Source organism: Phyllostomus hastatus, unplaced genomic scaffold, assembly GCF_019186645.2.
Source record: "Phyllostomus hastatus isolate PE091 unplaced genomic scaffold, TTU_PhHast_1.1 phas_contig_148, whole genome shotgun sequence".
Lineage (NCBI taxonomy): Eukaryota > Metazoa > Chordata > Mammalia > Chiroptera > Phyllostomidae > Phyllostomus > Phyllostomus hastatus.
The window spans coordinates 22739616-22858228 of record NW_025333607.1 but is presented as its reverse complement, the minus strand read 5'-3'; the positions used below and the strand labels follow the sequence as shown (position 1 = coordinate 22858228).

Sequence of the window (118613 nt, the reverse complement as noted above, 5' to 3'; positions counted from 1 at the left end):
CAGGGATGGGGCACTCACCGCACGCCGCACCGCCCAGCCGTGTCTGCGAAACCCCGAGAGAGGCCCGAAGACCGGGCGGGGGCGGGAAATGCGGTTCAGGGGGCATGCTGCTGCGTCGTCGTGTGCCTTCCTTCTCGCCGCCGCCACACACCACAGCTCGGCTGGGCCCGCTCACCGGTTCCCCGACCAGCCCCACTCCGGACCTCCCCAGACGGCTGCCGCCTCCACACAGGACGAACGGAAAGGACGACGTGCGGTTCCCGGGTTTAATGTCCGTACATTATATACACCGTATGTATACACCGAAGGAACAGGGGTTACACAGCCTGGCCTCACATGCAAACAGCAGGTCACAGAGAGTTTGGAGCTACACACGTGTCTTGCACAGATATTGGAAAAAAGTCTGTGGCTGTTTTTACAGTTTTAACAAATATACATAAATATAGGAACATAAATTACAGTAAAATATCGACAGCGTCTGAGGCAGAGTCGGAACTCGGGGCAGGGGCGCCCACGGGCCCCGCGACAGCAGGAAAGTGCAGCCCGGGCTCTCCCGGCCCCGCCCGGCGTCGGGAGGTGCGCCCCGCAGGTGCCGGCGGCTCCCCCCACCGGACTGGAGGGAGGCCCCCCAGCCTCTGCTCCCCTCGGGAGAAAGCCAGCCGGGCACCTTGCGTGTGACACCACGCTGCCACCCGATGTCACACGGGGTCGCAACACTGACACGGGACAGCCACGTGGTCGCCAGAGCCTCTTCCTGAGAACGGAGACCCGCCCGCCGGCCCCCCGCGCACACCGCCGAGGGACCGCCAGCGCGCGCCGTCCTTGCACGGGGCGAGGAGGAGAATCAACATAAGGGGAGGAACGGGAAGCTGTTTTAAAATTAAAGTGTAGCCCTTCGTACATGTTTAGAAATTCTAAATATAATTCTGTATCGGTTATAAATACAAGGGAGAGACGGCGAGGACCGCAGGACGCCTTCCGCCTTCGGGACGGTGCCCCCCGCCCTCCCCGCCCTCCCCGGCTCCGAGGCCGCCCGCCGCAGAGCGAGCCCACTGCGCGTGGTCCCAGCGCACTCGGACCCCCTCCGGCCGGCCGGGGCGTGCAGAACAACACTGATTGAGTCAGCAGCTCCTCGCGACGACTCCTGGTCAAGCTCCTGCGGTTTAAAGCAAATCTACTAGCAGCTCTTCACGACACCTCCCCTCGGTCCACCGAAAAGTGTTAATACTTGCGTGAGTAATACATGGATCCCGGCGCTGAACGCCGCGCAGGGCGCTGACACCCTGGACGCGTGGGGCTCCTCCAAGCACCCTGGGGGGGCCCACTCCCCACTCGCACCACCTCCACGAGAAACAGAACCCAAAGGTACGTGAGAATGAACCCCACGGACAGGAAGGACGAGACAAACCCTCTGCAGACAGCACATACATGAAAAGTTTTAAAAAAGCAACAAATAAACCCATAATCTGTAACCTCCGCCATATCCCCACCGTTAGTCCAACTAGTGTGTGACAGGGAGGGCCTCGGGCCCGGCGCCCGGCAGGTGCCCCGGCGACCCTGCGCCCCGGCGAGCTGCGCGCTTCCGTCTCCGAGTGCGCCCACCGCCCTGGGGACCCGGCCCCAGGGCGCTCGGGCCGCCCGGGCGGCCACAGGTCTCGTCGTGGGCAACCAGAAGGGGGCCCTCTGGGCGGGGCGTGGAGGGGCCGTGCACCCGGGAGCGGGAGCGGGAGCGGCCGCGGCCAGGCCTACGCCTTCGAGGGCAGCAGCTTCTTGGGCGTCACGGGCCGCTTCGTCTGCCACAGGTGGCTGTGGAGGGTGATGGCGTCGACGCTGGCGGACAGGGTCTTGGCGGGGATGTGGCTGAACTGCTTCCGGTCCGAGTTGTACTTGTACAGCCCCTCGATCATCTTCTTGGTGATGGCCTTGGGGCCGATGCCGGTCAGCTTGGCGATGTCCTCCGTCTCCGGACAGTACGTGTACAGGGACCGGAACTGGCAGCCCGAGTCCCGGAACAGGATCAGGAAGTTGTTGGCGTCCGACTTCTCCATCTCCTTCGGCCCGACAGCCGGCGAACGAGAGACAAAACCAGAGACACCGGTGAACACTCTGCCCAGCGAGCCACCGTGTGGCGTGTCTGGGCCGAGCCCGGTGACACTTGAAACACGGATTCCCGGCAGCCAGAAGTGTGCGCCCGCGGCCAGGCCGGGACACACCTCCACCGCCAGGGCACGCAGGCGCCTCGGCTGCGGCTCGGCCAGCTCTGCGGGGCCCTGGCCCGTGGGAGGCCCCGGCCCCAGGGGCTCTGTGCCTGCCCTCCACTCCCAGGGGCCCCGTGCGCCGCCTTCCCCTAGCGCTCTGCTTGGGAAAAGGACCCCCACGCCACCCGCATCCCGGAGACGTGCAGGAGTGCACGGGGCCAGAGAGTGGTTCGTGGCTCCCCACGGGCAGCGAGCCCGGCCTTCACGGCCTCTCACGCACAGGCAGAGGGGGGTGGGGCGGGAGCCCTGGCTCCAGGGCTGACGCAGGCGGCGCCCTCACCTCCAGGATCTTCCTCTTCTGGCCCTCGTTCACCTTGCCGGCCAGGCAGCAGTGCGCCAGCGCGTTCTGTATGATGTGCTTGTTGGACTTGGCGCTGGGCTCCTTGTACAGCTTCGGGCCTGCGGCGGCAAGCGCAGGGTGGTGACCGCCCGCCCAGGCGGCGGCCCCGCCCCCACTCCCACCCCCATCCCCGAGGAGGCGCCGTGCTGGGACACGGGTCCTGGGCCAGAAGCCCGGGCTGACAGCGCCCCGGGCAGAACCCACCTTGTCCACATGGGCAGGAGCCTCTGCGGGACGCCCCCACCCCTGACGGCCCTCGGTGTGGGGGGGCCCCGAGGGCCACTGTGCCCGCCCCCCCGCCCCGTCTCCCCGGGGCTGAGGGGCTGCGGGGGGCTGGCGGCAGAGTGGGGCTGTGGGCCCATGGGCCGCGGCAGCGTTTAGACAGCCCAGGGGAGGCTGCGTCTCCCCCCACCCCCGCCCCACGCCGCTGGGCCCGCTGCGTTCCCCCCTCGGCCCACGGCCCCCGGAAGCACCTTCGCCTTCTCCCGCCGCGCTCCCCTCGAGACGGGGCGCACAGAGCCTGGTCTCCCACCCGCACCCCCCTGCACCCCGTCCTGCACGTGGGGGCTGTGCTGAGGGCCACGGGCAGTGCTCGTGGGTGCCAGCAGCTCCGACCTCACCCTCCCTGGCACCCCCACAGCAGGCCCCACGGGGACAGAGTGCTGCGGCCCACCCGGCGCCTTCCGGCATCCCCCCCCCAACCCCCCCCCGTGCCTGCCTGCCTTCTCCCGCCCTCTCCCGCATCAGATGGCTGGCACGGGAGGGCGGACGCCCGCCCGCCGGCACCCAGAGCGTCTCAGCTCTTCACCGAGCAGCAGCACCACTTGCAAAGCTTCCGAGCACTGAGAACGTCTTCAGACCCAGACCTCGACCCAGCGTGGCCAGGGCTGGAGGAGCGTGAGGAGTGGCCTCGCTCCAGAGGTAGCCCAGCCGGCCCCGGACACGCCCCGGCCCCCCTGACGCCCAAAGGGCCCGCCGGAGAGCAGCCCCGGGTGCCCGCGGACTCCGGCCGAAGGGAGGCGGGGCAGCCCTCTCCGGGGAACCCAGTCCCGCCCCCGCCCCGTGGTCAGCTGTGACGGCTCCCCCAGAAGGCGCAGGCGCAGACCTGTGTATTCCGTCCCCGAAGCCACGGACGACGTGGTCGACGCGTTCTCCCAGTCCTTCTCCCCGTTCCGGCTGCCGCAGCGGCTGGGCGACAGGAAGCCCTCCACGGACTCCGACCTGCGGGCGGCGGGGGGACACATTTCATGGCGGCTCCCACGGAGGGAGGGCGCTCGGGGAGCGGAGGGAGGGCGGCACAGCTCGGGCCGGAGTCAGCCGCGAGCCTCCAATGCGCACCGTGGTGGCGCGCAGTGGGCTCCGCGGGCGCCTTGCGCAGCCGCGCTGGCAGGACACGGTGGCCACACAGCAGACAGGGTCCCTGGGGCATCAGAGCGTAGGGCAGCAGCGAGACGCTGACCCTTCTCCTGGCCTGTACTCCGCAGGGGCGGGCGCAAGAGAGGTCTCCGGCCGTTGCTCTGGGGTCGTTCTCCCGGGGCGACACTGTGCCTGGTGGGAGACGCACTCGGGGGCAGCACCCCCCCCCCCCCGCATCTGCGGACCGGGATCCACCGCCACTGTGTCCACAGTCACCGCTGACGCTGCAGTTCACAAAGGGCCTCACCCACGTCAGTGACGCCGGAACTCTAAACCAGTGCCAGGCGAGTGCCCCGCTGTGTGTGGGGGCGTCTTTCAACCACTGCCGTCAACACGACTTACCAGAGGCCCTGACTGGGGTCACTCCCTCGTTCTAGGAGGGAGAACAACAGTGGGGTGGGGGGGCAGACACCCCTCATTCTAGGAGGGAGGACAGCAGTGGGGGTGGGGGCGCAGACACCCCTCGTTCTAGGAGGGAGGACAGCAGTGGGGGTGGGGGGCAGACACCCCTCGTTCTAGGAGGGAGGACAGCAGTGGGGGTGGGGGGAAGACACCCCTCGTTCTAGGAGGGAGGACAGCAGTGGGGGTGGGGGGACTAGACACGCCCCTCACTCTAGGAGGGAGGGTAAGGGGGGTGGACTCCCACCAGCCCCAGGGTGGCGGGTCGGTTACCTGGGGGTCCTCTTGCCGGAGTGCACGCTCTCGCTGTCGCCCGTGGTCAGCGACGCCAGGGAGAGGCTGGACACTGAAAGCACATGGCACAGTCGGTCCCGAGGGAGAGCCAAGCCGGGGAGCTCCCAGGGGCGACACAGAGACTCTGCTCCCGGGTGGGGGTGGGGGTGCGGGGGACGGCACCGCCTCCGGGAGCCCGGCCTCTGGGGCGCTGCTGGTCTGACTCTCAGCGTCAGCCCCCGCGCGCGGCCCGCCTGTAGCCACAATTCACTACAACGGGCGGCAGCGAGCCTCTCTTCAGAGAGGGACAAAGCTCCTTGCCGACACGAGCCATCCCGGAAGGAACACGTGAGCCGTGACACCAGGGCTTTACGAGAAGAAGTGGGCACAAAAGACGTTACAAAAATAAACTGCATCTACATGAAAAACCCATCGACTGATTTTGGCCGATGCTGAGTATCAACAAGTTCTGGCGGCCAGCAAAGGCAGAGCCGTTTTTCTCCTCAGCTTTAGAGTAGCTACGGGAACTCCCCGCAATGCTCCGTGGCTTTTGGTGTCCGCACGGTGCACACGGCCCTGAAAAGTGGTTGTGTGCGCTGAATTTCAGAAAAAGACGCCCCTCTCAACCCCAGAGACTACAAACTGGGGTCCCCAGCACCTCTCCGCCGGCGGAGGGGTGCGTGAAGGCGGGGTCTCGGGTCCCGCCCGCACTGCGTGCCCGCACGGACGCGAGTGGGGGACGGCCACCCGCACCGGGGAGCGCCCGACAGCACCGTGTGGACACGCCCTCTAGCGCGCACACGTGCACGCGGCAGCCCACGGCCCCGAGTCGCCCTCGCTCCCTCCGGTCTCCACACGGGCAGCGTGCGTGCCCCCCGGCCAGCCCTCCCTGGGCTGGCGGACCAGGTGCGGCCACACCGGTGTGGCAACCAGGCTGGCGTTTCCGTGCCGGAGCTGCGTTACCTGGAGGACCCTGAGTGGGCGTCCTCGGGGGCTCCACGTGGTCTCTGTGGATGGACTTGGGGCGTGGCTTCTTCTGCCTGGCGGCCGGGGCCCGGGGCTTGAGCACCGTGTCCATGTCCTCCATGAGCTTCAGCTGCTTGCGCCGCAGGTACTCCTGCCGGATGAACTCCCTGCGCGCCCGCTCGTCCTCCTTCCTCTGGCGCTCCTCCTCCGTCTTCCGCCTGAGAGAGGCTGGGTCAGGGCCGGGGCTGTGCCCGCGGGGCGCTGTGCCCGCGGGGCGCAGTCCCCGGAGGGCGCGCGTGCCGGGAGAAGAGCGCGCGCCGTCACGTTTCAGCACCCGCGGGGAAACGGGTCACTGAAAACCAGCTGCAGATAGTTTAGGTCATTACAATCTACGTGCGCGCACCGTGGGCACCGAGTGAGAGTGTGCGTGCGTGAAACCGGTGAAGTTAAACTCTTGTGGTTTCTGGAGAACTTGACTTTGAAATGGCCTCAAACGTAGGTAAAAATATACAGCCAAGTAATACTTAGGGAAAACAAATTAACGTCTAAAAATTAACCAAAAGTCAGCCTGAATCTAGCGGCCTAGGCAGCGCAAACGTCTGGAGACCCGCCAGCGACCGGCGGAGACGCGCGCGCGCACATGCACGCACACGCATGCACACGCACGCACGCACGCCCCACCCCGCCCTCACCGCGTCTCCTCCTTGCGGTGCTCCAGCTCCGCCTCCTGCTGCTGCTTGCGCAGCTGCGTCTCCTTCTCCCTCCGCAGCCGCTTCTCCAGCAAGGCCGCCCGCTTCAGCGCCATGTCGTTCTCCGCCTTCTGGTCGTCCTGGGGACAGATTCCCGGGGGAGGGGGGCACGCTTTAGGCACCGATGCTCTCGTTCCCATCCTCGGAACTAAGAGCCTGAAACACCTGTCCAACCTCCTCCCAGCCGCACCGCGTACAGGGACATGCTCCGGGGACCGCGGGGGAGGACGGGCACCGAAGTGGTGTCATCAAGTCACGGGGTCTTGCCCCCCACGGGGACACCGACTTGTCACCGCGTTTCCAGACCCGGGACGTTAGCAAAGAACAGCCAGCCATAAGAAGGGAAAAAGGGTAGAGGTGTTTTTTCGGACCCTAATAAACAGTTTCAGTGGGGAGTTCCCCCCTAGTTCTTAAAACCGCATTTAAATGGTGTGTAAGATACATGCTCAATAAAGAAAAGTGGGGTCGAAGCACCAACAACCGGTTCCCCGAAGTGACGTCGCGTAAGTGAAACTGTCGCTGCGGTTTTCTCAGCTGAGGTTCTGGACCACACGGAAGGCTTTCTTCCCGTGGGAAGAGAGGGAGGCGGCCTACCCCGCCTCTCCCGAAGGCCCCCTGGCCCGCCGCGTCCCTGCCTGCACCCGCGGGACCGCCGGCTCTGGGCAGCCTCCAACTCGCCGCCGCGTTCAGGGCGCCGCAGACGGCAGGAGGGCCCACCGGCTTCAGGACTCTGGATGCTGGGCCCAACACGCCGCCCGGGCGCCTCACACAGACCCTTAGAGGGGCCCACGGGGCACACGCCCGAGGCCAGTTCTAACAGGTTCTGCGTTCACGCCCCGCGTTGCAGCGCCCGCAGCGAAACCCTGCATGGCCAGCGCTCCGGCGCTCGCGAGTCGGGCCGCCCTGCGCCCCCGCTGGGATCTAAACGCGCTCCGGCCTCCGCCTCCCGCCTGCACTGCACACCCAGCCAGAGGTGAGCGGCTTCGGTCCCTCCGCGAAAAAACGAAACCAAGCAATAAACACCTGTTCCTGATGATTGACGAAAGCCATGCTCTTCCCTATAGGACCCATGCTACAGGTAATTTGGAGAACACAGAGAAACATTAAAATGAAGAAAGTGAATGATAACTAGGATAAAAGTTTAAAAATATCAGGCTTTTCCTGTCTTGTGAATATCTATGAAAAACGTCAACACTCCACCGTCAAGAGGTGACAGCGCTCAGGGTTCCTTCAGGTGGCCACAGTGCTGTTTGAAGGTGACACCCTGCAGCCGCACGGAGCCCGGGTGGGTGCCGGACCCCCCCCCCCCACCCCAGGCTCTTCCAGCAGCGACTGCAGTGACAGTTGCGCGAAGTAGGCGCAGGAGCTTGGCAGCGGGCCATCCTGCAGGGGCCCACGTGGCCAGTTTTGAAAGGGTGTAAAAAAACGTAAGGCAAGGTAAGACGCTCCAGACTTTAGAAAAGCCCAAACGTGCTCGTGCACAGCGCCAGGGCGCGCGCCGTTCACAGACCGGCACGCGAACGAGTCTGGAGAGGCCTGCGCAGCTCCCCCTACAGGCGCTTGTGAGAGAGAGGGGCAGAGGGGCAGAGCAGCCCCCCAGTCCGGACGTGCGCGCGCCTGCCTGGCGGGGCCGCTCCGCACGCCAGGGGCTCGGCGCACCAGCCCGCTAGGACTCGCGGCAGGCGGGCGGCCGAGGCCGCCGGGAGCGGAGGCCACAGACCCCGCCCAGTGGACGCCCGAGCCGCGCACGCGCCGGCGTACCTTGAAGAAGAAGCCGCAGCACACCTTCTGGTCCTCGTCCGCCTGCTCGCGGTCGCTCTCGCCGTCCTCCTTCTCGGCGGGCGCGTCGGCCTTCACGGGGGGCTTGAGGTCCGAGAGGGACACTTCGATGAGACTCGCGTTCTTGGGCGCAGCGGGCGGGAAGGCGGGCCGGGGCGGGGGCCCTGCGGGCTGGCTCGGCGGGCCGGCGTTCGGGGTCAGACACACGGTCTCGGTGACGGGCTGGGACAGGACCTCCGCGACGGTGGACTCCAGGGGTCTCATCTCCTTCTCTTCCGGCGCGGGCGCGGGCTGCTCCGAGGCCTCCTTCCGGGCCTCCTCCTTGGGCGGGGGCTGGGGCTCGGGCTCCTTCGGCTGCGGCTCCCCGTCGTCCCCGAAGCACACGAAGGAGCGGGTCTGGATGGGCACCTGGCTCGGGGAGAACCGCCTCAGCCGAGGCAGGCTGTCCACCGAGCGCGGCGGCGCCAGCGTGCGGGTCAGGGGCGGGATCTTCAGCTCGTTGGGCCGGGGAGTCCTCGGGTTCTTGGCGGAGGGCGAGGGGCCCTTCCTGTGGGAAGACTGCGGAGACGGGTGGGCGGGGCGCGGGGGCTCCGAGAAGGCGGCGCCGGCCGGGGCCGGGCCGGCCTGCCGGGCGGGCCTGGGCTCGCGGCCCTGCCGGGGCGGGGAGGGCTGCGGCGGGGAGATGACCCAGGACTGCCGCTCGCGCATCTGCATGAGCACCTCCTGCTGCAGCGCCAGGCGCTGCATCTCCTGCTGCAGGAAGTGCAGCGAGGCGTTCAGCTTCTCGATGGACCGCGTGTACTCCAGCACCTCCCCCTCGCTCGCGGCCTCCTCCGCGGGGCTCGCCAGGCCCCACTGCTTCTCGGGCTCCACGGGCGTCGTGGGCGACTTGGGCCACCGGGTGGGGGGGCTCTCCGCGCTCTCCTTGATGTCCGCCAGCGACCGGCTCCGCTGCCCGCCGGCTCGCTGCGGCTCCTTCTCGCGCGCGAGGTCGCTGTACACCTTCTCGTCCTCCGCCCCGGCCGCCTCCTCCCGCAGCGGGGCCGCCCCGTCCCCCCGCTTCTTCACCACGGTGAGGAAGGCCGTCCTCCCCATCTTCTGCCTCTGTCTGGTGAACGCGGCCTCCACCTTCTTCTTCTGGGCCTCGATGGCGCGCCGCTTCTCCTCCAGCCGCATGCGCAGCTGCAGCATCTCGGAGGCCAGCAGCTGCGTGCTGTCCCGCGGCTGCGGGGGCGCGGCCTCCTCCGGCGTCTGGGCCCAGGCGACCACGTGGGGGATGTTGAGCTCCGAGCCCTCCGGGGTCGTCTTCTGCGAGCTGCTCCCGCTGCTCTTCCCGTCCGTGTGATTCAGCTTCCGGAACTTCTGCTCCGCGAAGCTGGTCATCTTGACCCCGGAGCTGGAGGACGCGCTGCTCCCGGGCTGAGACCTGGTGCTCACGGTGCTGGGGCAGGGGCTGGAGGCCTCGCGGGGGCCGCCGGCGCGCAGGTCGTAGTCCTGAAGGAGCTTCGACGTGTCGTCCATGTCGGAGTCCAGGCTGACCGTGTAGTCCCGCAGGGACGACTCTTCGTCCACGGTCTCGGGAATGTCCTCGGAAGGGACGTGGATCCCGGTGTCCACCTCCGTGTCGTCCGTGACGGGGCTCAGGGCGCCCCCGACGTCCGTGACGGGGTCGGGGCCCGTCTGGCGCAGCTGCAGGTTCGCATTGAGGGCGCTCAGCTCCTGGCCGTGGAGGAAGAAGCCGTCGGCCCGCTGGCCCGGCGGCGGCGTGCGCGGGGCCTGCTCCGTGTCGTGGATGATCTGCAGCGCCTCCTCGATGCTCGGGGCCTCGGCCGGGTTGCCCAGCTCGTCCAGGAGGGCTCTGCTCTGCAGGGCTCCGTTCGGGAGCCGGTAGTGAACCTTCGCGTTGGCGTTCAGCTCGTTCAAGTTCAGGGGCACGCGGGCCTGGGGGCCCGGGTGCGGGCCCACGCCCAGCTCCTCCTCGATGCTCTCGGCTTCCTCGTCGCCATTCACCGGCCTGAAGGACGGGCTTTTCCGGGTGTTTCTCGGCACACGGTTGTTGTTGAGAGAAAGCCCTTCGTTGCTGAGAGAGCGAGTGATCCCCTGGCTTGCAGTGGGCCTCTGTGCAGCGTTTTCTTTATCGAAAGAAATATCAAAGGAAACTCCGTGCACCGACGATCTAGAAGCATTCAGAAGAAAACACCGTAAATACTCCCAAACGAGAAATGGCCGTGTGTCACTGGACAGCAGCTGCTTAAAATAAAGTCCGAGCCGCCCCCGGCGTCCGTGGAGGGCCCCGCGGCCCCAGGACGCCCCCAGCCCCTGTGCGGAGCGCACCGCGCTGCGGGCAGCGCGCGCACGCACGCACGCACGCACGCACGTCTGGCCGGGCCCCGCCCCTCCCCGGACACGACCTGACGCCCCGTGTCAGCACGGCGCCGCACCACTAGGGGGCGATGACGAGAACGAGTCTGTCCGTGCTCCGCGCAGACGCAGCCACAGGCACAGGCACAGGCGCGACCCCAGGGGACACGCCAGCGACGGGGCGGCGCTTGTTCCCGGAGCACTTTCAACCCGCGGTGGGCTGAGTCCGCGGACGAGGACCCCGCGGGCGTGGACGGCCGACCCCCCCTTCGTATGGCCCGCAGGGTCCGGCCAGGGCGCCCAGGCCGCCTTCCGCCGGGAGCCCCCGGGGCCTCTCCCCTGCCCGCGTCGCCCTTCTCACAGCCGGGCACCAGGCCCGGGTCTGCCCCGCCGGCTGGCGGCCGGGGAGGCCGGGTCAGCACCTCTCCACAGTGCGAATAGCCTGGAGCAACGCCCGTTACCTCTTCTCTTTGGGCCACGTCCCTATGAAGCCATCGACGTAAGACATGGACGAAGACCTTCTGATTCCTCCTGCAAATACCGGGAAAGAAGGTCACTGGACTTGCGGGGAAAGCTTCGACTTACAGCAGCTGAACGGGTCCCAGAGATCCGGGGGCTCGTCGCTAGCAGCGCAGAGAAGGCGGCAGGTGCACGCGGGGGAAGAGACTGTTCCACTGAGAGGAGCGGGCGCAGAGGACCAGGCGGCCGCTGGTGCGGTCACCGTGTTTTCCGGAAGACCGGCCTGGGTCTTGCCTTCGCTTCCACCCACCTCCCGCCGCCCCCCAGCCGCCGCTCCGCGCGCGCGTTACCTGCGGCTGCCGCACGGGCGTGGGGGCGAGACTGTCCAGGCGGCAGGTGCCGGGAGTGTGGGGACACGGCCCCTTCCCCGCTGCAACGCAAAAGCAACGGGCGCGTCTCAGTCAGCGTGCGGCAACTTCCCGGCCCCACAGAGGGCGGCTGCCGCCTGCCGCCGCACACGACGCCGTCACCCCGCGCCATCCTGAGTTCAAGGCCAGAAACGCCCAGGAGACACGACGCGTCGTGTGAGCCCAGGAGTGGCTGTGCCGGTGCCTCTCTGCCCGGTGTGTCTCTGCTCGTCTTGTCTCCCAGTTAGAGAGCCCGGACGCTCCCACCCACCGCCCGGCGCCCTTGAGCGCAGGCGGGACACTGTTTTCTGTCCGCAGACACAGACACACGCGTCCGTGAAACGGTTAAATGCAAGTCGTCGGTCTGCACCCTCTGGGCACCCTGAGCCTGGTGCTACGCAGCCCCCGAGGGGGGGTTCTCACTGGCGGTCAGGGCGGGACAGTCCAGGGAGCCGGAGCCCCGGTGTCCCTAGACCTGGGGCGTCCCTGCTGCTTGTCCTCATGTAATCCGCTCATGCGGGGAGGAGACCGTCTGTGCCGCAAGTGGCAACAGCATCCGGCCAGAGGCCACTGCTACTCTCCCTAGGTCTCAGGTCTGCTCCGGCCTGCGGTGCAGTCGGGGGAGGAAGCCAAGCGCCCCGACGCCGGCCTGTTGAGAACAGATTGGGCCGGGTGGTGGTGACGCTGCCGCCGGCTCACAGCGCGGCATCTGGCGGCTGGGTGACGACACTGACACTGAGTGAAGTCACGCAGGCAGGGAAGACGAATGCTGCGTGGACTCGCTGTCGCAAGCCATCGAGAAACAAAACGAAAACGAAACCAAACGGGCGCTCACGGAAGGGCGGGGTCAGGAGTGGGAGCACGGGGGGGATTCGGTCAGTCAGTGACGCTGTGATGTGTCCACTCGGTGGCGGACAACTGCTGGACGTAGGGGGGATGGTCACGTTGTGAGGTACGGAAACGTCACGTCACTGCGTCGTGCACAGATGCCAGTGCCACCGACACAGGACTGCGTACCGACTGCACTTAAACAAGACAATAAAGAAAGTTCTCCCCAGGCCCTGAGGGTCACTCTCGTTCCAACGACCCTCAGGGACAGCAGGTTCTGCTGCGAGGGGCGGGGCTCAGGCTGGGGGTCCGGACCGCGGAACCACCCCCCCCACCCTCGGTGCGGTGCCCAGCAGCCTGTCCCTGACACGCTCGTCCCGTCCCAGTGGTCGCGTTGTGATCCCGCGGGCCCGCAGGTGGACGGCCTACCTGGCGCTGCGGGCAGAGTGGGGGTAGCTGTCTGAGGGGCTCCCTGGGGCGGCTGCGGGCAGGTCGTGCGCAGACTCGGCTACGAGATTAAAAACCCCAGTTACGGACCCAGCACATTTCCACCATCGTCGATGACCTCGAGACCGCGTGGAGACCTGATCCTGGCTTCCCTTCTACCTCACAGAGGGATCAGAGGGACTCGAGAGCTATCTTCTTAAATAACCTTCACAAGGTAGAATTTTCTTGACATTCTTCTTCAAGTGTTCTTCTGGCTTAAAAACCTCACTTAATCAAGGCTAGTGGGGGGGCGGGGCAGGCCTAACATTAAGTGCAGATATTGAAAGCAGAAGGAGGTCTGCGTGTCTACCCTGCGGAAGCTCCCGCAGGAGTTCGCTTACGGGAGTCCACGTTTGCTTCCGTGTGAGGCTGTTTGGTCGCCAGTTAAGGAGAGAATTTCGGGGGTCAGCACGCAGCCCCCGGGTGCAGTCCACACTTTGGCAAACTGCTCCGGGGGGAGCTGCCGTGCCAGCCGCCGCACACCTCGGGCGGCGGGCCGCCCACACGAAACCGCAGGCGGTGGCGCGGGGGAGCCCTGTGCTGAGGCGGACAGCGGCTGCCCAGGGCGCCGGGCCCTGCCCCCTGGCCCCGGGAGGGCCGCGGCCGTGGTGCCGGCACACGGGCCCCACACTCAGTCTGCCTCCCTCCGCGGTCTCTCGCTCGCCTCTCCGGAACTGCCGGGGGAGGGCAGGGCCAGGGTGGGGGGTGGGCAGAGCCACGTCCCAGCAGTCCCGCTGCCGCAGCAGAGAGGACCGGCCGCTGATCGGCGGGAAGAAGCATCTCTGGGGGCCGACCTCACGACCCAGGGCCGTCTCTCCCCCACGGAAATCGGCCTCTGGTCGTGCAGTGGGGTCGATGGGGGCCCATTCTGCTTCAGAGCCAACCCGGGAAGGTGTCTGTTCTTCGTCTCTAGGGATCTTCATAACAACCCTCTATTTCTTACTAGTTGTCACGATGGCAATCAAGAAGCCCTAATACGAATCACAAGACCTATCAGGGCATCCATCTATCTATCTGTCTGTCTGTGTCCTTTTCACGGTGTGGTGGCAAGTTCAAGTGACAGAAGACTAAAGCCGAGCCACAGTGCCACAGTCTGGGTGGGCTCTGGGTCCCAATGCCGGAAGCCCAGGCTCTGACAGGGGACGAGAGCTCGGGGTGGGGTACAAGACGTAGACAGGAGGAAGGGAACGGCAGGGACAGCTACAAGCCCCCCCACCCCACGAGGCCGCCACCTGCAGCCGGCCCCTCTGCTTCCCTGCTCTCCCATCCCCCCCCATCTCCTGCAGCGAACCCGGGGGCTCCAAGCCACCGAACGCCCAGGACCCCGATCAGGACGTGTCGAGGGTGAGGGCTGGGACCGAAGGGCGCTACCTCCGTGCGGGCGGGCGGTGCGCGGCTGCACGAAGGACGGCTTCACGACCTCGAACCACCAGAAGAGCTCCGCCGTGAACGCCAGGTAGTTGCTCTGCACGGGGATGGGGGGGTGGGGCGGGGAGAAGGGAAGTCAGCAGGGCTGGCCCGGGACGGGACGGAGACCGCCCGCCCGCCCGCCATGAGGACCGCGTCCCGCTCCTCCCTCGACGCCGTGCGGATGCAGAATGGAGACAGCGTGGGGTCCCCAACCACTCCGGGCAGAGCCACCCGTGACCCAGCGCGCCCTCTGCCGGGTCTTCCCCGCAGAAGCAGGAGCAGGACCTGGAGGAGGAGACGCCCGCGGCAGCGCTGCCCCCGGGGGCCAGGGCGGGCCCCTTGCGCCCGTCAGCAGACTCGGGCCAGCGGGTGGCAACAAGGTGTGTGCGCCCCTGGAACGCCAGCCCCGAGAAAGAGGGAGACCCCGCCGCTGCAACCACGGGGACAGGCCTCGGGGACCTTGTGCGACTCGGTCTGGGCCGGGGAAGCGCCGGTTCTCTGCGTGGCCGCCCTCCTCACAGGCGGGGTCCGAGCCACACTCGGAGAAGCACTCGGAGAAGCGGGGACGAGGGGTGGGTTCCACGGCGGGGACGAGGGGCGATGGGGGGGGGGTGGTGCAGGCGAGGGTGAGCCCCCCCGGTCGTGAGAAGAGAGAGTTCAGGGCGCTGATGACTGCAGTCGGTGGCAACGTGTCACACATATCTTAATGGCCTCAGCCCAGGACAGACTCGGTCCCCGCGTCGCCGACAGAGCGTCGGTTCCTGCCGCGGTGGTGGTCGCTCTGCACGCCCCAGACCCACGCGGCGTTTCATGGTGGCTGCACTGTCCCAGCCACGCCGAGCACCGGGGCAGGCGACCATCCTCGTGTGACGGTGCTGCGCTTGGCCACTAGGTGTCAGCACAGCAGGGAGCCGCACCCCCGGAACGCAGCCTGGCCCAGGAAGACGGCTCCCCGGAGCTGAGGGCGGCGAACAGGCACAAACCCGTCCCCTTATCCCAGCGGGGACCCCGGCCCAGCCTCACCGACAGCTCCTCTCCTAGTGACGCCCTGCGACAGAGCCCCACCCGGCCACCGTCCCCAACCCCTGACACGCGCTCAGAGGGAACCACCGTCAAGGCCTGTGGCTGTGCTCCTGCGGGCCTTCTCCCGGCACCCGCGTGTGCGTCTGTGGGTGCGTCTCCGTGTGCGCACAGCACGGAAAGCGTTCTGAGGAACGAAGGACTCGCATCCCGCGACCCTCATGAGGTGTGCTGCCTGCCTCCTGCACTGAAGGGTGTCTGGGGGGGCTCCCTGTGCCAGCAGAACCCCGCCCTCCCTTGGGGCAGCCCAGCAGCACGGCAGAGTGTCTCCGCTGTGTCCCCAGCGAGATGCCCTGTTCCCGACCCCTCACCGCCCCGCCGCACCGGTGCAGGGCGGGCAGGGGGACGAGCTCGGGCTCCGGCACGTCCGTGGCGCCGGGGGTGAGAGGGAAAGTGGCAGCGAGGTGCCCGCATCAGGGGCCGCGCAGCCCCCTGTGGCTGGACGCCGTGCAGCGTCCGGGCCTGGGCCGCGGGCCTCCAGCTTGGCACAGAGCGCGGCGAGTGAGCGCAGCCCCCTGGCACAGGCGCACCTGCCTCCCACGCGCGCGCGAGGACAGCCCCCGTCTGGGTCACGCGGGACCGAGGCGGCCTCGGCGTCAGCGTGGCTGTGGTTCACTGGGCGAGCGGGCTCTACCGCCGCACAGACACCCCCGTGTTTACCGAGAGCACCTGTCCCTGGGCGGTCCGAGAGGCGGGCCGAGACTTGTCACGGACACGTGCCAGGAAGGGCATTAAGAAGACGTACGTGGAAGTAACATCTCCCGACTCCCGTGTGCGGGGAAGGGGCGGGGCGGGGCGGGGCGGACGGCGCATGCGCGGCACGCACCTTGATGGAGGCGGCGGCGTAGAGCATGTCCTCCAGCGTGAAGTGGCAGCACTGCGTCAGGTGCTCGCGGCAGAAGCCCTGCACCAGCTGCAGGTTGTACAGGCTGTCCGCCAAAGACATGGTCTCCTTCAGGCAGACGTCTTCGGGCAGGAAGAGAGCGGGCCGTGACTCGGGGACCCCCCACTCCGTTAGGACCCCACGCAGTGGCTCGGCGCGGGCACACCCTGCCGGGCTCTGCGGCACGGCCGGAGGGCTGGGGGCCCGGGGCCCGGGGCCCGGGGCCAGCTCGCGGCCGCCCTCCCCGCCCCCGGCTCACGCACAGACGCCCTGGGGGTGCGGGGGCCCCCTACTCCCTGAGAGCCCCGCCCCCCCCGCGGCCCAGGGCGCCCCGCGCGCTCACCCTCCAGCCGGACGACGCCGGGGCAGTAGAAGTGGATGAGGGCGGCCAGCGCGCAGCCGTCCGCGCCGTCCTTCAGCAGGTTCTCCACCAGCGGGATGCAGGGCAGCTGCTTCAGCAGCGCCTGCTCCTTCCTGTAACGGGCCTGCGGCGGCGGGAGAGAGGCGAGGGTGAGCAGGCGCCCATGACACCGGGAAGAGCCAGCGCTGCGGCCGGACGGGCCCCCGGCGCAGCCCGGCAGGAGAAGCCAGGACTGCGCCCACCGTCCCCTCTCCTGCGGGACCCAGGTCCCTCACCCAGGTCACACACACACACCCCGCAGCACCGGGTCCGCGGCCCGTGCTCTCCACCGCTGCTGCCGGGCGGGACGGCACCCCCAGCCCGACTGCCCCCCCATGGAGCAGCGCCAGCCGGGTTCTGAGGGCTCCCCGCCCGCCATCAGCACACTCCCCTGCAGGGCACGCGGTCCCGGCCTTGACGGGGGCTCCCGCTCCGGGGCCCTGCGTGGGCGGTCCTTCCCCAGCAAGGCCCCAGCACCCCCGAGGGGGGGGGACAGAGAGACCAGCTAGGGCAGGCCACACTGGGGCAGGGAGGGGCGCGTGGCCCTGAGGGGCGGGGCCTGATGGGCAGGAGCAGCGCCCCGAGGGCCTCAGGTAGTGTCCCGAGATACCCTGGCTGCTGTCTGAACGGTGCGGTGGCACGGATGAGGCGTGGCAGCTCTGACTCGGGAAGAGCCGCCCCCACTGGGGCCGCACTGGCCGGGCGCAGGGCAGCACGAGGGCCTCCGCGTCCCTCGGAAACCAGAGGAGCCCCGGTCCGGGGAAGACCAAGGGGTGCGGCTGGGCGCGGGTTTGCAGGGCAGCTCTGAGCACGAGGCCCCGCCTTGGGGCGTGGAGGTCGGGGACCAGCTCTTGAACCGGCTGACCCAGGTTCAAGTCCTGGTTCCACCGCTCACCAGCTTCAGGCCTCTGCCGCCCCATCTGTGAAATGGGGAAATACAGACGCCCACCTTCCCGAGGCCACAGATCCGGATCCTGGAGGATCGGACAAGACGCCACAAAGTGCTGCACAGCCCCCGAAGCTGGGAACCTGACGGGGGGGGGGGGGTGGCGTCAGGAAGGTGTTCGTGCAGGTACTTCACCAGCAGAGCCCGTGGTCACGCTGGTCACTGCTGCTTAAAGAGCTCTTACAAATAAAGCTAATTTCCCTCCCAGTCCGTCTAACTGCTCGTCTGTATATTTCACAGTTAAAACACGGTTGTGAAGTGAAACACTTCTGTCAGAATAAAACCAGAAAAGCAGCGTCCTGAAAGAGAGCGGTAACCGCTGGGCGAGGCTGACCCCTCTGGAGGGCGGGTGGCCCTCAGCCGGGCAGACGTGTCCTCCAGGGGGCGCTGTCCCCCGGCCCCTCCCGCTGGCGCCCCAGAGCAAGAGCTGCGGGGCGCTCCCCCACCCCGAAGCCCTTCCCAGGCGCCCACCCTCGCCCCCCGGGGCTGGCAGACCCGCACACCTAGGGCCCGACACCCAGAAAGACACCGCGTGCGTGCACTGCACTGCACTGCACACGGCCCTCCGGGGACTGCTGACGGCCCGCAGCCCTCGGCACACGGCCGACAGTCCGCGGATCAGCCCTGGGAAGGCGGGAGCGGGTGCGGGAAGGAGGCAGGGAGAAGCCGACCCGGAGCCCAGCCGCGGGCGCCCGTGCTCACGCCCGGTCAGCTCCGGCCAGGGCCAGGAACAGCAGCCTGTTCTCGGAGGCCCCCCGACTGCCCACGCGCCCCACTCCCCAGGGCAGCCAACCGCCCAGGGTCAAGGACAAAGGCCTGCAGCGTGCCCTGGTCCCACTGTGCTCTGCCGGGCAGCGTCTCTGCACCAGGGACATGCGTGCACGGACTGGCACTCGAGGGCGCACGAACACACGCATGCACAGGCATGCACACGCACACACGAGCACGATGCACACGGCGGTCTGTACGGAGCTCCGGCAGCGAGTGCCGACGCTCAGGCCAGACGGGCAGAGACGCAGGAGCGGCATGCCAAAGCCTTGCGGTGACCTATCCAACCCCCCCCCGCACTGGGTCCCGGAAGATCCGCCCTTCAGGTCGAACGGGGACCGGACACAGCGGAGTCCCGTACTGGCAGCAAGGGGGCACGGAATGTCACTTGTTTATACACAAGGTGTCCCCTACCAGTCCGGCTGGAACTCATCAATCAGTCCACATTCATGCTTTTTCACCCCAGTCACTGGTGGTCTGTGACTCCCAGCAAAAGAGGCTTCTGCGTCAAATGATTTTTACGGCATCTGCCCCAGACCCCGACTGGGCTTTTAACTCTTTCTAGCCCACGCAGGAGCGAACACCCGAGAACCCAGCCTGGGCAGAGACCGACAGGTCCACACGAAACAACGACACCAGCGAGACACGGGGGCCACGCCGAGGTCTCAGGGTCTCGGGTCTGGGGGGCATGCGGGAGGCGCGGGCACACTTACGGGAACCAGTTTCCAGAACCACTTCGAAGGAGACTTCGGGGGAAGCAGCGGAAACAAAGGGAGAGGGAAAGGTCATCAGAATCACTCCCGCTGGGTCCGTCAGGTTCTGACAGCGGGGTGCCACGTGTATAGTCCACACGGCCGTTTTAGATGCCGATTACTGTCCGCTCGAAACAGACGTGGATTTAAGACGTAGACGCGTGTGGACAGAAGCCGACTACAACCCACTGAGCGAGAACCCACCGGCTCCCACAGGTGCCAGGGGGGTGGCAGCTGAGGGCAGACCTGCTCATAGCGAATCGGAGCCCACAGCACACGCAGGGGGGCGGGCGGCGTGAGAAGGGCGCCCGGTGCCCCGGTGTCAGCGCCACAGTCACACTGCTCGGGGGGGGGGGGGGTGCCAGCAAGCAGCCCCGGCGCAGGGGGCGGGCTCTGGGAGTGCCAACGCACCTCTCCTCAGGCCCAGCCCTCTGCACAGAGTATTGGGCGGAGAAAAAAAAACCACGTAACCATCTCCGAATTTTTAAAATGCTCAGTGCACCGGGCTCCTCGCTGAGCGGCACCGAGCAGATAGTGAGACCAGGGTGCAGGCCAGACCGGGTGCTGGGCGGCCTGTAGAGGGCGAGCCGGCAGCAGGCGGCAGGGAAGAAAGGAGTCAGCACTGGCCACAAACGTCCACGCGGGATAAACTGCGACTATGAAGCGGAATCTTAGGGGCAGAATTCTAAACAAAAGCTACCTAACTTGGGCGGCTCAAGTCCTCACAATTACTGCACCGAAATGATAGCCAGAAAAAGGAACCCAAGGCAAACCTAGGAGTCAGACCGAGTGATGCACCTGAGAATGAGTCGCCGTATCAGAGCTCGGGGGTTTGCTCTCCACCTTTACCAACAGGTGAAACAGGCAGCCGAGTCAGTTACAACGTTGCAGGTTAGACACCAGCACTTCCCAAAGACAGCGCCAAAGGGCGCTACGTCCTGGGGATGTCAGCCCACGCCCTTCATGACAGAGGTCAGAGGTCCCGTGCACTGGGGGCAGAGACGGACAGGCGTCCTAGCAGGGTCCTGTCTGCCCTGCAAGGGGCCGGGGCGTTCGGAAAGGGCCCGGGCAGGGCAGCGCGTCCCCAGCGGCCTGACTCCAGAGCCCTCCTCCCGAAGGCGTCCCAGGCGCCGTCCGCAGAGGCGGAGGCGAACAAGGGAGCGGGCGACCGGGGTCAGCTGCTCCGGCACTCCGGCCCGGGCGGAAACCCGCGTGGGCCGCGCCAGCTCAGCACCGCGCTCAAGGCCCTCGCACCGGGGACAGCGTGCTCGCCCCTGAGACGGACCCTTCAAACCAACAGCAGCTACAGCCGGGGGCGCGCTTCTTCCTCCAAGGGGAGCCCGGTGCGCCAGCCGCCAGCCGCCAGCCGCCAGCCGCCAGCCGCCAGCCGCCAGCCCCCGGGGACGCCTGCCCCACACTGCTCCGTGAAGAGCGGCAGAGGTGACGCCGAGGGGACGCGTGTCTCTGCTCCTCCGGGAAGCAGACTCTCGACAGAGCTCGCGCTGTGGCTGGAGAGCGCACCCCCGTGAGCGTGGGGCTCTCTCCAAAGCCGTCCGCGCTCGGCCTGCGGGCTAGTCTAGTCCCGACCACGCCCCCACCCCGCCGCCCCTGCCCCCACCCCGCCTCACTCCCGCGTCCCCCTGACCTAGTGCCCTACTTTGCGAACAGCAGGCACCGGGAGACCTGCCGGGCGGCGCGGCGGCGGTGGGGCCGGCCTGCCCGGCCGCCCAGCGCTCAGCTCGCTCTGCGCAGCGGCTTTCGGGGAGTGGAAGGGGGACCTCCCGCCGCCGGCCGCGACCCGGAGAGCGTTAACGCAGGGTTTTGCCGGACTCGGCTAACAGGGAGGGACCACGAGGTGCGCCGGAAACTATGCCAAAAAGGCGCTTGCTGTTGGTCTGACACTCGGGTGTAACCGGGCCTCCACTTCAGGACCCGAAGGAGCACCGGCGGCAGAGAGAGCGACTTGAGAACAGAGGAGACCCCATCAGTGAACCGTCCGGACTCCCCTCGGGGCCACGCTTCTCCCCGCCCCCACCTCCGAGGACGCCGCGGAGGCCGCCCTCAGACACCGGCCGCCCGGGGGTCCCACCGGCCTGGGACACCGATGACACCCCGTTCCCCACGGGAGCGACGCTCGCCGGGCCCTCGGCTCACGACCTGTGCGCCGCACCGCGGAGTCTAACCGTTCTGCGGTGTGGGCGCGACAGCGTCCTCGGGGAAGGCACTAGTGACCACTGGGGGGGGGGGTCCCGCCTTCCCGGCCTCACTCCTGATTAGAGCCCCAGAACACCGAGGGCGGGGCTGCACCCATCCGCAAGGCGCAGGCCCCAGGGCCGCCAGAAGCGGGAGGGAGGGGCTCACGGCGAGGGCCCTGGGCAGTGAGGTCCGGTGGTGGGGAGGCCACGTCCACTCTGATCCCACTTCCCGGGAGAGGAGGTCGAGCCCGCACAGGATTCCCGGAGCGAGTCCGGGACCTGAGCCAGGGCCGTCGCTGCGACGCCCAACGCCAGCGCAGACCCAGCGTCCAGTGTCCGGGGGCTTTGCACAGAGCGTCTTCGCCTGGGCTGGCCGTGCTGGCAGCCTCCCCTCCCCTCCACGCCCCTCCCCGCCCCTCCCCCTCCGCAGCGCTCTGCTCCAGGACTCGGGGCGGGTGTCCCCAGAGGAGCTCAAGGCCTGCATGGGGATGCAGAGGCTACAGTGTCCGGACGGGCACGGAGTCTCTGAGCGTCCGTTTCTCGCACCTCAGCGCCATGGCTACAGCACACGCTGAATTAAAGGGCTCTCTCCACAGCGCACCTCCGGAGATGGAACGTTCCGCCGCATCGCAGACGATGCTCTTGGCCGATGCTCTCGGCTCCGTCTCAGTGCGCGGCACACACGCACGTCCAGAGCCGAGGGCTCCAAACGCCGCCGTGCGAGCTTCTCAAAGCCCGGGCCCACGCCAGCGTCTCCCCCTGCCCCGCGGAGCGGTCACGTGGGCAGCTGACACGCCCGACGGGACTTCCAGAGCTGCTCTGGCCACACGGCAGTGTGCGCCGTGTTCCCGTGTCACACGTTTTCCCAGGAGAACCTCGGGAAACGGCCCCAGCCGCTGACGCCTGCCCCCAAGGCCGCCGTCCAGCCCACCTCCTCTCTGCCCCTCCTCTCCCCGGTCTGCCCGGCCGGGCTGTGCGTCCAGGGCAACGCCAAGGCCACCGCAGGCAGCCGAGCGAGTGCGGCGCTGACCGTCCGGAAGCACCGCCGCGCCTGGGGGGGGCCCGCCGCGCCGGGCGCCCCCCTCCCCTCCGAGACACATACCTTCTGCCCTCCCGGCGACTCGGCGGGGTGGTGCGCCCTCAGCTTCTGCTCCTGTTCGATGATGTCTTTCAAGTGCTCGTTCACCTTGAAACACAGACACAGCCGCTGGATTCTCACTCAAACACACGGCCTCGGTGATGCACGGCATTGGTGGCCGTGGCCGGGTCTCCGAGGCCAGCGCTCACGTGAGGGGCGCGTCGTTACCCCGACCAGGGAGGGCGTGTGTCACGGGGGCTGCGTTTGGTGACCTGGAATCAGCTCTTTAACTCGTCGAATCCCACCGACCGCCCCCGTGTGTCGGGGGAGGCTGCAGTGCCGGGGGGACACAGCTGCTCAGCACCTTGCTCTAACGCTCAGGAAGCCGAGCGGCGTCTCTCTGTTCGGTAAAGACCCTGCCGCCTCTTCCAGGACCGACGGTCAGTCCTTCAGCTGCGACTCAGGCGCGCCCTGACCTCGGGGGGGGGGGGGTCCAGTGTGTGGACGGAGGGGGAGCCAGTGCTGCCGTGCGTGCAGTGGGTCCGCACGGGGCTTCCCGAGGTCGGCTGGTTCCCCACAGGCTGTTCAAGTGGCCCCGGCCCAGAACGGCGAACGGACGCCTGTCCAGTGCACACGGCACTTACTGAGAGTATCTAGAAACTTCTGGGTTTTGAGTCAATGATTTCAAGGTCATTCTAGTAATAGTAAAAGTTCAAGTTAATCAATAATGGCACTTCAGAAAACATTAACGCCGTTATCATCCACTGAGCTTAAATCAGTAATTTTCTGAACTCGCCTAACACCCAGCTCAGTGGCTAGAAACATGGAGAGTTTTAAGTGATGCTGAACTGAGTGAGCGACGGGGTCTCCTCCACGCACACACTGTGTCTACGGCGTTCTCGGGCGTGTCATCGACACCGCAGGGTCCGTCTGGGGGGCTGCCGCGACCCAAGGTCTCTGGGCTCGGCCCCCCGCCCGCAGGCAGACGGCACCCCGAGACGGTTCCGTCAGCATCCCGGCGCTTTACATAGCCGCTACCTTTAAGTCAGGTGCTCAGGCTTCCCTGACTTTCCCTCATTTTAAGATGCAGAACAGGAGCGGGCCCCTCGGCCCGGTGCAAGTCTGACGCCGGTCGGCAGTTCCCTCCTCCCGCTCGCCGCCGCGCGCCGGGTCCTCTTCGTGTCCCCTGCTCCCCCCTCGCCCCCCCACCCCCCGGGCCCAGGGCCCCCCTGCTCCAGCATGGGGCCCCCCCACCTTGTTTATCCAGTACGTGACGGCGTCCTCGATGTCGTAGGGCAGGTCGGTGGCCTGGAAGAAGGCGGAGTACCGCTGGGCGCATGCGATGACCTTCTCGACGCTGACCATCTCCACGGTGTAGGCCATCATCAGCGTGTCCACCATCGCCAAGTGGGCGCTCTGGAACGAGGGGCAAGGGCCAGGCGTCACGTGCGGGGCTCTGGCGTGTGAGCGCGTGTGTGCCGGACGCCAGTCACGCCCCCTGACCGCCGCGGCAGGACGCACGGACCCCGGAGACGAAACTGCAGGAGCACGCGCAAAGGGCACACGCTCAGGACGAGGGAGCCGCACCCACGAAACTCGTCGCCCGGCCGCTTCCTGGGGGCCCGTTTGGGCCGCTCATCTGCTCCTCACGGGACGCCCCCGTCCCGCCTCTTCCTGCGTGGGGCAGTGCAGCTGCCGTGGCCGTGGCCGTGGCCAAGTGACGTGATCCACGCCCTGCAGCATCACCTTGCTCTGCTCGCGGCCCATGCGTCTTGGCCATGCAGACCTCGGCATCGGTCTGCCCCCGCCCCGCTCCTCCAGCCCCACTCCAGCCCCCGCCCCGCTCCTGCGGCCCGGCGTCCAGCCTCAGAGACCACCGGGGGCGGGAGAGGAGCTGAGAAAGCGTGGCAAGAATCTTGAACAGCACAGGGAAGGGTGTGACTACGTTCCCCAGCCCAGCCAGCAGCGGGGAGCCGCCTGCGTCCTCCCGGACAGAGCCTGCGGCCAGCACAGCCCAGCTGGCCTGTCCACTGGGACTTCCCACGCAGACTTTCTCTTGCAGTTAGAACCAAAGACAACGTGGGCTTGAGGCCGGGCGCACGGGCCACAGAACACGGGCACAGGACACACCTCTCAGCAAGCAGGAGCCCCCCCCCCCGCCCCCCGAGGGTGAGCACAGTCCCTCGTCGTCCCGGGTGCCGGCCCAGCCCCCGCCCCCCCAGTGCCCGGCAGGGCGCCGGCGGGCAGCACGCCAACGCACGGGCTTGCATTTCCGGGACAGCCACGCACATCGCCGAGGCCGCGCCGGGCGCGTCTGACGCCCCCTGGCCCCGCGGCCCCCCCCACCCACCGAGGGAGCGGAGCGCTCCGTCTCCTCGGTGCTCAGAGAGAGGAGGCAGCTCGGAGTGCGTTTCTGGTTTGCAGAGCGACAACTATTTCAGAAAAGGTCTGATCAAACTACAGACATCAGCTTGTGGGTCCCATGTGGAAGCCTCCCTCTCATGTCGCATCCCATGCACGGCATACCCACACGTGTGCTTAAACAGCCGAGTTCCACGGGTGTCCACTCTCACTCCCTGCGCTGGCAAAGGTTGTCCGCGGTTTTCAGCTCAGGAGACACAGTCCCCCCGCGAGCTCTGAGAGGTCTGTTCACGCGGGCCGCGGAGACACAGTGGTTCCACCCATCAGTGTCACGGCAGCGACCGGGAGCTTTGAGCCAAACTGGGACGAAAACCGAGACACTACACCTAAAATGAGCTCCGCAACTGCGAGGCTGCAGAGGACTAAGGCCCCGTGGCCACCTGCGGCAGAAGCCAGAGCCGGGGTAACCGGGCTCCGATGCATGGGTAGGGCGCCGCCGGCACGCTGGCCCCAGCCACCGGCTGAGCGCACCCCAGCTGGCAGCTGCCCAGGGGCGTGTGGGGAACTGGAGTGACGCCGTGAGCCGTCTGCAGTGGCCTCCGGCACACCGACCACACGGGCAGCCGGCGCGGAAAGCGTGTCTCGGGGGAGCTGCTCCCATCACATGGTCACCAGGCTACCGGACGCGCGTCCCCCGGTGTGCGAACGCGCAGCTCCTCTGCGGGTGCCAAGCCGCCAGCGGTGACCGGTGCAGGGTTCCCGGGAGGGGGCCAGGGCCGAGAGCTGCTGCCGCCCCTGGGGCCGGCCAGCTGCCTGCATGCGTGATGGCCCCTACACCGAGTCCCCGGCAATCAGAGGGCGGGCTCGGGCGAAGCCAGAGCCATGGCCGTGAGCTGCCAGCTCCCAGACATTCTGGGTTAGTCCTGGTAGTTCCATCATAAACCTGTGACCAAGTCATCAACCAAATTTTTCTTGAGACCTTTGTCTCCATTCCTTGCAAGTGGTAAAATGGGTTGTTCACAAGAAGAAAAACAGGCCCCGGTGGCGTGGCTCAGTGGCTTGGGTGCTGGCCTGCGAACCAAAGGGTTGCTGGTTCGATTCCCAGTCAGGGCACACGCCTGGATTGCGGGCCAGGTCCCCAGTAGGGGGTGTGTGAGAGGCAACCACACACTGATGTTTCTCTCCCTTTCTCCCTTTTCCTTTCTGAAAATAAATGGATGACATCTTCTTTAAAAAAAAAAAGAAAGAAAAATAGGCAGCAAGCGAAGTAGGTCATCGCCTCATTAAGGGCTGGGTTGGGGGGGACTGGTGCTGCCCACCCTTCTGTGGGTCCCCAGTCTCCCACGGCTCCTGGTGTGTCCTTCCACACACAGCTGCCTCCATGTGAGGCGGTCTTGCAGGGGAGTGGGGCTGCATCAAAGGTGCAGACCCTTGTCCTTCCTAACACCGCTTCGAGGGCACCCGGCACTCTGGAGACCGGAGCTGCAGTGGGACGGGGGCCTGGGGCGGCCAGCAGCGCGCCCTCGCACGGCTCCAGCCCCAGAGACGGTCCTGCGAGGTCCCCACCTGCTTGTCCCCGGGCAGCTCTCCGCCCTCTGCGGGGCGTGTCCTGCAGGGGGAGCTCCTGCTCATCCAAGGCACTAACGCACCCGCCCTGCAGAAGCTCACTGCAGGCCACTCGAGCACAGCGCGGGCGCCACGCAGCACCGCCCACGCCCGGGGGCGTGCCCTGCAGACCCGGCGACCCAGGGGGCGGGACTCACCATCTGGATGGGCTTCTTCTGGAGGTCTCGCTCAGTCACCAGCCGCTCCTGGTCAGTGACGTACAGGCCCTTCTGTGCCAGCGCCTGGATCACCGCGTCGTGGCCCAGGAGCGGCTTGGCGGCATCGCTCTTGAGGATGAGGCTGCCCGCCCGGCAGTACAGCTCGGCCGACAGCAGCAGGTGGACCACCGGGGGCTTCACGTGCTCCTGGTCGTACTGGTCCGTGTAGAAGGGCTCGCGCAGGTCCTCTGGCACGTTCTCTGTGGGGAGCGGGAGGGAGAGGCTCGCACAGGCTCTTCGTAAGGGAGACACAACGTGTTCAGTGGTCACTACCCACGCCGCAACAATGTATTCAGTGGTCACTACCCACGCCGCAACAACGTATTCAGTGGTCACTACCCACGCCGCAACAACGTATTCAGTGGTCACTACCCACGCTGCAACAATGTGTTCAGTGGTCACCACCCATGCCGCAACAACGTATTCAGTGGTCACTACCCACGCTGCAACAATGTATTCAGTGGTCACTACCCATGCCGCAACAATGTATACCCACGCTGCAACAACGTATTCAGTGGTCACTACCCACGCTGCAACAATGTATTCAGCGGTCACTGCCCACGCTGCAACAATGTATTCAGTGGCCAGGGAAGTTAAGGCTCTTCCTCAAAGCAACAGCGGTCCTTTAACTGAGAAGACGACTCACAAGGGCGTGGCAGCTGCTCTGAAACGAGGGCAGACCCGCCCGGATGGAAGACACCGCGCCGAGCGAGTTCTGGGGGGACCACGGGGCAGATGCGGAGACGGGGGCTCCGGCCCGCTGGCTCTGGAGCGCTCAGAGTGGGCGAGAGGCTCTGACAGCGAGTGTCGGGACGTCCCTCCCATCCAGGCAGTCAACCGGGCGATGCAGTGGGACAGGTACTCCAAGGGACGGCTGGCCTGGCCACCTCTGCGTGCAGAGTCCCTTGCCCGAGAGCTCCTCCTGAATTCCCTTGCCCCGCACCCCGTGGCACCCGCACCTTCCAGGGGCCACGCCCCGCCCCGCCCCACCCCACCCAGCCTGACCCGCTCAACGGAGACGCAGAAATCACACCTGGGACCTGACAGGGAGCCCAGATGCCCCCCCACCCCATGCCAAGAGCCCTCAAAGAAGACGCCGCCCCACGCCCCCAAGGCCACCCCCAAATCCGCGGCAGGGGGCACCTTTCACCTGCCGGCAGCAAGGCCACCACACCAGCCAGACTCGGCCAGCGCGGGCCACCCTGTTCTCAGCTTTCCCACCCTCCCCCCACTCCCGACCGGGCACCACCCTTCCCATGATGGCCAGGACGAGACTCAGGTCTGCCCCCATGAGGACGGGTCCCCACGGCGACGGGGAGCTGACTCAGCCCGCCTCCTCCTGGAGCGCGGGGTCCAGGTGGCCACCCCGTGTCCCTGGCAGTGGAATCTCCTGCGCGGGCAGCTCTGGCGTCAGGGCAGTGATGCTCAGTGCCAATCAAGGCCCGCATTTCAAAACAGGCACGCACGAAGAATTAAGGAAGTCTTTAGCAACCTTCACCTTAAAGTTCTGTGAGATCTCTCTCCCAGAACAACTGGTTACCAAAAGGTACTACGGTGCGTATTGCAGGTGCGTTCTCCGTGTCACCGGCGTGGTTCTGGGGACTCAGGGGCCGAGAGACAACCCCCGCCCTCAAGGAGTCAACGGCTGGCAGGAGTCCAGAAAGACAGGTCCAGTCCAGCCACTCGGAAGCTGGGGGCCACACGAAGCACCACGTGGCTACGCAGCCAAAGAAGAAAGCGAACAATTAGGTCCCCCGAGTTCAGGGAGAGAAGCAGCAGCAGGCTGGCGTGACTCATCTCGAAGCAGCAGAGTCGGAAGAACAGGCCGACTGGGTTCACCAGGAGAAGAGAGGCTTTCTCGCCAGCAGGGGGAGGGGAGGGCGACGGGCGGCTGTCCCGCGTGGGAGGGGAAGGGCCCACGGGGGGGGCCGTGGGGGGCGAAGCGGAGAGGGGAGGCCTTGGCACAGCAGCTGGCGGGGAACCGCTGGCCGTCCCAGAGGACAGAGTGACACACGAAGGGTGACGTCCGGGGGCATCAGTCTGGCGCGCAGCAGTGGCACTGGTGACAGTCAGTGGTGACAACCCGCAGGAGGAGGGGACACAGGGACAAGGCGCGGAGGAGTGGAGTGGCAGCGGGAGCATCCGAGAGGAAGAGAAGGCGCTGCGGGGGGGGGGTTGGGGGGTGGCCCACGCAGGACTCCGGAAGGAGGTCAGGAGGAGCCGGGCGATCTGGGAATCTGGGACCCGGGTGACGTCTAAAAATACCGCCACCCTCGTTTACTAACTGAGCACGCTCTCCTTCCACCACGGCCGCCGTCAGCCGGAGGAGAGCCGGCACAGAGCCGGCCTGGCCCCACAGCGCCGCGGCGAGACACGCAGGCTCAGCGCGGGGCTGACCTCGATGCCGGCCGGCCTCCCGGGAACCGCGCTGAAAGGGGACTTGCTGGACGTTACCATAACTGTGACAGAGTGTCTGCCCAGGGGCTTTACTTCCCGGCGTCCGGCGTGAGCCGAGCACAGCAAAGGCTGGCCCGCGGTCAGCGGTCAGCGTCAGAGCTCCCCGGCCCCGCCTGCGCACCCACCAGAGACCGAGTTACTGCCCCGGCGCCCGCCCCCGGCCCGTGGGGTCCCGCGCAGACAGCGGTGAGGAAGGCACCGACTCTCTCCAAGGCCCCTCTCGGTGCCACGCACTTCCCCAAACTTGCGCCCAGCCTCCCCGTCCCCGCTCTGCAGATGAGGAGCCCAGAAGGGCCACTGCCCACGGGCACACGGCTGACCGCGCAGGGCCCCGGCCCCAGCCCCAGACCTCCCCGCGGAACACGTCCAGAAGAGACGATGGCTTAGCAAGGTCTCGCAGCTAGAAGGTAGAAGGTGGGAGATGGACACTCAGCACCCGCCCGCCCCCCGCCCCCATCATGCAAGGCTCATACACCAGGTCACGAAAGCAGAGAGACCCCAGTGCGGGGAAGGGGAAGGATGCGCAGCAAGTCGAGGACGGCATCGGGGACACGACCGACAGGTCTTCCACCCCCCGGAGAATCGAAACGGCACGGAGAGCTTCACAAAACAGGCCACTCTTAAAGACAAGTGTTTGCTTGAGGGGAGACTTCGACAACGTCCACCGTGTCCACCGACAGTGCGCGGCTGTCACCTCGTGAGAAGCAGCTTGGCCTTGCGTCACACTGGGAGACAAGCGAACCGAAACGGCGCATCGGGAGATAAACAGGCAGAATCACAGATAAGAGGTTTCGCCCACTCCCTCCCCTCCCAAAGATAAGAAATCAGCTCGTGGGGAGCAGGGCGTGGACGCCACTCGCAGGGGTTCCTGGGCACCGGGCCTCCCGCGGGAGCCGCCCAGCCGTGTCCCTGGGAACCCCGACCGACCGGGCCGCAGGTCCGACGCCGGCCGCGCCCGCCTGCCTGCCCACCGGGAACGCTGCAGGGGCCGCAGGGGCCCCCCCCTTCGAGGCCGAACCTGTGGTCCATTACCCGCATTCGCACCAGAGGGGCGGCGTGATACAGTGGGACACCCGGGCCCCGGATTTAAAGGGGCGTCTCCACCCGCCCCTTCCCTGATGTGGGGTTGTGAGGGCAAGGATTCACTTCTCTCGGTTGCCGTTCCCCCGATTCCAAGGCGGGCCTCCCTGCCTGCCACCATCCCCTGTCCCGGGGTCCTGACACCAGCCTCTCTCTGGGCCACAACACGCTGCGTCCTCGCTGTGGGCTCTGCACGCACTGGCCGTTCCCTCTGCCCGTCACGTCACCCGCCCCCCAAGGACCCTCACAAGGCTGGCCTGTCCAGTTGGACCTCAGACACTTGTCACCTCCTCAGACGCGCCTCCCCCAACCACCCAGTGGGCCGCCCTGCTGCAGTCCTCCTGCTGCAGTCCTCCGTGACGGTGGGCGTGTGCCCTTCTGACTCCTCCCACGAGCACGGAGCCACGAGGACAGCAGGACACGTCTCCATCCTGTGCCACTGCACCCGGAACAGTGCCACCCTGGTGCTCGACACCCACCCGGGGAAGGTGATGCTCTGAAACGCCCCACCTGGCCTTCCTCCCCTACGTGCCAGAGGCCCGGCACTGCTGAGCTCAACCCCCTCCACCCTCTCGCGGCCCCGTGAGCCCCCAGGGCCTCCCAGGAGCTCCCGCTCCCCGGGGGCTGCCGGCCCCTCCCCTCTTCTCCAGGAGGGTCCCAAGAAACCCCAGCTCGGAAGCGGGAGCCGGGTCTCGGTGACCGAGGGAGACACGGACAAGGGAGGGGCCCGGACCCGGACGGCCTCTGTGGGGGACGGAGACAGGGAGTGTCCGCACGGGGTCCCTGGCGTGGCGCACCCTCCTGCAGCCAGAGGGAGGGAGAGGTGCAGCTGCATGTCAGCTGTGGAGGGACCGGGTCTCCTGGCCCCCCGCCCCGAGAGCACGGCGCCTCCCTCTGGGTCTCTGGTGCCCTTCCCACGAACAGGAACCACGGCTCCTCAGGACATGGCTGGTGCCAGGGCTGGGGCAGGGCTGGGGCAGGAGAAGTACGGGAGGAGCTGAGCATACTCGCATAACTCCCTCCCCAACTCCTCCCCCTTCCCTCGGGGCCCCCCCCAAAGTGGTCCAAGTGCCCCCCCCACCCCCGAGCCTGCCCCGACTGCCTTCTCTCCCTCCTCCCTGGTCTCATCTGTTCCCCACGCCCCTGACACCACCGCACCCAGGAAAGACCCCAAACGGTTGTTTCCAGCCCCCACTTCTCCACTTCCCCGTCACAACGCACACCCACACTTACGGCCGACAGCTTCGCTGGGTTCCTCAGACATCTGGCCCACGCGTCACGTCCGAGGTTTCCACACACGAAGGCGACCTGCCATTCCAACTCGCCACGCGCCCTCTCCGCCAATGGCATCACGACTCATTCTCCCGGTCACTAGGTCTCGAGAGCTCAGGTGACCTCCTCCTCCCTAGAACCTCAGGTGACCTCACCCTTGTACACAGCCTTCAACTCAGGTCACCCCCCAAGCGCCCCCGTGCAGCCATTTAAACATACTAGGATCATCCCTAGTCCCTAGTACCTAACGCCTCTTTTCCATGAACTTGACTTCTACCCACACAGGGCGCGACCAGGAGCCCAGAGCGAAGGCCGTGCCCTGGCCCCTCGGTTGGGTGGCTTTGGAGGGTTCCCAAGCCTCTGGGCTGCCGGCTCCTCGTCGGTGCAACAGCGCGGTGAACAGCTTCCAGCTCTGAAGCTGCCACTCGGATTCGGCGGCGAGAGCAGACACGGAGCAGCCTGGCCCGGGGGAGCGTCTGCGCCCCCTCCTCCCGGCCTGCTGCCAGCTCTCGGGGACGGCTCACTGACCCCTGCCTGGCTGACCCCGGCAGCACCTTCCCCACCTGCCTCCGCTGTGCGCCCCGTCCCTCCCAAGGGCAGCCTCCCCAGCACCGAGGCCGCGGCCGTCACGTGTGCACGAGACCCAGCTCCCAGGGGGGTCGGGTCGGGGCTGCAGCACGTGCTGGGGTGTGCCCAGGGACGCATCGAGGGGTGTTCCTGAGAACAGGTGATTTCGTGTAACCTTACACGAATGGGCATGAAAGGGAGAGCGCCACCGGACAGAGCTGGGATGGCCGACGGACACGAGGCAGTGGGCTTCAGAGCCCCGCGGAGACCTCCGCTTTCGAGAACGGGCGACCCCTGCCCGGTGTGGCTCAGCGGGCTGGGCACCGTCCCGCAGAGCAAAAGGCTGCCAGTCCGATCCCCAGTCAGGGCACAGGTCTGGGTTGGGGGTTCAGCCCCTGCTTGGGGCGCAGCATGTGCGAGAAGCCAACCACTGATGTTTCTTTCCCACATCAGTGTTTCTCTCTCTCTCTCTCTCTCTCTCTCTCTCTCTTTCTCCCCCTCCCCCCCTCTAATAAAGAAAAAACACTCTGGAAGGAATAGTGTCTGTAGAGGCTCTGTCCCCACCATTTCCGCCCACGGATTTAAGGGGGCAGCACATTTAGAGCACACGCCTGGGAAGACAAGACCACCGCGAGAACGGTTCCGCTGGCCAGTGGAGAAAGCGGTTTACCTTCTTCCTCCTCCTCGGCACCTTCCTTAAGTTACAGTCTCTCTCTGTTAGTTAAATGCATCTAAACAAACGGTTCTTGGTTCGATCGAAACTGAACCTGTGTTCTTCCACAAAATAAACCATTAAGATCTGGGCTGTTTGGAATGTTTTTAGTGGAAAGACAAGAGCATGAGTCAAAGCTTCTGACACGAAGACTTCAAATTAAGTACCCGCCTCACCTGCTTTCTAGGTACTGCAAACTTACGCTTTATTTACTTTTTATGGCTCAGTAACTTCATTCTACATCCACAGCGTATTTCTAGCTCTCATTTTAAATGACTTCTTCAACACATGGTTCTAAAACTGACTCCTTCAAAACGTGCCAACAGTTAGAAGGTTCGTCATAGACAGACACGAGATCCATGCCTGAAGACGGCTGCATTGTTACAGAGGTGGTTTGGGCCAATCAGAACAAAGTGGGGCTAATTTTTAAAGGGTTCCCACTACCTGTCACTGTCCCCACCACCACCTACTGTTGCTTCATCACTGTCACCACCGGGAAACCGCCTCTGAGACTCGTCTCCATTCACTTCTGCTGCAGAACAGTATTTCCAGCAAATGAAGAAGACTGACACCCAGAGAAATAAGATGTTACTTACTTCATTTTTACTTACACCGTATAAACTTGCACTTTGGAAGACTGTTGACTAAAGAATAAACAAAACGCATAAATAAAACTTCGTTACTAATGTGTCCGTTTCTTGCTGCTCTGTCACTCCAAGGTCTTTCAGCTCATTTTTCACGATTCTTTAAATCTGTTCCAACTGCTGCCAAGGCAGATGTTACTAACTACCAACAATATCCCCTTAAACCATCTGACAGTTGAGACCAGCCCACTCTTTAAAGGAAAAAGAAGACTTGAACACATACTATGTGCACAGTTCTACACTCACAGTTGAATTACTTTGCAGAGTGAGGTAAAGAGCGAAACTTCCAGGAGCCAGAGAGACCTGGGCTGGCACGCAGCACCCACCACTGGCCAGATGTTCGGCTTGAGCAAAGTAACCTCCCACCTCCGAGCCGCTCCCTCGTCTGCTGCCAGAGGACAGTCTGGGGAGGGCGGCTGCAGGAGGACACGAAGCAGTTTGCGCAAAGGACCGGGGACCCACAGGCGGGCCCTGCCTGCCGCCACGCCGAACTCTGGAGTCAGTCAAACCCAAACTGGCCGCTGCCCTCACGAAAGGGCAGGGGTCGGGGCGGGGCTGTGCACACTCTCCGCACTGGGGCTGCTGTTTTACAACGGGGGGGGGGAGCACAGCACCCACGTCGCAGAGGTGCCGGGGGTCCCGGACGGACCAGGTGGTCACGGCCTGGAGCGTGGGGCCCGGCCGGCCCGAGAGGCCCCGGCAGGAGACTGCTCTCCCTTCCTGCCTCCCTGCCGGGCGTCCCCTGCGTGTCCCTGCGGTCCCCTGCGTGTCCCTGCCGCGCTGCAGAGCCTGGGGAAGGGCCTGGGTGTCCGACAGGAGGCGTTTCCGGCCCCGGGCCTCGGGGAGCCCGGGGCCAGCGCCGGCCTCTGCGCTCTCGGTGTGCCCAGCTTCAGGAGGAGGGAGATGCGGCGGCGGCCGGCCCCTCTGCCCCCCACCCCGCACGCGCTGCTTTCCCACGCGGGTCGCCGCACCCGCGGCCCCGTCTCCCCCTTTCCTAAATTCTTCAGCAGCTTCCATTCCTCCTCCAGGGGGACTTGGGCCTGAGTGTGCCGCTTCAGCTCACACCGGGACACCCCCACCGCCCTCCCCGCTGGCGCCGGGGGTGCCAGAAAACACACACACACACCAGCGCCCGGTGCCTCCTCCCGTGTCCGTCTGCACCTTTAGTCCCGAAGAAACCTTTACAACGTACGTTATTTCCAAGCGACTTTTTTTTTATTGCATCTGCTCCGGGTGCCAGTTTTAAAACACTCAACGTCTCTGTCTACTTCAGCATCAGAGCATGAGAATCGAAACAAAACGAAAGCCGTCATAAACACAAAACCAGGCCAACGTGAAGCTTCCCTCAGAACGAATTCAGAGAGCCCCCCAAACCCTGGGTGATGCTCGTCTGCTAGTCGACCAAGGCGAGCGGCCTGGGAAACACCCCACTGTGCACACTTAAGCCGTGAGGGCGAATTAAATCTTTGCCCACAACCTCCCCCAAACTCCACTTAACCTCTGGAGAAAGGTCTGTAAACGCTGGGAAATTTCTCAGCAAATACTTCGCACGCCCCAAACTGAGGAGCGGGGCACGGAAATCGAACACAACGGCTGGAAGTTTTCGGGCGGGACGACTGGTTTCCTCGGCGACCCGCGGCTCGGGCTCCCGAGGCGGCGGCGGCCGGGCGCTGACAGCGGGGCCTTGTCCTGAGATCCCGCGAGGGCCGGGCCGGACGCGGCGGGAGGGCCCGGCCGCCCGTCTGGGTCGGCGGCGCAGGCCCCGCAAACACTCTCCCATTTAACACAAACCCGACGAATCCCGCGGCAGGGAACTGCTGTCCCCCCGCGCCCCCTCCGTCCGTCCGTCCGTCCGTCCGTGCGTAAAGCCGAAGCCCGTCTGGACGAAGGGGCAGGTCTCACCGGCGACAGGAAACGAAACCGGCAGCGGCGCTCCCGGCGCCGGGAGCGCCAGGGCAGCGTCGGCGGCAATTCGGCGCATTTCGACCGCGGCCGCCCGCCGCTCCGGGGCCGGGGCGGCAGCCAGCACCCCGAGCGCCGACACCGCGGTGGTCCCGCGGGCCACCCGCGTCTCCGACGAGACAGACACCCGGCGGCACGGGCGGGCGGGGGCCGGAGGCCGCGGAAAGCCGCCGGGGTCGGGACGGGACCCCGCGGGCCGCCGGGGACCCGTCGCCCCGCGACCCAGCCCCGGGGGCCCGACCAGACCCCACCTGCGCCCCCGGCGCCGGGTGCCGCCCAGCCCGGCGCGCGCCGGCTCCGCGTCCGCCCCGCCCGGTGTCCCGCCAGCTCCCGGCGCGCGCGCGGGCGACCCCCGGGGCCCGGGCGCGGACGCCCCCGCCTACCCGTGCCGAAGGCCTTGGCCACCAGCCAGGCCAGGTTGCAGGCGACCTTGGCCCGCGCGAAGTCGTAGTGGTCGAAGGGCTTGATGGCGGGGACAATGAAGGTCCTGCGCGGCTCCCGCGGCTCCGCGGCGTCCCCCATGGTCGCGGGGGTCCTCGGCGCCGCGCGCGGGCGCTCACATGGCGCGCGGCCCGGGGCGCGGGCGCGGGCGGCGGGGCGTCCGGGCGGCCGGGCGTCCGCGCGCGGGGGGCCCCCCGCCTCCGGCCGCCGCCCGCGCCGCCCGCGAGCGCGCGTGAGCGAGGCCGGTCCCCTTTGTCTCGCGCTCGGCCGCGCGGCGGGGGGCGGCGGCCTCGGGCGTCGGGGTGCGGGGCTCAGCCCCGGTGGCGTCGGGGCGCCGGGCCGGCCGTGGCCAAGCGGCGGCGGCGGCGCTCCTCCGGCAGGCCGCGGGCGCGCGGGGGCGCGGGCGGGGGCGGCCGCGGGCGCGACGCTCCGCAAACGTCAAAATCACCGCGGCCGGCCCTCCCCCCGCGCCCCCCGCCCGCGCCCGCCTTCCCCGCGAGCCGCCGCGAACTCGGGCCGCCGGCCGCCGCCCGGTCCGTGCCGCCCGCAGCGCTCTTCCCCTTCTCGCCCGAGTCCGCCGCTCCCCCTGGACCGCCGCCACCGCCGCCGCCGCTGCGGTTTTCCGGCTGCGGCACTGGACCGAGGGAGCAGCTGCGGGCACTGAGCATGCGCCCTGCGCGGCCCCGCCCCGGACAGGCCCCGCCCCCGGGCCCGCCCCCGGGCCCGCCCCCTCCTGGTTTTCCTCCACCCGCAGGGATCCCTGCCCTCCTGTCTCGGAGCACTGAGCATGCCCAGCCTCGCTTTCGCTTTGGCCACGCCCTTAGCCACACCTCCGAGCCCGCCCCCGACCGGCTTCCCTCAGCCGCAGGCCTCTCTGCTCGGGTGCACGGAGCATGCCCAACCTCGCTCCCGCCCAGGCCACGCCCCGGCCACGCCCGGCCACGCCCTCAGCCACACCCCTGACCGGCTTTCCTCCGGCTGCAGGCTGCAGGCGGCACGGCCCCGAGGCTCCGCTCAGGAGCATGCGCCGTCCTCGCCAGCTCGGGTCGCGCGTTCTGTACGGCTGCTTTGTAAGCATCTCTTGGATGCCAGCCGGGGTGGACATCCTCCGCGTCCCTGGCACTTAGCTGCCGCCGCTTACACTGCTGGGAGAGGAAGGGGAAGGAGGGACGGAGGCCTGGCAGTGGCTCTCGTATGGTAGCTACACGCTGGGTAAGCAAGGAGAGCTGGTGTTTGTGAAAACGCTGGTTAGAGACACGCACTTGGCTGCGAACCAGACGTGCGCAATTCTAGTTAGTACTCGAAGGAACCCAAAGAGGGCGGGTGTCCTCGCCGGCGGCGGAGGGGCGCGTGCTCTCACCAGGTTTGAGGATCGGTGAGGCTCCAAGCCTGCATTTGTGACGTCAGGATGCTCTGCTCCACGCGGTGCTCCCCGCTCCGACGTGCCCTCTGGGGGAGGGGCTCATCGGCCAGTGCTCCCCCTTCCCGTCAAACAAGCATGAACTCTGTCACAGAGCAAACCGACCCCCCCCCCCCAGGATCTGGAACCTACTTCACCTTGAGAGCTTTGTTTTGTCAGAGCCGTTCTCCATCTCCCCAAGGGGACGTTGGGGTGCTTTCTCAGAGCTGCGCCCGTGCTCAGTGTGCCCCCTCTGCCCACCCTGCTTATTCCTGCTCCAGCGGCAAGCTGCTTCATGGTAATCACCTCCTCCAGGAAGCCCTCCCTGATAGCTCCTGACACCCGGCCAGGGCTGTCGCATAGGCGCCTACCCCACTGTGTCCAGAGCACCCCATTCTTATTTCTGTCCTAGCGTTGGCCACACTACGTGCAGTCGGCAATTACTCCTGTCTTTCCCACTGATGGGAGGGTCTCTCTCCAGCCCCTCTGTACTGTTTAGACATAGTAGTTGCTCCATTAGTATTTAGGGGCTAAGGATGGATATTATGGTAGTTAATGCTACTTCAGTTTATTTAACTCACTGATCCTTTACAATATCTCATTTTAATGTACTATCAAATTTATTTGTTATCAAGTCCTGTGCTCTCTTCAGTCCACAGATGAGAAAACTGAAGCTCAAAAAAACTCTTAGATCAGCCAGTACCACACAATTAGTACGCTGGCAGACCCAAGATTTGAACACAGGACTGTAGTGCGCCGAAGCCTGTGTTGTAACTGCCCCAGCCTCCCAGGAATTTCCTGCCCTTAAGGTAGAAGCAAGATGCAGAAACCTGTCCCTTTATACTCTGTAAAGGGGCAGGTAGCTCCACCGGTACGTACATCCTTTGATCCTTGTTAATCCCCACAAATACTCCACCCTGGACCTAGGAGACACCACGGGTAAGCCTTGCTAACAATGTGGGCCAGGAAAAGCATGTGACAAGAATCATACACTGCAGGGTGGCTGATGTCATTTCCAATAATTTAATGAATGTTAATAGAGCATGTCTCATGGGCAAGGCCCTTTGCTGGCGCACATAGGACATGATAAAGTTAACAGACGGACAACAGTTCGCAAAGAGGATTCATATGATAACCACGTAAATTCTCACATCCATTCAGGGAAACCAGCACCGTTATCATCTTTCCGTTCTAGACGCAGGACCGAGGGTTGTAGAGATCAAGTTGCGAGGCCAGAATTTCACGGCCGATTCATCTCCGTGTCTGACTGCAAAAACAGGCTCACGCCTGCCGGCTCCACCGCTCTGGGGGCACCAGGGCCGGCGTCCACCCCCTTCCCAGACTCTAGAGGCTGACGTGCACACTCAGTAACGCAGCGGAAAAGAGGTAAGCCCCGTGAGAGATGACAGACAGGCAGAACATGCAGGCGACGAGATCAGGAAGGCTTCTCCGAGACTTCTGTTGGATCTAGTGCACCCAAGTTCACCTGCAGCTGACTTCTAGAGCAGCAAGCCAAATCCGGGGGACCTGTAGCCTGGAAAGGTTGAAGAGAGATACCGAAACATTTTGCCACTTATTATAACACTCTGCAAGCGGATACAAGATTCGCAGGCCAGCCACCCTGTCCGATCCAGTTCGTGCTGTGTGTGCCCTGGCACAGTGGTGTGCTCACAAAGGGTGCTGGGTAAACACTTGCTGAGTTTTACTGAAAACCACTTCAACCTAAATAAACACAATGAGGAAGAGGAGGAAACAAAGACAGTTGCTGTGGCTTGTCCTTTGATTCAGTGGCGATGCATTTAGTACTGATGGCTTGACTGGGACCCGGGCTGGGGAGGAGTGTGTTTAGGAATAAGAAACGGAACGCCTGCACAAAGAGCACCTTTCACTTTCCGGGAGGCTGTGAGGCCCGGGGTCAGAGCGGGAGGCTCTTATTAACAGAGAAACACCCTGGGTACAAAGGAGGATTCATTTCCAGGGAGACAGACACTCTAATAGGCTGTTCTTTGTGACACCTTCAGAATGATCCCTTTCAGCAACTAGAAATCTCTGCAGAATACCAGGCGAAAAGAAATGCCCTCCACTGCCTTCTTAAGATATCTGACTTTGTTAAGCGCAGAACCCGAACCCCGCAGTTCTTTGGGCCAGCTTGTCCTGCGGCACAGCCATCCCTCTGTTTGTCTCCGGGCTTGGGATCTCGATCCGCCGGACAACAGCTACGCTTATCCCGGCGTACACGATCCCCCTTCTCACTGCCGTAACTGTTTCTCTCTTTATCCTGAAAATCCACAATCTCAGCCAGACTTCCTTCCTTGTGGCCGGCCTCCATCTCTCCGTCTTCGGACGGGGTCACAAGCGCGCTCATTCAGTCTCTAGTGAATATTGATCGAGTGCCTGCCTGCTAAGGATGCACTGTCGAACGAGACAGCTGGGGAAGCGAATCTTTAAGGAGAAGACTTGGAGACCCAGGGCCGGAGTGGCCCAGCTCTCCCTCGTTGTCATGTCTGTACCTCCGTAGGCTGGAAGCTGGGTCACATCCACGCAAATCTCAGAAACAAAGAAACACTTAACCACCATTCGCCCTCCCCTGAGACCTGGTGTTATTTTTTTAAAATTGAAAGCTTGTATCCACATACTATCATCCACTCTCAATTAGTTACACTAATAGCCACTAACACGTACTATGTATCAACTATGTATCAACACTTTCTACGTTCCAGCCCCTGCTCTCTACATATTAACTTATTTAACCCTCACCATGGCACTATTATTGTTCTCACTTGGCAAATGGAGAGACCAAGGTGCAGAGAACTTAAGTGATGAAAACCTTAGTTACTTTGACACTCAAGGGACTGGAGTAATGGAACTTTGAATCCACCAGGGTAAGAACGATCGATGGGGGGAGTGGGGGGCGGGGCGGGGGGGGTGCCTAACTAACTGAAGACGAAACAGAGCATCTGGCGAACCAGCGCGGGCTGGGAGGGTCTGTGCCGTGTAGCCGACACTCTGTCACTTCCAGACACAGCCGTGGCTTTCATTTGAAGAGCCAGCAGAATTTTACGAGGATTACTTCACCAGCCTCATCATCCCAGCAAGGCCTGCGTGGCGTGCTGCCAAGTGGGGCTGGAGCAACTAAACGCAGGGAGGCCACGCAACCCCGGAGTCCCACTGAGTCAGGGCCTCAGCCGGGAGGTGAGGCCTGGCCCTCAGGTGCCCAGCTCCAGCCCCTGCGCAGACCAGGGCCCCCGAGTCTCTGGAAATGGGCGGAGGCTCCTTCCCTTTCAACACCAAGGAAGGCGGCTGGCAAAAGACACTGGCTGGAAGCGAGGACCCGGGTTCCGGCATTCTCCTGCCACGTGATTTTGGGAGCCCGTGTCACTGCTCTGCTCCTTGGTTCCCACTGCTGGGGAGCGAGGGGGCGGGGTTAGGCAATGGGTAAGTCCTTCCCAGGGCCACCAGCCTGCCTGCGAGAGGAAGGCAGCATCCGTGTGCTTTACCGGACCGTGACGGAAGGTGAGGTCAGCCAGCTGCCCTCGTTCCGGGTTTAAGTCTTTAGAGCAGAAGTTGCTTTTTTATTTCCCTGAAACTTTACGACGGGATCCTGTGGACAGGCTAGGGAAGGTGACAGAGGAGACAGACCCTCCTGTGAAGGCAGGGACCAGATCAATGACGGGGGGTCAACCATGGGGGGACTCTGCTCATTGGCAAACGCCCCTGTCCTGCCACCAGAGCGTCAAGCCCTGGAGGTCTAGAGCGTCGCCTGGCCACCGGGAAAGTTCTGTTCTTTGAACAACTCCTCGATGGAAGTCACCCACCGCCCACTGGTACAGGGGAGGACCGATCCGGGGAACGTGGGGATGGGTCCCTCCTGTGGAGACGTCACGGGGTCAAGTGAAAGGAGAAAGGCGCAGAGCGGTGTGTTTTGGGAGGGCGTGTAAAACACACGCACGTTCCCGGAACATTCCCGGATCTTCCTGGGAGCACGCACACGAAACCAGAAGCACACGAAACCAGAGGCGTGGGCGAAAGGCCTAGCCTTCTCTAGTTCACGTGCCTTTGATCCGTACGCACCTTTGCTTATGGGAAATGTAAATTAGTGTCTTTTTTTAACGGACCTCCTCACTCGTCCCCCGACAGCTGGCTTGTGCTCCCGTACACCACGGGCTCTCTTCGCACTGAAGAAGTCCCTGGTCTGCTCCTTGGGACGCCCGGGCTGTCCTTCCCCTGGCCTCTGTGGCAGGTGGCACTCACGAGGGCCCCTTTGTTCCTTAAACGATCTTCCCTCGCAGGTTCCTGGCCCTCCCGATGCACCTGGTTCTCTCTGGCCTTTCCAATCCCTCCTCCGCTGCTGTCCAGCCCCCGTGCTCTGCCGCCCGAGCAGGAGCAGGAGCAGGAGCAGGAGCAGGAGCAGGAGCGGGGCCGCTCACACCCAGTCCCTCCTTCCCTCCTGCTGCACTCACATTCTGGGCGTCGCAGAGACGGCTTTTTGGCTTCGAGTCTTGTCCCCAGACCACAGGCCCCAGGCCCCAGGCCCCAGGCCGGCGGCTCCGAGACCTGCAGCTGGGCCCTGAGTCCCGTCCTGAGGATCTCCCTGACACCCATGGGGCCTGCCCTCCCGGGTGCAGCCCTAGGGCCTCACAGGCGACCACGGAAGCAAAAACCAAACTCAGCACGCTTTCTTCTCGCTGGGCTTCCGGCCCCAGGCCTCGCAGATGCCGCTGAGGACGCTGCCGCAGCTCCTAGTGTGGCGCCATCCCTCTGCCCTCCTCTCTCCCCACCCTGCCTCCCCTAGACAGGGGTCCCAGTGTCAGACCCCTCTCTCCTCGGCCCACTGCTCCATTCCTGCGTCTTTCTCAGCCCCCCTCACCCCCGCGCAGCTCCTCTCTGCGGACTGCGCAGGTCCCCTCGGAGACCTCCCCGAACCTGGGTTCTGACTCTTGCACGAGGGTGCACAGCCAGCAGTCCCGCGTGACCTCAGAGCACAGGCCGGGTGCCGTGCTGGGCTTTTCACCCGCTGCATCTGAGGCCGTTGAGTCCCTAAAGGCGTGGGGCGGGCGGGGGCGCACACAGGTGGAGCACGGGGGCTCTGAGAGGTTACGGGAACCCCTCAGAGGGTTCACGGGAAGAACGAGGCTCCTGGTCCCAAAGCCCGGCATCTTCCGGCCCCCACTCACCCGCCTGGGGGTTGTGCCTCATGGCTGGAGCTAGACTAAACACTCGCCCTGACTCTGGAGAGCCTCTCAGAACGGCCTGTCTTTACCTTCGTATTTCCCCGGCACGCTCCTGGACTTACCGAGCCAAATCACTCTCGAGACTGTGAACATATTTATTTCGACTTTTCCAAGGCTTCTCGGCTTGGGCGATGTCAGTCGCCTCCCTCTGGGATGCTCTCCAGCAGACCGACACGAGCTGTGGAAGCCTTTCCATCTTGTCAGTGTCTACATCAAATGCCTCCTCTTCCATGCAGCCTCCCCTGCCTCACCCTAGCTTCCCTGATCTGTGTGTGCTTGAATTAGGGCTCCTTCCGTGCACCGTGCACCGTAAGGGAAGAGACCACCCTACTCTGCTTTGTAATCTCCATCAGCACCTGAGCCACAAGAGCCCACAGAAAGTGTTTGTTGAACAAATAGGAGAATCAGTGGATTAGTAGGTAACAAAAAATACAAATAAGACAGATCAGTGTACCCTAACTACCTCGCCCCTGGGGCTGAACAGAGAGAGCTGGTCTCCGTAAAGCTGCATACTAAGTGGTTCTCAGTGGCCCCTGGTATGTTGTGTTTTATTAGAATTTATACTGAGAGAATGTACTGACTTTTTTATAAACCTGTGTTTTCCTCTGAAGGACTGTTGTTTCTATCATGAGATTATTCCCTTCCTGCCTTTCTTCCTGTTACAATGTTCTTTCTCTAATTCACAAATGGCGGTTATTGGTGATGGTGGAGCTTTTCCATCCCCTCGTTTGCTGAAAGGAAACGTTGATAGCTCCCTGCCCCCCGCCCCGTTCCCCCCTCGCCGATGCATTTATGTTTTCGTTCGTTTGGGAGACTCGGTGGCTCTGCGGGACCCCCAGGTCTGGAGGCCGCTGCTCCAGCCGACCCAACTGAGTGCGCTCGCCCTGAAGAGCTTCTGAGGCAGAACCGGCCCCAGGAAGCATTCAGAGAAACGACGCACATGTGTGTTGTTTTTGGGTGTCGTGTTTGCTGTAGAAACAGTTACTGTTGCCGTTTCAAATATGCTGGGGTTTTCAAACACGCTGGGATTCTCAGAGTAAGTCCTGGCATGTGGGCTAATTTCCTCCTCTGTTAGTCGCTAAGAATAGAAATCAGATCTTCCTTCGCAGCTCTGGTTGCAAAAGCTCTGCTGAGCTTTGAGGACCTCTTTCTAACTAGGTTGTGGGCCACCCGTGGACGTGGGACAGTGGTGTCCCTCTCCCCACGACCTAGGCAAAGAGCTGGCAAAGAGACGGCATGTCTTCCTGCCGGGGGCGGGGTGCTGTTTGGGGTTTAGGAGGAATTCGAATGTATGATTTTGATTAGCAAACAAAATATGGTGGCTTCCGTCTCCCGAGCGTTTCCCTCATCGGTTCCCTGTCTTCCTCCTCACTTTCTAGATCAGAGAAATGTAACTTCCTGTTTAGTTTCTCATGTTGTGGAGTTGAAGTCCGTGGACCAAAGTGGAAGAGGGGAATCACAGCTCGAAGCTCAGAGTCTGGAAAGGCGGAGCGAGCCTGTGGCCCCCACAAGGGCAGTGTGTGTGGAACTTCGGTAATTCAATGTTTTCGTTTGTTTGTTTGTTTGTTTGACGTGTGAAGACCACTTTATTTCTAGGTTATTTGGAACGAAAGCTGCAGGTGGGAAGGAAAGAAAAGCAGTACGTACTTCTCCAGCGGACACTTCCAGCGGGACGTCTGAAGGGACAGTGCGGGACTCTACGGAATCACCGTGTGTGTGTGTGCGTGTGTGATAGAACACGGAGTGTTCTAGAAGGGCCCCCTCGCAACATGACTCCGCCCAGAGCCCGCCGTCCGCACACGGAGCAGTTGCAGCGAGGGTCTGAACCGACGCCCAGTCCACGGGCTGGGGCCCTGGCTGAGACCCTTCCCCAGAGAGAATCCTGACATCACGGTGCCCCTGCCTTTCCATCTGCCAACAGGGGGGCAGACGCAGCCTTCCACCTGGAAAACCCTTGCCCCTGGGCACCGCTCCAGTCGCCAGGAAGCTGGGATCGCAGCGGGCACTCAGAGGCCGGTATCTCGTGCTGCTGCAGACAGCCCAGCGGCCGGGGACAGCTCAGAACGAAACGGTGGAGAGGACCATGCCTCCTGCAGGAGAGACGGGCCCGGTGACTTCAGAAGCCTGTTCAGACCTCGGCTTCTGTGACTTCTCCGTGGCCACTCAGTGTCATGGAGCTTTTTAAAAAGTGTCTTACTAGCCCCGGCTGGCGTAGCTCAGTGGATGGAGCGCGGGCTGCAAACCAAAGTGTCGCAGGTTCGATTCCCAGTCAGGGCACATGCCTGGGTTGCAGGCCATGACCCCCAGCAACCGCACATGGATGTTTCTCTCTCTCTCTCTATCTCCCTCCCTTCCCTCTCTAAAAATAAATAAATAAAATCTTAAAAAAAAAACTGTCTTACTGCATTTTTTAAAAAACTGTGATTATTAGCCCTGGCTGGCATAGCTTAGTGGATTGAGCGTAGGCTGCAAACCAAGTGTCACAGGTTCAATTCCCAGCCAGGGTACATGCCTCGGTTGCAGGCCATGACCCCTAGCAACTGCACATTGATGTTTCCCTCTCTCTCTCTCTCTCTCTCTCTCCCTCCCTTCCTTCTCTAAAAATAAATAAATAAAATCTTTAAAAAAACAACAAAAAAAACTGTGATTATTGTAGTTTAGAACAGGCATTCCGTGGGTTTTACTCCAGAGTGTCTTTCAGCCGACGCAGTACAGTCCGAGGTGCTTTTTCTTCGTGGACATTCTCCAGGAGAAAACCAACGGCCAAACCTCCCCGCCCCCGCCCATGTCTCAGTTTTTCCTCGGTTCCAAGTGGCACCAAGGCTGCGTGACGTCACTAACCCTTGCCAAGTATAGGATCGGTTTTTGATCAAAGGTCTCATTGAAATACCCTTTCTCCGAATCACCTCCTTTCCCAAAATGCGTTAGAATAAAAAGCAAGACTGCGACTTAGAAAAGCAGAAAAATCAGGCTGCCCCTGAAATGCTGGTTTTGTTGAACATGGTGTGTGTGTTTTCAGAATGTATAAAAAATAAAACATGCCTTGACCCCAAGTAGTCTGGCGAATACAGTGTCCCAGCCAAGTTACAACCCTGGGCAGAGAGAGGGCCTGGGAGGGCCGGGGTTGGGCAGGCCGGAGCCCTGGCTGGCCGCACACAGAACAAAGAAGCATTCACTGGCCCCGCCGGCCACTCCACGGTCCCGTCTGTCACCAGCTGCCATCAGGTCTCCGGAGCAGTCGGTGAGGCGCCCCCAGAAAACCGAGGGTCACGGAAAGAAGTGTATTAAAATGTCCCTGGCACCTCCCCGCTCCCCAGCTCCTGCAGGCCCAGGGTGACTCTGGCTTGCGTCTCTCCTTGGAAAAAGCACGGCATGCTTTTCCGTGTCAACAAAACCGAGAGACTTCCAGCGCCGCGTGTTACACAACCCGTTTGGTTCGTGTTTGTTTGCTTTAATTTCATACTCCGAGTTAACGCAAATAACCACCTTCCTGCTGGGCGACTCAAACACCGGCTGAAAACCAGGGTTCGCGGCTTGGGTTTGATTAAATCCACTGAAAAGAAAATCGCGGCCACTGTGGCGGGGCTGCCTGCCTGCAGGCTGGCTGCTCCTCCCCGGGCTTTATCTGATTTGGGGCCCGATGGGATGCCTCCCTGACGCTTCCTCTCCCGGATTTCCAGGAATGTGTCACAGAGAATGTTCTGCTGGAGAAGCAGAAGCAGAGTGAGGATGGGCTGGCTGGTGGGACAGTTCTCAACATTTTTCGTTGTCGACTCCCCATGTTTGACTCTCCTCTCATCTGTCTATTAAAATGCCTAGAACAGGCCTGGCTGGTGTAGCTCGGTGGATTGAGTGCCAGCCTATGAACCGAAGGGTCACTGGTTTGATTCCCAGTCAGGGCACATGCCTGGGTTGCAGGCCCGGCGCCCAGCGGGGGGGGCACATAAGAGGCAACCACACATGGATGTTTCTCTCCCTCTCTTTCTCCTTCCCTTCCCCTCTCTCTAAAAATAAATAAAATCTTTAAAACATAAAATGCCTAAGAGAGAATGAGCAGGCCCCATGAGCCTCTTCAAAAGAGTTTTAAAAACACAAGAGGGAGACCACGGAGGTGCAGAGGGTGAGCTCCCTCTGGGTCCCCGTTTTCTGGTCTTCACGTCAGCACCGCCCCACGCCGCCCCAGCTCCTGTCCGGCCCACGGGGAAGACACCACCAGGTCGTGTCTGTGAGCAACACCCTCCAGCCGACCTGCCTCCTGGGGAGCCCCTTCCCCCGAGTGCACGTGGACCTCAAAGTAGCGGCACCTCGGCCCACGCGAAGCACACAGGTGCATTTCACTGCCCCTTACGTGCGTCCCGACCGACCCCCGCTGAACGCAGGCTGTGCCGCTAACACCTCTGTGAGTCACCGACATGTAAACACACACTGGGAACCGACATTTCTAGGCGTGCGTTCTGTGTCCCACGCGGGACTCCAACCCACCCAGTGATGCTCGTGCCAACTCCCCCCGGGCGACTGTCCGGACGGGGCCACCGGGCGCGAGGAAGGGCAGATTGGCACAGAACTCCACGGACGGCGGAATCTCTGGTTTTAGAGCGGAGTGGTTATGGGATCTCCGTGCAAACCTCAGCTGATTCCTTCTTTTTCTTTCTTTCTTTTTTTTTGTTTTGAACCCTCTGGAAAGCTATAATTTGAATTTAAGAGCAGTGGTTAGGAGAAAATGCTAATCAAAGTCAGAACCCCGTGCATTAACCCCCTCGTGGCTGAGCACCACGCACCACAGGACTCGGCCACCCTTGTCCGAGCCGAAAGGCTGTTTCCAAACCGGGCGCGAGTCGTCCGCGTGTCCCGAATCTCTACCCGCGCATCTCCGGGACTTTCCCCGATCGCTCCTCTTCCTCGCTGTGGCTACTCTGGTTTTTCTTCTGGAAAACTACCCCCCGCCCCCGCGTGGTTAGCCTCCAAGAGGTCTCCTCCCTGCTGTTTTTGAAGCAAGCACAAAACCTTTTCCATTTTTAGGGTTTTCCCTACTTTCCGTCCTTGAGAAACGGGGTCAGAACAACGCTGGAGAAGCTGCAGAAGTCTGAGAAGTCACCGAAAGTGGCCTCGAGTGAGTGCCCTCAGGTGCAGCGCAAGGCGGGGAGGGTGGGGGGCCCTTTCTCTGCAGAGAGCAAGCCTCGGGGCCTTCTCTGTCTCTGCCCGTTTTCTGTGTCTTTGGCTCTCCGGCCACGCACGCACGGCGCAGGGAAGCCCTCGGGCCCTGCCCCGCCCCCGCCCCCTCGCCCTGTCCCCCAGCCCCAGGCAGCGGCGGCCCATTTGGGGAGAACGGCAGCGGGTGCAGCCCAGGCCTCCGTTCAGCAGTGGTCGCCCCCGCCCCCCGGGGAGGCTCTGCGTCTGTAGTAACCTCCACACAGGATGCGCCGGGTGGGCTACCCCTTGACCGGCGTCCCCGACTGAAGGAGTTACGAAGACATTTGTCCTTTGTGCTCAGGAATGGCCAGGCCCATGGGCTGCTCGCAGCCCCAAGCTGCGTGGGACAGCGTGAGTTGAAGGCGAGGTTCAAAGAAGACTCGAACGGTGGTGAAGGGTCTGGGAGACACACGGCTGAGCGGCTGGGCCGGGACAAGTAGCAGAGGGTGTCCACCCGCCTGGTGGGGGGACGGGGGGGGGCGCGAGTCTTCGGTGTGTGCACATGCGCTGTGGGGGGTGCCCGGCCTCTGCCCCCGGAACTCCCCGCTCCAGCCGCGACGGCAGAAGTCCCCTGCGGGTGAACCCTCCCCCAGTGGACAGTGTCTGGGTCAGAGGAGTCGGGATGCTCAGCACGAAGCAGAGCTTTTGGTCCCAGAGTCTGCGCACACGCGGGGCTCTCCCGCCGACGCCGGGGGTCAGCCGCTCTCGTCTCCTCGGGGGCCCGAAGGATTTCCGCCCAGGGGAGGGGACGTGGGCAGGGCCTCGCTGATTAGAGTCTCGGGAGGCTTGCGAGGGGACCAAAGCAGGTTACCGGGCAGGAATGCGCTCCTGCCGGCGCCGGCCTCTGAAAAGAGAGGAGCAGCGCCTGGTTTCCAGGGCGGTTCTGGGCCCTCCCGCCCGCGGGGGCTCGTGCGGGGACACCCGCAGCCTGTCCTGTCCTCTTCCCTGGCAGGTCGTGGGGCTTCCCGGGCAACGCTCCGCACCGGCACCGCCCGCTCATCCACGCGGACAACACACGTGTGCGTGTTTCCTGCTATCCACGAGCAGGAACCACACAGGAACCCGCAAAGGTGTCCTTCAGTGACTTCTCGTGCAGACGCTTCTAAGGGACTCGGAAGTGGTTTGGTTGGTTCTGTGTCCCACCAGATACTCTCTCTCTTACTCCGAATCACTGATTCGCTCCACACGGTGAGGAGGAGGAGGGTTGGAGCTTTGTGACAACCCCAGGGCGAGGGTGGGGTCTGTCGGGGTGAGGGGGGGCTTGGCTTCCTGGGGAAGGAGCTGGGAGATGAGGAAAGACGTCGGGTGATGCCTTTTGAACTTATTTACGCCCCCCCCCCACTCCGGGAAGATGGAAGGCCGAACCCTCCATCAGGACCCGGCTCCGGGCTCTTACATCCCCAGGAGTGTCAGTCACTGAGTCGTGCCCGCGGGAAAGAGTCCCCGGAGCCGGGCCCAGGCGAGGCGGCCGTTCCGGAAGCGGAGTGCGCGACGGTGGTGCCGGGTCTCTGTCGTGTCCTAGTGGCGCATTCACTGACGTCTGTGGCCTGGTCAGATGGCCTACTTGGTTCTGAAGAATTATTATTTTTAAGGATTTTATTTATTTATTTTTTTAGAGAGGGAAGGGAGGGAGAAAGAGAGAGAGAGAGACATCAATGTGCGGTTGCTGGGGGTCATGGCCTGCAACCCAGGCATGTGCCCTGACTGGGAATCGAACCTGCGACACTTTGGTTCACAGCCCATGCTCAATCCACTGAGCTACGCCAGCCAGGGCTTGAAGAATTATTTTAATTCTTCCATCAAACCTTCCTGATGGGAGTTGATCCAGCGCCCCACCCCCCACAATAAAGTAATTAATCAACATGTTAACAGATGCTACAATTCAGACAAAAATCCCAATTCTTTACAATGGTTTTATATCATCTTTTAGACTCTTTACAATCTATTTTAACATAATAATTTAAATTCCCAAAGTATGTTGTTACACCATCAAGTTGAAATGTAAGATTTTTTTTTTTTTTGCAACACACATCCATTGTTGCTTCGGTCTGTCACCATGACGAGACTCTAACGGGGCGACGACCAGTCGGGGGGGCAGTGGGACGGAGCGGGGGGGCACCGTCTGCTGGAGGGGATGGAAGAAGGGCTGGGCCCCGCCGGGGAAGCCACACACCACGTGCCCCCCCCCCCAAACTGGGACGTGCAAGTACAGAAGGTTCTGGGGAGGCAGCGAACAATGCAGCGTCAAAAATGGAAAGGCGTTCAGCCTGAAATGAATCACCACACGCAATGAAAAAAATAGAAACGCCCACGGATTTGGCTGTGGGGAGGAAAAAATAAAACTTCCTGTATTTTACAGTAGAGAGCCGTGGGAGACGCCGGAAACCGCAGGAAGTTCCCTCAGTGGTCCTCAGTGGTCTCCGCCCCGCGGACCTGGACACGGTTCTGAGAAGTGACCTCATGCAGATAGACCATCGACACCGATAACTTTGTTTCTTCTTCTTACAAGTAGAAGCACTTGTTCTCTGTGGGAGATATCGGCGAACAAAAGGCCCACCATCCAAAACCAGTTCCTTTAAAAGTGTTATTTAAAAGCCTTACTGAGACCCACACACCATGCGATTCACCCATTCCAAGTGTACAGGTCAGTGTTCTTCAGTCTTCAGCGTTCACTGGGCTGTCCACACCATCACCACAGCACCACTTAGGACGTTTTGTCACCCCCCAAAAAAACCCACTGGCTGTCACTCCTCGTTTTTCCTGCCACATGTGCTCCCCCTCCGGCCCTGAACAACTGCTCACATTGTCTAAACATTTGCCTGTTCTGGATGTTTCCTATCAATGAAACCTCAGTGGGTGCCCGACCTCCTCCGCTCAGCTGGCTCTTTTCAATCGATAACCCAGCTGTGGCGCGTGCCAGGGCCTCATTCCCAGTGCTACATTGTTACTCAGCATGCTTTCCTCACCCACCAGCAATGGGCCTTGCATTGTTTCCACTTGCTGTCACAAGTGACCCAGCCGTGGATACTGATGTGCACGTGTTTGTTTGATGCTGGTTTTGATTCTCTTAGGAATTTAGGAGTGGCGTTTCTGGGTCACACGGTAATTCTGGGTTTAATATTTTGAGGAGCTGCCAGATGCTTTCCAAATGGCTTCAGCATCTTGTGTTCCCATCAGCAGTCCACAAAGGTCCCAATTTGTCCACCTCCTTGCCTGCACTTGTTATTGTCGGTCTGGTTTTTAAAAGCTACCTTAACTAGTGCGGAGTGCTATCTCATTGTGGTTTTCATTTGCATTTCCCTGATAGCCAATGATGCTGAGTAACTTTGCACGTATGTGTTGGCTATTTGTATATCTTCGGAGGACAAATGTCCATTTGAATCCTTTGCCCTTTTAAAAACTTTTTTTAAAAGTTATTTTCTTTTTTTAAGACTTTATTTATTTTTAGAGAGGGAAGGGAGGGAGATAGATAGAGATAGAGAGAGAGAGAGAGAGAGAGAGAGAAACATCAATGTGAGGTTGCTGGGGGTCATGGCCTGCAACCCAGGCATGTGCCCTGACTGGGAATCGAACCTGGGACACTTTGGTTTGCAGCCCATGCTCAATCCACTGAGCTACGCCAGCCAGGGCTAAAAGCTGTTGTTTTTTTTTTTTAATTGTTGAGTTGTAGGACTTCTTTATATATTCTGGATACTAGACCCTTATCAGGTAGATACATGAATTTCAACTTCTCTCATTCTGTGGGTTGTCCTCTCACTTCTTGATGGTGTTGTATCTAGCACAAAAGTTTTAAATGTATCCATTTTTCCTTTTGCCCTTAGGTTTTATAACTAAGAAGGCTTTGCCTACCCCAAGGCCATGAAGATCGCTCCCAGGTTTTCTTCTGAGAGTTTTTTACGTGTCAGCTCTGACATTCAAGTCTACCGTTTTGAGTTAATTTCTGTGTGTGGAGCGAGGCGGGCACCCGACCTCGTTTTCCGCTGGGGACCTGTGTGTGCCCGACTCTGCTACGGTGCACAGAAGCAGGGCCGGGCTCTGTAGCTCAGTACCAGCCTGTCCTTCCCACCCCCAGAGGACATCCCCGCAAGCCCCCGTTTCAGGGCGCGTGCAGAGCTGCAGAACAGTCTTAGCGAGGCACCTCCTCGTGCGGCATCTCAGAGGCCCCCCTGCTGAGAACCGTGCGCCTCGGTGAACATTGTCTGTGCTTGGGGTTTGGGCAGAAGGAATAGCGTTGACCACAGAGGCCATCGTGTCTGTAATGTGCTGGAGACGCACAGGAAGACATTTCTACAGTCACTCACAGTAAAATGTTCATTGTGCCGCTGCGTTAAATCCGTGGCTGTAAGAGCCTTCGGCTTCACGGTGCTCTGTGGCGAGTGGAGGGCCTCAGGGCGTAGGCCGCGCTGGTGTCCATCCTTGACCCCTCTTCCAGGCCCATGTCCGTCGGGTCAGCTGCCACCTGCCCGTGGCTCTGTCTCCCTGTCCCCACCCCCGCTGCCTTAGCTCCGGCCGCCACCGCCTTCTCCAGCCGGGAGGACTGCCTCTGCTCCTCCCTGCACTTTCACCCCCGAGGACCACTTCTCCACGCGGCCACCTGGGTGAGAGAAACCTTCGTGGTCAGACGCTGCTGAGGTCTGGGGGCCGTGTGTCAACACCCGCATAACCCGCCCTGAGCAGGCTCACTCCCCATCTCGGGCAGTTCCTCGGACGCGCCCCACTTTCCCGGAGCCCTTCTCCCCTCTCTGTCCTGTGTCACTCATCTCAACTCCTGTTCGGCCTTTGGACCTCCGTGTCCTTGTCGTGTCCTCCAAACACACCCCCCACCACCGTGTCTGGTGCATGTGCCGCCCCGTGTGTCCTGTGACACCCTGGGGCATCTGCCCTCCCCTGCGGGAAGCTCGGGCGAGAGCGGAGCCTGTTTTTCTGGTTCATCGTCCTGTTCCCAGCCGGCCGTGCGGTAGAGCCCATGGAGCTGTCGGAGGAGCACGTAATTCAGAGTTTGGAACGTGAAGGCCTCGTCACACTATTTGTCAGGAACAGGGACCAAAGGCGAGGGTGGTAAGGTCCTGGCAGGGGTCTGGGACCTTCCGATGATGGCGTGGGGGAAAAAGATCAGTGGCCCTCGAATGCTATCGCTCTGTGTGTGGGTCTCCCCGGCACGAACATCCACACGGCTTTCCCAAGCCTCCCACACCACGAGAGGGAGGCGCGGCTGTAAACCAGCACTAGGTGTGAGCCCGGAGGTGCCCGGGTGAAAGAATGATAGGCATTTTTATTTGTGTTCGTGTCTCAACCTGAGAGTGACGGACGGGCAGGTCGGCCTGCATAGTTACGGCATTTCCTGCCTGACGCACGGCCTCAGGCGGGCCCTCGGGAGGGTCGTGCAGGATTACGGAGGCCCCGGCTCTCATCTCGCTGAGTCACCCGCACGTCTTCCTGTCCCTCCCTGCCGCAGAGCACCACGCAGGCTAGGAAGGAACTCGGGACGCCTCTGTGGTTTCCACGTGAGCCACTTCAGGTAAGGCGTCCCGCGGCCCCGCCACGCAGAGGGGACCATCATGCCCGTCAGTCGGCGAAGACTTCAGGGGAGGAACACGGCCGCTGAGGTTTTGACCACGCCGCGCTCTTGTGACGGACACCTAATCGGGAATTCGAACCTGAGCTCTTGATGAAAGAGTACATGGGGGGGGGGGGGAAGAGGCACAGGCCCTGAGCTCTGACTTGCTGACCCGGGAGGTGGAGGCCTGGTGTCCCATCCCAGGCCCCGATGTCCCATCCCAGCCTGGATGTCCCATCCCGGGCCCCCCCAGCACTCCCCGAGCGCGTGCCGAGGTGAGCCGCGACTCGGTAGGCTGCGCGTTAAGAGCGAAGCATCCCACATGTAAGCACTGACGAGTTTTCCGCAGGTGAATGTGAGTGTCTACGGCCAAGCCCCAGGTCTCCCGGGAGAAGGCCGCTGAGAGCCGGAACGCACGGTCGTGGGACTGACTTCTGAGGTTTCCTGGGGGCCGGGAAGTGCCAGGCATGCTACAAATGGTGGCTGAAACCACGACCCTTGCTTGGACTACGTTAAACTTAAGAACTTTTTTACTCCTTAAAAGTTACAGCAGCCCTGGTCGGGTGGACTAGTGGGCTGGAGCATCGTCCCCCACACACACCAGAAGGCTGGGGGTTCAATTCCCGGTAAGAGCGTACACCTAGGTTGTGCGTGTGATCCCTGGTCAGGGCACGTACGGGAAGCAACCAGTGTTTCTCTCTCACATCAACGTTTCTCCCTCTCCCCCTAAAGTCAGTAAACATATCTAAAAGAAAAATTTAAAGGGAAATTAGTGCAGAAATAAAGAAAGCGAAAGGATCTTGGACTGGATCCTGGATGGGGAGGAAAAAATTGCTCTGAATGACATTATTGGAACAACTGATGAAATTTCTCCTAGCACAGTTCGTTGAACATCTTTTTGTTATGAACATTCATGAAAAACATGTGTCTTCGCATCCAGACTCACTGAAGTTTTGTAACAGGTTTGTGACCTACCAACTCATGGAGTCTGATATATTTTTTGTGTGTGAAAAAGGGCAGTGCGTGTGTAATCACGCGGCCGTGAGTACATTCCCAAGAAGCCTTCCACCTGGCTGGTCATTGCTCAGAGCTGCGTGCCCTGCCTACGACCTCACATACCCAGCGAACTTTTACAGACCGGCCTCTAGCCCCCACATCTCAAACGGCTTCTCCCCCAGCATGCACGCTGTCCAGGGCTGCGTGCCGTGGGACACTGTCACATGCTGATAAGACGTCTGTCCCCGCACCTTCCTGCCGTGGGGTGCAGGACAACGGCCTAACATGCACAGACTGTGAACCCCGCTAATGCATTCCACTGGAGTCAGAGTAGTAAGTGCATCCCCAACCCACCCCCCTCGGCGGGGCCCCCAGACGCCTGCAGCCTCCGTCTGCACCCCCCGGGGGGAGAGGCGCTGACGGAGTGAGGGCAGAAAGCAGCCCTCATCCGCTGTGGCTCAGATACGTTCCCTCCGCAGAGCTCACAAAAATACACAACCACGTGAACCACTGCCAAGGGGTCCATGGGAGGGAGCGGCCCTGATGCTCACATTTCATTAGCTTCACGGTGAGTTTGCCTCTCGTAATAAGAATACACTGGCGACAACCCCAGTGTCCGCAGGGAGGTGGACAGATGACGCCACACAAGGCAACTGCAGCAGAACAAATGGTCGCGCTCGCACTTCGCGCCTGTGAGTCAGACACTCGCTGAATGGCAAGGGTATACACGTGTCATTTTTACAAAGGTCAAAAAGGAGGAAAACGAAACAAGGTAGCATTTGGGAATGTATCCAACCACCCCCGAAACTCCTAAAAACGAGGCGGAGAGACAGACCAAGCCCAGCACAGCGGCTGAGGGAAGCAGCAGAACCCCAGTGCGCGTGAACGCGGGTGACATTAATAACGTGGCGCGGTCACAAACCGTCACTTTGTATTAGTGTGCTTTAAAACGTTTATAGTCAATGTATTATTTCGTATGCATCAAGTGTTGGGCTGAGACTATCTAAAAATACTGAAGGCACAGGAAGGTATCTCCTAAGCCATCAGCCTCGTCCCCCTGCCCGTTACACGCACGCGTGGCCCGCGCGTGGCCCGGGGGGCTGCGCAGCAGAGCGGCGCAGGAGCTGTGGCTGCGTTCTTCTTCCTTTGCGTGTCGCGATGGGTGTGGCAATGGCGGAAACACCGCCCGGTACAGCACACATGCCACATGAAACGTCCTGTTTAATTTTAGAGCCATTCTGCCGGCCAGAGGCAGCAGGACGGCGTCCAGGCCTCCGGGGCCGCGCCCCTCCCTTCGCCCGCAGACTTCCCACTCCAGGAGACTGCCAGGCCCCGCGCCGCCCCTTCCGCCCTTTGGGGCCGTCTGACTCTTTTTCACCAGCCCGGCCCACGCCATCGCGTCAATTGTTCCAGCAGGATCCCCACACCCGCCCCTCCCCGCGAGCCTTCCAGCCAGAATCCGGATCCGAGCTTTGCCTCCGGCGGGGAGCCGGGAAGGGGGCGTGGACAGCGCGCCGGGCTGAGGCCCCGCCTCTCCCTGGCCCCGCCCCCTCCTGGCTCCGCCTTCCCTCCCAAAAGCTGGAGAAGGGGCTTCTCTTCCGCTCGCCCCTCCCAGCCGCGGCGAGGCCGAGCCTGACGGCCGGAAGCCCCGTCCGGCGCTTAGCGGGGAGTAGGCTCCGCGCTGCAGGAGACGCGGCGGGCCCGGCGGCTCGGGACTCCGCCTCTTCTGGGCCCCGGGCCCTAGACCGCGGCCCTGGGATGGGCGTTCCCGCTCACCCTGCCCAGTGCCCCTCCCGGCCCGTCTCCTAGCAGCCCCGTGATGCGCAGGCGTCCTGGGTGCCCAGCCGCCGTAACGCGCAGGCGCTCTGGGCGCGGGCCTCCGTGACGCGCAGGCGCTCTGGGCGCGGGGCCGCGGCCCGGGTGAGGGCTGGGCGCTGGGGAGGGTCTGGGAGGCCGGGGTGGAGGCGTGGAGGGGCGGCGGCGGGAAGGCGGTGTGGCGACCGTGGGGGCCGGCTTCTGTGGGCCTTGGGGGACCGCGTCGCCGGCCCTTAGTGCACCCAACAGAGCGCCTCCCTCCCCGGAGCCTTAGGGTAGCAGTTGCAGACCCGCAGCTGCGTTTCGCTGGAATCGGGCAGTTGTCCTGAGACCGACTTTGGAGAAAACTGTGTATTTGTGGGTCCCCGAGTGGGGTGGAAGGTCTTCTTTCCCAGCCACTGCCCTGGGCCGCACAGACGTGTCTGGTGACGGCGGGCACCGCGGAATCCGGCCGGCCCCAGCGCGGAGGGAGCCCGCGAGCCCCCGGTGTCCGCGTGGCCGGTGTCCTCCACGGACGCGCGTGTCTGGGCTAAGGCTCGACACAGCATAATGTCTACTACACCCGCGAAGGGCGGGTAGCACGTGAAGCACTAAGCACCGGGCTTGGACACCCCAGCGCCGTCGCTGTTACTCACTGGGTCGAAGTAGCATTTTCCTCTGTGCGTGGGGGTTTTGGTTGTAAAGATTCCCGTTGGGAGGTATGGCTTGTGAAACAGGGAGGCCCTGTTTTGTGAAAAGGCAACAGGATTTACTACCATTTCCCTAGTACGCTCTTTCAGAGTGCAAGCAGCCAGCAAGCAGCAGTAGGCTGTGTGCCCGTGTGGGTGTGTGCTCGTGCACACGCATGTGCACAGGAAAGGATTCTGTCTTCTGGGCAGAGAGTGGTGAATGGAAGAGTAGCTTGATAACGGTGTTGTCACGACGCTCTCCCTGGGCCCCTGAGGCTGACTCCAGGAGAGCCACCTGGCACTTGATACTTGAGCTTGATGGCAGGTAAGAGGAGTCTCACTATGTGATTGCCTCCACAGCGTATTGCAGGATGTTTGTTCCGCGGTCTCTCGCCGTCAAGAGGAACGCTCAGGAGGACGGCAGAGGCGGCAGTGCGGCCAAGAAAGCGAAGCCAGGGCCAGAAGGCCTCCGGCGCGACGAAGGCAGTGGTCCCGGTCACCCAGCTGATGCCCGAGTTGCAGAAGAAGCCGCAGCCGGCGACAGGCGCGGTGCGGAACCGTGTCCCCGCCCCAGTCCACAGGCGGGACCCGGGCGGGGTGCCTCGGACAGCCGTTTGTCTGAGGAGCCTGTTAAGTCGTTTTCCAAGACGCAGCGCTGGGCGGAGCCCGGGGAACCTGTGTGTGTGGTCTGTGGCCGTTACGGGGAGTACATCTGTGACGACACAGATGAGGACGTGTGCAGCCTGGAGTGCAAAGCGAAACACCTGCTGCAGGTTCGGGGGGAGGAGGGGGCGGCCGCAGGTGGCTGCCCGCAGGGTGCTGGCTCGCAGCCCGAGCCCCCGCTCCCCCTGCCATACGTGTATAAAGAGCACCCCTTTATCGCGAGCCTTCAGGAGGACCAGGTGGAGAACCTTAGACAGCAGCTGGGAATTTCAGTTCAAGGGCAGGATGTTGCCAGGCCCATCATTGACTTTGAGCACTGTGGTTTCCCCGAGGCCTTGAACCTCAACCTGAAGGCCTCGGGCTATGAAGTGCCAACCCCCATCCAAATGCAGATGACCCCCGTGGGGCTCCTGGGGAGGGACATCCTGGCCAGTGCCGACACGGGCTCTGGGAAGACAGCTGCCTTTCTCCTTCCCGTGATCACCCGAGCTTTGGTGGAGGTAAGTTCAAGTGGACCCTTCTCGGAAACAAGGGAGGTACTTAGCAGCTTTTACGCTCAACCACACTCAGGTTGCCGACGGAAACTGAATATTTAGAAGTTAGTAATGTGTCTGAAAAGCATAATTCTAAGGAATATTTTCTTACGTGATGCAGAACAAAAGGTCTTTACTGAAGGTCTCAAAAATGGCTCTCCTCACAAAATGTGTCCTTTCTAACACATTTGAAAAACCAAACAGTAGGGGAAGACAATGTGAGAAAAAAATAAAGCACCCGACGGCCAGGATTCGGGTGATGTTTCCCGCGGGGCCGAGACAGGGCGATGGGCAGCAAGTCAGGTGGGTGTGCACGCAAGTAAGTTCTTTGGACAAAGAAGCGAATCCACAAGGAATCCAAGAGGGGAGGAGGTCAAGGGCAGGCAGTCAGCCTTGACCTAGCTCTTCACGGCCCCTTGAGGAGTATCGCAGAGTTTGCATGAGGGTTTCTGCGGTCCTCCCTTGGTCATTGTAGACGTCTCACCTGGGCCTGGGCCTTCGGCTCGCGGAGTCTGCCTGTGTCGTGGGAGACGTGGTTCTCTCCAGCGCGGTTTTCTTGGATGGACTCTGCAGTGGGCGGGAGGCGGGAGGGCTCACCGCCAGGCGGGCAGACGGGCTGACGGGCACCGGCGGGCGGGAGGGCCGGCTCGTGGAAGCTCTGAAGAGCTGGCCCGTAGCCGCAGGGACGGGCGGCCGCCGTTCTGAACCTCATTCCCACCCTGGCAGAGCACGGGCCCCTCGGCGCTCATCCTCACCCCGACGCGGGAGCTGGCCATGCAGATCGAGAGGCAGGCCCAGGAGCTGATGCGCGGCCTGCCCCGCATGAAGACCGCGCTCCTGGTCGGGGGCTTGCCGCTGCCGCCCCAGCTGCACCGTCTGCGGCAGCGCGTCAAGGTGAGCGCCGGCTCTCGGGGCGGCACGGCCTCGGGGCTCCTGCCTGGAGAGGGGTTCCTGAGTGACTTTAGACGGCCCCTGAGTTCCTGCCACGCGTCGTTTTTGTAGAGTTCGTTCTGTGTAGGGAAGGGAAGAACTTGTCTATCGGGGCGTGTTGGTGCCAGGAGCTGCTGGGTGTTCACACAGGTGCCACGTGATCATCACGTCTGCTCCTGCAGCCACAGGGTGGCTTGTGTCACCCTGACGACGGTTCAGGAGGCGACTCTCAGAAACACGGGATTTGTGGAAGGGTCCGGAGCTCGTACACTCGAGCGTGGGAGGCCTACGAACAGGGACGTTATCCTGTGCGACCCCCACGCAGCTGCAGAACCTGGCGGACCCCACGAGAGGATCTGCCAAGTTCTCTCGAGCTTATTTTTCCCTGTGTGTGTGCACAGTGTCCTGGGGGGGGAACTTGCACACTGAATTGTCCCTCACCAGACTTCCAGCCCGCTTGGTAATGTTTTCATTCGCCTCCCCCCTCCCTTCAGGTTGTCATAGCGACCCCCGGCCGCCTCCTGGACGTCGTGAAGCAGAGCTCCGTCCAGCTCTGCGGCGTGAAGATTGTGGTGGTGGACGAAGTGAGTACGGCGCGTAGAGACGGGGTCACGCAGCGCCGTGGGGCTCAGGAAAGGCGCGTTCCGTCACACGGCTGCGTTGTGTGTCCGGGCGTCTCCCCCCGAAGGGGAGGATGGAGGGTCTTTTCTGAGGGCCGGGCTCGGGCTCTCGAGGTGCAGACCGCAGCCAGGCCCCGGTGGGTGCGGGCGTGACGGGGAGCCGCAGCGGTCGCGGTTCCTCGGGGCCAGCAGACTCCGACTCGGCCGCGCCGCGTCCACGGGGGTGTCCGTGCCCGCGCAGGCGGACGGTGAGACGGCTCCCTTGCAGGCGGACACCATGCTGAAGATGGGCTTCCAGCAGCAGGTGCTGGACGTCCTGGAGCGCGTCCCGCGCGGCCGCCAGACCATCCTGGTCTCGGCCACCATCCCCGCCAGCATAGAGCAGCTCGCCGGCCGGCTGCTGCGCGAGCCCGTGAGGGTCGCCGCTGGCGCCCCAAACCTGCCCGGCGCCCACGTGCGGCAGATCGTGCTGTGGGTGGAGGAGCCCGCCAAGAAGAAGAAGCTGTTCGAGGTCCTGAACGTGAGTGGGAGGGCGGCCGGCCCCGTCTGCAGGGCCCGTCTGTCTGTGCGTCTCCCCGGCCCTGGGGGGGGGGCGTGCGGGGCGGCTTCGGGGGTCCGGCTCCACTGTCGGGGGTTCGGCTGCTGTGCCCGACTCGGGGTTCTGTGTGGACCACCGACGTTTTCACTGGAGGACACACGCCGTGGGGGTGCAGCGCGGGCCTCTCCTCGCTGCAGAGAGGCGTCGGAGTGTCGGGGTGGTTCCTGAAGAATAGTTCTTTTTTGTTTCGAACGTTTTTAGCGGTTTTATGTGTAAGGGGAGGACAAACTGTTTCTCGGCTAGTTCGTCTTGAGAAACAGAACTTTTGCCAGTGGCTGAGCTAGACAGCAGTCTGGGGTGAGTGGGTCGGCAAGCACGGGTGATTTAAAGTGCGGTTTGCGTTGCCTTGTGAACAGTATTTGTCATTCCTTTTTTTGTTTTTATTGTGAACAGTATTTAAAATTTTTTTAAAGATTTACTTTTTTTAAAAATATTTATTTATTTATTTTTAGAGAGGGAAGGGAGCGGGGAGAGAGAGAGAGAGAAACATCAATGTGTGGTTGCTGGGGGCCGTGGCCTGCAACCCAGGCATGTGCTCTGACTGGGAATCGAACCTGCGATGCTTTGGTTCGCAGCCCGCGCTCAATCCACTGAGCTACGCCAGCCAGGGCGTATTTAAAATTTTTAATTGCACTTAAATGTTTACAAATCCTTTTTGCCGTAGAAGGGCAGTGGCCTGTTTGGCTCCTGTTTCTGTGCATTTTCAATGAAACACTCACTTCGGAATGTGCCGTTTCCCCCCGAATGGCGTCACTAACCCGCTGGCGCCGACGCTCGCCACTGAAGCCGCGCTGACGCCCCCAGAAGCACCGGCCGCGGTCGGTCGCGTCCCCGCGCAAGTCTAACTGCGCGCTCTCGTCCCCAGGACAAGAAGCTCTTCCGGCCGCCCGTGCTGGTGTTCGTGGGCTGCAGGCTGGGCGCGGACCTGCTGAGCGAGGCGGTGGGCAAGGTCACGGGCCTGAAGAGCGTGTCCGTGCACGCGGAGAAGCCCCAGGCCGAGCGGAGGCGCATCGTGCAGGTCGGGCGCGCGGCGCCGTCTCCGTCCCTTTTTCCTGCAGCTCTGCTTGCGAGGGTCTCGTTGTCACACAAGACTCCGTGCCTCCTGCTGGTGTCTGGAGCAGACCTTTCTTTAACCACCGAGAGCTGGAGGGTGGTGGTGACCACAGCGAGCTGCACCTGTCACTGGCTCTTGTGGCTGGGAGCTGCCGCCCCGCCCCGCCCCCAGGGGCCGTCTGCCGGAGAGCTGGCGGACTCGGAAGCCCCCTGCCTCACGCCGGTCCGGTCCGCGTGGCCTGGGGCGGGGTGGAGCCCCCCTCCGACGGAGCTTTGCCTGAGCGCGTGAGGAGCTCGCTCACGCGGGGGCTCGGGAGGGACTCGGCGTCTCCCGTGCGGGGCACTGAGCCTCGAGTCCGGGAAAGGTGCTGCAGGACGTGGAAGGGGGGTCAGAGGGGAGGGCCGTCCGGTTCTGTGAAGCCACGTGGGACACTCCCTGAAGACCGTGTTCTCTTGCTTCCCTGCGAAGGGCCTACTGGACGGAGACCACGAGGTGGTGGTGAGCACGGGGGTCCTGGGACGAGGGCTGGACCTGGTCCGGGTCCGGCTGGTTGTGAACTTCGACATGCCCTCGAGCATGGACGAGTACGTGCACCAGGTGAGGGCTCTCGGTGTCGGCGCGGCGCCGTTCCCTGGGCGCGGCGCGGTCAGTGTGAGAGAGAGAAGGGAAAGATCTGTAATGGACGCAGAAATTGATTCTTTCTGCTTAGGTATATATGCATATAAACCAAGTTTTGTTTTTAAAAACGCTCTGCCTTAAATGCATTAAAGCCTAGTAAGAAACAATAACCTGAAATGTTAGCTAAATGTTTGCAAGTTACTGGTGTTTGGTTTCTTTATTTCCTATTTCTCATTTCCTTCAGCGAGCATGTCCAGTGGCTTTTATCATCAGAAAAAAAAAGGGGCTTTGTTTCAAGCTGCTGCCTCTGGCCAGAACAAGGCGAACCCGTGAAAGTGCTTGTTTTTCCAGGAACCTGTCCCCATTGCCTGCCCGTACCCGTGTCCGCTCCAGTCTCCCTTCTGAAGCAGCTTCTCCGGTCGCTGCCAGAGGGGCCGGCCCGGGCTCCTGTTTCGCGCAGAAACAGAGCCCGCTCTCAGCGCCTGCGGCCTCCCCGCCGCCCCGGCCCTGCTGCCGCGGCATCGCTTTCGGGCCGTTCGGGGAAAGCCTGTCTCCGGTGTCCTCGGGGGCAGCGCTGCTGCCCGCTGCGCTGGGCTGCCCGGGAGACGCTCTCCTGCCTTTGTTCAGAGTTGTCCCGGTGACTTGCGCTGAGACTGGAGACTGTCACTGTACCCCCTCCCCCAACCCCCGTCCCGCCCCTTCTGCCTGCCATCCCATAACCGGCTGGGACGTCGTCAGCTTCCAAGAATGTGCAGTGGTTCAGGGTGGGGATCTTTCCAAAACATCACAGTGCTGGAGATCGCCGAGGTGTCCCCCGGGGAGCGTGCTGGTGCAATTCTCTAGCCTTGTCCGGCTGCCCCCGGGCCAGCCCTGCGGTTTCCCGTCACTCTCAGGGCAGGGCGCTGCGCTGTCACTCTGCGGTGGCCTGGGGCAGGGGACACACGTGGGGACCTCAGGCCTCCCGGCGGTGTGCCCGCATGCCGGCGTGCGTGTGTCTGTGTCAGTAACCACAGTGCACACACACTCGCACTCACACACAACACAGAGGGCGGGGGCGGCAGAGGGGAAGCGGGCCTCTTCCCGTGGGGGACCCCCGGGCTCACAGCGCAGAAAAGACGAGCACGTGTGTCTGCGCGTGTCACACGGGCACGTGCGTGTGCCTGCGGTGGGCCTGGGCCTCTCCACGGAGCGTGTCGCAGACACCGCGTGGCGGGGTGCATGCTGACACGTGTGAGTGCCCGCCCTGTGGACGGGCGCCGCGCTCGGGGCTCCCTGACGCTTCCACCTGTCCGCTCTGCCGGCTGCTGGGGGTGGGGGCGTGCGAGCGCCCTGCGGCCAGCAGACCCCCCACCGAGGGACCGGCAGGGTCCCCAGGGTCGTGCTGCTCGCCGTGCTCCTGACGCGGCTCTTCCTTTCGGAGTAGCTTCCTGGGTGCCGGCCGGCCGGGTCAAGGACGCCGGCGTTCACCCTGTGATGGCTTTTCCCAAGTCTGCTTTGTGACTCGGGGGGTGGGGGCTTCTTTCTGTCTTGTAGAGTTGGGGGACCGTGACAGTTAGCCTTCGACAGCCGCGCAGTGAGATGTAAAACACCCCGAACAAAGTCCGCACGGGCCTGTTCACGTCCCTCGCCGTTCGCCGACCGAGCATGTGCCGTGCGGTGGTGCGGTGTTCGGGGTCGTTGTCACGTTGTGCTGCTGTCACCGCGGCCAGAGTCAGAGGCTTCTCGTCACCCCTCGGAGAACCCCACACCCGCCCCGCAGCAGTCACCGCCCGTTCCCAGGCCCACACGCGTGTGCACACACTTGCACACACGTGAAGGGAACGGGGGTGTCACAAACAGTGCCGACTCTCACTGCGTGTGGTCGCACCCTGGATGCTCTGAACAGCCCCGCGCTTCTCGTTGCAGGTGGGGAGAGTGGGCCGGCTGGGCCAGCGCGGGACGGCCATCACCTTCGTCAACAACAGCTCCCGGCGCCTCTTCTGGGACCTGGCGAAGCGGGTGGAGCCCACGGGGTCGCTGCTGCCCCCGCAGCTCCTGCAGTCCCCCTACCTGCGCGAGCAGCAGCGGAGGGAGCAGCAGCGGGACCGGCAGGCCCAGAGCCGCCTGGTCACCGGCGCCAACCTCATGGACATCATCCGGAGGCACGACAAGACTCACACTGCCAGGTGACCCCCGTCACCCCGGTTACCGGGGGTCACCCTGCCCAAGCACGCGCCGTGGGTGCCATCGGCGAATTTCTGTATGTCCTTCTCTGCGGGCGAGGACACGAAATAAAACACCCTTACGTTTTTTAACAGAATATCAAATTTATACGGCAGTATTATATTTATTTTTCTCAAATGCTCGTAAATTAAAAAGGACACCAGAAAACGAATTGCTGAGTAAAACACAGTGTTTCGTTCCTCGGAGCGACGGTCAGAACCAGCAGCCTGTGCGGCGCGGCGTGTGCGCAGGAAGGGGGCCCCTTCGCTCGGCGCCCCCACTGTCCCGCCCGGACGCTGGCGCTGGGCTCCTCGCCGGAGGGAGGGGCGCGAGGGAGAGCGGTGCGGGGGGGAAGCGTGGAGAAACGGGAAGCGCTCCCTTCACGAGGTAAGTTTGCAGTTTCTTGTATTCCCGGTGGTTCTTCTCGGCGGCTCGGAAGACGTGCATCGGTTTCCTGCTGAACCCGAGCAGTTTGCCGAAGGCCCGTCACTGGGCTCACGCTGCTTTGCCAGCGCTGTTGTGGGGTCTTGTCCCTTCGCTGATGGAGCGGATGGTGTTACGTTCGGGAAGGAAGGCTGTGCTTTGATACAATGCTGTCATTGCCTGGAACTCCGTTAGCATCAGTTCGGTTGGGGGGTTACCGTGGTTACTGTGTTTCGTAAATGTCGACGCTCAAGCTTTGCATCCCCAGCACATGCCCAGGGGGCTGTGGGGCAGCGTCTGCTGACTACCCAGAGTTCCTTTGTCCCCCTCAAAGGACAGCTTGGGGTCAGGGGTTCCCCAAAGGGTGTGAGCCCCCAAGGCTCTGGACAGCTCCCCATGTCTCCCTCTGCCAAACGGGGGAGTGGCGAGTTCAGTGTCGGGGGAGGGGAGGCGGCAGAAACGGGAGCATCAGCCCTTCAATTGTTTTATTGCCGGGTCGAAGCAAACATCTTTTCTTTAAAGTTTTTATGTATTTATTTTTAGAGACAGGGGAAGGGAGGGAGAAAGAGAGGGAGAGAAACATCGACGTGAGGTTGCCTCTCACATGCCCCCTACTGGGCACCTGGCCCACAACCCAGGCCTGTGCCCTGACTGGGAATCGAACCAGCAACCCTTTGGTTTGCAGGCCGGCACTCAGTCTGCTGAGCCCCACCAGCCGGGGCCTGTTCTCTGATGAAACTGTGCTGTGTTCTTTGGCAGGCTGACTCGCACTCCTGTGTGCCCGTCGGTGAATTCATGGCAGCTCACCCGTTGCCTTTGATCTCTCCTGCTGGCCACAGTCAGCACGACATTCGCTGTGCGAGGGAGGCAGGGAAGGGACAGGGACGAGAGGTGGCGTGTCATTCAAGGTGAATTTGCTGGCAGCCGCAGGTAAACCGACTCCGGACAGATAGGGCTCTTTTGTTGTCACCAGGACATACTTAGCGTGACCCCAGCGGGTCCGGGCCGCGGTGTGGAAATCAGCCGGTGATAATGAGGCGTCCGCGCCAGGGCCCGGTCCACAGCGCCCTTCCGTGACGGGGCGCGGGGCGTTCACGGCAGACACGTGCCGACGAAGGGCAGTGTGAGTGTGTCTGCAAACCAAACAGCTCTGACGTGCGAACCTGAGCGTTCTGAGAAGTTCGAGCGGCGTCCTCGTGGTTTTGGAGTCTCAGAGAGGAGAAGACTCGGCAAAGCCACTGGCAGGCGCCTGCGTTTGGGGTCCGGCTCCAGCGGCTCTGCCTTTCCACTCGGGGGACTCATCCCGACCTCTGCTCTGCTCGTTAGCTGGGCTCGTCGCAGGGGAGGGAGTGCCCCAAACTTCCCTCAGATCTGCCCAGATCTGCGCTTGCTTTCTCCGTGTCGGACTTCGTACCCCCACCCCTGCCCACGTCTAGATTCAGGGTAACACATGCTGGGGGCTCTCGGGGACACAGGGGGTCATTACTGAGGCCAGGTGATGGGTCTGGAAGTTCACTGCTGTCTGGTCTATGTGTGCTGTGTTTGAAATGTTCCGTAACAAAACCGTATTTACACATAATATGTGTAACATCTCCAGCCCTACCCTTTGACCCTTTGACCCTTTGACCTGCGCCCCAGGTGCACATCTTCAGTTTCCCACGGAACCTTTTCATCTCAAACTCCGCCCGACGGCCAGACCCACGGGCCTCCTTACAAACAGGCGAGTGTCCCTTTGCCGGCTTCCGGGTCGCCCCGACTCACCCCTCCCCCTGCTCCCCGCGTCTGCTGAGTCAGCAGGCCCTGTCCCTGTCTCCTGTCAACGCGTCCCCGTGTCTGAGCTGCCCCAGGAGCGCGGGTCGCCCCCTGAAACCCAGTGTCACTGGGGCCTCGGACCTGGCCACCCCAGTGCGGGACCCTGTCAGGCACCCTCCCTCCCGCCTGGGCCGGGGACTGTTTTTAGGGTGTAACCTCCCTGCTTCTCTGGCGTCTCCTCGCTCAGCGGAGTCCCGCCGTTCCCTGCTGGCGGCGACACCGCGTCTGAGGTCTGGGGGACGTCTCCTGACACCCGCTCACCCCCTTTCCCAGGCACGTGGCTGCTCACCGTGGTGCGCCGGCCCTCACTGCAGACAGAGCGTCCCTTGTGTTCATCCCCTCGTCCCTGCCCCAGTGTCACCCCAGCTGCTCTGACCCCCCACGGGCCCCCTCCCCCCGCACAGTGGCCTCATCGGCCTCCTGGCCTCCACCTCCCACCACCCTCTGCCTCCCATTCCCACCGCTGTGTCTGCTCACCTGCCCCGGAGCCTAGCTCTTACCTCGACGCAGACCCAGGGGCAAGGCCCGGCTTTGAAGTCCAGTCTGCCCGCCCGTCCCCTCATCAGCCAGACTCGCTGCTGGGGTTGAACAGGAAACGGGCGTGGTGAGTCTGGGGCCGGGCCCCAGCTCAGCCCGCAGCTCCGAGTCGGGCAGAGTGTGGGCCCAGAGCTCGGGCCACCCTGGCAGCTGGTGGGCGGGGTCGGGACCTGGAGGCGAGCTGGCCCTCAGACACGCTACCAGTTTCCTCTTTGCTGGAGCTCAGTCAGCGGTCAGGGGAGGCCGACCCGGAGGGGTGGGGGGCCGACGGAGAGGAAGGGACCCCCACGCCCACTGCCTACTTCACTTCTCAGTGAAACCCTCTCCTTCCATAGAAATGGGAGCAGAAATGAAACACAGCCGGAGCCCAGGGTCACAGCAGGGCAGGGAGGCTGGGGTCAGGGGAGAGCTCTGTGAGCGTGAACCCAGGCCCCCCAAATGGCCTGGTGCGGGGAGGGGGTCAGGAGCACAGGCCAAGGGCCCCCTCATAGGCCCACACCCAGCCCGGCAGACAAACAGGCCCCTGTGGTCGGTGCGCTGTTCTAAAGCACCCGTGTGGGGGCCTTCAGCACCACAGGCCCGTGGAGCCCCCGGGGTCCTCGGGAAGAAGGTTGGTTTTTGGGCGACCTGTGATGGGGGGTACCGGCTGCTAATTCCAGGAACAGGCCCGATTGTTCCCGATGTAAGCGGGTGAGGGAAGGGGGCAGAGACGGGGCTAATGGCGCTCCGCCCCACGGAGCTGGACGGTCCCGCACTGAAGTCCCATCTCCAGCCCGTGGGCGTGGAGCCTTCACAGAATTGCCGAAAATAACGAGGAGAGAGCCCTGGGCCTGCGTCACCGTGTCTGCGCTTGGAACGGGGCCTTCCTTCTAGAGCGGAGGAGGGGACTGCCCCCATCCGCAAGGGAATGGGGGGCTCACAGCCTGTGCGGAGTCTGGAGTCCGGGGCAGTGCTGGGCCGTCGCTGTCCGGAGAGTGAGCGTCGAGTCAGAGAATGGAGCGAGGGAAGCCGCAGGGGAGGGTGGCCCGGGGCTCAGGAACGTGTGGACTGGTTTTCACAGGTGCTTGTCACCCTCTTCCTGAGCTGAGGGCAAAAAGCATCTCTTCGGCTCGGGGGTCAGGCGTGCGCACGGGGGCCCTGGAATTCTTTCCATGCTTTGGTCCTCACACCTGTGCTGACTCGGGAACTTCGCCGTGCTGTGTAGTTTTGCAGTGACGCTTCTAGAATAATTACAGGGAGAGAGCAAGGGACGTGAGCTGAGCCAAAGGCGTAATTTTGGAGTTTGCGCTAATTTGAGCGTAGATAGGGACGTGGGAGCTCCCACTGGCCTTCGACTTCAAAAAGTCAGAAACAGCCTCACACCACAGGCCACCCCCAGACAGAGGGCCCACAAAGCCAGATGCATGATGATGGGGGCCCAGAGGGTGTGGCCAGGGACTGGGAGCTGGGGAATCCGGGTTCTGTTCGCCCAGCTACAATGCAATGGTCTCGTGATGGACTGAACACATTTTTAACCCAATCCTAAGGCCCTTCCCTCATTCCTAAAATCAAGGACAGAGAGAGAGAGAGAGGGAGAGAGAGAGAGGGAGAGAGAGAGAGGGAGAGAGGTCCCTCAGACCACTACTGTGCCCCTTGCGCACTCAGAGAGGGGCTGGCCCTGCACACCCGGTGCCCGAGAAAAGACTGTAAAATAGGAATGGTTTTCATGTTGATTACATAATTGAGATATTGTGGATGTGTTACCCTGAATAAAATGTATTATTAAAATGAATTACCGTCTTCTTAATACACCGTTAGAAGACCGAAGTCACATGTCGTTTCTGTGACGTTGGACAGCCTGCCTCTGACTTCCAGGCGGGGGCAGGTTCCCCGGGTGGCAGTGTGCATCCCCCGTGGGGAACCTCAGGAGAGGGGGAGCCCACGGATCAGCTAGAGGTTAGTTTTCGTTTTCTTCTCTCAGGGGCGTATCAGGCTGCTCAAGGTCGCTCGTTACCGGAGTGGACGTCTGGGGCCCGTGAACGCCTGTGGTGCAGGAATTCGTGGGTAACACCGAAGCAACGCGGCGGGGAGACGTAAAGGACAGGGCGAACGGGACTAGTGCTTGGGGTGTAGTCTCACACAAATGAAACCCGTGAGTCCATATAAGCCGACACCACGGCTTCTGGAGCCCCTGTTCGTCACGGGAGACAGAGAAGCACACCGTCGACTCGTTTGTACGCCAGAGGGAACTGAGAAAGTGCCCGTCCAAACAGAACACCCAACTGTCTCCGGTGCCCCAGACCGTGGCGTCTGGGGAGCGGGGAGGGAAGCAGAAGTCTTTCTGATGGTGGATTTCTTTGTTCCCGGAGTGAGTCAGAGCACGGGCTGTGATTAAGCCCTCTGCGGACGGCAGAAGCAGGCAGGAGCGTGCGGCTGGGTGCAGCGTGCGGCTGGGTGCAGCGTGCCGCCGCCGCGAGGCGCAGAAACACGTCCTCGCTCCCTCGGGACGCCTCTGAGTGCGATGCCTGCTGCCCAGGCGGCTTCCTGTGGTCCGCCGCCCTTTTAAAGCCACAAATAGGGGAAGCAATCACTTGGCAAAATCTCTTTCTCTGTTTTCCAAATGAGAAAACTAATTCCTATAAATGGGCAAACTACAGGTGGTTCTGAAAAACAACTAATGGGTGTCGTTTTAGACAACTCTAGACATTGTAGACGTGGCTAGCATTGAAATTCACCAATAAGAGAAATGACACGATAAACCATTTAGGGGCAAACACGGACAGCTGAGTGACGGACTGGGACACACTCAACATCCTTACTGAGACCATCGGATATCTGCTTTTGTACTTAACTCCGTGGCTGTTTCATTCTCCACTGTAGGAAAACAGCTACATTTCTACTGGGAAGAGTCAGCATTGTTTCCAACAGGGTGTCAGAAATGACCTTGAGCCATGTTGGCGGGGCACAGTGGGAAGAAGGCACCTGACTGAAGGTCAGACTTGGCCTTTTGGAGAAACTGTCCATCCTAAGCGGACCCTAGAGCTTCCTCTAGGCAAAAATGGGTTACCCTGTAGGCTCTGGGGCTGACGGTGGTTTCTGAACCTTACTAATCGTCTCTGGAATGAAACCTGCATGATTCAAAGAGGAAGGAGCGTCTGGAACATTTGCTAATCCCTGAGCTCTCTTCTTTCTATATTGAGAAAGGATTACTAGCTTAATGTAATTGTTTCTTTTCAAATCACTGGCAGAACTGCCAAATGCATTTAGACTGAATCACTGAGTGATCACCACTGACCTCATAAAGACTTCATCCATCAGACCAGACCAAAACCAAATCAAGCAAGCGCATAATTCCAAGACTCCTGGTCTGACAAGAGTATTCATTCAAATTTAGAGGGTACACATTTGAAACTGTGTTTGTGTTTGTTTAACTCTGCTTATCAGAGTCACAGAAACCTGGGAGCCAGAAAGAACCCTCACAGAAGCAGTTGTACCACAACTAGTGCTGGGGAACCCGGGCAATGACGCCCAGTTTCCTGAGCTCTGAACTTGACCATGACTTAACAGATGTGTAATCTCAGGCAAGCTCCTCCACTTCCTGGAGACTCAGTTTCCCTCCCTTACGGGAGAGCAGTCCTCATAACTGCAGCAGCTCCCTGTAGGGGTGTGCACAGGGAAGGCACTCAGGAATTGCCAGCCGTGACCGTTGAACGCAGGGACAGCGCCTCCCGGGTGAAGGCACTGCAGGAAAGAGATGGGTGGTCCCACCATGAGGGGGTGGCGGGGCTTCCGCTGGAAGCAGGTGCTGTGCTCTCAGCTCTTCTCAGCTCGGTCCTTTGGATTTGACAATCACTCCTTTCCATTGACCTATTGCGCCTCTTTGTTACGGACCCAAAGGCAACTCAACACCAACACCCACACAGCAGGAAAATACAGCCCGCATTTTAACAATGAAAAGATTATGAAATCGAATCAACGTAGTAAATTTGTATTCTAAGAGACCGTTAAATGGCCCGAGAGAATGGTGTTTCTTTAAACCTTAACCCAATTAATCTAGAAGGCCTCCAAAGTGCTTGCTCTGCTTCTGAACTGTTTTCTTTCCGTGTGTCTCCCTCTGGCGGAATAAAACAATACTTGCTCTTATTTTCAGAATAAGGGGGTTGTTTGGGATAGGTTTCGCTCGGGTTCAGGTAGTGGAACTTGTCGAAAAACGTCCTGCCGGGATGGGAATCTTTGCACCGTCCGCCTAATTCGTACTTTCATAATTCTTAGGGAGCGGCGTCTTCGCAGTTGTGATACGTGCCATTCTTCCACGGCTTTAGAGCATTCAAGGCATTGAGCGTCTCTCCGGTTCGGGATTTTCGGGGTCCAGTGGGAAGAGGCCCATGTCAGACATTCGGTCCAGCTCCCATCCCCGCGCTCCGCGTCGGAGACACTGGGAAAGGGTCGTTGTGATTCACGTGGGAGCAAACAGCCGTTTTGACGGCGCGGAGGTGGGTGGACTCCACGCTTCCTTTACGCGGAGGAGCGACAAGTGTCACTGTCCTTGTTCTCATCAGACACCCACGTCAGCGACGGCCACCTGCGGCCCAGACCCCTGTCGAGGGCCGGGAGTGTCCACCGTCCACACTCCGAGCCACCCAGCCACCGGCGCTTCCGGGGGGGGGCGGTGACGGGAAGTGAAGGCGCGGCGCCTGACGCGCCGTCCCGCAGCCAATCAAAAGGCGGCGTCGACGTGACGCAAGCAGCTAATAATAACGCGACGTCCACCAGCCAATCAGGAGGCGACCCCGACGCAACGCCAGCAGCCAATCAGAAGACGGGGCGCCCATTCAAATTGTGGTCATCCCGGGAGCGGGCCGTGAGTGTTGCGGGCGCGGCGCCCGGGCGTCTCCGGGTTGGGGAACGTGAGAGGTACGGGTGCCGTGCGGGGCGCGCGGCCGGTGGTCTCGGCTCTCCGCACCCGCGAGCCACGGCGCCCCGGTCGCGGCCCCGGAGGAGGTTCCGGCCCCCGGGGAGGAGGGGAAGAGGGGAGGCAGGGAGGGCGTGGCGGCTGGACCTCAGGCCGGGCGCTGTCACCGCCGGAGGCTCTCCCGGCGGCACGGGAAGGTCCGCTCGCCGTCCCGCCCTCGCGGTGACCGGCTGGGGGCAGAACCCCGGGACGCCGGGGAAGGGCAGGCGGCGACTCCTCTCCCTGGCGTCGGTGCCGGTCTGATGGAGAACCTCCCCGACCTTCCCGTCGTTTCGCGTGGGGAGCAAAGAGTTTGCAGCTGCGGCGGGGCGTCCGGCCTTTCCAGTCCTGCCGTCGCAGGAGGAAGGCGCTCTGCTTGGAGCCGAAAGCTTGGCCGGAGGGGCTAAACCCAGGCGGTTGTTGCTGGGACTTGGAAAGACCTCCTTGAAAACTAACTTATCGTGTTCCCGGACAGCAGTGCTCCAGGGAACAGCTGGACCAGGTGTCGTCACTGTGCAGGGGAGCCAGGCACCGGGCGCAAAGGCCTGTCTGCACGGACACGGCCCGTTTGGTGCAGAGTCGGCTGCACCGCTGTCCCCCCCCCCCCCCCCTAAGCTTCCATGCTGGGTGGACGCTGCTGACCACCCTTTGCACACACCTGGGGTCATGACTGGTCTCAGCCCGTGAATAACCGGCCTGGTGGCGGGGCCAGCCCTTTGGCTCCGCTTGGGGCTGCAAGGCGCCCTGCAGCGGTGCCCATCCGGAAGCTTTGAGACAAGGACAGGTTCACTACTCACAGCACTGGGGGCCTCTTCCACCGCTGGGGAGGGCGACGCCAGGGTCCTGGCTCCTGGCTCGTTGGGAGCCATGGCCCTGAGGACCGCCCAGGAAGCCCCCGTGGTGTCTGGGGTTATCAAGGTCAGGGCACTTAGGTGTGTGTTACGGGCTCCGACTCCCGGGAACCCTGTGAATGAGTGGTGCCCACAGCGTCCTGCCCTCACAGCCCTGCTCCGCCCTGGGGACACAGCCTGTGGCCCCTTCCTCGGAGTCTGTCCACCTCCCGGCCGGTCCCCTCCTTCCTGCGGCCTCTGCCGTCCCCGTGTTCCTGTCTTGTCCAACGACGCTGCCTTCTCACAACGAGCCCCAAGTAGCGCAGCCTCAGCGTCGCGGGTCTGTCTCCAGGATCCGATTATTCTACTGCAGGGGCGTCAAACTCACTTTCTCCGGGGGCCACATCAGCCTCGCGGTTGCCTTCAAAGGGCTGACTGTGATGGTTGGACTGTGTACATGTAACTGCTCCTTAACTGTTAAGTGACAGTTCAGCGCTGCCGCCGGGTAGAAACGAGGTGCCGGGCTGGGTTTGGCCCACGGGCCTTGTGTCTGCCCGCTGCGTTCCAGTGCACTCCTCGGGGAAGCTGCTTTCACAGTGAAAGGTTCTGGTATTTTTAAAGCCTGTTTGCAGTCTGTGCAATAATTTTTTTTCTCTTTGTAATTTAACAGATCCTTTTGGAGACGGACAGGCTGGAGGTCAAACGAGCATCCAGAGAAGAGCTTAGGTCCATGGACAGCCTTCTTTGGAAATAACTCTCTGCCACGATGTCAGCGCCCGCGGCGCGCAGTCGGAATACCGGTGACGCCCTGGGTGTGCCTTCTTCCCTAAAGGGCCCATCCGCGAATGGTCTCGGCCTCGGGAGCAGCCAGAAGCTGCGCGCGAAGTCGGCCGTGTGCGAGCGCGAGAACGACGACCCTTCGCGGGGCTCCGCCGGGAGGCGCGGAGAGGTAAACTGCACCTACGTCATTTCTGCCCGTCAAACGCCCGGGGACACGGCCCTCACCCCCAGCCCCGCCGGCCGACTGGCCCTTCAGAGGAGAGTTACAAGGAACAGAGAGTCCTCGTTGCTGGGGACTGGGCTGGGAGAGTCCCCCGGAAAAGTGGCGGAGACAAGCCTCACGCTACAGCGGCGCGCTCCAACAGGCTCCGCGGGCCGGCGCACCGCGGCGCGCACCGCGGCGGGGGCTCCGAGGGAGACCGGCGCAGGCGCAACGACGGTCAGTGGTGACACCCGCTCGCTGGCTGCGCCGGCGGCGCCCTCCGCGGAAGGCACGAAAGACGCTGAGCCGCTGGCTGGCGAGAAATGCAAGGAACGACTTTCTGCCCTCAGCGGGGCGGATGACAGCGTGACACTGCAGTACTTGCGACACAGCACGCCGGTCGGCCCCCGGAGTCGGACCCAGGTTGAGCGATCAGGACACCTGGCCGGGAAACCGGCGCAGAGCAAGTGGGACACCCAGGTGCCGGGGCCGGGAAACTCGCGTCACCCCAGCGCTGGGAAGGACGCTGCGAAAACCACGCCTGAGTTCGGGAGCTCAGAGACGAGGACACCTGCCAAGCGCCCCGCGGAGCCCAGGCTGACCCCGCGGGCCGGCGCGCCGCGGCTCAAGAGGCCGGAAACCAGCTCGCCCGGCTTCCAGGTCCGACCAAAGCCGAAAGGCTCCCTTCTGGCCAACAAGGGGGAAGGGTCCCAAGAACGCACGCTTCCTCCCCAGGAAGAGAGTGCGGTCGGGGGCACCGCCGCAGAGAGAGGCCCCTTAAAAGTGGAGAGCAGCCAGGTGACGGTGGCCGTGCGCGTGCGGCCTTTCAGCAAGAGGTACGTGCCACCTTGCGACGCCGGGGCCAGGCTGCCGACGCGGGGGTGCCCGGTCCTCCCCGCCTGCGGGTGGGGCTGTTTCCACCCAGAGAGGACTCGGAGGCTGCGCCGTAGCTGCAGTGCGCTGGTTGTTTGGGGGGATTGGCTGTGAAGTTACAGAGTTGAAACCACCATGTTTGGCAGATGCAAGGTTTTCCAGACGTGCTGCTTTTAGGAAGTCTGGGTGACGTAAGCCTTTGGTGTGGTCTGCTCTCAAGTCTGCCTTATACAGTGGGGCCGCCGACCACCCCCTTCAGAGGAGCCACCTTGGGCCTCCCACCCCAAGAGCTCCTTCCAGACCCTTCTGGGGCGGCAGCCGTCCCCACTGGCGTCTCTGATACGGGTGCTTGGAGGGGCGGCCACTCGTCAGATGCGATTCTGACGGCAGAACCATCTCTCGTTCAAGTGTCGGGGGTGGGACAGTCGCAGGCGACATGTCGGGTTGGGGAAGACGGACGTGACACAATGTGCTCGCGGTGTCTCGTTATTTTCCAACACTGTGCGGGCCGCCGCACGGGGGCTCAGCCTCTGGTCAGGACGTGAAGGGGCAGCAGTTACGGGCAAGTCACACAGAGAAATGTGGCCTTTGGGGACAGAGTGGGGTTGGTGGTGAGGAGGGCTGGGGAGCGCGATCGGACAGAGTGGGGAACCCGACAGAAGAGCCGTGGGAGCCGTGGAGGGGAGCGCGGCGGCGGCGGGGAGAGCAGGCCAGCGGCGCCGGGCCCGGGGTGGGGGGACCGTCCCTGGGCCCAGCGGAAGCACCCTGTCTGCACGGTGGGTGGAGGACACCCCCACCGCAGCGACGAGGGGCTGGCTTCCAGGGCCGATTCTGATCTAAAGTGGAGTTGGGGGCAGCAAAGGGACACCTGGGGCCAGACCAGGACCTACCGCCTTCTGCGGACCTTGAGCAAGGGAGACACTTCCTCCGAGTCTGCGGTGGACGGAGGGTGGGCGTGAAGGTCGTGGCTCTGAGGGCGGGAGGGACCCGTGCGGTGGCGGGGACACCGAGAGTCACACCGACGTTTACCCAGGTTTGCTGAGATGGCACTGGGACACCTTTCTGTAGATTCACCTTCCGAAACCTCTTTACAGCATGTTAAAAATCAGTGTCCGGCCTTGAGCCGGGGGTCCGGGTGGGTCCCAGGAGCAGGAAAGGGAGAGTCCGAGAGGAAAGGGTGGGGCGGGGAGACTGGGAGCAGGGCCGGCTTTCGGGGACAGGCCTGAGCTGCACTGCCCCCGGCCCTCGGCCTGGGCACGCCCCGTCGCTCTGTCTGCGGCTCAGCACCTTCCACGGGAAACGGAGGCATGAGCTTGTCCCGGGGGGAGGCCCCTTTCCCCGCGCCCCGCGGTTCCTGTGCTCCCTGGGGTGCTGCTCACACCAGCGGCAGTGACTGGCGTTTTCCCCTGTGCTCCTTCCACAAGGGAAAGGGACGAGAACTCAGCCCAGGTGGTCTTCATGGACGGGGAGGAGATCGCCGTGAGACACCCTGACATGAGGCACGTGTACAACTTTGTCTACGACGTCTCCTTCTGGTCCTTCGACGAGGGTCACCCGTGCTACGCCGGCCAGGCCGCCGTGTACGGGACCCTGGCGGCCCCCCTCCTCGCCCGCGCCCTGGAAGGCTACAACGCCTGCCTCTTCGCCTACGGGCAGACCGGCTCCGGGAAGTCCTACACGTGAGTTTCGGGGCAGATGTGGCTCTGCAGAAAGGCTCACATCTTTTTTTTTTTTTAAACCTCACCCGAGGACACGCTTATTGATTTTAGAGAGAGGGGGAGGGAAGGAGAGAGACAGAGAAATTTCGACGTGAGGGAGAAACATTGGTCGGTTGCCTCTCATACCTGCCCAGACCTGGGACCAGACCCACAACCCAGGCATGTGCCCTGACTGGGAATCGAACTGGTGACCTTTCGGTTTACGGGACAAAGCTCTGACCCACGGAGCCACACCAGCCGGGGAGGTTCACATCTTTCGTGAGAAGCATCGTGGTTTGATAGAAAGCACGCAGTCTGGAAACCACGTGGATGTGGGCTCCAATCTCCTGCGTTTCACAAACCAGCTCTGCAAACGTGGTCCCGTCGCTCGGCCTCTGGGCTCCGGTTCACGCTGGCCCCATAAACACGGTCGGCCCGACTTGCTGGGCATGCGTCTGCCCCCTGGACCGGAGCCCGGCGAGGCTCTGCTGTGAGTGTCGTGGTGAGAATTAGAGGTCGGCCACCTGGCTGGAGGCTCGGTGAGCACGCCCGCCCGGAAGGGAGCAGTCAGCTGGTGGTTCCACCGCAGCCACGCTTTGCGGAGTTTCTGCCGTGGTGCAGGCGCTGTGCTAAAGCTTTCTCGCCCAGCCCTCTGAACTGGAGAGTTCCTGTGGGCCCCCTTTTCAGACCAGGACACGGAGGCTCACCGGGGCCAAGTGTCTCCCCAAGGTCACAGAGCTGACGAGGGCAGAATTGAGGTCGCACTTGGGTTGATGGGGCCCCAGCCACGCCCCCCCCCCGTCCTTAGACACAAATGACAGAGTTTAATTCACTGCTCCTGTGCCCTGCTCAACCCATGTCTCTGAGCAGGAGTTTTAAAATCTGGGATAGCTTTACTTTCGCCCCGTTCACAACGTGTTTTCCAGGATGATGGGGTTTGGTGAAGAACCAGGAATAATTCCAAGATTCTGTGAAGACCTTTTTGCTCAAGTCGCCAAGACCCCAGAGGTAGGTTCCCACGGTGCCCGCGGGCCTTCGCGTGGGGCCAGAGCAGAGGCTGACGCCCGGCCCTGCGTGGTCTGGGCACGGCTCCGGCCCCCGTCCGGGGACCGCACTGGCGTGAGACCCCAGCCCCCCGGGTCAGGTGGCCGCACTCCGGGGCCCCGCGTTCGCTCTCCGCCTCCCCAGCCTCTCCGGCCGCCCCGCTTCCTCCCCTTCCTGACTGGCCACTTTGTTCCCGGCCAGGACCCTCCTTAGGGGTCTGGACGTCCGGGCGCTGGCTCGCTCTCACCCACCGGAGGGTGTGTTTCTCTGCGCTCGGGCCTCGTGGAAGGAGGCCTGTCCGTTCAGACGGGGCCGTTTGCTGCTGTTGGGTTGTCAGAGTTTTCACACGTTCTGGGTCCTGGACCCTTGTCAGGGGCGCACTTTGCAAAGAATGCACGGACTTCAGAAACGAACTGCACGCTGTCTCTGTCCTGACCAGGTCAAACACCACTTCGAGATGAGCTTCTTCGAAATATACAACGAAAAAATCCACGACCTGCTGGTCTGCAAAGGTGAAAGTGGGCAGACAAAGCAACCGGTAAGGTCAAAGCCGTTTGTTACTGGTCCTCCCTTTCTGCTTTCACGACGCGTACGATTACACTCGTTCTCAGGATGACACACGTGGGCCCGGCCTCCACTGAGTGCCGTTGTGGGACCGCCGGTGCCCGGGGTCTGCCGTCTGACCGTGTCGTTGCCGAGTGAACGGTGGGAGTTCGGTTCCTCATTCAGTTCCACCTCCTTATTTTCAGCAAGCGTTGTGTGAATTAAAGATAAATACTTGTTCCGAGATGTGGCTGGACGACTGAAACACTCGGTCCCCAGAGTCTGCAACTCGGACATGGCCACGAAGGCTGTCGGGACTCGTGCTGTGATGGCAGCGATGCATTTCACCGCACCGTCTGGCGAACCGCTGTCCTGCAGATAGCGTTTCCCGGGAAACAGGACATTTCGCAAATGCGTGGGCTTTTTAAAAGCTGCTGTGAGAGTTAAAAGCTTCCACCTCTGAAAAGGGCCTTGGGGAGCGAGCAGCTGCGTCTTCAGGGGGGCCCCTGCTCGGCCCCCACCCGACCGGGGCAACCCCCCAGCCGCAAACCCGCCCGGGCTTCTCCTCTGTGCCCCTGCGTGGCTGGGATCTCCGGTCACAGCGCGTGCGCCGCGTGGTATAAGCCGACACAGTGTGAGGTGTCTGGGCTGTAGGGGCACAGTCTGGAGAGGCCCGTCAGGCCCGTGAGTGGCAGCTGCCGCGGGAGGTCGGCATGCACACGGCGGGGACTCGGGGACCATGGGGACACTGGGCGGCGGCCGGGCCCGCACAGGTGGCGGCCGTGGCGTGAGGCAGTTCCAGTGCCCCCGGGTCTGCGTGTGTGAGGCCCCGTGTGCAGGTCTCGCCTGTGCAAGGTGGACACACCTGTGCCTTAAACTTAAAGAGACGCAGGAAATGCCACTGCAAACTGTCCCCTGTGCACTGTCTCGCACCCTCACTGCCGCTCCTCTTGATCCCTGCAGCTGCGCGTCAGGGAGCACCCCGTGTCCGGGCCGTACGTCGAAGCTCTGACCGTGTAAGTAGCGTGCTGGCTGCGTGTTTGCCCGGAGGGCGGGCCTTGCCCAGCCCCCGCGGAGGCCTGGCCTGCAGCGTTCGCTGCGCTGAGTGGGAAACAGCGCCCCCACTCCAGTCCTCGTGCCGATTCCTCCAAGCAGACCGGGGAGGGGGGCTCCGGGGCACTGCACGCCCCGAGTGTGAGACAGGCCGAGGGTCACTCACTTCTCCTGTCGGCGCTCCCAGAGCTTTCTGGAAGGACGGGGCTCATCCGGGGAGTCTGGGGTGGTGCGGAGGCCCCCGAGCACCAGGTCCCCCCCCCCAGACACGCCGTGCGTGTTGCTGTGCGTGTCCCGGTGGTCTCAGGCCTGAGACCTGCGCACGCTGCCGGGTGGAGATGCCGAGGCGCCGCGCTGTGCCAGGAAAACCACACGGTTCGTTTCACGAGAGCGGAGTGCAGCCGGCAGCACAGCTGACTCTGTCCTCCTGCTTTTTAATCACAGGAATGCCGTGAGCTCCTACTCCGACGTCCAGGTAAGGGGTGCTTTGTCCCTCCACAGACAGAACGCTTCTCCTTAACCATCGTTTGGGTCAGCAAGAGCTTCATCTTGTTAGTGTCTCACGAGAGCTGCTCTGCTGCACCGAAGTGAGGGTGCCCCACCGAGTCAGCGCAGGGCCGCAGACGCCGCCTCCTGACGTCGCCTTTCCTGGTTCCGAGAGCAGAGGCGGACGACGGGCGGTGGGAGGGCGGCCAGCTGGGTGCTGCACGTTCCCCGAGGGTCTCCGTGGCGCCCCGGGCACGTGCCCCCGGTGTGACCTGGCCCCGCCGGCCTCTCTCCCCAGGGCTGGCTGGAGCTGGGCAGCAAGCAGAGGGCCACGGCCGCCACGGGGATGAACGACAAGAGCTCCCGGTCCCACGCGGTGCTGTCCCTGCTGGTGACCCGCACGCAGGTGGGCCGCCCGGTCTTTCTAAACCAGGGGCGGAGTCAGCGTTCTGTCCATCGGTCGTGATGTCACTGACGTTGCATCAGTATGTGGCGATACGTTATCAGTGATGCTCGGGGATCACTGGACAGTGTTTGGAAAGTCGTATCGGAAAGTAAAGGGTTTTACTCAGCCGTAGGCCCGTTGCTGCAGTCAAACCCCTCTAAACCTTTGGTGACTGCTGTTTGAGCTGCGTCACCATCTGTGAGTGTGTCTCAGCTGTGTCACCGTCTGTGAGTCCGTGTCTCAGCTGTGTCACCGTCTGTGAGTCCGTGTCTCAGCTGTGTCACCGTCTGTGAGTGTGTGTCTCAGCTGTGTCACCGTCTGTGAGTCCGTGTCTCAGCTGTGTCACCGTCTGTGAGTCCGTGTCTCAGCTGTGTCACCGTCTGTGAGTGTGTGTCTCAGCTGTGTCACCGTCTGTGAGTCCGTGTCTCAGCTGTGTCACCGTCTGTGAGTGTGTGTCTCAGCTGTGTCACCGTCTGTGAGTCCGTGTCTCAGCTGTGTCACCGTCTGTGAGTGTGTGTCTCAGCTGTGTCACCGTCTGTGAGTGTGTGTCTCAGCTGTGTCACCGTCTGTGAGTGTGTGTCTCAGCTGTGTCACCGTCTGTGAGTGTGTGTCTCAGCTGTGTCACCGTCTGTGAGTGTGTGTCTCAGCTGTGTCACCGTCTGTGAGTCCGTGTCTCAGCTGTGTCACCGTCTGTGAGTCCGTGTCTCAGCTGTGTCACCGTCTGTGAGTGTGTGTCTCAGCTGTGTCACCGTCTGTGAGTCCGTGTCTCAGCTGTGTCACCGTCTGTGAGTGTGTGTCTCAGCTGTGTCACCGTCTGTGAGTCCGTGTCTCAGCTGTGTCACCGTCTGTGAGTCCGTGTCTCAGCTGTGTCACCGTCTGTGAGTGTGTGTCTCAGCTGTGTCACCGTCTGTGAGTCCGTGTCTCAGCTGTGTCACCGTCTGTGAGTCCGTGTCTCAGCTGTGCCACCGTCTGTGAGTGTGTGTCTCAGCTGTGTCACCGTCTGTGAGTCCGTGTCTCAGCTGTGTCACCGTCTGTGAGTCCGTGTCTCAGCTGTGCCACCGTCTGTGAGTGTGTGTCTCAGCTGTGTCACCGTCTGTGAGTCCGTGTCTCAGCTGTGTCACCGTCTGTGAGTCCGTGTCTCAGCTGTGTCACCGTCTGTGAGTCCGTGTCTCAGCTGTGTCACCGTCTGTGAGTGTGTGTCTCAGCTGTGTCACCGTCTGTGAGTGTGTGTCTCAGCTGTGTCACCGTCTGTGAGTCCGTGTCTCAGCTGTGCCACCGTCTGTGAGTCTGTGTCTCAGCTGTGTCACCGTCTGTGAGTCCGTGTCTCAGCTGTGCCACCGTCTGTGAGTGTGTGTCTCAGCTGTGTCACTGTCTGTGAGTCTGTCTCAGCTGTGCCACCGTCTGTGAGTGTGTGTCTCAGCTGTGCCACCGTCTGTGAGTCTGTCTCAGCTGTGTCACCGTCTGTGAGTCTGTGTCTCAGCTGTGTCACTGGAACAGTTCACAGGGCCCGCGACAGCTGGCAGCCACTGCGATTCTTTGCACAGTATTTTTTACATCTGCCAAATATTCTGACTGGCAGCTCCTTAGGTTCTCCTCTGCCGCGGAGCGTTTATGTTGCTCTCAAGCCCTTGCCCCTTTAATGCTGGGACACACCCCTCTGCCCTTCAACCCATCTGTGGCGTGTCCTTGACGTGGTTGTGTCCTCGGGGTTTGTCCCTTCCAGGTCCGGCCCTTCGTTCCGGCCGGTCCCGGCGCTGTGCACGCAGCCTGGGTTCCTTCTGGGTGGCCCCTTAGCGCAGGCTCAAGGAGGGACCCTTTCAGAAACAAGTGGCTGGCTTGAACCCCATGCAGCTGTCCCTTCTGAAGACTCGTGTTGACGGCAAGTCACGGGAACTCACCACGTGTCCTTTTCATGCCATTTTGCCGCAGACGGAGTGTGTGGACGGGGAGGAGCTGGAGCACAGGGTGACCAGCCGCGTGAACCTCGTGGACCTGGCGGGCAGCGAGCGCTGCGGCCCGGCCGGGACCTGCGGGCAGCAGCTCAGGGTGAGGGGCGTCCCCAGGGGGCGGGGCGCCGCCCGGGGCGTGGTCTCCAGGGGACTGCGCACGAAGTAGACCCGAACGAAGTAGACCCGCATCAACGACCAGGTCCGCCTCCGCCTGCGGCTGGCGGGCCGCACCGCCGGGGTCGGCGGGAAAGCCGCGCTTTGGGGCTGGGGTGAGCGCTGCCCAGTACGGCTGGTGGTTTGGGGGCGACAGGGGTTCGTCGGTGGCCGTGGGGGGGGGGAGCACGGTTGCGGGGCGCGTGCGTTCCGAGCAGAGACTGGGCACTGAAGCGCGCTTCTCCCCCGCACACAGGAAGGCGTGAGCATCAACAGGTCCTTGCTGACCCTGGGCAAGGTGGTGTCCGCGCTTGCGGAACACGGAGGCCGGAAGGGGGTGTTTGTCCCCTACCGCGAGTCGGTGCTCACATGGCAAGTGTCCTTTGAACTTGAAAGGGTCGTTGGGTAACCTGGGGCCAAACCGCCCGGGCCGGGCCTCGCTCTGTGAGGCGGGCGGCCACCGCGCTGCCCTCAGTTCACCATCTTCGCCACGTACTGGGCACCTACCTGCGCCACAAGGCCGTGGTGTAGCGCTGGGCAGAGGTGACCGAGACAGCCGGCGCCTTTCCGGAGGTGCCCAGGGCACCGAGTGCCGGGGGCTGCGCGCTGCCCGCAGTGTAAACCCGTGCGCGCACGGCCGCTTCACCGAGCCGCGCGCACGGTGCGGGCGGAGCCGAGTGCTCGCGAGATCCGGGAGGAACGCGCGCTGAGGCCCAGAGCGCAGCGTGGCCTCCTGGGCCCCGCGTGCGGCTTTGTGCTGCGCGGACCGTCGCCGACGGGGTTGTGCGAGCGAAGCCCAATGACGGCCTTTCCCCCGAAGGCTGCTGAAGGAGAGCCTGGGCGGCAACTCGAAGACGGCCATGGTTGCCACGGTCAGCCCGGCCGCCAGCAGCGTGGAGGAGACCCTGAGCACGCTGCGCTACGCGCGCCAGGCCCGCAGCATCGTCAACGTGGCGCGCGTGAACGAGGACGCGAGCGCGCAGCTCATCCGAGGTGGGCGTGGCGCGGGCTCCCGCGCGGGTCAAGGCTGGGTGGGGGTTCCTGGGTGACGCTGGGGGGGGGGGGCAGGGAAGCCGAAGGTGGAGGAGTGTGCCCACGGCGAGAATTATTCTAGATCAGATATCACCGGTCGTGCGTGTTTCTGTAAATACTTAGACTTGAAAGCAGAAATTGAAAAGCTGAAAGCGGCTCAAAGAAGCCATCAGAACATCGACCCGGAACGATACCGGCTCTGTCGGCAAGAAGTAGCCTCGCTGAGAATGCAGCTGCACCGGCAGGAGCGGGACATGGCGGAGATGCAGAGGTGGGCGGGGCCGCCGTGCCCAGGGGCGGGGCGGGGGGCGGTCCGCGCTCGGTCCTTCCCGGCTCCCCACGGGAACGCAGCAGCCACCTCCAGACCACCTCGGTCCTTCCGCAGTGGTTTCCTAACCCTTGCGGACTGTCTGTTGATTCTTAACCACGTATACGTAAATATACCTGTATGTGTTTGTAGCTGTTTTATTTTGTTTGTCTTTGGAAAGGGCGTGGAAAGAAAAATTTGAAGAAGCGGAAAGGAGAAAGCATGAGGAAATGAAGGAGTTACAGGTATGGTCTCCCCGTTCTCGCCGACGGAGAAGGTGCGGTCGCCGGCAGATCCGTGCGTGCCGCGCCCCGACGTGCAGGAGGAAGGGCCGGAGTGGGGGCCAGGGTGCCGCGGGCCAGTGAGGGTGCGACTGCTTTGGCGGTCAGCTCGCCGGACAGGTAGCGCCCAGACGAGCGAGCTGGGCCGCTGCTCGCCACACGCTTCTGCTGCGCCGGCGTGGGGAGCCTTCCTCCTCCTTCAGGGACTTCGCAGCTTTGTGCTGGGGGTCACGGTTGGCTTCCTCTCTGCCCCCCACCAGAAAGCAGGCATCGCCTTCCGTATGGACACCTGCTCGCCAAGCCTGGTCAACCTCAGTGCCGACCCCCAGCTGTCCGAGACGCTGTTCTACGTGATAAAAGAAGGCACCACCACCGTGGGCAAGGGCGGCCCCACCTCCAGCCCCGACATCCGGCTGTCTGGGGTGCTGGTGGCCGAGGACCACTGGTAAGTGTCCGCCTCTCAGAAAACTCGGCACCTGGCCGGTTTCCCGTCAGCGCCCAGATCTCGGTCCGAGGCGCGGGGGGTGCTGAACCTTGGGGTCTTCCCTCACTCGTAGCTCTCGCAGGAAATGACGTCCGAGGGCCCTGTGAGGACGGGCTGGGGCGTGAAGTTACGACACCCTCACCGTGTCTCAGGCCGCCCACTGGCGGGGGGGACGGGCTGTCTTGGCACCGCGGGCACAGGCGGGGGACCGAGGGCCTGGGCGGGCGGACCGGCGGGGAGCTCCGTGCCGTGTGTGCTCTGTGCCCCTGCGCCCGCCCGGTGGCAGCTGCTGTGGGGGCGGTGGCACGCGTGTGACCTGTCCGGGGCCCCGTGTGTTCTTAGGGGACATCGCTGCTTCTGTGACCAGCCGTGCTCACACAGAGCGCGGCCCAGAGTGGGGGGGCCACCGCTTCCCCGTTCCTCTCCCGCCCCGTCAGTCCAGAGATGGGCTGGACTCTGGGGCTTCTCTCCTGTGCTCTGAACAAGATGACCCAGAGGACCACCGAGCGTCTGCAGCTGCGGCCGCAGGGTCTCACCTGCCAGTTGGGTTCGGCCGGGGGCCCTCGTCTCCCCGCCCCCCCCCGGCCCCCCCCCCCGCCCGCCGCGACACCTGCTCCGTTATCACGACTCTGTGTCAGCCCGGACAGGCAGAAACGTAAAAAACAGGAACACTGTAAATCTGTTCCATTTAGCGGTAAACCATTATCGATATTTTAATGTTTTTGTTGAATTTTCTCTGTTTTGGGTGTTTTCTTAAAGCAGTTATGCTGAAAATGCAGGTACTGCCCTTCCTCCCTGCCCGGTGGGCGAAGGGCGGGGGAGGCCAGGCCTTCCCGGCAACACCCCGGAGTCGGGTCAGAGGGGGGGCATCTCGTGTCACTGCTGTCGTGAAGGGTCTGGGCCCTGACCCGGGCGGACAGCCCGAGCGCCCGCTCCCTCCGCCCCACTCTGCCCTCCGCGCCGCCGTGGCAACAGCCTGCGTCTCTCCCACAGCACCATCCGACACGTCGGCGGGGCTGTGAGCCTCGTCCCCCTGGGGGAGGCCAAGACCTACGTGAACGGCAGGCTCCTCTTGGAGCCCACGGAGCTGCACCATGTAAGTGGGCGGGCGCCGGGGTGGGACAGGGTGCCGGGCTCCGGGCCGGCGCCGCTCCGTTTCTTTGCGGTTCGGCCCGGGAATGCCCTGTGCGGCCCGTCCGTCTGCCGGGGCGAGAGGGGGCCTGCACCTCGGCCCGGTGCTGACTCAGCGTCTGCGGGAGGGCGCCCACGGCGAGCCTGCCACTGCGCTCTAGTCTCCTCGCCCCGAAGCCGGTGACGACCGGCTGTCGGGAGGCGCACGGGAGACACGTGTGTGTGGCGGGGGCCCCGCGGTTCCTGGCGTGAAGACAGCGTGGACGGGTGGTGGTGGCCGTGGTCCTCGTGTCTCTCGCACGGACGCTGGGCTCCGTGCAGGCCCCGAGCGTGTCGGCTCGTCCCAGCGGTTTCCGGGCCACTCTCGCCTCCAGCAGTAACTCTCGTGTGCGCTCTAGGGTGACCGCGTGGTGCTCGGGGGGGACCACTACTTCAGGCTCAACCACCCGGCAGAAGTCCAGGCCGGGGAGGGGCCGGCCGGGGCGGACACCCCCACACGCCAGGGCCGGGAGGACTTCGAATTCGCCAAGAACGAGCTGCTTGCGGCCCAGCGAGAGGAGTGAGTGCTGTCGTGGGTCTGGGGCGGTGAGGGGTCTCCGGGGGCTGGGGGGGGGGCGGGCTGCCCCTCAGTTCCTTCCTGCCGGCAGCGTGGTGGGGTCGAAACAGCGGCCTCGGAAGCTCCGCGGTGAGATGGGCCCGAAGGAGGGGCTGAGTCTGGATTTTGTCTTCAAGGACGTGGGGTCGCTCGGGCACTTTAGGCAGGCGTGAGACAGACAAGGAGAGTCACGTTTTTAGGGGAGCCACCGTGTGCGGTCAAGGCGCGACTAGAGGGAGGCAGTGTCCTGTGCTCAGGGGCAGTGACATTGAGGGACAGTCAGCACGGTGGCTGCCGCGCGACTGCAGACGGTCCGGGCTGCGCACGGGCTCCACGCTGTCACCCGTGTCCTGTGCGTGCGCGGCCACCTCGGTCCTCTCCTCGTCCGAGGCCCGGACGCGCAGGACACTGGTGGACGCGGTGCTGCCCCTGCCGTAGAGCGCCCCCTGGGGGCGTCCGCTGGAGTGTCAACTCGCGCCCTTGCTGCCCGCGCCCCGGGGCTGCCTCCCTTGGCACGAGAGCGGGGTGTGTGCTCACGCGTCCGAGGCAGCGGCTGAGGGGCACGCGAGCACACTCTCCTCCTCTTCTGTGGTCTCTGTGCAAACGGCTGTCCAGCCGGCGGCAGTGTGAACGCACCGCCGATGGCGAGCAGGAGGTCCGGCTCCGAGGTTTGCGCCGCCGTTGGAGACGCGAGGGGGCGCGGCAGTAGGAGTGGCCGTCTGATGGCTGCGCGTGCCCCTGACGCCACCAGAGCCACGTGGACGGGGCTGTGGCTGAGAAAGCTCTGAACTGGGAACCGCAGCGGTGGCGGCCGGTGAAGGACACCCGGGGCTTGTGCTTTGCAGGCTGGAGGCCGAGGTGAGGGAGGCGCGGCTGCGAGCCAAGCAGGAGCTGCTGCGCAGCGCCCAGATCGCCCAGGAGGTGGCCGCGCGCGAGCTCGCCGAGCAGCGGGCCGCCTACGAGCGCAGGATCGAGGCCCTGGAGGCGCAGCTGGTAACGGCGGGCTCTCTCCTCCCGTCCACCCCGGTGACCCCTGTCCCTGCGAGCGGCTGCAGAGGGCGTCGTGGGGGCGGCACGTCCACAGCAGGGGGTCGGCCGCGGGGGGCAGACCGGAGGCTTCTGGACCCGCATCACTTTCCCTCTGACGCGTCAGTCCCATCTGCCGCGCCCGTCAGGGTCCGTCCGCTCACCCACGGCCTCAGTGCGTGCGGGGGACGCGCCGGGGCCGGCGTCCGAGGGGCTGGCCTCCAGCCACGCAAGCCCGCTGCCCCAGGGACCCGGCGGAGGGCCGGCCAGCCGTCTGTTGGGGGTACTTTTGAAAGATGCCTTGTGTTTCTGCCCAGTTGTCTCCACTGTCGTCCCTTAAAGAGGGAAGAGTCCCAGAGGAAGGAGACGCAGGAGGCGAGTAACCGGAAGGCTGCCCACCGCATCGAGGAGCTGGAGCGGGCGAAGCAGCGCCTGGAGCAGGAGGTGCACGTCAGCAGGAAGCGGCTGGAGGTGGAGAGTCTGGCTGCCAAGCAGGCGAGTGTCCCGTGGCGGCTGGAGCTTCCGTCACCCGGCCCCCCGCCCCGCTGTCAGGGGACACAGCCTGCCCGGCCGGGTCGCTCCAGGGGACATTCGTGGGCACTCCGTCAGCTCAGGGGGCGGAGCTTCCTCCAGGGGCCAAGTTCACAGCCCACAGGGTCACCTTTCTGTCAACCCTCTGGCCTCTCTTCCTCTGTACGTCGGTGGGTCTCTGACCTGGGTCCCTAGGCCAGCGGCGCCCGAGGCCCCTGCTAGAAACGCAGGTCCCGAGGCCTCGTGCAGAGCGGGGTCTGAGGACAGGAGTGGGGGTTTTGAGAACAGGTGCAGGGGGACTCGGAACAGGTGCGGGGACTCTGAGGGCAGGTGCAGCATCTGGCGGTGCCTGAAGTGTGGCCTTGTTGACTGGAAAATCATCTCGTAAAGATACTTGATATATTTCTAATGGCCTTCTGTGCTAACAAAGCGTGTGTAAATCGTGGTTCACGGTAGTGTGTTGGGGTGAGGGGTCCGGCTCTGCGGTCCCCTGCGCGCTCACGCTCGGGTCCGGGGGGTGCACGTGTCCACAGGCTCTGGAAGACCACAGCGTCCGCCACGCGAGGATCCTGGAAGCCCTGGAGGCCGAGAAGCAGAAACTGGCCGAGGAGGTGCAGGTGCTGCAGCGCGGCCGGAGCGGCAGGGACCGGGCTCCCGCAGGTGTGCGCGAGATGCCCGAGCGGGCGGCCCTTCCGTGTGGTTGGTCACCACGGGGTTAGCGTGAGTTGCCTTCATGTACTAGAAGCGTTTCATTCCAGATGTTGCTGGCTTCCGCATCTAAAACGTGTGAGTGATCATTTTAAAATGCCCGTATTTGGAACAGTTCTGTGAGCAGGTAGCCGAGACGGTTGCAGCACTGTGTCGGGTGCACTGTGTTTCTAAGACGCCTGGCCGCAGTCCTCAGCTCTCCTCGTGCCTGTGGGCGCTCCGACTTCTTTCCCGCGTCGACGGCGTTTCTGTGTGCGTTTCTGTGTGGGACGCACGCGTCTTTACTGCAACCGCTGTTCGCGTATGGAAAGCACAGCGCTCACTGCAGGAAGCCCCCCGAGTGCTCGCCAGGCAGCCGGCTGCCCTCCGCAGCGTCCGGTCTGACGTCACCCTGGCCCCGCCCCCGTGGTCCCCAGGCCCCCGCGGCCCCCGGGCCTCCGCGCAGCACGCCCCAGCCTCGGGCCACTCGGCCCGCGAGCACCTCACTGTGTCTCCGCGTCAGACGAGAGCCTTCTCTTCTGTTGCTCTTTGAGGCGTAACCTCGGCATTATTACCGCACATGAACTATTAATAACTTCTCACACTGGTTCAGTACCTGGTCCATATTCAACTTTCCTGGGTGATTCCGTAAGCATTTTCAATATTTGGTGGTTTGACTCGGGCTGCAAGCGCGGCCCGCCCACCGTGTCTTACCTCCAGGTCCCTGCCGCGTCCTTCTCTCCCTGAAGGGGTCTGGGGGCGGGGGGCGGGGGGGGCGTGGTGGCTCACAGAGGCCGGGGCAGCGCCTCCCCGGGGCTGCAGGACAGCCTGGCCCTGGTGCTCCCTGCCGGGGGCCGCTGTCGGCGCAGGGCGGTGGCATGGCTGTTTCCACAGACGGTCTCATTGTGCGAGATGCCCTCTGCGGCTCCCGAGTTTAAATTACTTTCGAACTGTTAATTCCCTCTCTGTTGCAAGAAACAGTGAAATACGTTGTGTCGGTACATATTTTATTTCTCCTAGGGCCTAAACCAGTCTTGCAGTGAACACTTGGTTTTTTAAATTCACGTAGATAGTGAATTCCTTTCTCCCAAAGAAGTGTTCACGGTGGAACCCTGGTCGTAGGTTTGACTGAACAATATGAAAAATACTAACGATAAAATCTCACATTTAAATTAGGAGAGTGGAGTCGTGGACTAAACTGTTTTCTTTTCCATTGTTTTTACCTCCTGGTTGTGAGTGTATCCATTCTTTTAGGTCTCCAGGCTGTTGTGGAGAGGACTGCGGCTGTGCATTAGCGAGCCTGCAGCACTTTGCAGTGATCGGGGGCGGGGGTGGGGGAGGGTCCTCAAGTGTGTTGGAGGGAGGAGGGCGGTCTGTGGCGTCTCCTGTCCTTGGGCAGTGCGACCCTGAGCAGCCTCCAGTGCGCCCTGGCCTCCGCCGGGGAAAGACCTCGCTTTACGGGAAGGCGATGCCGTTTCTCCCACGAGGGCGAAGGACGGTGACCCCACGTTGCCCTCACTGCCCGTGTGACCCTTGGTTGAAGCCGCTCGTGGAGAGTGGACGCCTCCCCGCAGGGCAGAGCTGTGCTCACGCCTGTGCGTCCCCCCGCCCCCGCCCCGCAGCTCGGCCCGGCTGGGGCGCCCTGAAGCTCTCCCTGATGCTGCAGGAGGCCAACGCCATCGGCAGCCGGCTCCGCAGCCGGCTCGAGTTCGGCAGGTGGGTGAGCGGCTGTCCCAAGCGTGGGGTGGTTCTCTGTCTGGGAGTGCCTTACCTCCCCGGTCTCTGTCTGGAAGTGCCTTACCTCCGTGTTTTCTCTAAGTGGTTGTGTCCTTGGTTTCCCCAAAGACCCGGGGTTCCGCAGCGCCGTCTGGGAAGCAGCGGGCGTGAGGGGCAGCCCCCCAGACCCTCCCGGGGTGTGCCGGGCAGGGCGGGGCTGGGCGGGGCTTCTGAAAGGGCAGTAGCGGAGCTCAGGGCTCACAAGCTTCCTGTGGAGGTGGAACTCCATCGGAATTTCACATTTTAAAGGGAATTTCCCCATTAGACATGTGTTTTAGACACGATTTCACGGTAATGAACCCGCTTACCTGTGGAAAGAGTTAATCGGGGGCCATGTTTCTGGGGAAGCCCCTCCCATCAGACAGCTCCGGGCGTCGTGATGGGGGTGTCTCAGGGGGACCCTTCCTTGGTGTTTGCAGGCACGAGCCGCTGGACGGAGGCTGCGGCACCGAGGCCCGGGTCCGGGTGCGGAACCTGAGCCTGGGCGTGTCCACCGTCTGGAGCCTGGAGAAGTTCGAGTCCAAGCTCGCCGCAATGAAGGAGCTTTACGAGGTGCGAGCATTACTGAAACCCCCCTGAACCCTCTGAAACAAAAAGTGTAAAACTGACAGGTTCTCAGGAAAGAAAGTCTGGCAGAGAAGAGGCAGGTCACGTGCCCACACTGGCCGGTATTAACAGCCGCTGGCGTCTGCCTCTGCCTGCAGAGGGGTTTCCTGGCTGGCGTCACTGTAACTATGGTAACAGAAGGGTTTCGTGCTGCGCCTGTCCACTCGTGACCGTGCGGCTCTGACACTCTGGCCCAAGGAGGGAGGGGTGGGGACGGAGCCGTCTGTGCTGGGTCGAATGAGGGCAGCGCCCAGTGCCCCGCGCCCCCCGGGCTGAGCTGCGGGTGTCTGGGGTGTGCTGTGTCCGTGGTCACCGCCGTAAAAATACCTCAGCACGTGATCACTTTAATCTCTTATTTCCTGTCTTCCGCCTTCTAAAACTGCGCCCAAAACCTGAAATTTCAATCACACTTTCATGCTCAAGATCTGATTGCCAAAAGTGTTGCCCTTTACCAGTTTTACCAGTTTGTTTTAGCTTGCATTTAATAACTGGCGAGTCTGGGGATTTGACTGTTTCCTTGTGGGAGAAGTGTGTGTTCAGTCTGGAAAACAATAAAATAAACCAGAGGACGGCAAATGCGAGGACCATGGAACTAAAGGCGACAGCTGACAACCCGGAAGCCAGCCCACTCGGAAGCCAGCCCACTCGGGCTCCGGGTGCTCGGAAGGGTGCACGTGGGGCTTTGGGCGAGGGCGCTGGCGGCCTCGCGGTGGAGAGCGTGATGGCCTCTCAGAGCCGTGTCACGTACCCACTGCTGTGTGCTGGCGGACGTGGTCGTTCTCCAGGAAGAAAAGGCTTCATACGTAGTACAGGGGGAACTCCGGAAGCCGATTTAACCGGTGACGGCCCTGCAGTAAACCGAGGGGTCTGTCAGCAACTGGCCACAAAAACAAAACAAAACAAAGGTGGGAAAGGGGCGGGTCCCAGGCAGGTTCATGAGGAAGCCCCTCGGACCCTCCGAGAACAGGTGCCCCGTGAGCGGTCCGGGGGCCTCGCAGGTGACGGCGGTGCCACCGCTGCCTGGCAGGCGGTACCGGGTGCTCGGTCGGAAGGAGCCCACGGGCACAGGGCCCGGCCAGACAGGTCAGGGGGGCTGCAGGAGCCAGTTGGTCACACCCGAACACGGGCTCAGAAGGCGCCTGGCCGGGCCGGGGGCAGGGTGTGCAGGCAGACACCCCATGGGGCCACCCCGCTGCGGGAGGGCTGGGCTTCTCTGTCCGGTGCCGAGGCGGTGGGCGGCTCCGGCTCGTCTTTGTGTGGGTGCGAGGGGGTCGTTGCTGCACTTCTACGCCGAGTGTGCCTCGCGTGTGCCGCTGCACAGGGGACGACCGCACCGAGGCCATCCGGTCACTCTCGCCTCGGCGTGGCACCGAGCCCTGGCGGGCGAGCCGCCCTCGTCCCCACCCCTGCCCTGGTCTCAGCTGTTGACCGCCACGTCCGTCACTCACCTTTCCTCGAGATCGCGTGCCTCCCTGAAGCGGGCGCTGCCGAGCGCTCCGTCAGAACTGGGTCGGTGGGGTTAGAGCACACGCTGTCGTCACGGTCGGCGTGTGCGCCCAGTAGCTGGCTCTCGACCCAGGATCGTCTCACTTCCCCCCCGGGGGCTTCCTTGTTTGTGTCCTCTCTGTCTTGTAAATCACACGTTTGTTAGTTCTGAGTTACTGGATGGTTTCCCTTGCTGCCATTAATAGATCTCTTTTTATTTTTATTTACTTATTAGTTTTAGAGAGAGGCGAGAGGAGAAAGAGGGGGAAACATCAGTGTGCAGTTGCCTCTTGTGCGCCCCCTACTGGGGACCTGGCCCGCAACCCAGGCCTGGGCCCTGACTGGGAATTGAACCGGTGACCCTTTGGTTCGCAGGCTGCTGCCCAATCCACGGAGCCACACCAGCCAGGGCAGTAGATCATTGATATAAATCCTAGCCTTACATAATTGATTTTTTTATTTGACCAGGAATGTGATCTCTTTTGGACTTTTGTCAGATGACCTGTACTTTTGCTGATTTTACATTTTAAGTGTAAGAAAATACTTAGAATGTTTTCTTAGTGTTAGCCGTATTTAGACTCCCCACGAGCAGGCACTGTGTCCGCTGTTTTCGCAGAGTGGCTGCACCAGCCAGGGCGAGGACCTCTTCTGCGACCCCGAGGACGAGTGGGAGGCTGACCTCGCGGGGGTCCCGGTCTCCTCGCTGTCGAGGAGGAGGTGAGGACACTTCCGTTTCCGGCCTCCGGGTCCTGGGCGTGCACGCGGTCGCGTCCTCAGTCGGGAGGGGCCGTCTGCCGCGGGAGGGGCTTGTCGGCGATGCCTGTCGCTGATTCGGTCGCGGCGCTCCGGACGCGGCCCGCTCGCTCGCCCGTCTGCGTGGGAGCGGAGTGCCCGCGGTCCCGGTGTGCGGGTCTTCGGGGCAGCGCGGTCCGACCCGGCAGCGCTCCGGCCTCCCCGGGCATGACCGACCGGCTCCGTGCCCCGGACGGAGCCTGCAGGCAGTGACACTCCCCCCCGGGAGCCCGGTGGATGGAAGCCTCGGTGAAATGTGTCCGTGCAGAGTCCGCACACGCGCACCCCTTTTCTTGAGCGAGTTTGTGAGCGAATGTGCTATCGCGGCGCCTCGCGTGCCGGGGCCGCTAACGCCGGGTGTCCTCCTCGCTCAGGAGCAGGAGCTTGGTGAAGAACAGGAGGGTCTCCGGCTACTTGCACGGCGTCCAGGCCCAGTCCGCTCGGAAGCCGCCTCCCTCCCGTGCACCAGGTACGTTCCCGTCGGCTGCTCCCGCACCCGAGGACAGCGCCGAGTCCCGGCTCCCCACCCCCACGTTCCACGACCCGGAGCCAGTGATTTCAGCTCGAGGCTTCCGCCGCCTTTGCGGTGAGGGATGGGCTGCCGGCCCCCGCCCCCGCCATAAAATTCCGTGCTGTGTGGTCTGCCTCCGCGCCTGAGCGGCGTGGCTGGCTGCAGGGTGGAAGGCGTGCGCGCGCACAGACGCACGAGATTATGACCTTCTCGTGAGAAAAAGCCAAGAGCAGGGGGTTATCTGCCGTCACCTGGGGGGGGAGGGGGAGGGAGGTGTGCGCCCCAGTGCTGTCACCGGACTGTCACCGGACGTGGGGGCCGGGCAGGGAGCGTCCTCTGCCCCACCGGGGGCTGCTCCTGCGTTGGGTGCCGCGTGCAGCTGTCGGCTCCGGAATGACTTCAGGTACCAAAACCTCCGCGAGGAGCCGTTACAGGACCCACCGCTCTGCCCAGCACACCCCGCCCCCCGTGCTGACCGCCGTGCTCGCCCCCTGGAGAGGGGGGGCTCTGTGAACTCGTGTCAGCGTGGGAGGCAGCACCCCGTCTGTTCCACGCTCCTCCCAGCCCCCACTCGTGCTTTCCTCCACCCTCCGTTGAGTTTGCTGGTTCTGTTCACCCGCGGGCTGGACCAGAGCGCGGTCTCGCTCGTGCGTCGGGTCCGGGGTAGCGCTCCTTCCCGAGACGCGGTGCGGGATGTGGGGTGGGGGGGCTCTTCCAGGCTCGCCCGCCTGCTCGTGGTCCGGACGTTTCCCGGGGTGCGAGGTGTCGGCTGCGGGAAGCCGCCGGCTCCAGCCTGTTTTTACCACCTTTGCGTTACTGGGCGTAGCTGCAGGGTTCTCACCGGCTGGGTTTCTTGGGCCTCACGGAGAGGCGAGTGAAGAAGGCCGTTCGTGACCTGAAGGGCCCACGGGCTGGTCGCGTTCCCCATCACTCACGCAGTGGCGGGGACGGGTGTCGTCCGTGGGTGACCAGTTCTCAGGGAACCGCGTCTCCGCCGTGGCGTCCAGGAACCGGGACGGACCGGAGCGAGCCTGGCAGCTCGTTCCGAAGTGGGCTTGCGTGCGCGCATCCTTGTGTGCGTGCGTCCTTGTGTGCGCGCATCTCTGCGTGCGCGCGTCCTTGCGTGCTCGTATCCCTGCGTGCGCGCATCCTTGCGTGCGCGCGTCTGTTCGAGGTGCAGTGCAGGAAGGCAGGCCGACGGCGTCTTCTGTCCAAACAGGCTCGACGGAGGAGGCGGGCTGCGCGGACTGCGGTTCCTCCGGACCCCGCCTCCCCGGGATCTGCAGAGACGTCATCGGCTCGTCGCTGGCCGTTCTCGGGCAGAGTCACGAGGACAGGACGGCGGCGGACAGCCTGGTGCGAGACCTCCTCGACGTTTACGGCGGGCTGCTCGCCATCGCCCGGGCTCACGCGGACCAGGACGAGGACGGCCAGGACGACCGTAAGCAGCCGCCGCGCCTTCCCCGTGCTGAGTGCGTGAGGGGTGCGGTGCAAGCCCTGCGGTGCGGAGGGGCCTTCCCGTGACTTCCCCCTTCTTTCCAAGTGTTCTCCTCCGACTGCGCCACCCAGGCGCGGGCGGCCGGGGTCGCCTGTGCCTTCGGGCGGCTCGCCGTGCTCGCCACGCACTGGCCAGGCGACGCCCCTCCCGGCCCAGGCGCAGCGAGGCTGGGGGACGAGCTGAGGACGGAGGTGAGGAGGCTGGGCAGCTACTTGCAGGTGTTTCTGCAGGTGAGTTGACTTGCTGGTCGTCGTGTGAAGCGCTCATTGATTTTGTCCTGTCCGCATCTCCAGACGAGAGCGGCAGGGGGGTGGGGGGTGCAGAGCTGGGGGGTGGGACTGTGGTCCAGCTGAGGCCTGAGACCGGGAGGGAGCGGCTGAGGGGGGTCTGGGGCAGGAACCAGGGGGCAGCCACCGAGCCGGCTCTCAGGGTGCAGAGGGGACAGCACACGACTCAGCCCCGACCCCCACTGGCAGGAGGGGGCCCGTCCCGGGTGCTCAGGCGAACCGCCCTGTGTTTCCCATCCCTGGTCCCCTCCCCTGGGACACGGAACGGTGCCTGGGGGCCGGGCCGCTGAGCGGGTGGGGGTGTGGCGTTCTGAGACCGCACCCACGAGGGTCCCCGGCCTGCAGTTTCTCCCTGTCACTCTCCAGGAAGGACACTCTGACCTTGACTTAGGGGTGGAGGCCTGTGGCCCTAAGAGAGAGGTTTCACAGTGAAAAATGTTCTAGAACACAGGCTGAGAGACGCTCGGAGTCTCTGCAGTGGGCAGCAGCCCGGGAGAGGCCTCGTGTCCCTCCTGGGTGTGCGCACGCCCGTGCACAAGCCCCCCCAGAAGGGGTGTCCCTTCTGTCCCTCCTGTCCCCTCTCCCCGTCCCTTCTCCTGGACACCAGGGAATGGCTTTATCCGCCACCGTCAGGCGGCTGTCGGGACAGGAAAGGGCAGGAGAGCCACCGTTCCGTGCCCTCTGGGCGCTCGCTGCCAGTCCGCGTCACCACCGGTTGCTGCGCACGTGCCGTGTGGCCTGCTCGCGGTGACGCCCGGAGGGAAGAGGGGCCGTGTGTCCTGGTCACCCCGCCAGCGAGGGCGGCCGTGGCTGGCCCGCCCCTGGCGGAGACGTGCGTGAGGCACAGCCGCGGCGTCGGCCATGCAGAGTCTGTTTCCTTCACTTCTCCCCCCGCCCTCCTCCCCTCCGCCCTCGCGTGCGCTGGCTGTTCGGCCGGTCGCCACCTCCCAGGGCTGCTGCTCAGATCTCTCGTCGGTGGTGGAGGACGCTCAGCAGAGAGTCGCCCGGGCCGTGCGACAGGCCGCCAAGTGTGTGGGACAGCTGGCGGCTCTCAGCGGGACTGACCTGCACCTCCCGGGGGACCGCGGGGCCCCGGACGCCGGCCTCCAGGTGAGCGGACGTGTGGCGTGCGGGCGGTTCTGCAGTCCCCGCCCAGCTCGCGCACTGTGGCGGGTGGCGACGGTCTGCCAGGGGGCCTTGCCCGGCTGGTCAGCCAGAAGGACGCTGCTATCCTGGGAGTTTGCGTCCGCTGGCTCGGACCACCCAGGCGGTGGAGACAGCACCGGCCGCCATGGTGTCCTGGCAACGCCGCGTCCTGCGGCAGAGGACACGCCCCTCGGCGGCAGAGGACACGCCCCTGCGGCAGGGGACACGCCCCTCGGCGGCAGGGGACACGCCCCTCAGCGGCAGAGGACACGCCCCTCGGCGGCAGACTGGCTGGCTCGCCTCCCTACTGGACTGACTGCTAGTCCCCATCCGGCGTCAGCCGGGCTCCATGAGCTTGGAATGGGCTAACTCCTAAAGTAGACAGGAAACACAGCCATCACTTAACAGATTTAAAACATCTGAACCCCCCAGGAGGATCTCGCGGACGCCGTCCGGGACGGCGTGGGCTCGGGGCTGAGCCTCCTGCTCGGCCGGGGGCTGGAGAAGGCGGAGGCGCTGCGGCGCGAGCTCCTGCGGCCGCGCCCGCAGAGCCAGGTGAGAGGGCGGGCGGCGGAGAACGCTGATGTTTTAGAAACGGTGCAGCTCCGTGAGTGAGGTTTTTACAGACGTACGTAGTTGAGTGTGTGTCAGGTTGTTCTTTTGGAGAAGGGGCTGCTGGCATCACCGTGCCGGGTGCCCCGAATGCCCTGGAGTTGCTGCTGCCCTTTGGTTGTCACTTTGTAGGCCCTGCGGCCTCCGCAGGTGGAGCGGCAGTGACCCCTGGTGGTCACTTGCTGTGTCTTTTTTTTTCCCCCCTTTTGTTTCGGCCTCTGCTTTCCCATGTCAGTGCAAACTACCACGTGTCCATCCACCCCTGGGGTTCCCACCGGTCTGTTCAGGCCTGTCCGCCCAGAACCGAGGAGGACCAGGACCCCCGCTGCCCTGCACTGGGCCTCTGGGCCACGTCCCCCACCTGAAAGTCAGGCCCACGCAGTCCGGGGTGGGGGGCGTGGGGAGGGCTGGCTGTGAGCCCGGGGCCTGTGTTTGGGGCCTGGTGGCACTTGTTGGTCGTCACTCACCCTCTGGCCCGCCTCCTCACTGTCCCACGCAGGAACCAACACCTCTGTCTCAGGTGCGAGCCTGTCACTTCTGAGTCTCATCACTTTGCAAGGCAAGGACGCCTGGCGTCCCCACGGGTCACAAGCTGGGGTCCTGTCCAGGCCCTGAGCCAGGCTGCGCCTCCCGCTGGCTCCGCGCTGGGCCCGGCGTGGGGTCCGAATGGGGCTGGGAGCCGCCGGCCCGCACTGCTCTCTTCACCGAGAGGTGCGGTGGGTGGGCTGGAGGCCAGTCTCACGGCTGGGAGTTTCAGAGACTCGTCTGGAGTCTTGCTGCTGTGACCACGTGTCAGCCCGTCTCTGCCCCCTCCCTCTGTCCTGCTGCTGTCCGTCAGCTGAGGCGGAGACCCCTGGCCCACTGGCTGTCCAGCTGTGGTCCCGGTGATGACGCCAGAGCCCGGCCCCTGCCTGGCCCCACGGGGCTGCAGGGGTCTGAGGCTCCCGGAGCCCCAGTGCAGTGACAAGACCCCTGACGTTCTCCGCAGGTCGCCCGGCAGAGGAGCGCCCGCGCCGCGGCCTTCACCGGGTCCCTCGGGCACGCCTTCGCCGAGTGGAAAACGGTAAGGGCCGCTCTCCCCCCACCGTCTTCCGTGGGGCTTCGCTCAGGGTGGCGGCCTCTCGCCGGGGGCCGGCTTGGTCAGGCGGACTGCCGGTCTCACCCTCAGCCGGGGACGCACAGGCAGGGCGGTCACCTCGGCCGCGCCCCCCGGACGTGTGGCTGCCAGGTCAGTGACGGGCGAGCCGTCGGGTGGGCGGGATTGAGGTTGATGTGCCCGCCTCTCCCCGCCCGGGTTAGTGAAGCCCAGCGTCCGCCCGGACGGTCACGGTGGGCTGGGACCGCGTGTCTGGTGGCCAGTGTGCCCAGAGCTTCCAGACCGCAGGTGGGCGGGACAGACCATTTCCTTCCCGTGTCCCAGGTGCACGGACAATGCAAACTAAGTATGCAATCCACGTGTTAGAAGGGGGAGAAGTTTGCTTATGGCCTGAGAAATTGCATTTAAGTAAAACAAACGGCAGATACAGAGTTAAACTTAACGATGGAATACATTCATGTTTCGTGATAGTAGATAATGGTGGTGCGGTTGTTTTAGTCCATTCTCCTGTGATGGGTGATTGGACTTTGGTGCAAAGTAAATGGAGAATTCTTACTTCTTTTGAAAACAGTACCTGTTACTGTCGTGCTTTGGTCTTGCTCGTAGGGACAGAGTCGGGCTCACCTCCTTCTGGAGGACGAGACTCTGGCGCTACAGCCACGCCGAGCCTCACGCCCTGCAGCCCGCCCGTGTTTTCACCAACGCTACCTCTGTCCGCACAGCAGTGTTCCAGAATTCAAGCACAGGGAGGCCGTTCTGGGTGCGAAGATTTGGAGAGGATGGTTGCGTGTGCCTCCGCATTTCTGAAGCTGGAGCGTGGCTTAGAGCAGACCGCCGAAGTGGTTCTCTCTGCCCTGAGAGGTGTGTGCTCCCGGCGGGGCTGGTGGTGCAGTCGGCACGCTGCAGCTGACGGGGTCTCGGCCGTCTTTTCACTCGTAACTCACTGACCAACCCCAACTACCAGCACGGGCCCCCGGGGGGCCGCCCACCCCGGCGCACCTGCTCCCCCTGGGTGGCTCAGCCCCTAGAACAGCCACACGCTTCCACTGGCTCAGACGGGTGAGACGGGCCCCAGCGGCCCGGGGAGACGCCTGCCCGGTGCATGGTGGGGGGCTCAGTGAGCTTGTCGTTCTCCCGCGCAGGGCCCAGCGGCGATGCGGACCTCCTCAGGACCTGCGTGGAGAGTGTCTGCAGCATGGCCCGGGGTGTGGCTGAGGACATGGGTGCCGCCTCGGTGGCCAGTTGCAGGGACCTGGAATCCGAGGCCCAGTCGCTCCTCCTCTGCTTCGAGCCTGAAGAGAGACCTGCCTCGCCAGCGCCCGGGGAGGCCCCTCATCGGACTGGCGGAGCGGGGCAGCAGCCGTCCTGGGCCGGCGGGCCTGGCTCTGGCGGGCACAAGGGCGTCCCCAAGCGTGTCTACGAGCTGCCCACCAGCGCCCCGAGGGCCCCTCAGGGCTGCCTGCCCAGCAGGACCCAGTGGGTGTGAGCGGCGTGTGGGCTTGGGGATGCGGTGTCCGCCTTCCTTCTGCAGGAGATGCTGCCCAGCGGGAAGTGGCTGGCAGCGTTTCCAGGCTGTTGGTCGGCTGCGGGCCTCCCGCGGGGCTTGGGTGGCGAGTGCCATGGGGACCTGCTTTAGGTGCTGGGACGCGCTGCCCCCCCGCGTTCCCAGAGCCGGTTCAATAGGTGCTCACCGCAGAGACATCGCGGCGAAGAGAGTGAATGGAGGAATCGACGCTGCGCGAGCGGCGCTCCTCTGGTTTCTCGCGGCCTCCACGTTGAGGTCCCCGTCTTTCGCACCTGCTCTCTGCTCGGTCCATTGGCCGCCCATTACCGCTGTGGCCGCCCTCCCTCCTGCCCGGAGCTCGCCGAGGCCCATCCGGCTGCGCGGTCTTCGGGCTCCGCCTCCGCCCTGGCCTCCGCGGGCGCGCAGTGAGCGGTGTGCGCATGTGCGCACGGGCGGCGCTGCCGTTCCAGCCCACGTGGTGGCGCACGGACTTATGAACGATGGGGCTCCCCGGCGCGGCAGGGGACTTCGCCGTCCATCCCGGGGCAGGGCCGAAGGACTGTGGTGTCAAACCAGGGGCCGTGTCCGCGGTCACGCCCGGCTCTCGGCGGGGCCGCGAGACACAGGCGGGGCCGTGTCTTCACGCGCTTCGATGAAGATGAGACCCGTGTGCTGCGCCAGGGTTTTAACAAACCTTCGTATCCACAGTCAATAGAGGGGATGTTCTGCTTGGGGGACCTTCTGGTAAGGAACTGGCGTGACATTTTGCACCGCGAGCCTGTGCGAAAATGGAGCAGCCACCTGGCGATTCGCTGGGGGACCCCGACGTGACCCGCGGGAAGGGATGCGCGCAAGGGATGCATGTGATGATGTCCTTGTCACGGACGCTTGTGGGGAACCCTGGCCGCGGAGTCACGACTGTCTGCAAACTGCGCGCGCGCAGTGGGTCCAGGTGTTTCACGGCGGCGCAGCGCGGCGGACCCTTTCTTCTTCCAGCCTTGCGTTTGGCGTCTGAGCTTGTATCCCCGGGGAGTCCTGTGTGCACTTTCACCGGTGGTGGTCGCTCTGCCCAGTGGCCCTTGGGCTCTGAGTATCAGGGCGTTCCCCGAAGGGCGAAGGGCGTACCTGTTTCCGGGGACCTGCTGGAGTGTCAGTGGGTGGTTCTCAACTCGACGTGCGGTATTTAATCTTCCTGTTACCCCACCCACAGTTTCACGGGTCAGAAACCATTTAGAGTCTTTGCACAGTGTTGCACACGTGTTTACACTCCCAAGTGAACAGTTGCACCGTTCGCAAATGAGCGGCGTGAAATACGCTTGCTACCAGGATCGTGTGCGCCGATAAATGTTACAAAGAGAACGCTTTTAATAAATCCTGTCAGCTGCACTCCTGTCTCTTGGCCTAAGGTGTTTATTTTATTGATTTTTAAAAAAACTTACTTTATTCCTGACTCGGAACTGCTGTAGTGGCTCTGCCTGGACAAGAGCTGTCCAAGTGTCGCCAAACACGTAACTGGGAAACGTGAAAACATCGCTGGGACAACTCCCTGGATTAAGGACAACCCAGCGCTCTGCCCCGCTTTCCCTGGCGCGTCTGGAGTAGGTCTGCCCCGCGTGGGTTCCCCAGCTGACGTCTGACACGCTCTCACGCATCCGGAGGGTGGCCCCCGACTGCGCTGCTTAGTAACGGGACGGCCCCAGACGCGCGACTTGCTGTCTTCACGCCGTTTCATGCGTGGACGCCAGCAACCCCCACGTGGTGGCCCTCTGAGCTTTAGACTCGGGGAGCGCAGGAGGAAGCCCTGGCAAGCGGCCGATGTTGGCGCGGACTCCGAGAAGGGACACGCCTGGGCACAAGGGCTCCCGGGGGCTCACCGGGCCCGAGTGCAACAGCACAGCCCAGCAGGCGTGCTCACACCCCCTGCGCCTCCGCCTCCGGGAGCGGCCGGTGCTGAACTGCCCGCCGGCCCAGTGTCCCTGCCCCGCCCCCAGCAGCCCTGAGAGAGCGGGCCGGAATCCTGTTTCAGCCAATAGGACTGAGGCTCCACCCCCTGCCCCTCCCCCAACTCCGAGCTGCACAGCTGTATCCCCATCAGCATCTTGGCCACCCAGTCAGAGCAGCTCCATTCTGACCAATCAGGACAGTGCCTTTAGGACCAATCAGACTGTGAGGATTTGGACTCCTCATTTGCATGAGGACAGGCCAATCAGGGACGGGGGTGGGGACTTGTATTTACATAAACACCTCTGGCTCTGCAAACCCACTTTCCACGGGAGGCTGGACGGTTGTCTCCTCCAGGGGGAGCTGGGGACTCTGACGGTGTCCCGCTGAGACTGGGGGGGCCCCAGCCCAGGGCCTCCCCCCGGACCCCAGGTGTGCGGCTTCATGATGGGGCTGCTCTCAGCTGCGCGAGTCTCAGCTGGGTGACATCAGGGGACGTCACTGCCCATCCTTCTCTCCCATCACTCGCAGCAAAACCCTTGTCGTGGGGGGCACAGGGTCACACCTGGCACACGCCGGTGCCACTCACAACACCCTGCACGTGCCAGGCCTTGCGGCCGCCCTTTCCATGAGCCGTATTGGAAGGCATCAGCCACCCTTAGGCTCTCGGGCCACGAAGAGAGCCAGATGTGAAGCTGGACGTTGGGCTGCGGGCGTGTGCTCCCCGGGGTCCGCGGAAACGCTTAGGACAGTGCGGGGCGGGCCGACGCGGGGGCCCCGCCCGGAGTCTGCCGGCCGGCGTTGGTTTCCGTGGTGCGGTGTATCAGTTCGCGTTTCTCCCTCCCAGCAGCGGCACCCCTGCGTGCCCACCCTCCCCTGCCGGTTAGCTGACTGGTCAGCGCGTGCTCGAGTCTGCGGGCCGCCTGCCCACGTCCATTCCGAGGTGTCGCCTGACTGTGGAAAGGAAGGATTCCTTTGTCACGAGGGGGGAAGCGGTCCGCTGTGTGGTTCGGCTAAAAGAAGGCTGACGTTGCAGACGAAGCCCAAGGGCACTGCAGAGGAAGAGGAGACACTTGATTCAGGGGGCACTTTGCAAACTGGGGCGACGGGGCCGCCGGTGGAGACCAGCAGTGTGCTCCCCCAGAGGAGGAGGGGGCAGCCGCCCACCTACCGTTCACCCCCAGCTTCCCAAAGACGTCCATGTTATGCAAATGAGGTTTCCAAGTGAAATCCTGCAGTTCTGATTGGTCGGGAGAGATGCAAATGAGGACGTCCTGGTGCAGTTCTGATCAGACCGGGCGGTCACAGCCCCTGGGTGACAACCCCAAACCAGGAGCTCCCTGGAGGGGTCAGAGGGCAGGAGCCCAGGCCAGGGGAGGCTGAGAGCTCACCCGTGGCTTTTCTGGAAACGCAGGCCGGAAACGCAGCCCTAGGGACAGGCGTCTGCCCGCCCCGACGCTGGGCTCCGGGTGAAACGGGTCTGCCCTGAGCTGCCTCTGGAACAGTCGGACTCTCAGGTGGGTCTGTGCCCGGTTCCGGACGTCGCCGCCTGGGGTGGCGGAACCGAGACCGAGTCTCACCTCCTCCCTGCAGTCGTTTTCAGTCTGCGGCGTTTGCGGGGTGCCGTGCGGGCCCTGTGTTCCTTTTACCGTCCCCCCGCGCCCAGGCCCATTCCCTCGTCCCCGGGTTGTTTTAGTGACCCCTCGCTCCCAGGGCCGAGCGGTGGACGCGAGTGGGAAGAGGTCAGATCGCCTCAAGTCTTGTGACAAAGACCCGGTTGTCCCTGACACGCCTTCTCGAGAGAGTCGAACACCATCTTCTGTCCCCCCCAGGGTGTCCCCCGCGGGGTCCCCTGAGGGTCTTCGCCAGACCTCGCCTGTTGACTCGAGGACACAAGGGGAGGAGAGCGTCCTTGTTCTCTCCCTCCGTCCCCGGAACCCGCCCTTCCCGGCCAGGAGACCCACGCAGGTTCAGGTGCAAAGGGGCTGACTGGAAAACTCTGCCCCAGCCTCGTTCCGGCCGGAGGTCCTCCCGGGCAGACGGGGCGCCCTTCTGGGAGGGTCCGAGTTCCGTGGGAAATGCTGGAGCCGCTTCCACTGGGACAACAGGCGGCCGTGAACTTCTGGGAAGTGGGGGCGACTCACTCAGCCGCCTGGCCGCCCCGAGACTCTTTGACCAGATTTTTTTTTTAAATCCAGTGGTTCTCCAGCCATTCTCCTTCCTACCCAGTGTCTCCCCTGCAGCGCACCCCGCGGACCTACTGGCTCAGAAGCCCCCTTCCCGGCGGCAGCTCTGACACGACGTCCAGCTGGGATGGGAGCTCGCTGCCCAGTGGGGGCGGGGCTGTCTTCTGGGGGGTGACTTAGGGGACGCTGAACTGAATAGAACTGACCTGTCACAGATTTGTGCATTTAACCGTTTTTTGGCATCGTCTTTTTTTTTCTTTTTAAAAAGTGAAAGTATGGTTTTGGAGAGAAGCTAAAAGACCACACAGGAAGGGTTGGAGCAGAGCACGGAGCCAGGCCCGCGGCTGCCCAAGCTGCTTCCGAGGCCAGACAGGAGGCAGGGGGTAGGGGGCTTGTGGCCCGAGCCCCCACCTGGAGCGGCGGCCGGCGCGGGGCACGCAGGGCTCGCTGTCCTTCCTGTCCCCTCCTTCCTGCTCCCCGCGAGCTGCTGCCCCCCACTGGCCTGCGTGTGTCCCCGCGGGAGGCTCTTCTCAGCCATCTGTTACTTCAGATACACGCTGAGCGGGTTTTGTGCAACTTCAAAGAGGGGTGTTGTTTTGAACTTCGTAAGCCTGTACAGGGATAGGAATCGAGTCCCCTCTGCGCCCCGTCCCTGCTCCCTCCCAGACGCCTGGCTACTGCCAACCCGGCACGGGAAGGCCCCTCGAGGTCCCCGGCTGACGGCGGAGAGGAAGATGAGGAGCGATTAGTATGGAACATTCCATATTTCCTTGTCAGAACAGCGAGAAAGGGGAAAAACCGGTAGATGCCTTAAAACCCACCCGGGAGGTGAGGTGGGCAATTTTGGGAGGAGAAGCCACGTGCACAGGGGTGTCACTAGGGTCAGAGTGGCTTCGCTGGGAATGGGCCGCACACACCACTGGTCAGAGTGTCCGCCTTGTCCACCTCGGCCCCAGGGGCGCTCCCTACGTCCCGTGGTGGAGAGCTCCACCCAGACACACGGGGCAGCCGCTGCTGTGTTTTCTGACACCCTGGTCACCCCCGTTGTGGCCCCCAAGCAGTCGGGCCTGACGCACTTGCTGGGTGGCGGTCAGAAGCCCAGAGCCCGCAGCGCGGTCTGAGCTTGACCCCCCGACACTTGCTGCCTTCCAGGCTGCAGGGGACACTGGCGGAGACTTCCGCCTCTGAAGGCACCTGGGGCAGGGGGTGGGGGGATTCTTCCTCCTTTGGGCTGCCTCCGCTGCCGTGGAAACCTAAGGGAAAGGAAGGGAAGGGATAAACTTCCTTCCAGGTCCCTCCGATTGTACAGACAGATGCTCCCGCGCGGGGAGAGCTGATTCTAAAGGCAAAGCTGCCCGGAGGAAGCAAAAAGGCGTCTTTCTTGGACGGAAAAGCCGTGTTTGTGGTTCCAGACGCACCGCCCTGAAGTTCTACCCCGGGGGCGGCGCCGTGTCAAGCAGCCCTCACGCTGAGGGGCTGGACGCAGTGACCCTGTGTCTCCTCCAGGTTCGGATGTGACCAGGGCCAAGGTCCAGGGGACTGGGGTCCACGCCGGGCTGGGACCCCTGTGGGTGCCCCACCCCCTTTTAGCTTCTGGGAGTCCTTCGCTTTCAGCTGGCCGATTGGAAAAGGAGAGGAGGGTCCCGTGTGGTCTGACCAGGCCAGGGCTGGACACAGGTGATGGCCAGAGTGCGGTCCCCCGGCCGCAGCTGCCCGCAGAGGAGGCTGGACAGCGCAGTGCGGGTGGTAGGGGGTCAGATCTTGCGAACGTTCGCCCGGGACTCACCCCTCGGCTCCGGCACTCACGCGCCCTGGGTGTTTACTGAGCAGCCGCTACGGGCCAGGCCCTGTCTGCAGCTAAGGGGACAGCGGGGCCGGGGTGCAGGAGGACTCGGTCTCCGTGGAGAATCCGCCCGTGGGAGCCACGCGAATTCCGGGCGTCCGAGCCGCGGGGTGCGGAGGGGAGCGCATGCGTGCTGCGGAGGGCTGCGCGGGGACCGCGGAGAAGCCCCTTTCCGCCTGCGGGGGCGGCGACCCGCTGCGCATCGGTCACACTGCGGGGACGCCCCCCCACACACCTAACGCGGTGCAAAGGCCGCACGACGCTGGACGGGTCGCCGAACGCGCGTGGTCAGAGGCGAGCGGACAGCAGCGGCAGCTCGGCCCCTCGGCGGCGCACGCACCCGGTGCCGCCGGGGGCGACCCGAGTGGCGCCACGGGAGGGCCCGCCGTGTCCCCCGTGGTCGAAGGGGCGGCTGCCCGCTCCGCGCGGCGGCGAGCTCCTGCTTCTGACCTTTACGCGTTAAGTGCCTCCGCCCGCACCTCACCGACCCTAACATTTTCATAAAAGTGACTTCATCGGAAGAGTTTATGGGTTTTACTAAGGCCCGTGTGTGTGTGTCCTCCCTACCGGGCGTGGAGAAAGGCGTTCGCCCGCGGGCCCAGAAGCCGCCGTCACGGGAAGGTCGGTGGCAGAGGGTCGCGGCTTCGCCCACCGAAACCCGCAGCCCCGGGGGCCGGCCCGGCCGCAGTGCCCACGGCGGCCGCTGGGTGGCAGCGTCTCCCAGGAATCCGCCGGAGCCGTCCCAGCTCCAGAAGGAACCGAGCAAAGGTGAAGGGCCCAGGGAGAATGTCTTTTTTTTTTTTTTTTGGTTCTTAATACTGTGAAAAGGATGACCTCTCTAAAACGCTCGCTACAAGCTCTCTCGTGACGCTCGGTAGCCATGTCCACTCCCGGAGGCCAACAGGAGCAACGCAGGGGCGATGCATTCCACGTGCTCTCCACCCACGCCCCCCTGGCTCCTGCGCTCCGCCCACGCAGGCCGGGTCCAGCTCCAGCCGCGGGCTCAGGTTCCCCCCTTCTCCTGGAAGGAGAAAAACAGAGCCAGACAGTCAGGTGGGGACACCGGAGACAGAGAAAGCTGGCGGGGACTGTGTGATCGCCTCTCACGGCCCTGTCGGGAGTGGTGCCCTGCTTTTTGTGGCTCTAACTCATGTGTGAACGGTTGTCCAGGGGAGTAAGCGGTGCGCGGGAGTTCCACAGGCGCGGGGGCAGCTGCTGGCAAGCAAGTGTTGCTGACAGTCCCCGCCGGGGCGGCCGCTGGGTTCTAACGCAGTGCGTCGCTTCATCCTCACGTGAGCCAGACCCGGAAGGTGTTTCTCCTGTTAGCTCGCAGGAAACGGAGGCAGAGGAAGGTCAGGCCACTGGCCCGTGGCCACGGGGCCAGCCGGTCGCCGGTGGGTTCAGGGCCGGACCGCAGCCTTGTCTGACCCCGAAGCCGATGAAAAAGTGCGGAGTCTGCGCATTTCTTTGTTGTTTCTCCAGAAACAAGAAGAAACCGCCTGCACGCGTGTTATTCTCTGTTTTGGGGGCCGCCGTGACCAGATCGCCCTTCCCCACAGCCCTCAGTCCTTTCCGGAAGAGTCGCCGGAGGGAACGGACGCCGCATTTTCGCGTTCTCGGTCCTGAGCGTGATGTGTCGGGGCTGTGGCCGCAGGGTCCCCAGGGGATCCGACCTGCGTTCGAGGTGGCCCCCGCCGGGGAAGCTGCGTGTCTGCCGCGAGCGCCCGGTGCTACTGTGAGTTTGCAGTTTGAGTTGCGATGGGCGATTCCGTCGGTGGCTCGGCGCCTCTCCCCGCGTCTCTGTGGACCGAACGCCCACACAGTGGGAGCTGCCCTGGGAGCTGCAGGCCGGAGGCCGTGAGGCAGCGCTCTGCCCGCTGTGCCGCAGCCAGACGGCACCCACGGCGGCGGCCACAGGGGCCCGCCGCCCGTTCCCCCAGCGGACCGGGCCCGAGGCCCATTTCCGGGCGCAGAACTGGGTCTGCAGATGGAGGGAACCCCCAAGGGATCAACCGGCAAACACGGGCTTCTCCCAGTCGCCTCGGACATCTCCCTCGTGGTGGGGATGTTCTCAGGACCGCATCCTGTTTAGGGAAGTTTTTAGCATTAAAGTGATTGTTTTTAAATAAGCCTTGTAGAAACCCGCGCGTTTTGACCTGGGCGGCAGCGCCCACTTCCTGGTCCCGTGCGTGACCGAGGCGGAAGTCGCCTGGTGCGCGTGTGACTCAAGTAACCTCGCCAGAGGCGGGTACGGGAGCTTCTAGAAGTTAAGTGACTTGCCCAGAATCCCACAGCTGCACGTTCTCAGCCTTGTCTCGTGTCAAAGACCATGAGTTTCCTCTCCGTGGTCACAGGGGAGGTCCGGCCCCGAGGACACAGCCCACCAGGTGGACGTGACGACTCAGATCCCGTGAAGCCCCGGCAGTCCCCCTGGGGTGGGGTGACCCTGGCGGCGGGAATGTCAGGGAAAAGCCGCCCTCCCCACGTCTTCCTGGGTCGATCCACGGCCGGCCGAGGAAGAGGCTGCTATTCTAGAAAATGTGGGGCCGTCTCCGGCCGCTGTGAGGTGAGACACAGGCACCAGCAGGTGGCGCGTTGGCCACCGAGCGGCCGTGACCAGGTGCGGCCGGGGAAAACCTATTCCGATTCCCTGCCAAACCGTGTTCCGGAAAAAGGACCGTTCTGTCTGTCCCCAGGCCCACCGGGTAGTGTCCTGGGGGAACTGTTGGAACCGAGGGCCAGGTCCTGACCAGTCACCCCACGAAACCACTGTGCTTCCTTCTTTGAGGTCACCAGACCTGGGACCCACGTGGCCCTGTCGGCGGGGGTGTCCGAGGGCAAACCGAAGCTCAGGTATGACGTCCGTTGGCCCCGAGAGGGGGCAGGCTGCCACCTGGAGACTGTCTTCCCGGGTTTTCTCACTTTGCTTCTGTTACGTTCGGGCATCTCGTGCCCTTAGAATCCAAGACAAAGTCCCAGCAACATCCTGCGGGGCTTCCCGTGGCCTGGCCCCCGCCCCCAGTGCCGCCCCACCCCTCTGTCGGTGACAGGCTCTCCGCAGACACAGGCCATGCTCGGGTCACCTGGGTGCTCTGCCGCCCTCCACTCTCAGCTCTTTCCGGCCGCCCCCCTTCCGGAATCTGCTCCGTCCCTGCCAGGCCCTCTGTCCCGGGCCCCTGCGGCCACGTCCGTCAGAGCGGTCACTGCGGTCTGCGGCGATCTCCCTCCCTCCCTGGGCTGCCGTCCACTGTTGAAAGGACAGAGTCGGGACAGGGTCTGTCCTGCTCACCTTCCTGTCCTACACCTGGGAGGGCAGCCTGTCTCGGGTGCCCAGCGGCCCGGGGCCAATGCACACTGAACGCACACCGTATGCGTCTGCCGTGGGCCGCTGCGCATGCCTGTCGGCCGGGTGGGAAAGGCAGGTTAGGGGATTCGGGTCAGCGCATGCGTCAGACCTCCCTGTGAGCCAGGCCTCCTCCTCCTCCTCCTCCTCCTCCTCCTCCTCACCCCGGGGGTCTGGCTCCTCCTAGGCGGGGCTGTGGCTCCTGCCGGGTGTCCGACCCGCGGCCCAGGACGGCTAGGAGCACGGCCCAACCCAGAATCGTCAATTTCCTGAAAACCTGTTTTTGCTCATCAGTTTTCATTCGTGTTTGTGCATTTGATGTGGGGCCAAGACAACTCTTCTTTCTCCGGTGCGGCCCCGAGACGCCGGAAGCTCGGACGCCCCTGTGTGCAGAAACCAGAAACAGGACGCAACCAGGTCCCGTTGTATCTTTTTATGGCCACCGGACACGACTCACTCAGTGGTCTCCAGGCAAAGAGAGTGTCCCCGTGGACACTCACAGACACCCGGCCTGCTCTGTCCTTTTGATGGGTGTCTCACAGATAAGAGCAGCACTCAGACACCAAAACGTTTTTGAAGAAACCCTGGTGAGTTGAGTTCCACGTCGTTAAACTAGCCCTCGGGCCTGCAGCCCCCTCCCCCCCACGCCCCGCCAGGCCCCTCCGCACAGAACCAGCCAGTCATTTCTCCGAGAGACGCTGGAAAACCCATGAACGCTCTCCTCCATGCACAGGGCGATGCAGAAGTGTGCTTTCCACCGGACAGAGTCAGGGTCTGAGGATACGTTTTTTTTTCAACCGCTAAATGTAAATGAAAAATGTTTCCCTCTGTTTTTAGAAGTAGAACTCGGGCCTCTGAGAGCGGCCCGGCGGAGCAGCGCTCGCCTTCCGCCCCTTCTGTTTATTTACTTTGCCATTATCGGGCACGTCAGCCCCGGCTCGTAATGCCGCGTGTCACACAAAAGCAAACACAGTCACGTCACATTAATGACGGGGCTGAGATCGTATGACTCACCGGCTGCAATTCCATGCCCCCTTGCTATAGAAAACATGACCCGAAATCCTAACCAGCTTTGGAATAAAAGGCCCCACAATTACGATATAGTAACAAAGTCCGCGGTGTATACAGTTTGATTGTTTCAATGTTCTGTGTCCGTCCACTCCCATTTTACCTGCAATTTATACGCGGCAGTAAAAAGTCAAGTGGAAAATGCACTCTGTGGTCACTGAAACACTGTATCCCTTTACCCGGCCTGTTTGGCGGGCTCAGTCTAACCAGAGTGGAACCGGCTTTGATGCTCTCGGTGTTTGAAGTCGGAAGCAGGCCCACCTCCTCCCAGGGTAATTGTACTCACAGACCCTCTGCGTCCTAGTGACTGCTCCCACACGACAGGGCCGGCTCCCCGCCTCGACCCGGCCCAGCACCCCCGGGACCCCTGAGCTGCCTGGAGGCTAGGCTTGCCCTGTAGACAGCAGGTGCCCACCAAGGGCTACCTCTGGGGCAGAGACGACCAGTCCTCTCGGGGCTGTGACTGCGTCCCAGGGCGCCGCAGGGATTGTTGGTAAGAGTGACGGTCATCCCCCCACCCCCCACCCCGGGCCCCCCCCACAGCAGCTCCGGCTGGGCTGCTCTCTGGAAGCTGCAGCAGAAAGCCCCCTCCCCCCCCCACCCGTTTCCTCCGGCCCCCAGCAGCTTGTCTCCTTCCCAACAAGTGTTTAGAGGAAAGTGTTGACACTTATTAATCTGTTTCTTGTCTGCCCGGGCGCGCGAGCGCACGGCTGGGGGCGGAGCGGCGGGTCTCCACGGCGGCACGGGCTGTGACGCTGACCAGACCCCCTCGCCGTTGTTATTCTTTGTAATTACCTTCATTAAGTGAAAGCATGTGTCAATCAACTTTGAACTTTAAACACGCCGGTAATTTGCGAGAAAAATGCATTTCTGAGTCCCGGAGGCCATGTGGGCTGGACGGGGTGTGTGTGTGTGCGCGTGTGCGTGCGTGCGTGTGCGCGTGTGCGTGTATGTGTGCGTGCATGTGTGTGGGCATGTGCATGTGTGTGTGCGGGCGTGTGTGCGGGCGTGTGCGCCCGCGGGGCTGGGCGCTGTATTGGAAGCGGGTTTCCGTGGTCGTCTGAGGGTATCACTCCCCGCGGGTTGCGTTCGGTCACTTTGTGCGCACGGAGGATCAGGTCGGCAGAGCGGGCTGGGCCAGGCGCTGAGCTTTGGGCCAGGGCAGACGTGGCTTTGGCAGACGAAGGGCACTCCCTCCCAAGCGTCGAAAACCGTCTGTTCTCCTCGGTGGCTGACCGCTGGCTCTCCGGGGGCGCGGCCGTGGGGGCCCCTGCCCTGTCGCTCGCAGACTGTGAAGGACCGAAGTGTCCTGAAGTGTCTCGGTTTGGTCAGGCCGCACAGGGTCGGGGGGCTACCGCCCAAAAGGAAGGCCCCCCATGACAGCGTCCTACTCACTGACCGTCGGGGACGGATGCGTGCCCCTCTGCTCTGCGACGCAGGTGCAGCTGTCAGGCCCCTCGCCCCACCCACGGGTGTGGTGCTGCTCTGGGGCACCCAGTGCACCCAGCACCCAGTGGGGTGAAACACACAGGAAGCTCCAAGGAGGGTCCGGGGCCGGCACCAGCAGCCTCGCTGCATGTCCTTGCGTGGCTTTTCCACCAGGGGGCCATCGGGGACAGGAAGAGGTGAAGGGGACCGTGGCAGCTTTGCAGCCCCTTTGAAGGGCTGGGGCTCCTGACTCACGCGAGGGTCCCCACCGTGGGCTGTGCACGTCAGCTGGTCCTCCGGACAGGAGCTGGGCGGCGTCCACCCCACTCCGTCACCCGGTCCTTGTGGCCCCCCCACCCCTCAGTCTCATGTCCACCCCACCTCCGCCTTCGACTGGCTCCCCTTACCCTCTGCCAGTCTTTGTCACTCGCCACCTTCTCCAGGTACCGGCTTCCTGCTTCCGAAAGGCAGAGCCCCGCCCCCGACAGCACTGGGACCCTTGGAGACGCGCCGAGGCTCGCGCGGGCGGGGTCTCCGTCGTCCGACTCCCCTGAGCGGTGTCTGTGGGTCTCACCGCGGGTGTGCCCAGGTCCCGGGACGGAGCCCAGGTCTCGGGCCGTGGCTGCCGAGTCTCTGAAGGGGGAGTGAGCGTTTCCGCACCTGTGGGCCAGCGGCAGCCTGTTCACGGGACCCCGCGCTGCCCCCGGTGAAGGGCCTGCCGGTGGGAGAGCGGCTCAGCTCACCTGGCCGGGGTTCACCCCACACACCCGAGACTCACCTGGGGGCCCGACAAACCACGGCCGCCTGCTGGGGCCTCAGGCCGGAGACGGGTGGGATCGGTCTGGGGGTCTGGTCGCCGTTAAAGATCCCCCAGGTCCTTCTTTTTTAAAACCACAGGTGTGGTTGCCAAGCCCACCCGGCGCACACCTGGAGGTGTGTAACTATCCTGGTGTGGCCATTTCTCCCTCAGAGCTCAGTCTCCTGCACGCTGGCCTCTCGCTGCGCACGCAGGTGACTGCAGACAGGAGCCAGGATGGCCTCCAGGAAGGTGGTCTGCGCTGGCACCTCGGGCCTCTCCCCGGGGTCCGTCCGCTCCCCGCCCTCGGACAGGTGAGGCCGGCAGCGGTGTGGCGGGCTCAGGGGGCCTGGCCTGGTCTCCCCGATTATCTGGTCGTGGTTCTGATTTCCCTCCTCAGCGTTCCGCCTGGAACCACGGAGCAGGTCTGTGGGGCCCAGCAGAGCCGCAGGGCGAAGGGCGTCCGGTGAGCCAGGTGAGCCTGACGTCAGTGCGGCCCCTCGAGGCCCCGAGCCCCGGGGGTCCCTGGCCTGGGATCCGGGGTGCGGGGGGCTGGCTTCAGCCGCACACTTGTTCAGTGCGTGTTTCCCGGGCACCTTCCAGAGGGCTCCGGGCTAGTGGGGTCGGGAGCGGGTCTTGGGGCTTGGGGACCGTGTCTCCTCGAGTCTCCGTGACCCTGTGCCGCCACCGTGTCCAGGTCCCCATCATCCTGGGCCTCGGCCCCTGGCCCTGCCCCTCCGAGTCTCCTGCTGCTGCTCCCAGCCCCACGCCTGTGCTCTGCACACCTGACCGGGATCACTCAAACCCGGATGCTCCGCCCCCTCACTCAGAGCTTTCGGGGGGCTGCCCGTGAGCACCCTCAGAACCAAACTCAAGCACCTCCAGCCTCGGCAGACCCGACCCACGTCTGCCCCTCCATTCTCACCTCCCCGGCCCCCTCTCCAGCCCGGCTGCAGCTTGCTCGCCTCCTCCGCGGGCCCTCCCCTCTGCTGGGGGAAGGGCCGCCCCCACCACACCGGCTGCACTTCTCGGCCGTGTCCCCCGTGAGCCTCTGAGGCAGGGACCCCGTGCCAGCCACCCGCGTGTCCCTCGTGGCATCTAGTAGTGTCAATGGCACTCGGGGGTCCTCGGGGAGGTGCTGGCGTGGGGGTGGACAGATAGCAGGGAAGCAGCTGGAAAATCCCCGCCCCCCCCTCCGAGGTGCCCTGACGTGGTGACTGCAAGGGGCCGGGTCAGCCCGGGCCGGTGTGGTCCCGGTGCTGCTCCCACGGGTACGCGGCCTCAGGCCTCTGTGGGCGGGGGCTCTGAACGCAGCGCTGGTCTCTCCGGGTGGGAAGGGGGGTGGGGGGAGCAGTGCTCAGGCTCCGCCCTGGATTCCGCCCCCTACCAGAGGAGGCAAAGTGGGGGTCCCAGGAAACGGCGCCTGTGTTCTGGCTGCCCCCGTGTGCCAGTGGCATGGTGCCGTCATGTGCCCATAATTGCTCCCTTTCTCTCTCTCTCTCTGTCTCTCTCCGGCTCTTTCAGCTTCAGAAAAGGCTTAGCAGCAGCCCTGGCCGGGTGGGCCGGTGGGTTGGAGCATCGCCTCCTAAACTGAAGGGTCCCGGGTTTGGTTCCCGGTCAGAGCCCACGCCTGGGTTGCAGGTTGGGTCCGAGGTTGGGGCGCCTGCGGGAGGCAGCCGATCGTGTCTTTCTCCCACATGGATGCTCCTCTCCCTCCCTCCCCATTTCTCTAAAATCAGTAAGCGTGTCCTCGGTGAGGATAAAAATGAAGAATAGGAAACGCTTAGTGGCAGGTCCACCCGGCAGGAAACCAGTGCCCGTGGGGTGCAGCTGTCCGGCTGCATGTCCCGTGCGTCTCCCACTGTCTCAGGAACGGCAAGCAGGCCTGGCGCCTGGGCGGCAGCGCAGACCGCGGCGAGGGGCGGCGAGGACGTGAGCGTGGTCCCTGACGGCCGGGGTCCGGGTCCCCAGCCTCGGGCGAGGGTGCAGACTGGGAAGAGGCAGCCGCCCCTTCCGCCTGTGTCCTTCCGCCCCGGCCGGCGGGCCGTGGGTTTCTGGATGCTGCCGCCCGGCCAGTCCGCGCCCTGCCCGGACTCGCTCCTCATCCCGCAAACACCGCTGACGATGGAGCTGGGTGCGCGGATCTCGGCGATGTGGCCCACCTTCGTCCTCGAGGGTCCGGAGATCTGCGGGGGGAGAAGGGCCAGCCGCCCCTGCGTCCCCTCCCAGAGAGAAGAGCGAATGATTTCGACGTTCCCGTGTGGGGAAGCGAGGACAGTTCTAACCTTTTCTCCGCCGACTGTGGGCGCCGCAGAAACTGCGGAAAAGGCGGCGGCGCGCTGGGAGAGAAGCCGCGGGCGCGCGGCCCGTCCGTCCTGCAGGGAGCCTGTGCGGGAAGGGGTGTTTGGCCGCGACACCCGGAGGACGGAAGGGCCGGGCCGGCTGGCGGGAAAGCCCCGGACAGCAGAACGCAAACCCGAACCTCCCCAGGCCTGGCGTGGGCAGCCCGGGCAGCCGCTCCGCCTCGGCTGCGTCTTCCTCTGCGTGGAGAAGCGGGGGCGTGTCCCGGGCAGGCGGGCGACCGCGGAGTGGGTGGCTCAGACTCCCCACGGCAGACGGGCTAGGAGTGTGTGTGCACACACCCGTGTGTACGTGTGCTGCGCATGGTGTGCGCATGCCTGTGCATTGCAAGTTGTACATGGCGTGTGCATGTCTGTGCGTGTGTGGGGGTTGCTGGCACAAGCACTCAGGGCCGGCAAGGCCAAGGGGAGCGGGAAGGGGGTGGGCAGGCCAGAGGCTGCGGATAACCTTGTTGCGGTATCTGGAAAGAACGGATACACTCAAACGGAAGGTGAGAACCGGCAGATGGGGAGTGTGTGGGGCTGAGTCTGCTGTGCGCGCAGAGCGGCTGGACCCGGGAGAGAGCCGCCAGCTGCCCGGGGCTGGCGCGGCGCGTGGGCGGGGCCGCAGGGGGCGGATTCACAGCCGCGGGCAGGCGCGCTTGCCCGAGGGTGGGGCGGAGGCCTGGTTGGGGAAAGGCCTTTGATCCCGTCAGAGGTGGGTTTCGTTCGCTGTCTTGGGTCATGGTCACAAGGCACCCGACAGTTCTCCTGGTGACGTATGTGTAGCCCCACCACGGTCTCGGGCTGTCCCACAAATGCTTCTCGCTCCAGGACAGTCCCCACGTCCTAACGCGGCGAAACGGTCTCCGAGCGCGCCGCGTTCTCTTGTGGCTGGACTCTCCGCCGGCCTCGCTCGACTCTGAACGGGCTGAACGAGGTCTCTCTCCCCGGGTGCTGCAGCGGCAGGCGCCCCGTGTGCCAGGAGCGGCTACCGCCTCGCACGTCCACCGCACACAGCGTCGGTGCCCCGGAACTCCGGGATCCGTAGTGCGCTCATCGGGTCACGTGAGGCCGCTTTTCAGGAAAGAAACAGATTACTCAAGGTTTGGATTGGGTGAGAAAAGCTGTTGGTATTTTTTTTTAAGATTTTATTTATTTATTTTTAGAGAGGGAAGGGAGGGAAATAGAGGGAGAGAAACATCCATGTGCGGTTGCTGGGGGTTATGGCCTGCAACCCAGGAATGTACCCTGGCTGGGAATCGAACCTGCGACACTTTGGTTCCCAGCCCGCGCTCAATCCACTGAGCTACGCCAGCCAGGGCTTGGTATTTTCTTTAAAAAATATTTTGCGTGAAAGGAAATTTTTGTTTCTATGGAGCGATTGGCAAGAGGAATCTGTTGGCCGTTTGTGGGGATGAACCCGCCCCTCCCCCGTCCCAACCCCGCCCACTCCCTCCTCAGCCCCGCCCACTCCCTCCTCAGCCCCGCCCACCGTATCACTGCGCGTGTGTTCAGGAGCTGAAAGTGTCCTCCTCGGCCACGTGGAGGGTCTCTGAGATCAGGGCTCTGGCTGGCCCCCAAGCAAGGTGATGCGCCCTCTTCCCGCTGCGCGGTTCAAAACCCTCAGAGCGCATTTGGAGACGGGGTGGAAACTCCGCGTTGATACTCTGCAGACTTAAAAACAAAACAAAACAAAAACAAAAAAACAACCAGATGCTCCAACTCCAGAAAGAAAGGTGTCCTAGAGTACTGACTCCGCCCGAGGGCGGAAGGACAGCCGTCTCCGCCCTTGGAACAGCGTCTCAAGTTTGGGAGAACTAGGCGGGCCCTTTGTTCGGGGAGAAAACATCCCCAGCCCGGGGGCGGGCGGTTTATCTCCGGCTGGACCGCCCTAACAGTCCAGACGGTGAAAGGACGGGTGTCATTAACCTTAGGTGCGGACAGTCTGGGATTCCTGGGGACGAGTTAGGAGACCAACCTGGCCCCACCCTGTGCGCGCCCGCGGGGTGGGGGGGGGCCGCCCGTTCCTCACCCCGCAGAAACGAGTGTCGCAGCAGGAACGAGTGCCACAGAAACAGTCGTCCAGGGGGCGTGGCTCTAGGCCCCTTCCCTGCAGAGAGGAAGCGCCACCTGTTTTTAGGGAACACGGCTCTGTAATCCAATCCAAGGGTCTCCCGAGGCCCTGGGATCAGGATTATTTGCAAAGCCACCCTTCACGGGACCCCTCTCCCTCCCTCAAAGGCGCTCCCTGGGTGAACTAGCGACGGGGGCCCCTGATTAATTCCGGTTCGCCGCTGCTCTTGGACTTGAAAAGCCTGCATCCCTCTTCGTAAATGCCGCCCGTAAGTGTCAGCCCCGAGCGCCCTGCTCAGAACCTCTCCTTTACAGGAAGACAGAGTCGGGCATCCCGCGGCAAATACGAGTGCGGTGACCCCCAAAGTGGGCCAGACAAAAACCCACCCACGAAAAATGAAGGGCCGCCAGCCGCAGCTCCCTGCAGCTGCCGCGTGCTGGGGCCCACAAGGACGCGGCTTTGGGGCGAGCCCTGGTCTCGGGCAACATCCGTTCACGCACGTCTAAACCCTCTGCGTAGACCTATCTCCTGGGGGGCGGGGGCGCATGCTGCTGTCCTGCGTTAGATCTACTTCAAGTCTGTCGGGGGTATGGACTCTGCCTTCGTTCAGACAAGTCCACACAGTGAGGCCGTCTCGGTCCCCCCGTCTGGCCCGTTGGAGGGGACAGGAAGGCGTCCACCTCCCTAACACACGGACGCCCCGTGCCCCGGCTCGGGGGTCTCCGCCGGCCTTCAGACCCAACGAGCCGATGCTCGCCCCGCCATGCGGTGCTCGTCTGCCCTGCGGTCACTCCTCTCTGGACACCAGCTCCCCTGTCCGGTCCGCAGAACCGGCGGCCGGGACAGGACTCCCGGCCGCACCTCGCGTAGCGACATTCCGCCCCGGCGGAAAGGTGGCGCCCGAGCGTCGCCGGGTTTCCCGGGGCCGTGCGACCGGCGCGCTGCGGCGGAAACGCGGCAGATAAATCAGATCCCCTGACCTCCCCGAACAGCTGCGCGTCTGTCTGACGTCCTATCTGAGAGCGATGGGCGCCGCGGAGGTGGAGGCTGTGACTGAACCTGACGCACCTGGGCGGGGGCTGTGGGGCGATCGCGGCCGCGCTCAGCGCGGGGGCTCCCGGCCGGCCCCGCCCCGCCCCGCGTTCAGGTTGAGCGTGCGCACCTCGCGGGCGCGGGGACATCTGTTTCTGCTTGTTGTTCCCCTTGGATGCTTTTCAATTGGATTTCCTTGAGCAGGTCCCGGGCTTGTCACCGCCGCCGCCAGGGTCTGTTAAGCATCGCCGCTGGCCCTCCATTAAGGCGGAGGTTCAGGGCTGAGCTAATAACTCGCCTGCCGCCGGGAGTGATCACTCATCATCAGGCTCCTGGGACAGGGAGGCTTCTTTGTCTGCGCGCCCGCACCTCTGGGGGAAGTGGTTCCGTCCCAGCGTCCCCGAGGGCGGGGGCGAGGAGGCAGGGCCCACTGGCGCCCCCTCGGAGTGGCCGGGCCACGCTGGGCTCCTGTGCCCACCGTCAGAGCCCAGGGGACCGGGTCTCCACCACGACACCCGAACCCCAGGGTCCTTTCCGCAGGAGGCCCAAGAGTGACCGGCGCTGGTCCTAGGCTCCTTCCTCCACCCAGGGGCGCCGAAGGTGCTCGGAAGGAAGGGGGGGGGGGACGGAGAGCGTGACCCAGGGCTCGAGGTGGTCTCCGTCTGGGTCGGATTGGGCGACCATCACGAGTGGACCAAGTCCGATGTGTGCAGGGGAGTGAGCGTGGAGCCCGCCCATCCCAGGGGGTCTGGGGTGGGCCTGGGAGGAGGCAGGCAGCCAGAAGGCCACTTACAGAGACGCCCTCGTACAATCCAGCGGCTTCTGCTTCACGCGTGTCCTGGGCTGACCGTGTGCGTCAGAGGGGTGGGGGTCCGCCTTCAAGAGCAGGGCAGAGACTCAGCGAGTCTGCCCCCCCCGGGGGGGCCCTGTGGGGTCTCCTCCCCACATCGACTTTCCAGGCGGCTGCCCAGGCAGGAGGGAAGCCCTCGCCCCTCGCCCCTCGGCCCCTGGGGACGACGCTCCGCTGTGACCTCACGTCTGAGCTTCGGAGGAACCTGCCTCCCGCTGCCGAGGTCCACCCTGACTCCAGACCCGCACACGCTCCTCCCCCCACCTGCCCCCCCACCCAGGGCGGGCGCTTCAGGGAGTTCTCTCTTTGGGCCCCTCGTGTGCGTCGGTCGCAACGCGGAAAGTGGACATCGGACGTGGGACCCCAGGGGGAGGCCGCCCCCGAGGGACGGGGTCTGGTCACAGGAAATGAGGTCGGGTGCAGGTAGCTCCTGGGACGCACACCGGCGGGTCCCACGGGCGGCGGGGAGGGGGCCCAGGGGCACGGGCCGAAGCCCGGGGTATCGGTTCACACTCGTGCCGTTTTGAAACGGCTTTGCTTTAAACGAGGGCACAGACCACACGTGTTGCAGTGTCTCCCAGGCGGTGTGGACACGTAGCTGCTCACAGGTGTTCTTTATCGCCATTTCCTCTCATCGCGGGCTTGTTTTCGTTTCACGGCGTCCTCAGGTGCCGCCGCCGCTGCGCGCCCTGCCTCTGTGCCCTGCCTCTGTGCTCGGCCTCCGGTGCAGCCGCCGCTCTGGTCTTCGGCACGACTCTGGGGCAAGACTTTCGGTGGCTCTGCCATAGTCCACCCGGTAGGGTTGCCCCAGATCGTATTCTGAGGCTGTTTCCAACCATTTTTCTGGCAAACGCGTTTGCATGAACAAACACTGTTGTGATGACCAGGATGTCCTCCGTGGGAGAGCCCCACACTCTCCGGCGTAGGCAGCCTGCGTGGT

At 63.3% G+C, this 118613-nt stretch overlaps 3 protein-coding genes across 6 annotated transcripts; 2 read left to right on the top strand and 1 right to left on the bottom strand.

The window, feature by feature from the left end:
• Positions 1 to 1600: 1600 nt before the first annotated feature.
• On the bottom strand, positions 1601 to 36112 carry CAMSAP2 (calmodulin regulated spectrin associated protein family member 2). Of its 2 annotated transcripts, XM_045860052.1 has the most exons (18): positions 35495 to 36112; positions 26358 to 26617; positions 23488 to 23649; positions 22258 to 22341; positions 18922 to 18954; positions 16438 to 16579; positions 16038 to 16177; positions 14093 to 14186; positions 12665 to 12743; positions 11351 to 11430; positions 11003 to 11072; positions 8163 to 10356; positions 6345 to 6481; positions 5650 to 5870; positions 4687 to 4759; positions 3704 to 3819; positions 2539 to 2657; positions 1601 to 2051 (listed from the first exon to the last, which is right to left on the bottom strand). In XM_045860052.1, the coding sequence occupies exons 1-18, from the start codon at positions 35631 to 35633 to the stop codon at positions 1746 to 1748; spliced, it is 4449 nt and encodes a 1482-aa protein (XP_045716008.1). In that variant the 5' UTR covers positions 35634 to 36112; the 3' UTR covers positions 1601 to 1745. The 2 variants fall into 2 exon arrangements, with proteins under 2 accessions (XP_045716008.1, XP_045716015.1); XM_045860059.1 differs by lacking the exon at positions 18922 to 18954.
• An 18912-nt stretch (positions 36113 to 55024) lies between these two features.
• On the top strand, positions 55025 to 63798 carry DDX59 (DEAD-box helicase 59). Of its 2 annotated transcripts, none has more exons than XM_045817800.1 (8): positions 55025 to 55845; positions 56769 to 57571; positions 58331 to 58498; positions 59029 to 59118; positions 59423 to 59674; positions 60618 to 60770; positions 61275 to 61403; positions 63330 to 63798. In XM_045817800.1, the coding sequence occupies exons 2-8, from the start codon at positions 56780 to 56782 to the stop codon at positions 63591 to 63593; spliced, it is 1848 nt and encodes a 615-aa protein (XP_045673756.1). In that variant the 5' UTR covers positions 55025 to 55845; positions 56769 to 56779; the 3' UTR covers positions 63594 to 63798. The 2 variants fall into 2 exon arrangements, with proteins under 2 accessions (XP_045673756.1, XP_045673763.1); XM_045817807.1 differs by lacking the exon at positions 55025 to 55845 and adding an exon at positions 55876 to 56399.
• A 7427-nt stretch (positions 63799 to 71225) lies between these two features.
• KIF14 (kinesin family member 14) lies at positions 71226 to 100148 on the top strand. 2 transcript variants are annotated; one of them, XM_045818264.1, is made up of 30 exons: positions 71226 to 71291; positions 72829 to 73976; positions 75438 to 75692; positions 76637 to 76718; positions 77194 to 77292; positions 78261 to 78313; positions 78795 to 78825; positions 79135 to 79242; positions 81211 to 81327; positions 81640 to 81755; positions 82204 to 82376; positions 82539 to 82686; positions 82904 to 82967; positions 83264 to 83448; positions 84481 to 84583; positions 85017 to 85177; positions 86059 to 86206; positions 86582 to 86734; positions 87304 to 87430; positions 89080 to 89173; positions 89653 to 89785; positions 91941 to 92041; positions 92491 to 92585; positions 93847 to 94068; positions 94171 to 94355; positions 95364 to 95522; positions 95991 to 96113; positions 97159 to 97233; positions 97989 to 98127; positions 98409 to 100148. In XM_045818264.1, exons 2-30 carry the CDS (start codon positions 72925 to 72927, stop codon positions 98750 to 98752), a joined length of 4845 nt encoding a protein of 1614 aa, XP_045674220.1. In that variant the 5' UTR covers positions 71226 to 71291; positions 72829 to 72924; the 3' UTR covers positions 98753 to 100148. The 2 variants fall into 2 exon arrangements, with proteins under 2 accessions (XP_045674220.1, XP_045674228.1); XM_045818272.1 differs by lacking the exon at positions 95991 to 96113.
• The last annotated feature ends 18465 nt before the right edge of the window (positions 100149 to 118613 follow it).

Coding starts and splice junctions, on each gene's coding strand:
- CAMSAP2 (XM_045860052.1), bottom strand. CDS start 35,633: ATGGGGGACGCCGCGGAGCCGCGGGAGCCGCGCAGGACCTTCATTGTC. Junction 16,178..16,437: donor CGGCGTCGTCCGGCTGGAGG/GTGAGCGCGCGG, acceptor TCCTGCCCGAAG/ACGTCTGCCTGAAGGAGACC. Junction 2,052..2,538: donor AGAAGAGGAAGATCCTGGAG/GTGAGGGCGCCG, acceptor GTCGGGCCGAAG/GAGATGGAGAAGTCGGACGC.
- DDX59 (XM_045817800.1), top strand. CDS start 56,780: ATGTTTGTTCCGCGGTCTCTCGCCGTCAAGAGGAACGCTCAGGAGGAC. Junction 57,572..58,330: donor TCACCCGAGCTTTGGTGGAG/GTAAGTTCAAGT, acceptor CCACCCTGGCAG/AGCACGGGCCCCTCGGCGCT. Junction 60,771..61,274: donor AGCGGAGGCGCATCGTGCAG/GTCGGGCGCGCG, acceptor TTCCCTGCGAAG/GGCCTACTGGACGGAGACCA.
- KIF14 (XM_045818264.1), top strand. CDS start 72,925: ATGTCAGCGCCCGCGGCGCGCAGTCGGAATACCGGTGACGCCCTGGGT. Junction 92,042..92,490: donor TCCTCGCTGTCGAGGAGGAG/GTGAGGACACTT, acceptor CTCCTCGCTCAG/GAGCAGGAGCTTGGTGAAGA. Junction 97,234..97,988: donor CCTTCGCCGAGTGGAAAACG/GTAAGGGCCGCT, acceptor CTGTCCGCACAG/CAGTGTTCCAGAATTCAAGC.